At 48.2% G+C, this 142,790-nt stretch overlaps 1 protein-coding gene and 1 non-coding gene across 2 annotated transcripts; one reads left to right on the top strand and one right to left on the bottom strand.

Moving 5' to 3' along the window:
* Positions 1-7,829: 7,829 nt before the first annotated feature.
* On the bottom strand, positions 7,830-7,964 carry LOC128067608 (small nucleolar RNA SNORA70). The gene has a single exon (XR_008201418.1). It is a non-coding gene; the product is annotated as a small nucleolar RNA SNORA70 (small nucleolar RNA).
* A 65,793-nt stretch (positions 7,965-73,757) lies between these two features.
* On the top strand, positions 73,758-141,940 carry ZNF236 (zinc finger protein 236). Its single transcript, XM_052660330.1, has 34 exons — positions 73,758-73,812; positions 83,386-83,528; positions 84,698-84,862; positions 89,385-89,563; positions 90,241-90,365; positions 90,668-90,840; positions 92,956-93,099; positions 94,715-94,918; positions 95,869-96,097; positions 102,434-102,706; positions 103,367-103,570; positions 106,268-106,409; positions 107,129-107,389; positions 108,567-108,820; positions 109,477-109,578; positions 110,147-110,298; positions 111,664-111,767; positions 113,872-114,023; positions 114,762-114,974; positions 116,582-116,864; positions 118,313-118,416; positions 118,974-119,339; positions 120,303-120,448; positions 120,538-120,778; positions 121,195-121,374; positions 121,765-121,806; positions 124,164-124,319; positions 129,646-129,833; positions 131,534-131,662; positions 133,412-133,609; positions 135,232-135,361; positions 139,462-139,638; positions 140,423-140,515; positions 141,042-141,940. Exons 1-34 carry the CDS (start codon positions 73,758-73,760, stop codon positions 141,167-141,169), a joined length of 5,835 nt encoding a protein of 1,944 aa, XP_052516290.1. The 3' UTR covers positions 141,170-141,940.
* Positions 141,941-142,790: the final 850 nt, after the last annotated feature.

Raw genomic sequence — 142,790 nt, 5'->3', positions numbered from 1 at the left:
GTTATAATCACAGTATTCAGATTTTCCCCACTCTGGCGGGGAGGGCGAGGGGGCCGTGGGTTCACTGGGGCACAGGAGAAAAGTTCGTTCCCAGTGCTTTTTCCCTTCTGAATTTCTGTTCTAACGTATTGAAGATACACAGGAAATTTAATCTCAAAACTTGGCTTTGATTTTTTTTTTTCCTCCCAGCTAACCCCTTCAGTGTTGGGAAAAACCTGGCCATGTAGCCAGGGAAACTAAAGTTTTGGATTGGGTTCCCAAGGGTTTGGGCAGCGTGACAAAGGGTGCAGGAATCCCAAGCCCCCAGGTGTGGCCCGCGTGGGTGAAGATGCTTCTGTGTGTCCCCCACTCATTGGGGAGGAGCCTGCGCGCCGGCGGGGAGGAGCCTGACTCACAGGCCCTTTGTGTTCTCCCAGGGCCCTGCGCAGACTCTCCCGAGGCCCCGGGCTCCCTCGGCAGGTCGGCAGGTCCCGTCAGGCCACCTTGACCCGACTTGCACTAGAGCCTGGCAGCAGCCCGAGCCTCGCAGGCCTCGGCTGGGATGGCCGTGCAGACGGTGTGCGCGCGGCTCCGCGCTCACCTGGTGCGGGGCGGGAAGCCGGCCCCGAGGGCCACGTGACGCCGTGCCAAAGTGACTCTGCTCGGTGGCGGGGGGCGGGAAGGGGAGGGGGGGTGACCGGTACCAGAAATAAAGGCGGTGACTCCTCTAAGGACGAGGCCGCCCGCGCCGCGTGTGCAAACGCAAAAGCCTGCAAGGTCCCGGGCGCGGAAGGCAGGCTGCTCGGCGCGACCCCGGAATGAGGTCACCGCGGGGAGTGGCCGGGGGCCGGGCGGCGCGGGCGGGAGGACCTGCCCCCCGGGACGCCGCAGGCCTCGGCGGCCGTGCCCACGCGGGCCTGGGGTCCCTGCCTCGCAGCTCCCCGGGCGGCCGCGCTGCGCTGCGGGGAAGCCCGTCGGTGACGCGGGGACAGATGCCCCCGACCGCGCGGCCCGTGGGAACCATCTTGGGAAAGACACTAGGTCACCCCCGCCCGTCCCCTCCCGGGGGCCCGGGCTGCCCTGGGTCAGCCCCCCGGGCCGCGGGCGGGCTTGGGCGGCGGTTGCGGAGGGCGCGGGGTGGAGACCCGCCCCCCCGACCCCGGGCGCCGCCCCCACTTCCCGGCTCCCGGCCGCGAGCCTTTGTTTCGACAGGGCCCGCGGCGTCCCCTGCTGGCCGGTCTGGGCCGCGCCTCCTTGACCTGCTCCGGATCCTGCTCCGGGTTCTTGGGAGGCCGCGGCCACGCGGACGGAGGTGGTTCCGCCTCCATCCGGATGCTACAAGCGAGTGCCCACAGCCCCGCAGGGCCCGCAGGCCTCGCGGACCGACCGCAGGGCGCACCGACGGGGCGGGGTGGGTGGGCTGGGAGAACCCTGCTTAAACCCCCGCGCCTTTTCTGCAGGACAGAGGCCTGTGCTTGGGCCCACAAAGGATTTTTAGAAAACGGACTCATATAACCTTTGCAAAGATGGGATCCAAGCTGCGGAGTCCTGGCCACTTGAAAACCTTTTAAGTAACTATACCAAAGAGCTTTGGCCTGGATTAAATGCCAAATGCCACTGCCTCACTTTTAAAAGCAAGCACAAGGGCTAAGAGCAACCCCAGACTGTTTGTAAACCGTGGGAAACAGGCACTCCGAGAGCCCTCCCTTCCCCACCCCCCCTCACGCCCCCATTTTGTGCAAACGCAGTTTGCCCGGAGCTTCTGCAACCCCAAATCCTGGGAACTCGCTTGTTCTGGGCGGCCACGGAGAAGGCTGGGCTCACAGAAGGGATTTTTTAAATCTCTGAAGGATTGGTCAGTGCGTGTCGTGGAAAAGGCGACTCCCTCCTAGCTCAGGGTTGCCCTAAGAGGTGGGCCGGGGACTCGACCGCGGGTCCCCAGGCGGAGGCCCCTCCTCCCCTAAGCCCTCCTCTGCAGCCCGTGCCCGCAGCCCGCACACCACGGGTGCTCCACCATGAAACGGTTCCGCCTGGAGAGATGGACTGCCATGCACCTGGCTTTCTAGAAGCAACAAATGAAAGTCTCTTAGGAAAAAAAAAAAAAAAAAAGTAAAGTCGTGAGGGAGAGGCAGAGAGCAGAATCCGCGTCTCCTAGAGACTTCTTCAAAAACTAACCTTCTGGGACTTGCTGCAGTAGCCAGCAAGTAGAGATTTCCACACTGAAGAAAACGTCCTTCCAAATGTAGCTCGTCCACCGAGAGAGAGGCATCGCAAGGTCCCCGGTTTTAGTGGCAAAGGGCATTATGATGTATTTGTTCCAGTTTGAAAACGGTGTCCCTTTCCAGTAGGACTCGTGGATGTAAACACCTATTCCCACGTGAATTGAATTAGTCCACACCCCCCCACCCCGCACGCTTCAGGGAACAATGGAGGGAGCTTGCTGACAAATTATGCTTGCATTTAATACTCTGATTATCTGGTGAGTTAAACACAGTGGTATTAAAAGCCTGGACCTGCCTCATATTTAATCTGCACTTCTTACTCTGCTTTCTCCTCCTTTTCTGTTTCTTCCCCAAAGATTAAAAGAAAAAAAAAATTCTGACTTGGGTCGCATGTGTCCTGAGACTGAAACAGGGCATGGCCAGGCGGAACACGGGATGGGTGGGTGGCAGAAGCTTGTCACTGGATATCATCGTTGGTGACTTTTTCCCCTTAGTAAAAGTATTCTGAGGAGTGACTATGAGTTAGCTGGGGCTTCCTCCTGCCCTGGCCCAGGCCGGAAAAGCCCCCAGGCAGCTGGGCAGCTCAGGGAACTTCCCTGCTCTCAGCCAGGCTTCCGTTCGCTGGAATGAAAGGGAATTATGCCAGACGTGGACGAGTCATGTTTAATTCAAGTGAAATTCATTCACTCATTTGTTCTATAAATATTTATTGAGGGCCTGTTTTGCGGCCCCTCCTGAGAAGCCAGGCTTCCTTGGGCGGTGGAGACCCCCACGTGGCTGCCCTGGGTGCTCAGCCTGGCTCCAGGGTGTTTGTATACAAACCTGCTCCCCGAGTTCTAGGGTGCTATGTTGGTTTTGGTTTTGAAAATCAGACTCTGCTTGTTTAATCTAAATTCGAACACTAAACCTAATCTATCTAAAATATGTTGGTGGCATTTAACAATAATGATCAATACAGCATATTGGTTGGATGGAAGGACTAGAAGATGTGAGTGGCCGCTTTCCTTTCGGGGCCTACAGTTTACAAGTAACCCCTGTCCCCGGCTCATTAGTGAGCAAGGTTCCCTCCCCTCCCCCCTCTGTGCCCTCATTCCTATAATGTAAACAGCTGCTAATAGCTCCTATTTCTCTTTGTTCAAACAAACAATAGCCTTTATAACTAAGAAGAAAATTAGTATTAGGTGGAAGCCTCGTTTTCTGGTTCTTAAAGCGCTCCCCTTTTTTTCCCAGAAGAATGAAATCTAGCAGTTAGAAGAAAAATTCACATTTAAAGTTTGGAAAGTGACAAGAAAAAGGTCCATCCTTAATGATGCATAGACACACTTATGATTGCATTTTAAATATTTTTCTTTTCTTTTCTTTAATTTCCTAACTGAAAAGTTGTAATTTGGGGAACGAGGGTGGTCAAATGTTTCGGGGAGTCACGGCCTCTCCTGGATTTGGGGCAGTCTTGCCCTCTTTGTTCAAGCCCAGGCAAAGGCCCGATATCAAGGGGGCTGGGTTTCTTTGCCAAATTAGGGGATTACACTTATTAATGTCTAAGGAGTGCTTGGAAATGAAAGATGAGCTAAAATATGCTCGAATCCCTTGATTCCTTTCCAACATAAAAGAAATCTCTTCCTGCTTGACCTCAGGGCTTAAAAACAGCCCGGTGTGATTTGAAATTTAAGTCCCTGGGAAATGTAGGAGGACTCTGTAAACATCTTATGTTTTTCTATGAAATAGATTCAGTGGGGGGCTAAGTTTCCAGAATAATCCACTTAGTACATGTCTGCGGGAAAACCTTAACCTCTGTGTTGTTGCATTTTTATATACATTTTACTCTTTGTGTTTTTAACTATTATTATTCTGGAAGGTCTTGGAACAAGACCAACAACCTGATCCTTTGTGAATAAGTGCTTTCTGAGTGGAAAAATCTTTACACTTTATTATCACACATTATCTTTGATATAACCTTTCTTCAGGTTTGTGGTAGAATCTGATGTCCTCATTTTGCATTCTAACATACCCATAGAAGGAGCTTCCCGCATGGCTCAGTGGTAAAAAAAAAGCTGCCTACAATGCAGGAGACCCAGGAGATTTGGGTTCATTCCCTGGGTCAGGGAAGATGCCCTGGAGAAGGAAATGGCAACCTGCTGCAGTATTCTTGTCTGGAGAATCCCACGGACAGAGGAGTCGTGGGCTACAATCCATCGGGTTTCAAGAGTCGGACAGGACTTAGCAACTAAACAATAATAACAACAACAAAGCCACAGAGGAAAATTACACTTTCCTTTTAGTTGATTTGAAGATGGGAAGGCGTCACTGAGTTCAATATTTAAGGGGATAAGAGAAAAAGTGTTCAAGAGTCTCAGGATTGTTCCTGAATCCACATTTGGTGATAAATGTTAATAGGTAAAGGCAGTGTGCTGGGCCCTAGCTGGTCGGGCCTCCTTTCTTCCTGTCCAAGCTGAATCACAAGTGCCCTGAGGTTGCAGCTTCCCCTCCTAGTGAATGAGCAGAGAATCAACCAGGGATGGTGTTTAAAAGTAAGGGTCCTCTGTGCTCCACCGTGAACGCTTGTCTTCAGTAGGTCTGGGTAGGGGTCTTGGAAACTGTACTTTTGGCAAACATGGGGCTGATTCTGATGCAGAAAAAGTTTAAGACACTTGCCGTGCTAGCTAGTGGAACCATCAAATTAGGTCACTTTACAAATAAGAAACGAAAGTGATATAGACTCTGTCTTGAAAACCTGGAATTACCCCCACTTGAGTGTCACGAACTTCAGTTTGGAAAATGTCTTCACAATTCATTCAGGAATTCAGCCTACTTTGGAAGCTGTGCTGTTTGCCTGACTGTGCCAAGCCGGAGAAGTCTGGATGAGCTTCAGCCACCCATCCCCGCCGCCCCCCTGTAACTGTCAACTTAAATACATCCACGAGACTGCGTCCATAGGGCTGGAGACACATCTACTCATGGGGCAGTTCTGCACACTCCAACCCCCACGTGATTTGTCCTCCTTTCCACATTCCGCACACAAGTGGTTCTTTCCGGTTTGTACCCAAAGCTGTTAACTGTGGGCTCAGCCTTCACCTCCTGGTGACAGAAAGCCTGTACCAAGCCTGTGGTCCCGTCCCTGAATGCCACCTCTTCTGATACCAGATGGTGCTACTTGTTTAGAGCCTCCTGTGAGTTAGACTTTCACACATGTGGAGTGACTGTGTCATTTATTGTTCAAACGGAGACACTTTTGAGAGTAAACGGGACAATGTTAAAGGGATGTCAGGGCAGCGGGGACCATCTGGGGCAAACCAGGATGTACTCTCTCCTGAGCTAGACATCACAACTGCCATGGGAGTGAGGATTGTGAGGTCATGAAGCCAGGGAGGGGCCAAGACCCTTAGTCCAGATCTGGGAGACTCTGAACTGGGTTGAATAGTGTCCCCACAAATTCCTGTCCATCCAGAACTTCAAAGTGTAATCTATATCAGAAATAAGGTCTTTGAAGATGTCACTAGGTAAGATCAGGCCATCCTGGTTTAGCATGGGCCCTGTTTACGGTGACCAGTATCCTTATAGGAAGGTCCAATACTTTGGCCACCTGATGCTAAGAGCCAACTCACTGGAAGAGACCCCGATGCTGGGAAGGAGTGAGGGCAGGAGGAGAAGGGAGCAGCAGAGGATGGGATGGTTGGATGGCATCACCGACTCCACGGACATGAGTTTGAGCAAGCTCTGGGAGATACTGGAGGACAGAGGAGCCTGCTGTGCTGCAATCCACGGGGGCGCAAAGGGTCGGACGCGTCTTAGTGACTGAACAACAACGTCCTATGAGAAGAGAGGAGGGGCCCGGACGCCAGGGAGGGGCCCGTGTGCTGATGACGGGGGCTCAGATGGGGCCTCGGGTCCACAAGCCAGGGAGCTCCAAGGATCTGCCCGGCACAGGTTCTCCCTCTGGCAAGATGGAACTGGCTCTGCCGACACCTGCGTCCTGGACTCCTGGCCTCCAGGCCTGTGAGAGCATACATCTTGGTGCTTTGACACCACCAGCGTGGTATCGCCCAGGCTGTGAACCAGCTCCAGGAAACGGGTCCAGACCCTGAAGCCCAGTGACCAGGTCCACCACAATCAGTGCTCAGGACTTCCTGGAAACCTGCATTTACGCCCGATTATTCACCAACTTTTTATGTGAACTTTAGTAAATGACTTACTCTTGAAGACTCACTTTTCCCGTTTGTACCGTGGGAATGAGGGTAATTGTACCTGCCTCATAGGCTATAGTATTGTTATTCTCTTTTTCCTTGGACACATTTATTTTATGTGGGACTTTCCCAGAAATAAAAGATACAGTCTCTTACGGAAAACCACGCCTTAAAAAGAACCACAGGTTAAAGTGTTGAACAGAGCATGATCTTTGCTTTTAGGGAGATTTCAGACAAGGAAACAACTGTCCCAATTTGGATGTGAGCTTTCCCGGTGGCTCAGTGGGTAAAGAATCCTCCTGCCAATGTAGGAGACACAGGAGACTCCTGGGTTGGGAAGATCCCCTGGAGGAGGGCATGGCAACCCACTCCAGTATTCTTGCCTGGAGAATCCCATGGACAGAGGAGCCTGGAGGGCTGTAGTCTATGAGGTCTTAGTGAAAACCCATCACCGGGTTTTGATGCAGAGTCCTAGTTCCTGATACCAAAGTCGAAAGGAAAAGTGACCTTGTTTTCCTTCTCCCAGATGGCAAGAGCTCAGGCCTGGCCCGCGGCAGGAGCTGCTGGATGCTCCCACGCGGAATCCCATTGACTCACTGATGGGAAGTGGTGCTTAGAATCTGTTCCCAGTTGCTGTATTGTTGTCTGCCCTATTGTTGGCCAGACTTTTCATACAAAGAGAGAGCCTGCTGCTTCCTGTGCCTTGACCCTCCAGAATTCTGGATTCCTGGCAGCTTCTGAGTCCTCAGGCAGGCCTGTGGCCCTCCCTGTATTTGATCCCCCACTAGCGAACTTCTTGTACTTTAGATAGCCGGAAAGAATCATCCCAGTTGTGATCAGAATACTGACTAGCAGATGGGTTTGCACTGGAGGCTGAGGAGGCCCCGGGAGGAAAGCACCAGGAGAAGGGGGTCTGATCGTGAGAGAAGGCTGCCCAGCAAAGGTAGGCTTGCTTCCTGGAAGTGAGCTGGCTACTGTGTTTCTTAGTGTTGCTGGCAAAGATGGGGCTTGAGATGTTTCCCGGCCTCCTACTCCTTTTTCTGGACAGGAAAGTAGGGTTTATTGCTGGGCTTGAGTTAGGAGGGGACAGCGACCAGGCTTTCATGAGTGCAGGTCCCATTTGTCCAGAAGGCTTTAGGGACCTATTTGATTCCACAGCCACCGGGATGGCTTCTCTGCCACCGTGTTTTCACATTCATCTGCGTGAAACTTGGTGGATTCCCCACTTGGAGATGGGGATCTTCTGGAGGCCAGGGAACTTGAACTTGGCCCCATAGAGGGCTTCAATCACATGCCGCTTGTTCTGTAGCTTGTTGTGAATGGACATTATGACTTGGCCGATGTGGACCCTGGCCACTGTGCCCCTGGGCTTTCCAAAGGCACCACACACACCTGTCTGGAGCCTAGACTGGGGCCAGCATGCCAGTCATGAAGGTCCACTGGGAAGAGTTGTCTCCAAGGTCCCTTAGGGCAACCTGTATGGGTAACAAGCTGCAGACACTACCAAGAAGGCTGTTGTTTGTAGCCATTGCACACTGGGTCCCCATGGGGGAAAGAGCACAGTCAGCTTGACTGGCTGCCAACAGCCTTCTTATTTTTAAAGATTCGCAGTCACCATCACCCCTGCCATCTTGGTTTCTTCTGTACTGTCTACTGCTGCCCCAGATGCCTACTGCAAGCCTCGTACAGACAAAAGCCACAAGGTGTTCACAGGAGGATTAGCACCTAACGGGTGCCTGCCCCCCAAATGCTGGAAGAACTAAAAGACTGTTGTATTGAAAGGGGCACCTTTGGAAGAAAAGCCAAGCAAGCACCTGCCATTGCTTATTGGGCTACAATTAGATCACATTAGATTCTGCACATAAACCTTTGTTGATGAATCTAGTTGGGAATTCGGCCTGCTCACCAGGGTATTAAAATATACCATCCCACAGAGATGGTTCCTCCATAGCACATGGCTGAGATTGTAGATTATAAATTGAACATTTAAACCCAGATCAATTGCCTCCCAAGCCAGTGCTGTTTGTGTTAGAACCATTGCCAGACTCCACCTGGTTCTCCCTCTCATAGTGACGTTATCAGAGGGGAGAGCAGAGGCTGGGGATGGGGTGGGCCGGCCCATTATTTGGAGTCACTGGGTACACTCAGTGTTTTATGACCTTAAATAAGTTTCTTTATATACCTCTGCCTCTTAAAGAGATGGGAATACCAGACCACCTTACCTGCCTCCTGAGAAATCTGTATTCAGGTCAAGAAGCAACAGTTAGAACCAGACATGGAACAATGGACTGGTTCCAAATTGGGAAAGGAGTACATCAAGGCTGTATATTGTCATCTTGCTTATTTAACTTATATGCAGAGTACCTCATGCGAACTGCGAGGGTGGATCAAGTGCAAGGTGGGATCAAGATTGCCGGGAGAAATACCAGTAATCTCAGATATCAATCACAGATGACACCACCCTTATGGCAGAAAGCGAAGAGGAACTGAAGGATCTCTTGATGAAAGTGAAAGAGGAGAGTGAAAAAGCTGGCTTAAAGCTCAACAGTCAAAAAACGAAGGTCACGGCATCCGGTCCCATCACTTCATGACAAATAGATGGGGAGACAATGGAAACAGTGACAGACTATTTTTGGGGGGCTCCAAAATCACTGCAGATGGTGACTGCAGCCATGACATTAAAAGACGCTTGCTCCTTGGAAGAAAAGCTATGACCAACCTAGACAGCATATTCAAAAGCAGAGACATTGCTTTGCTGAAAAAGCTCTGTCTAGTCAAAGGTATGGTTTTTCCAGTAGTCGTGTATGGACGTGAGAGCTGGACCATAAAGAAAGTTGAGCGCCAAAGAATTGATGCTTTTGAACTGTGGTGTTGGAGAAGACTCTTGAGAGTCCCTTGGACTTTAAGGAGATCAAACCAGTCCATCCTAAAGGAAACCAGTCTTGAATATTCACTGGAAGGACAGATGCTGAAGCTGAAACTCCAATATTTTGGCCACCTGATTCAAAGAACTGACTCATTGGAAAAGACCTTGATGCTGGGAAAGACTGAAGGCAAGAGGAGAAGGGGACAACAGAGGATGAGATGGTTGGATGGCATCAACAACTCGATGGACATGAGTTTGAGCAAACTCCCAGAGATGGTGAAGGACAGGGACGCCTGGCATGCTGCAGTCTGTGGGGTCGCAAAGAGTCGGACACGACTGAGCGACTGAACTGAACTGAACTGAACTGAACTGCCTCAGTTCCACCTCAGACAGGAAGGGAAACTGTACAGTAGCTCTCTAATATGATCTTGTTGTATTCCAGAAAAATCATATAAAGGAAGAAAGTCAGTAAAGATTCTCTATTTTGCATGACTTTGCCAATATCTTCTGTTGAAAAATTTATAAATCATTATCATTCTGGTTCACGGTTGCGTTTTTTTTTAAGACAGAAACTGATATATTTGTGAATTCAGCCACTTAGTTCTTCTCATTATTACTGAATGGTAATCATGGGGGGTGGGAGTCATTTAAAATTCCCTTGGGAAGAGCATATTCTGTGAGCCAAGCGAGCTGTCTCCTGTGAGGATGGGAGGCGAGCGCTGGGACAGCCCACCCTGGACAAAGGGAAAATTAGGGATTGCAGGTAGAGAAAGGAAGCAAGTCGATGGCCAGTACTGTGGTTCATAAACCCAGAGGAGATATCAAAAGCATACGAGATACAAAGAATAATCTTATGAACATCTCAGTCCAACCACTGAGCTTAAGGGTTAGAATTAGACCAATATTGTTGAAGGTCGTAGTTGATTTGTTCATATATGTGTGTGTGTTTGTGTTTTATGTTCCTTATTCACTTAATTTTGTGATTCTTATTCACTTAGTTTTCTTTGTAATTCTTACACATAGCGATGCGCCCTCAAGCCTTATATTGCTTAGTCTTGCCTAGTTTTGAAGTCTCCGTAAGTAGTGCAACATTGGAAGCACTTTGTCCTTTGTTGCCTGTCTGTTTGGGATGCTGTCTGCGGGTTGTTGATGCACGTAACTCTTACTCGTTTCCACTGTGATACAGAACTCTATGGGCTTCCCATAGTAGTGAAGGATCTGCCTGTCAATGCGGAAGACACAAGAGACACAGGTTCGATCCCTGGGTTGGGAACATGTCTTGGAGAAGGGCATGGGAAGCCACCCCAGTATTCTTGCCTGGAGAGTCGCATGGGCAGAGGAGTCTGGTGGGCTACAGTCCATGGAGTTGCCAAGAGTCAGACATGACTGAAGCAACTTAGTACACACAGGCACATAGAATTCTGTTGCATGAATACGTGGTAATTTGTTTACCAATAGGAAGTTTCATTTTTTTTCTCTTTTTTATTGCTAACACTATTATGGTATTTTAATATTATCTATACATACAGAATTATTCCTAACTTGTAAACATTCTCTGAACATAGGCTCTGGTGCATACAAGGCTGCACTGTGAATCAGTCAGTTTTCTCCATCGTTTCTTTGGAGACCAGAGGCCTAACAGCCGAGGTGGTTGGCAACGTCCTCCTTTAGCCTCACTGTACCTCCCTTTAAAATCAGTCACCTAGTCATCAAACAATGTTTCCTCTCAACTGTGCCCCCAACTAGATGTCAAAACCTCAATGCTATCAAATGGTGTCTTTTGACATCAAAACATCAATTTATGTCAACTGTAATTTAACCTAAAGCTGAGCTTCCATTATTAGAATGATAATGTCCTTTGTCATATGTCTTTCCTTTCACTTTCCCTGATTTTAGTTATTGAAACAACACCTGCTTCCTGTGCGTTGAGAGATGGTGCTGATGCTAATGGGGGTCTGTTACCAGAGCACCCTGTGAAGACGGTGTCAGAGCCCACGGTGATGAGCAGAGAGTTCCATAAATGGGTATTGAGAATAATCAAGACATCCATGGAGCCAAGCCGGCCACAGAAATACCATAGCAACGGATGAGCCGTAATTGCGGCATTTCGGGCTATTTCCTCAGCTACACTCTCACAGAATCGATGTCCACGCCGTGTCCTCAGGAGGAGCCCAGGTCAGGTCTGGCTACCCCCATCCACGAGGGCTCGGCTCCTGGGCCTGGAAAAAGCGGAGTGTGCTCCCCTTCCCAGCCCCTCTGCTTCCTGCCCACTTATGCCTGAAGTGTTCATGGCAGCAACAGAGATGTGGAGGTTCTGGGCACCCCACACCCCAAATCAGTCAACCCAAGTCACCTAATAAGATTTTGCTCTCAAGAAACAGAGCTACCGAGAGTTCCCTGGTGGTCCAGTGGTTAAGAACCTGCCTTCAATGCAGGTTTGATTCCTGGCCTGGGAAAATCCCACACGCCAAGAGGCAACCAAGAGCCTGCACACTCGGCCACAGAGACCCAGACCAGCCAAAAATAATTTTTAAGACATGGTACTGAACCTTTAACAAAATCAAATTTAAATAAACAAGCCAAATATCATCAGGTAAATCAGTGCTTTTCAAGTTCTGTCCCTATAATGGCTCCTACGGGACCAATGCTTTTGGATAAAACATATATACTAAAAAAAGAAAACTACCCATCAGCGGGAGTGCTTATCTTGGTGGACAAGCAGGAAGACCAGAGCAGCATGTGGGGTTGTGAAGTGACAACATCATCCATCTCTCTCAAGAGCACGGGGTCAGGGCTGGGCTCCCTCGGCCTTGGGGAGTCTATAGGCGCTAAACAGCTGTCTCTGAAAATGGACCCCGGTAGCTGGTGGTAAAGAATCTGCCTGCAGTGCAGGAGACGTAGAGACGTGGGATCGATCCCTGGGTTGTGACGATTCCCTGGAGGAGGAAATGGCAATCCACTGTGGTATTCTTGCCTGGAGAATCCCACGGACAAGAAGCCTGGTGGGCTTCAGTCCATAGTGTCACACGAGTCGAACACGACTGAAGCGCCTAATCACAGCATAGCACAGCAGATGTGGCCCCTGCTTCTCTAAGGCATGGAGACTAGACAGGACTCGGGACCCATCGGATCTGACCATGACCCTCAATCCTAATCCTGAGAACACCCAGGAAGGGGCCAGCCTGAGAAGGAAGGATTGCCTCTCGAGGGATGTCCCTTGGCCTGATGCATCTTGCCGAGGTGTCTACTGAGAGAGGCGGGCAGGTTGGTGGGGACAATTTTCTCCTGGTGAGGACTGTGGGGGGCTGAGCTGCTGGAGAGGGCAGAGTCTTTCTCATGGAGTTCCTGAATGGCACACCTTTCTGGAAAGATAGACAGTGAGCCCAAGACCCTTGATATGAAGTCAGAGGATGGGAGAAGGCTTCCTGGCTGCTGTTGCTTCCCTTCAAGGCTGCAGACTCACTTATCAGACACTTCTGGGGATCACGTCTCTCCCTATCTTTCAAGACAGCTAGAATAATTGATTTCATTAAAGTCTAGATATTCTAGAACTAGTTCCTATATGTTAAGTGGTGATAGAGCGTTTTCCCTCTCTGCCATCTTTAAAGGGTAATCTGAATTCTGGAGGTTTGCTTTCAGCCTTCTCAAACTCATTTTGTTTCCATGGTTACAAAACACTGCTCTTCCTGACCCACAATGCATCAGGAGGGGCACACTGGCTGCCTAGTAATGGCTATATTGTGTTCCAGATTTGCAGACCTCCTCAACACTATCCAGATATTAGAAAGGGGGCTGCCCTCCTGTTGTGTGCGCCAGCTGGCAGTCCTCATTTAAGTGTTTTACAAGGAGCAAGGTAAAGGATATTTGCACTATAAATTACAAATATTGAAGCATTCCCCCAATAAATGGAATATCAAGGACAAAGGTTGGAATGCAAGAAAGCATCAGCAATTGCCACGGCATCCCAGGGGAATTTCCTCTTGCCCAGGCTAAGTCCATTAATCTAGCTCTGTACTTGGAGGCAGGAAGCCCTGTCCGGGAGGCCGATGCTGCGATGGTCAAGGGCCGGCAGCCGATCTGAAAGATCCGAATGTGAATCTGGTTTTTGCTAGCTATGGGTAATTCATTCTCTCCTAAATGTAGCTCCCTACTCTTTGAAAGAAGCAACTCTAGCAGGCTTGTTGAGAGGATTAAAGGAGATAAGTAAAGGCTTTCGCACCGTACCTAGTATGCACCCAGTAAATGCTAATAGCTAGTTTTGGCACTAGGACTTCAAAAGTCATCAATTCCTGTGATATAAAATAGTGTATAATATGTTAGTGCAAAGTATATAGAAAGTGTTTGGTGGAGATTTGGGATTATGATTACCATCACCATGATGATGGTGATGGTGATGATGGTGATGATGGTGGCTATGGTGGTGACAGTGATCAAGTTACTGAGGTATAGAAATTATAGAGACTTCAGTGTGACTGGTTGCATTTGCTCCACTTAATGAAAGATGTAGTATACATAATGATTAACAGTGTGTGACAGTCGCTCAGGCATGTCCGACTGTTTGTGACTGCATGGACTATAGCCCGCCAGGCTCCTCTGTCCATGGGATTCTCCAGACAAGAATCCTGGAGCTGCCCTTCCCTTCTCCAGGGTATCTTCCTGACCCAGGGATCCAACCCTGGTCTCCTGCATTGCAGGCAAACTCCTTACCCTCTGAGTCACCAAGGAAGCTTGTAATGTTTCATGCATGATTTACACTTTGACCATGCCTAGAGTGAAAAAGTTGGCTTAAAGCTCAACATTCAGAAAACTAAGATCATGGCATCCGGTCCCATCACTTCATGGCAAATAGATGGGGAAACAGTGGAAACAATGGCTGACTTTATTTTTCTGGGCTCCAAAATCACTGCAGATGGTGCTTGCAGCCATAAAATTAAAAGACGCTTACTCCTTGGAAGAAAGTTATGACTAACCTAGACAGCATATTGAAAAGCAGAGACATTACTTTGCCAACAAAGCTCCTTCTAGTCAAGGCTATGGTTTTTACAGTGGTCATGTGTGGATGTGAAAGTTGGACTGTGAAGAAAGCTGAGCGCCGAAGAATTGATGCTTTTGAACTGTGGTGTTGGAGAAGACTCTTGAGAGTCCCTTGGACTGCAAGGAGATCCAACCAGTCCATCCTAAAGGAGATCAGCCCTGGGTGTTCATTGGAAGGACTGATGTTGAAGCTGAAACTCCAATACTTTGGCCACCTGGTGTGAAGAGCTGACTCATTTGAAAAGACCCTGATGTTGGGAAAGATTGAGGGCAGGAGGAGAAGAAGATGACAGGATGAGATGGTTGGATGGCATCACCGACTCAATAGACATGGGTTTGGGTAGACTCCAGGAGTTGGTGATGGACAGGGAGGCCTGGTGTGTTGCAGTTCATGAGGTCGCAAAGAGACAGACACGACTGAGCGACTGAACTGAACATGTGTAGATGTGACTTACTCGAACTTGATGTGTCTCAGTTTCCTTCTCAGAAAAGTGGAGAGGACGATACTATCCTCATGTACCTCACTGAATGCACTGGTAGTTTTGGGGGCCTCGGACAGCACCAGGGCTGAGATCTTGGGAACATGTATCAAGGCGTGGAAGAGCAGGACACCCATGAGCCAAGCAGGAAGCAACCATGCTCTTCTCATCCCTCATGTGCCTCTTAATCTGCTTTGCCAGCTATTTCTTTCCTGCATGAAATCTCAGGTTGGTCCTTAGAACTTTTCCAACCATTGGAATTATATAGTCTTCTCATCACTTCTCAGAATAATAAGTATTATTTGAGAAATTACAGTGCCCAGTCCTACATGGTAAAGTGCCAAACTTCATTTAGAATGACAGTGTCTCTCTTTCCCCACTTCATCCTGGTTTCAAAGTGAATTTGCGACTTCTGCTAAGAAGGTTGATGAGGGGCAAGAATCGTGAAACTGACTTTCACCACCTCCTCTGAAGGACAGACTGTCCTCACCGGGGCCACTGTGAATGTGTGACATTAAGCAGGCTGTCCCCCCCTGGGCCTCGTGCTTCTCCTCTGCGGACCGGAGGAGGATGACTGCACAGGGGAGAGTGAGGTGTGAGAGGCATCCCTGCCGGCCCCGGCGTAGACAGAGCGCCCAGTGAATCACCATCGCTGTTTCCATGTTACCTTTTTAATTTTAGACTGACAGTCTTGTTGCAATTGTGCAGAAACGGGCTGCAATGCATTTGGCAGATTGAGAGTCACCTGCAGCCAAAGCTAGGGCTATGCAGGCCGTCGAGGGCTCAGGGCCCTGCCCTGCATGGTGAAGAGAAAACCGAGAGGCCAAGTTCTAACCCAGATGGGAAGGCTGGTCCCTTAGGCAGTCTAACTTCCTCGCCTTGCTCTCAGGAAGGCAAAGGGCATCATTTCCTTGTGCTGCTGCAGTCTCCTTGGTGAGAGGCTGGGGAAGGTTTACGAAATCCCCAGGGAAGGACAGCCGACCCCTGCACCCTGCTGACTGCTGTTCCCTTCCAGCCACTTCCCAGCCCTGGCCACCCTGGCCGCCTACAAATCAGGCTGTGTGTTCCCATAACCTGCCAGCAGTACATCAATTACACGTTATAACTGTTACCCTATACGTATAATGTGATTGTGCATATTAACTATGTAAAATATGAGCTGGAAAAGACCCTGATGCTGGGGAAGATTGAGGGCAGGAGAAGAAGGTAACCACAGAGGACGAGACGGTTGGATGGCGTTATCGACTCAATGGACATGGGTTTGAGCAAACTCCCGGAGATGGTGAAGGACAGGGAAGCCTGGCATGTTGCAGCACATGGGGTCACGGAGAGTCAGACACGATTGAGCGAATGAACAACAATCTGAGTCGGCTAAAGAAAAGCGAAAGATTTGGAGTCCAGCTGGATACCCTTTCCATGGGCTCATCCCGTGGGCAGCTCTGTCTCATGAATCATATTCCATCCAGAACCTATCTCCTCCCTGTACCCTCTCTCAAGTTGTTGTCTGTTAGCTGTTTGAAACCACCCAATTAATGAAGAATGTTGGACTCTACTCAACACTAAATCTATTTTATAACTTTTTGATGTTTTTTATCTGGTGTCTCAAACTCCTTTAAAAGGAAAAGAATTTCAACCTTGAAAATGGCATCAGTAACTACTAAGGACTTTTCTCGAGAACACAAAGCCACCTCCTGTTCATAAATTAGTTTTTCCCAGACCCCTGCCTGTACCACCTATGCAAAATCACTTGAAGACAAATGGTATTATTCATGCCAGATAATGAAGCAGATGCTCAGACGCTGCTATACCTGCTCGAGTCCCAAATTGTAGAATGAATGTCTTTACTTTTGGAAGCAGAAAGGAGTTGCAACTGTCTGGCCATTTCCAACAGGAAAGACTCAAGCATCGTTTTGATCTGGACAAGCCCATGTCTTCCTTTATGTAGGCATTCCAACCAATTTCTGTGCCAAGAGATTGTGCACACACTCAATGCACACGGCAACCCCCTGGGGAGGACTAAGTGTGCTTCTGTTTCACACTAAGCTTTGAGATTAGAGTCTCTACAACTAGGAGATGGCGGGCCATGGCTTGAAGTTTGACATCTGCCATTCTGCCTCCTACTCAAATAAAGACCCCAGGTTCCTTCCCATACTGGCTCAGAAAAGTCTCAATACAAAATGTGTGGGATCATCTAGAGTGAACTCTGGAATAAGATTAATATTCATATACCTTAAACTTATACAGTTCTGTATGTCTATTATGTCTCCATAGAAAAACTGGAAGAACAAATATCAAATATTCCCTTATCTACACCCAGAAAAGATGAATGCTCTCATTCAAAAAGGTATATGCAGCCAGTGTTTATAGCAGCACTATTTATAGCAGTCAAGACATGGAAGCAACCTGTGTCCATCGACAGATGAAATGGATAAAGAAGCTGTGGTACGTATATACAAGGGAATATCACTCAGCCACGAAAAGGAGCTATATCATGCCATTTGTAGCAACATGGATAGACCTAGAGATTGTCACTATGAGTGAAGACAGTCGGAGAAAGACACTTGTACGTGATATCACTTGGCATGTGGAATCTAAAAAACAGAACAAATGAACTTATTTACAAAACACAAACAGATTCACAGCCATAGAAATAAACTTATGGTTACCAAAGGGGCGGGGGGAAGGAGAAATTGGGAGTATGATTAACGGATGCACACTACCATATATAACATAGATAAACAACAAAGATTTACTGTATGGCACAGGGAACTATGCTCAACAAACTGTAATATAATGAGCAAGAATCGGAAAAAAGTGTGTATATATAGACATATAAATATATACATGTATGTATGTATAACTGAAATACTTTGCTGTACACCCAAAACTAACACAATATTGTCAATCAACTATAGTTCAATAAAAAAACCTCCAATGACTCAGTTTTAAAAATATTCCCTTATCAGAAAAATACTTATTTTCAAAAATTTTTGAATACAAAAAACTCAAAAAAAGACACCAAGAAAGACACTACTTTATTTACCAAGAAAGACACACTATATTTCTCTTTCTAAATACAACTGATCCTTTAACATCCCATTTAGGAAAATAAACTTTCTCCCTTATCTGAACACTTACAATATATTTTTTGAAGCAGCTGATGATACGTGGGGCATAAAAGTGAAATATTTACTAAAAATGTGACTGTGAACCACTCCGAAAACATCTCTCCAGGGGACATTTGTTGGTGATTGAATTGTTTTGAGACCGCAGTTTAATGAGCGTGTCAGACTTCAACCGTATGTCCTGCAGTCAGGAAACGCACAGAAGCAGAAGCCTGTAACTCACCAGGTTCGCTCTGGCCCCATCACGGGAGGAAGAACAGAGCCTGCACCAGGCCCCCAACGCCAACGCGAGACCAGCGTGCGGACCAGCCGACTCTTCTCACTTCTTTCCACTTCTTCCCTCGCTTGTTTGAGAAACACTGCATTCTCACTCTTCAGATTACGCAAGCGATCTTCTAACAATGTTATGACCCAACAGTGCACAAAATAAATATAACAGGATGATACAGATCAATGAATGTGTGTAAATGGGGCAACTGCTTTCTCAAGACGTGTTCCAATGTACTAGTGGAAGTAATATTTAATTTTTGTTTTCATTTTGAAAGAGTTAAAGTCTTTCTCTTCCTGCACCTTTCTTTCAGCATCTCTAGGTTTCTCTTTTTTTGGCCGGTGATTAGCCCCAGTGTCAGGCAGAACGCTCTCTTCTGGCCAGGCACTTATCTGGGTCTGCACTGTGGGCTTTATTGGTGCTTGAAGGGTGAGGCTGGGCCCTCCCAGCTCCAAGAAAGCACAGAAGAGTGAAGTACAGTTGCCAGAGAGGATGAGGAGCCTGGCTCAAACAGGAAGTGATAATAATCTCTGCTTGGGCTTTTGAGAGTTTAAAGTACTTGAAGAAAGTTTGAATCTAGGCCTGGGATCTTTAACCCTTTCAGTGCCAGGACAGAAAAGAAGATGACGGTGAGGGCAGAAGGGGTGCTAAAGTCCAGGAGAAGCCAGGGCAGGGCAGCTACTGGCATGCAAAGTGCTGTGGGCTTTATCAGTGTCCTCCCTGAAAAAAAGAAGTTGCTTAAAAACCTGCACAAAAGGCACCACTTTGAAGTAGAGAAATCATCATTTCTTTCCTTCCTCCCCCTCTCCTGTCTCTGGTAGCTTTCTGAAAAGACCAGACCTGAACAATTTGACCATCATAAATATTTCCTCAAGTGAATGAGAAATTCAGTTGTTTCGCTGCTGGGGAGAAAACCCTGCACATTCTCACAGTCTGCCACCATGGCAGGAAGGCTCCGCATCGGTGGGGGTAAACGCCGCGATCCACTCTGTAAATTCTCTCAGGAAACCTGAGGCCATGAACCAGACAGTGCTAAGGCCAAAGAGATTAAGATTGAGGACCACAGCTCGGTGGAATCTATTTATAGGCATCCACACAGAGAAGAGGTTGAGGAAACCTTTTTTGGTCAACTCGCCGAAGCGTTCAGTTACGTCTAGTTATGATGGGCTGTTTAATTCCATTACATTCTGGAAAAACAATTCAGCTGACCACAGACCACCAAATAGCTTTTTGGACAGCACTGGAGAGAATTTCCTCTTTCAGGACGTTAGAAGAATCGGACAGGACAGAGGCTGTAACCGATCCTTAACAGGGGAGAAGTGGTGGGAGACTTAAAGATGAAGCAGGTAGATGGTTTAGAGGAATCAGTCACAAACACAACAGAGCAATATTTCAGGAGGAGAGAAAAAGTGAAATCAGAAATTAAAAAGAACTTTAGGAAGCAAACACAGGTTCTGTTTAACATGGTGGATTGCACAGACGGATTATCTTCTCTGTACCCACCCCCCTGCAAAAGAGTGTTAAAGGTTTTATTCACCGTTAACAGAGAACAGCAGCAGAAGAGGTGTTTGAACAGGAGAATGGAACTTAGGGAGCAAAGGGAAGACAGTAAAGGCTTCGGGGAGAAGAGAATGTGTCTGTAGATGGAGACACTGATGGAGAAGGGATTGTTTATCTCAAGGGATCCACCGAAGGGTCCCCTCCAGCATTCTGAGTGGTAGGTGAGGACCACTACCCCTTGCTTCTCCGTATTGTAGGAAACTGAAGGTTATTCAGTGGGGAAAGTGAATAGCAAATGCTCTGAATTTGGGGACACAGGCCTTGCCAAAGGTCAGCATGTGGTCTCCAGGTAGAAGATACTAGAAATACCCCTTTGCTATGAACCTCCTCCCCATCTACTCCCAGACATTCAGAAGCCAGGTGTGGGCAACCCTTACCCATCCACAAGTCCCACCATGCACTTGACCAATCTGGGTTTTAGTACCTTAGTCATCAGGAAACACCGGTTCGATTCCTGGGTGGGGAAGATCCTCTGGAGAAGGGAAAGGCTACCCACTCCAGTATTCTGGCCTGGAGAATTCCATGGATTCCAGTTTATGGGGTTGCAAAGAGTTGGACATGATTGAGCCACTGTCACTTTTCATGAATATGAGAGGATAGTCAAGCATTACTAAAAATTTGATGGCGAAAAGGATAAAACAGAACAAATAAACCTAGAGGAATTAGTCAATGAAAATGAAGGGAACATAAATAAACTTAAAAAAATCAGTGTTAGATAGATACTAGATCAGCAAATGCTGCATTCGTGGAAAAAAAATGAATAAAAGCATCCATACACCCGCACACATATGTGTGGACAAGGAATAAATAAAAGGCCTTGGAATTCATAGGTATGGTAGCTAAAATAAAAACCAATTTCTATAAACAGTTTGAAGGATAGAGTGGAGGAAAATTTCTCAGCACTGAAAGACATACAATGTAAAAATCCTACTGGGTGCCAGTAGAATGGGGTAAAAAGGACCACATTTGGGTCCATCATCATGAAATGTGGGGACACCATCGCCAAATAGAAGATCTTAAGGGCTTCATTATTTTTGTTGAAGAACGTTTCTGTGAACAGTCTTGCACCATCCCTGCACAGATGGATGGATAGATAAGAAGGTCAGCAGAGGAAGAGGGACAATGGACCATTGCTCATCAAAGGACAGTCCCTTCTGGGGACTCTGGGCCACTTTGGGTGTTGTTGGGTTCACTAAGGGACATAAACTGTCATAGGAGGGCTCCCAGAGGACAGAGAAGATCCCCTGAGTTTCTTCTAATGGAACGATGTCACCACCTTTTAGAAGAGATAGCCTGGGACATATTTACAGACTGTTCATTTTGAAATCAACATCTAGGAAGATATTGGAACAAGTCATTGAGTAATCCACTGATCTCCCAGGAGGGCAGAAGACACTGGGAAGAACCAACAAATGCTTCTGGAAGAGCAAATGTATCAGCAAAATTCAAGGTCCTCCTCTGAGGCTTCAGGGTGCGAAGGGACCCCAGAAGATGGGCCTGGGGGTCCAGCACGGGGCTTACCCAGGAATCTAATATAAAAAAACATCGCAGAGTATTGTGATACACACACGCTACAGTCAGCACAAACAGTGCATTTGGACACCATGCCAGTTTCAGCAAATCTCTCCAAATATGAAAGATAAATGAATATGTACATAATAGGGTATGAAATTTAAACAGTAAAACCCAGGCAAGGCTGCCAGTGGACAGTGGGGTCTGAGGGGCATTAGGGACAAGTTGGGGGCTCCAATCTCCAGTTGTAAAGCTCCTTGTTTTCTACCCAAGTCCAGACACACCTGCAAATCAAAATTCAACCATAGCAACCAAGACGGGGAAGGCAAGTGAGTGCTGGGGAAGAATGGCCTGGGGCACTTTGTTCTCCTGGATCACAGTGGGAACCATCTGGAGTTCTCTGCCAGATATTGTTCCAAGGGCCTTCCTCTTCCACCCTGTGTAATCCAGACAGCACGCCTCTGACAGTGGGACTCCTACTATCTGCATTTTACAAATGGGGGGACTGAGGCTTTGAGAAGTAAAGCATCACGTCCTAGCTTATACGGTTAAAAGCTGCCAGCAGGAAGACCGTTAGAAAACTCAAAAACACAGTGGAAGTTTCTGTTTCCTAATGTTTCTCAAAGTCGTTCACGGGAGCTGTGAACCTACCCAATGAAATTCCATCAAATGTAACTTTCTGTGCTGATCAAATACTGTAAATGCTTTTACTCAACAGGTATCAGAGAAAAGTAAAAGGCATTTGTATTGGAAAAAGACACAAAAATGAAGACATTCAAACCATGACCTTTGTGTTCTTCTACACGTGGGGATGTCCATCAGCTCCAATTTCAGTCGGAGCACAGAGTCTGGCTTTGTACTGTGGAAGCAGAGCCTGAAAGCCAGCCTTTGACGATCCGAGGACAGAGATGACCACGGCTCTGTGACTCACACACTCTCGTGGTGAAGGAGTTGTGGGTCCGTGCAGCTGCTGATCAGCAGGACCCACAGAGGCAGATGCAAGAAGCAGAGGGAGGGAGGCCAGGCCAGCCCAGGGTCCCCCGCGTGCCCTGTGTGCTCCAAGTCACTAACCTGGCCATCCAGCCAGGGCTCCCAGGTCGTGGCCACTGCTGTCCAGCCTCCAGGTCAGAGCCCCTGGACGTGTCCCTCTGGCCGGGAAGGGTGGGTATGTCATACCCGCAGGCGATATTCTGAGGCCCATGGCGGAGACCACGGTGGGACAAGATGTGCGCTCCTTTGGTTTGCCACATTTTACAAAAAAACTGGATGTGAAACATAGAAGATGGCCACTGTGGTCAGGGTCACGCTTCCATGGGGCTCTGGTTGCAAAGGGAAGCTTCTGGGACACGCGGAGCACTCAGTGCTAGATGGAGGCGATGCCCGCCAGCAGCCATTCTAAAGTCCCCGCTCCACCTGCCTTCTACACTGGGACCGGAGGCGGGGCGTGAGCGGGCCCACTGGTGCGGGGGGCGCTGCTGAACTCTACTACAGACGCCTGATCACAAGCACTGGTCCTTGGAACGTAATATTTTGCTTTCTTTTTGCAGACCTGATGTTAACCTGTGAGATCTGACGTCCACACGAGGGAAAGCGTTGATTTGCTCGCTGCAATCCGGAGGAGCACAGATTCCAGGCGCAGTGCATTGGGGGAGCGCCCCTCACCTCAAGGGCCAGGAGCATCGTAAGCGGTCACACGGAAGCAGGGCAGCAGGAGGCCCGCGGTTTACCTGGATCTCCCAAGTCACAGGGCTGGCGTGGAACGTGAATCTGACTCCAAAAAGCATGTGTGTTCTGGTCCACTCTGCTGCAGAAGGTCTCAAACAGGATTTGCTAAGCTCTGGAAAATGGGCATAAACAGAGGCTGCTGTGAAGTCACTTCAGCCATGTCCGACTGTGTGTGACCTGATAGACGGCAGCCCACCAGGCTCCCCCGTCCCTGGGATTCTTCAGGCAAGAACACTGGAGTGGGTTGCCATTTCCTTCTCCAATGCATGAAAGTGAAAAGGGAAAGGGAAGTCGCTCAGTCGTGTCAGACTCTTAGCGACCCCATGGACTGTGGCCCACCAGGCTCCTCCGCCCATGGGATTTTCCAGGCAAGAGTACTGGAGTGGGGTGCCATCGCCTTCTCTGATAAACAGAGGAATGTAGATCAAAAGTTCCCAAATGTAGCAAAAGACATAAACCTACAAATCCAAGAAGCAGAGTGAACCCCCAGCAGGATAAACCCTAAAATTTCATGCCAGGGACATCATACTCCAACTCCAGCCTCCTTGTACAGCTTCCTGTTGCTAATGGTAAAAACATTTTATTTTTTATATCAAAGAATTAAATGAAGATATAACCAGCTTCCATTTAAGGTGGGCTAATTTTCTACTGTATATCTAAAAGCGTGTTAACTAAATGCATGTGACAGTAGACATACACAAATATAAATATCACAGAAACAAATCAATTGCTCTTAAATAACAAAATGCGAGAATTCCAAACAGACCATGACTATGCTTCTTGTCTGTTTTTGATATTACGACATGAAGGTAAATGACCATTTACATTTTAGTATATGTAATGAGCCAAAACCAAACAGGGTATAATATCTTATTTAAAAATGCATTTGTCAACAAATCATGCATTTACCATGTAATTATCTTAAATTACGTAGAGGAGCATCACTATTTCCCTGTGGACAGTTGAAATGTGTCTTTATGTATAATCAAAATGATCAACATTTGTGTTAAAATGAATGTTTTAATGAAATCTGCAGTGACATATCAATCAAAAACAACACTGCTTCTTCATCATGTATCATGCAAAAATAATCATGTGATTAAAAAAAGAAAACTCTCCCGGAGCTCTTGAGATTAGGTATTGCCATATAAGAAGCTGGCAAGACCAGAAGATGTTAAGAAATTGTGCACATGTGTTTAATCATGGGCGCCTTCATTTTTCCCAACCACAAATGTGCCTTCATTTCTTTATCTCCTCAATGGGAGGTGTTGCTCAACTGAGCAGGAGCCCTAATTAAATTAAGATGTTTACCCGAGGTTTCAAGCCAGCTTCCCCGACAGCCCATTTGTCTTACCAACCTGAGAACAGGGTACTGTCCCTCGGCCCTGCCCACGTTGCAAGACAGCGAAAGAGGAAGTGAGGAACTGGGGCCTCTGACGGCATCAGCTTTATCTGAAGACATCAAAGTTGGTTCAGTTCAGAGAAATGTGAACTCATCAAGGTAGATAATACGGCATCCCCACAAGCATTGAGGCTTCCCAGGTGGCGCTCGTAGTACAGAACCTGCCTGCCAGTGCAGGTCGACGGAAGAGATGCAGGTTCAATCCCTGGGTCAAGAAGATCCCCTGGAGGAGGGCATAGCAACCCACTCCAGTATTCTTGCCTGGAGAATCCCATGGATAGAGGAGCCTGGTAGGCTGTAGTCCGTGGGGTTGCAAAGAGTCAGACGTGACTGAAGCAACTTAGCGCGCATGCACACACCACAAGCAATGCTGGGGTTTGATTTAGGCTCTGTTGGGGAGAATTCACAGCACGTCCTCGTTTACTGCATGGATGAACATGACCTCCACATACTCACACCCAGGTAGGGGGTTCGTTTCTTACATTTATGCAGACAGACCTAATGACAGTTTATACAACAGCAGCAGAGCGGGTCGGTTGGCCATCCATCTTTACTGCCTCCCAGCTGTGCAGTCCGCGTGAGCCACTTTTCCAGTCTGAACCCCATTTATTCATCTGCAAAGTAGGGTTGGTAATGGCACCTGCCTTTATCGAAAGAGCAGAAAATAAGCAAATATCTACAAAGCCCTGAGGAATGGTCCTCTCACATGATGAGCATTGCAGAGAGTCTATTATATCAACTAAAAATAACCGACACAGAAGCAGGCATCTACGGAAACGCTGAGAACAAGAGGGTGTCAGGGATCTGAGTGAGGTTGTCCAGTGAGGTCATCCAAAGGGTTTTCTGTAGATTTAGGTCTTCCCTGGAGTCGCATCTTTGATGTTCTGTTCCCCTACTTTTTTCTATTTGCTGTCCCATTCCGCAGACTGAAGTAGCAGGTGAATCGAGCGTGTCACAGTGAAGACAGAAGGGCCTGGGGGAGACGCAGCGCCCAAACGGAGGATGAACCTTGGGGCACCGTCTTGGTTCCAGGTGCCCATGGAGCACCAGGTGACCTCCTGTGTCCAGGAGGGAGCTGCCCTGAGGGGAGCCGCCTTACCCCCAGTGGGTGCTCCCAGAAGATTCTGCAGACAGACGAGATGAGGAGGCCCTGAGGACCAGGGGTGCAGAACCCCCCCCCCCCAATTCACTGCTCTCCAAGGGGCCCAGGAGGGATTGACAAGCCTATTTTGCCCTATGAGCACCTCTTCATGTTCTGGAAAGGAGCTGTCATCTCCACCTCTCTCCTCTCCAGACAAAACAACCTTCTTGGATGTTTTCTCAGCTGCCCTCTCTCTTCTTGAAACATTAAGCACAGTTAGGAACACGGTGGGCATTATTATTTACTAGCAGAAGTCTTTGAATTTTCAACTTCTCCAGCCTTTGAACACCGTGATGGACTTTGTTCCCTGTCAGAGTTTCCGATTATGAAAAGGTGAAAGCTAAAAGCAGGGTTGGGTGGGAACAGGGTGGGGACCACCTCTGCAGGAACGCCGTGTCTTCAAAGGATCATTTCCCATTGGTTTTGCCAAAATTCCCTTGGATGTGGTGGCCTCTCCCTGTTACTTGGGTGGTTCTGGAACCAAAATGGGGTTTCCACAGTTTCCTACTCATTCCCTCTCCTGGGGAGGAACCAGGATATCTCCCTGAGCTTCCAGGGAGCTGGAACTGAACTTCCTATCACTGGACTCTCAACTGCAATGTGACAATCGTTTTATTAACTTTAAAAAGCATATGCCACTTAAGTTTTTTGAAAAATACCCAAGGAGTTCAAGTTGAAAGAAAAGACTTCATCCTGCTATTGGCTGCATTCGGACCAGGTCTACTAGAGGGCTGATTCTTCCGAAAAGGAAACCCCATCTTCAAGTTCTCGATTTATATTTCAATTTAAAATTTAGTGCTGGCCCCAGGGAAGATGCAACCATGTGTAAGATATACCCATGCTTGGAGAGTCTGTCGGTTTTAAACAGAACAGGCTCATTTAGGATCAAAGAACATGGTAAAGATGTGTTGATTTGCTTGCTCAGGGAAAATGAATTCTTAAAAGCACTCTTTTGTTTTTACTGCTTCAAAATAAGTGTCAGTCCATGTAAGAGTTGGGCCATAAAGAAGGCTGAGCACTGAAGAATTTGATGCTTTCAACCTGGGGTGTTGAAGTTTCTTAAGAGTCCCTTGGACAGCAAGGAGATCAAACCAGTCAATCCTAAAGGAAATCAACCCTGAATATTCACTGGAAGGACTGATGCTGATGCTGAAGCTCCAATACTTTGGGCACCTGATGCGAAGAGGCAACTCATTGGAAAAGACCCTACTCGTTGGAAAAGACCCTGATGCTGGGGAAGATTGAGGTCAGGAGGAGAACGGGACGACAGAGGATGAGATGGTTGGATGGCATCACTGACTCAATGAAACAGAGTTTGAGCAAACTTTGGAAGATAGTGAAGGACAAGGAAGCCTGATGTGCTGCAGTCCATGGGATCACAAAGAGCTGGACACAACTTAGCGACTGAACAATGACCCTGCTATTACCAACACGTGAATTTTGAGTTGTTTCCTCAAGTCTCCAAAGACCTTCCCTATTCCCTTTCATGTCCCCATCCTGACGCTCCTAGGAGGATGGAGAGCAGTTGTCCGTCGTCTAGCCTCCCAGACGAAGACCCTCCTGCCCAGGTCCACGTGTGGGGGCCCAGAGCCCAGGCCTCCTGTGAGTGAGCCCTCTAGAGTGCTCTTCCTGGGTTCAAATTCTCATATGGTGGCTTTTTTCCTATTAAGCAACTTACCAGGTCAGATTCTGTGCCACTTTATCTAGAGATGTAGCCCACTCATCCAGAAGTGGGACCACTTCCCACCTGGGGGCAGGCCCACCTCAAGGGTAGACACAAACCCAGGCAATCCAGGGACAGTCAGGAACTCAGGTCCAGGACCCTTATAAGAGCTATTTGGTGAATGAGTATAATAATAGTAACAGTAACAGTAATAACAATAACTAACAGTATTACCTGCCTCTTGAGAAACCTATATGCAGGTCAGGAAGCAACAGTTAGAACTGGACATGGAACAACAGACTGGTTCCAAATAGGAAAAGGAGTACCTCAAGGCTGTATATTGTCACCCTGTTTATTTAACTTCTATGCAGAGTACATCATGAGAAACTCTGGGCTGGAAGAAGCACAAGCTGGAATCAAGATTGCCGGGAGAAATGTCAATAACCTCAGATATGCAGATGACATCACCCTTATGGCAGAAAGTGAAGAGGAACTAAAAAGCCTCTTGATGAAAGTGAAAGAGGAGAGTGAAAAAGCTGGCTTAAAGCTCAACATTCAGAAAACTAAGATCATGGCATCTGGTCCCATCACTTCACGGCAAATAGACGTGGAAACAGTGGAAACAGTGTCAGACTTTAATTTTTGGGGGCTCCAAAATCACTGCAGATGGTAATTGCAGCCATGAAATTAAAAGGCGCTTACTCCTTGGAAGGAAAGTTATGACCAACCTAGATAGTATATTCAAAAGCAGAGACATTACTTTGCCAACAGATGTCCGTCTAATCAAGGCTATGTTTTCTCCAGTAGTCATGTATGGATGTGAGAGTTGGACTATGAAGAAAGCTGAGTGCTGAAGAATTGATGCTTTTGAACTGTGGTGTTGGAGAAGACTCTTGAGAGTCCCATGGGCTGCAAGGAGATCCAACCAGTCCATTCTGAAGGAGATCAGTCCTGGGTGTTCTTTGGAAGGACTGATGCTAAAGCTGAAACTCCAGTACTTTGGCTACCTCATGCGAAGAGCTGACTCATTGGAAAAGACCCTGATGCTGGGAGGGATTGGAGGCAGGAGGAGAAGGGGACGACAGAGGATGAGATGGCTGGATGGCATCACCGACTCGATGGATGTGAGTTTGAGTGAACTCCGGGAGTTGGTGTTGGGCAGGCAGGCCTGGTGTGCTGCAGTTCAAGGGGTCTCAAAGAGTCGGACACGACTGAGTGACTGAACTGAACTGAACTGAACTGAACAGTATTAAGTCCTTTTTGTATCCTAGACACTGTCCTGAGCAGCTCATGTAAACTAGCTCGTTTAATTCTGGTTGGCCCCATGAGGCTAGCCAGTGTTTCCCTGGGATGCTGGTGCTGATGCTGACGGATGCGAGAGGGTTGCTTTGAAGCAGGCCTGATATTTCCATACCCTGCAGTCTCATGGTTGGAACTGGGGCTCCTCCAATTTGTCTATCTCAGAGTCGAATGCCATGAAATGTTCTTTCTACCATATACAGTTCAAAGGAGCAATTGCTGTGATATGTTCATGTGACTTTCAACATAATATAGATACTTCCCTCTCGCGCTTTTTACACATAATGTCCAAATTGTTCAGTTACAGCAGATTTTGCAGTCACGAAGCTTAAAAGCGACTGATCCTGCAAGCTGACTTCTGAAAGGGTCACAATTACTGCATCCACCTCCCCATCAATATTGACTTACCAATGTCAACATCACACCCTCAGTGCCACAAATAATGTTTCCTAATTTAGGAGAATTTTCTAAAGACTTGTCAGTATAGTAGCTGGATTTTTATCACTATGGGTATGGATGAGAGGAAGGAAATAAAAATGGAAACAGCTGTCAGTTAAGATTCTTGTCTCAGGAAGACTCTTACTGAAAAGTGAAATACTTTTTCATTTTAACTCTAGCAGAAGCTGTCTGAATTTTAAAAAATAAAATAAAAAAGAGAGAGAGAGAAAAAGCATCTTCAATTCTCAAGAGTCCCAGACCCCATTGTTTGGATAATTATTGGGGAAAAAAATGGAAATACCTTAAAGGAAAAGATGCTTGAATGCAGGAATTCTGAGCTGTTGGTGCTTAACTTCATGGAGATACATCAGGGCATTCATACACCACTGAGTTCACCCATTTGAAGTTTTTTTCAATTAAAAAAAATATATTTACAGGGTCATGCCACCATCACCACTCTCCAAGTTTAGAGCATTCTGTCCCTCCTATAAGGAACTCTGGGCCATTAGCAGGCACACTGCCTTCTCTCACCCCAAACTCAGTTCCCACAGTGTGCCTTCTGTCTCAGTGGGTTTGTCTGAGTGCCCCCGGATCTGTTGTCCTTCTCTCTCATCCATCCTTCCCCCAGGAGAGAGGTGTGTGGACCCCACCTCCAAATCTCTCAAGTGGGCTTTCCAGGAATGCTGTTCATTCCCTTGGGTTGGTGGTTTCCAATGGTTGTGACTTTCTGGAACCCACTGTTGAAATGAAACCTGAGGATGGAGCATCAGCGGTGAGGGGAGAGTCTGGGATGCAGGCCCCAGAGGCACTGGCTGAGCAGAGGACGATGCTGCCCAAGGTCGGCTCTGGCAGTGCCCGAGGACCCTGGAGCTCAGCCCAGACTCTGCGAGACGTGGGCCAGGTGGCAAAGCGTGTCCTCTGAGGTGGTTCATGCCACTGCCCAGGTGATTTTTCTCTTGACCCTGGGTCTCCACATACCTGTAATAAATTAGTTTTTCAAGGAGATTCCAAAGCCCAAATCAATAGACAATAGCTCTGGTGCTTGGGGGTTTTTTTGGGATAAAATACACAACACAGTGTTCACATTTGTCTCATCATTTCCCACGTTTTCATCTTGTAAAACTGAAACTGCACCCATCAGTGGAGAAGGCAATGGCACCCCACTCCAGTCCTCTTGCCTGGAAAATCACATGGACGGGGGAGCCTGCTAGGCTGCCGTCTATCGGATCACACAGAGTCGGACACAGCTGAAGTGACTTAGCAGCAGCAGCAGCACCCATCAGACATTAACTCCCCACTCCCTGCCCCAGACCCTGACACCCAGCAGGCTACTTTCTGTCTCCATGCATCTGACAACTCTGGGTGCCTCTTATAAGTGGATTACACAATATTTGCCTGGCTTATTTCATGAGCATAATGACCTCAAGATCCATCCAGGTTGTAGCCTGTGTCAGAGTCTCCTTCTTTCCAAAGAAGGACAATATTGTGTTGTCCAGTGACTCTCAGACACCTACTTCTGCAAACTGCTAGTGCAAGGAGGGTGCAGTCCATGCGGCTCTGAGAGGCTAGGCAGGCCGTGCCCTTGCCCACTGCGTGTGCCTGCTCCCGCCAAGCCCTCCTCCCCGCTTGGAAAGAACTGCCAGGCTCCCTGTACTGCCTGCAGAGAAGGACACTCACCAGTTTTCTCCCTATAGACAAAACAGGAGGCACATTGGAAAGTTCCCAAAGTGGAAGGTGGCAGTGGCAGGGGCAGGACGGGGGGTGGGGGTCAGTGTCTTTCTGAGGGCCTGCTGTACAGTGAGAGCCTGGACGGCAGACAAAGCTCTCTGTCCTGCCCCTAGTCCAAGCTCTGGGCCCTACCCTCAGCCGGGCACCTGGGAAGATTGCCCAGGAGTATGAAGGTGGAACATGGGCTTTGGGGCCACTCAGATGGGGGTGGGATCCTTCTCAGTAGGGTCACCTGCCCTGGCATCTATATTAGGACCAACAGTCCCTATTGGATCCTGGTTTCTTCATCCTGAATAGTGGGAAAACAGCCATATTCACACCATGCATTGATCTGAGAATTAAGAGCAGATAATCCAGAGATCCGGAATCAGTGTGGCTCAGATGGTGAAGAAGCTGCCTGCAAGGCAGGAGGCCTAGGTTCCAACCGTGGATCGGGAAGATCCTCCGGAGAAGGGAAAGGCTACCCACTCCAGTATTCTTGCCTGGGAAATCCCATGGACAGAGGGGTTTGGCGGGCTACAGTCCATGGGCTTGCAAAGAGTCAGACATGACTGAGTGGCTAATGCTTTCACTTTCAATCTATAGATGGACGTGAAGAGTGTCTACAGATAGTGAGGGCTCAGTGAGTGGGAGCCAACATTAATGTGATTAAAACCACAATTTAAGAGGGAAGAACATTTAAAGTGTGGCCCATCCATGTATTTCAGCTTTATGCAACCGTTAAAAATTTTGTTTACATTTTGTGTTTACAAAATTGTTTAATGCATCAGGAAATTTTTATGCCGTGTTAAATTTTTTAAAGTTTCCAGAATTATAGATATGGAGTGATTTCAATTATGCTTAAAAAAAAAACAGTAATAAAGACGCCAGAGGAGATATGGCAAAATATGAACAGTGGGTATATCTGGGTAATGAGATTGTGCATGACTATTTTTCCTTTTCTACTTTAATATACTTCCCATAAAGCAGATTTCTATAATTATACATTATTGTACATGGGGGCTTCCCTGGTGGCTCAGATGGTAAAGAATCTGCCTGTAATGCAGGAGACCCAGGTTCGATCCCTGGGTCGGGAAGATCCCCTGGAGAAGGAAATGGCAACCCACTCCAATATTCTTACCTGGAAAATCCCATGGACAGAGAAGCCTGGTGGGCTACAGTCCATAGGGTCATAAAGAGTCAGACATGACTGAGCAACTAACATTTTCACTTTTCATAATTATATATACAGTAAACCAAAAATTCAAGGAAATGCAAATATACGCTCCTCAAGGAGATCAGCCCTGGGATTTCTTTGGAAGGAATGATGCTAAAGCTGAAACTCCAGTACTTTGGCCACCTCATGTGAAGAGTTGACTCAATGGAGAAGACTTTGATGCTGGGAGGGATTGGGGGCACGAAGAGAAGGGGACGACCGAGGATGAGATGGCTGGATGGCATCACTGATTTGATGGACGTGAGTCTGAGTGAACTCCAGGAGTTGGTGATGGACAGGGAGGCCTGGCGTGCTGCAATTCATGGGGTAGCAAAGAGTCAGACACGACTGAGCGACTGAACTGAACTGAACTGAACTTAAGCTTTAGTTTTCCATCTCACAGGGGTCCTGGCCTGGTCCTGGAAGCCTGTCATAGCAGAGGTCCAGGCCATGTGCTGACCACCAGCATCAGTGCTGGGGAACCCAGAGCACGGGCTCCGTTCCGACGATAAATACAACTGGCAAATATTTTTATCAGGATCTTAAAGTGGCTCACTCATGTTATCTGCGGACAAATAGTGTCCTTCTCACGTTAAAGTCCCAGAAAGAGATTAAGCCCAGCTCCAGGATTAGAGCTGACTGGTTACACATTTTGTGGATATGAATCACCGCTGGTCGGTGACCTCTATATCCCAGGGTTACTGTTTGACTCCGTCTGTTCTCTGCCACGTCCTGGCTCTACCTAAGAAGCAGGGAAGGAAAAGGAGAGCCTGGAGGGCCCTGTGGAGGCCGCCAGGCCTCATCTGCCGCGGGGACAGCCGCGGGGACAGCCGCGGGGACAGCCGCGGGGACAGGCGCGGGTCCTGGGCGGCACGAGAGCCGAGCCGGGAGCCTCTGCCCCACCGGCCCGGGAGAGAGCCGCCGGGTTTCAGACACTCTCGCTCCCGACCTGTGTGGCCCTGCCCACGGCCGCGCTCGGGATTCCTCCTGTGCCCACTGCCCGCCGGCGGCTGCGCCTCCCAGAGCCCCAGGCACCCAGACACCCCAGCCACCGTCTGCCAGTGCTCACCTCTGAGATCTGGTTGTCAACTTCTGTTTTGTTCTTGCAGTGGCAAAACAAGGGTTAAAGGTTATTTTTAGCGCCTGAGGGGTCCCCGGGATGGTTTTAAAAGGATACGCTGATCCCTGCTCCAGTGTGAGGCCACTCTTAGCGACCCCATGGACTGCAGCCTACCAGGCTCCTTTGACCATGGGATATTCTAGGCAGGAGTACTGGAGTGGGGTGCCATCGCCTTCTCCGGTTTAAAATCACACACGCTTACAAGTCAGCTACACTCCAATCTAAAATAAACCATAACCAACAAGGACCTGCTGTACAGCGCAGGGAACTCTGCTCAGGGTGTGTGGCAGCCTGGATGGGAGGGGAGTTTGAGGGAGAATGGATTCATGTTTATGTGCGGCTGAATCCCTTTACTGGGCACCCGAAACCATCTCAGCATTGTAAATCAGCTACCCCATGGAATGTAGCCGGACAGCCTCTTCTGTCCATGGGATTCTCTAGACAAGAATATTGGAGTGGGTTGCCATTTCCTTCTCCAGGGGATCTTCCTGACCCAGGGATCGAACATGGGTCTCCTGCATTGCAGGCAGGTTCTTTACTGTCTGAACCACCAAGGAAGTACCCAATATAAAATAAAAAGTTTAAATACATAAATAAATAAAATCTGAAAAAGAAGAAAATAAAATCACACACTGTGTTCCAGCTGAATCTTATACTGTTACAAGACAACCCTGTCTCCTTAGCACGACTGTCATTCCTGCCCTGGGGGTGCTGGGAGTCAGCCTGTCTTTAGGTCAAGAGTGAGGTTAACCAAAGCACTTCAAACTTCCTGCTTTCCACAGGAGATATCCAGAGTCTGCCTGTTGTCCCCTCCGTGTGCCTTGTGGGAGGGAAGCAGGAATATCTCAAAGATTATTGTCCAAAAAGCAGACGCCATCTTTGCAGCCTGGAAACTGTGGACCAGGAGCCAAGCAGGCCCTTAGTACCAGTGTGTTCCATTCCTTCCTCTTCAGAGTCACAGGTAATTCCAGGGCCACCTGTCAACCTGTAGGTCAGACTGACCCAGATCCCACACTTGGAAAACAATAGCACAGAGTATGTCTCTCCTTGCGCCAACAAGTAAGTTATAAAAGGAATTGATGTCAGCAGATCTTCGCCATGATAAGTTTTCCTATTGCCAGGACGCAAGCTTCATGGGCTACAGATTGCGTCAAAGTTGCTTATAAACTCAAACTTTGGGGTTGCATCTGTGATTGCCTTGTGCTAGAAACATGGAAATACCAAGAAGTCCAGGGAAAGATTCTTCTGGAAACTAAATTAGGTCAAATCCATTAGCATCCAGCTTTTTTTTGTGCAGGTCTCTGTGTGCGTGGGGGCTCGAGGTACCAGATGCTTGGTTCTCTCATTAACCTCTGATCCCTTCTTCTTCCAAATACCATTGAGCCTGTCCTGGAAAGGGAGACAAAGCAAGGAGGAGTGATTCATTTCTCATTTGACTAGACCCTTCATAAACATGTGTCATTTTCCCAAGAATAAGTCCTTGAGGTGAAATTGTACAATCCATCGTCTTTCTAAATCTCTCAGGCTTCAAGGCGACAAGAAGACCTCTGTGTGGGGGTTGGAACAGGTGCCAGAGAGAGCAAAGTGGGGAGGGGAGCGTGGACGCGCCCTGGAGCCCCAGAGAATGAAACCCAGAGAATGAAACGTGGTGTTTAATGAGTCATTTTTAATTAGCTTTCGTATGCTATGGCGCCTCACTGGTGATTATTTGTGCTGCTCTTCTGGGTTTTCCACAAGAGGTTCTGTTTTATGGCCACTGATACCACGTCTGCTCAGAGCTATTATCAGAAAATATGGTGACTTACACACATACAGAGACACGCGCAGTAAGCAACAGAAACGGCACCACGAGAGCAGCCCCTTGGGGTGACACTGGGGCAGCCCACTTCGGATCACAGCCTCTGTGATTCATCAAGAGCAGGGCCGGTCACGTCCACGGGCAGCACGTGTCCTTTTCTGGGGGCCGAGCTCCAGGGACTGTTTGGTTCCGACTTTCTGATTGTTAGAAAGATGCCAGGAGCAAACTTCCTGAAAAGGGTTCCCTGGGAAACATCCACTCCCAGAAGGAGGGTTCTGAGAGGCTCTACCCGGAACTGGGGTTGGCAGGCAAGCAGGGAAGGCCCCGGTGGGAACCAGGGGTGACTCAGCTGGACTCTGGTTCTGGAGTGCTTTTCTCAGACTAAAGCTGAGCCATCAAGAGCCCAAGAGGATGGCCAAGGGGTGTTCAGTCTCTCAGTCATGTTTGACTCTGAAACCCCATGGACTGCAGCACACCAGGCTTCCCTGTCCTTCACCATCTCCCAGAGCTTGCTCAAACTCATATCCACCAAGTCGATGATGTCATCCAACCATGTCATCCTCTGCCGTCCCCTTCTCCTCCTGCCCTCAGTCTTTCCCAGCATCAGGGGCTTTTCCAATGAGTCGGCTCTTTGCATCAGGTGGCCAAAGTATCGGAGCTTCAGCTTTAGCGTCAGTCCTTCCAATGAATATTCAGGGTTGATTTCCTTTAGGATTGATGGGTATGATCTCCTTGCAGTCCAAGGGACTCTCAAGAGTCTTCTCCAGCACTACAATTCGAAGGCATCTATTCTTCAGTACTCAGCCTTCTTAATCAGAAGGCTAAAGTGGATGGAAACACAGGTGGGAGGAAATTAAAGATGAAGGGAAGATGCTTGAGCTCTGTTTCTGGGCCAGCATGAACGCCTTCAGGAGTGCTAGGACATCCGAGGTTCGGCAGTGCTCACCCGCTCCGTGACTCCGCAGGGTCAGGGAGCCTGCAGTGGGTGCGTCTGTCTACAAATGCATGCCTGTGCAGAGCAAGTCAACCCGGCCTGGAGGAGTCTGCTCTCCGCGCCAGTCATGATGTCCACACAGACTGGCGACACACGAAAACCGCAAATGGGACATCTCATCCCTCATTTCTGTCTTTAATCATTAGCTGCCTGCTCTCGAGTTACACCTGGGCAGCTTCTCTGGCATACAGGTGTTACTCCACAGGAAACTGTTCAATGACAGCCATCAAACAGGCCCCATGTCACCTTTAACCAGGACGGATGTGCAGACTGAACACAGTCGAGTGGGCGAAGGGTTCCCCACTGGCATGTTGAGTCTCGGATCACGTGTCACTGACAGGGGGCCTCCCGGCGACCCTGCCCCCATGGGACTCAGGCCCACCAGTCACGCTCTTTCAGAGCATCCTTTGCTTCTTCTCGGTGTCCAGCACAAGTTCCAGCGAGCCTGGTTTTCGCGGCCCTCTGCGTGGGGAGATGCCTGCCTCCTCCACCAGTTGCCAAAGTCCTGAGCTGGGGATTCTCTGTCCTTTCTTCACCGCCATCTACACGACACATGAGCATGTAGAGGGCCTGCAGGGACAGTTTCCAGATGAAGGGCCCAGGGATGCCTTGCACAAACCATACAGTCGGGAAACACTGTGTCTTGCCAGTCCAGCTGCTAGCCCTGAGTGAAGGGATTCTGTTTTTCAATTTGAAACATTTGGTCAGCAAGTTCCTTTCAGTACTTTATCCTCAAAATAGACTCTGTGTCATTCGCGTCTACCCTGACCTTGGGCTCTGTGTGTCTGACTCATATCTGGGTCAACCACAGCTGCGCAGGCAGCTGCCCTCAATCAGTTGTCACAGCCTCTGGGCACAGAGGTTCCAGTGAGTGATGTCGACAGCAATCTTGTCATTTACACTCAGAGTTTGACTTCTTAAAAAGTGTGATTTACTCACGCTGCTAATATCAAAACACACACAGCCTGTTTTATAGGGGTGATTTTAAATCCGATACCTGCTCTATACAGGCGCTCTCTAACCCTGAAGGCTCCCAGACCTGCCTGTTCTCAGACTCGCCTGCTGGCAGGAAGATGCGCCTTCTAACAATAGATGTCCTCTCCCGATGAAATCCAGGACCAACTTTTCCACTGACCCAGATCTTTCACACGCAGAGAAAGGGAACGTTCACAGTTGCCGGACTGTGAGTACAGACCTGACGTTGAATAAAGGCCACACTTCTCAGCCCTGGGATTGTTTTCATTGTTTTCGGAATGTAATTTCTGGGGAAAAAAATTCTAATCCTGGCTGCAAACCATGTCCCAAACAATAACTGCTTTTAAGTACAGTTTTAAAGAGTGATTTCTGAGGCTTTGTTCTCATGACAGCAATTCATTCCTATGGCAATAGTCACGGTGCCCTACCGCTCACATTGATAAAATATGTGTATAAAATATTAAAACGAGGCAACCAGGATTGAGGCTTGAATGAGCAACAGCGATGTGATTGAAGGGCAAGTTTCAACGTTAGGGGAAAAAAAAAGCAACCTTAGATGTCTGCCTTTTACTCCAAGGAAATTACACACTGGTGACTCTTGAGGAAGGAATACATATGAAAATGCACGCCCACAGACACACTGACAGACCCGGCTACCATTCAGCCATCCAGAGGGTGAGCGAGGAAACAAGCATCCAGACTTGACCCCATGGCTTATGCCCTAAAATGACAAGTTTTTTTTTTTTTTTTCTAACTCTTTATTTTATATCGGAGTACAGCCTGGCATGCTGTAGTCCCTGGGGTCGCAAAGATTCAGACATGACTGAATGCCTGAACTTAACTGAAAGTGAAAGGAAGTATTAGTTGCTCAGTTGTGCCCGACTCTTCGTGACCCCACGTACTGCAGCCCACCAGGCTCCTCTGTCCACGGGATTTTCCAGGCAAGGATACTGTGGAATGGTTAGCCATTCTGTTCTCCAAGGTGATCTTCCTGACCCAGGGATCGAACCCGGGTCTCCTGCACTGCAGGCAGATTCTTTACTGACTGAGCTACCAAGAAGCCTATTAACAATATTGTGATAGTTTCAGGCAGACAGCAAAGGAACCCAGCCACACATATACATGAATCCATTCTCCCTCAAACTCCCTTCCATCCAGGCTGCCACATACTATTCAGCAGAGTTCCCTGTGCTATACAATAGGTTCTTGTTGGTTATCCATTTTAAATGTAGCCGTACCTGTCTATCCCAAACTCTGTAACTATCCTTTCTCCCCCTCTTTCCTCCCAGCAACAATAAGTTTGAAATGACAACTTTGTAGTTGGAATGTTTTCAATGTGTTAAGACTTGCAATTGGGTTTCCCAGGTGGCTCAGTGGTAAACAATTCACCTACCAATGCAGGAGACTCGGATCTGATCCCTGGGTTAGGAGGATCCTCTGGAGAAGTGAATGGCAACCCAGTATTCTTGCCTGGGAACTCCCATAGACAGAGGAGCCTGGAGGTCTATAGTTTGTGGGGTCACAAAAGAGTCGGACGTGACTGAGCGACTGAGCTCGCAAGACTTGCAATGAGTCTAAGTAGAAGAAATAATGATTTTTTTCCCCCAAGAGTAAAACAAAACTGATAGTAATGTACTAAGTTGGATTTTAGGATGCTTATGGTTCACGCACAAGCCTTTATAGCATTTGTAAAACACTAAGGAACAGGACTGGCAACTTTAGTAATAAAATAGCCAGTTATCTTTCTCGGTTAAAGTGAGTTTCTTTGGGAATAGCCAGAGGAATTGCAATTCAAGATATGGCAGACCATAGGAAAATTCAGGAAACAAGGAAGGGAAACTTGCTTTTATAGGGAAAGGTGGGGGCGGGGCTTGGGAAGAGCTGGGATGACCAAAAGAGTTCGCTGGAGGACCTGCGAGTCCAAAGCGCAGAGCTTCCCATTGGCTGGGCTGCTGCAGCGGCTGATTGACTGGGCCGTAGTCCAGTGGAGAGATGGTGTCTTCTTCCTGCTGGATGGAAAGTGGAGGCGCCTTCCTGTCCGAGATACAGGCCTGTTTCTTCCTGTTTGGAGTAATTGATGGTGATGACAGGCCTGAGAGCTCCCCCTATAGGCCTGTTCTGATCCAGCTTTTTAGCGGAGGTTCCCTTGTTAATTCCAAGGCCAGATGCAGAAAGGGAATGGTGCCTTTCAGCAGCGGGCCAGGCACTCCCAGAAATGTTCCCTTTCCTTATGACTTGTCCTGCGGTTGTTGTAGCTGGAATATCAGGGAGTTTCCTGTCCGGGTACTTAATCTCCAGGCTCTGGGGAGAGTTACCTGGTGGCCAGCTCATAGATACTGGAGGGCAGAAGCTGCAGAAGCAGCTCAGTCTCCTTCTGTGCTCACCCTGCACACCTGATCTGCATTACCTCAGTCTCAGTCTGTGCTGTATCATTCTCTTAATTATAAACTCCTCTTGCCTGGTGGCTCAGAGGGTAAAGAATCTGCCGGAGATGCAGGAGACCCGGATTCAATTCCTGGGTCTGGAAGATACCCAGGAGAAGGGATTGGCAACCCACTCCAATGGTCTTGCCTGGAGAATCACATGGACAGAGGAGCCTGGCTGGTACAGTCCACGGGTCGCAAAGAGTCAGTAAAACTGAGGAACTAACCCACACCTTGTGTTCTGGGTCTTTTATACTTGGCTGAAAAAGAGTTACTCAAGGCTGATATTTTCATGAAAAGCATCTATTCCAGCACAGGTGTACTCTCAGAAGGTAAAAACAGTCTCTTGTTTTCACTTACAAAATTTACAGTAAGAAGAAATATAACATCTTTCTCAGATCCAGGTTTTCTCGTCTGGGAAAAAAACAAAGACCATACTTACTGGCTAGGAAATACGCATATGATCTTGAACGGTGGGATCAGAAAGTGGTTGTGTGTGCCCATCTGAGTTGAGAAGGACGGTATTATCATACAGCAGCACTTCCTGCAGGATGTTAAGGCACTTTATAAATATTAATTATCTCATTTGTCCTCATCACTTTGTATGAGCCAGAGATATTATAGCTGTCCAGTCACCCAACTCACTAAATATCTGAAGTCGCTATTTCCAATTCAAAATAGTCTCACCTCCCTATTATTCAGAGATGTCATTGAGCTTATGAAAGATCCCGTCGCCTCTGGTTCTTTCCATCTGTTTCACTCAACTCTATTGAATCACTAAATATCTCTATTCGGGCCCATTTCTTCCCCCTTTAACATATGTTAGTTTAGCCAGAAAATATAGATACAGAAAAATAAGGGTAAGCCACTCATAAGCTCATGATCATTAAAAAGTTACCTGTGGCTAATTGGTTGTATCGATTCTGAAGAGATATGTGTGAGATCATGAATCTGTATTCCCTTTAATACTGCTTCCTGTTTATCAATATCATTATTTTTAATATATTGTACGTAGTTATTTTCATGTGTTATATACCATTAACAGCTGAAAATCATTTCACTACAGGCAGACCTTGTTTTATTGTGCTTTCATGATTATGCTCTACAGACACTATGTTTTCATGAAATTGGAGGTTTGCAACCCTGCCCTGCACAAGTCTATTGGTGCCATGTTCCAACTGTGTTTTCTCATTCCCCATCTCTGTGTCATACTTCACTAATTCTCATGCTGTTGCAAACATTTCCATTACTATTATGTTTGTTATGGGAATCTGGGATGAAGGAGTGAACTTTGATGCTACTGTTGTGAAAGGATTGCAGCTCACTGAAGGCTGAGAGGATGTTCAGAATTTTTTAGCAAATCTTTAGTAACAAACTATTTTTAAATTAAGGTTTCTAGACATAATGTGATCGCACACCTCATGGACTACAGTGCAATGTAAACTTGAGTGTTATAGGCCCTGGGAAACCAGAAAATCCGTGTGGCCTGCTCCATTGCGGTATTTGGCTTATTGGAGTGTCGAGAACTTACCCACAGCATTTGCCAGGTCTGCCTCTGTATGAACCTGCCATAATTAAACTAAACTCTTAAATCTAAGCACGGAGGTTGTTTCAGCATTTTTGCTGATATAAACTGCTCCCTCCAAACCAGGCAGTCAGCTTGGTCTGTATACTTCTGAACCATTCTTCATGGCCAAACAAGTATATAAAAACTGCATCCTCTTATAAAGGTTTTTTTTTTGTTTTGTTTCTCGTATACAAACGGCATTATACCATGAAATTCACTTTGCTCACTTAAAAAAAAATACCTCATGAAAGTTCTTGTAGAGAATTCTTTAAATAGCTGCAGAAAATGTTTTGTATGAATATACCACTATTTGTCCAACCCTTTTCCTTGATGGGCATTCAGGTTTTTTCCTGATTTTTGCCATACAAATCCTCCTGCACTAGACAACCTTGAATGTAAACACTAGTATATTCATGTGTTTAGTTCCGTAGCACAAGAGCAAAAAGGTGGGATTTCTGAGTCAAGTGGTGTATTTGTTATACGACTAGATTTGTTAAATGTGCCTCTTAAAGGCATTTGCACCGATATGTGTAAGAATTTAAGCTGCTTTGTCAGTTTCTTTCATAAAGATGCTCCAGTTGAAGCATCTTGTATGTTGTCATATAGACAAGGAAACTGATACTCAGAAAAGTAATATCTGAGAGTCAGGACTAGGATCTGGGTCTCTTGTTTCTTTGACCAGGACTTTTTGGAAAACATCAAGCCTTTACTGGGGGATGGGAGAGTTATTAAATGAGACAGAAGAGGTGTACCAGATAGTTACTGCTGTGTAACAAAGTAGCCCGACTTAGTGGCTTAAAATGAGAGCCAAGTACACGGTTATGATTCCGTGGGTCAGCCCCTGAGGCTGGACTCTGCTAGACTGTCTTCTGAGTTAGGGTCCCTCACGTCTCTGCGGTCAGCTCCGCGTCAGCTGGGACGCCTCAGTTCTCCTGTGCTCTCTCTCACCCTGCAGTCACCGTCCCAGGTGTATTTTCACGGCAGGGGCTCTACGAGAGTAAAATCATGTGAGTCTCTGTGAGGCTTTAGGCTGGGAGCCCGCGGATCATCACTTGTGCCATACTTGGAGGCCCACGAGAGTCCCAAGGCTGGCCCAGATTTGAAAAGCGGCGAAACTGCCTCTGCCTCTTAGCGGGAGGAGCTGCAGAGTCCCACTGCGAAGGGCCAGGACAAGGGCAGCTGGAGAAGGGGGCCACGTTTGCAAACACCCACCACGTTTTCAGGTTACTTTTTTCCCACTTTCCAAACAATCGCTCTGGTATCCCCTTGATGTGGTTGTTTGGATATCATGGCTCTGTTAGAGATTACAAACATTACAAAGGAAGTCATGTTTGAAGTGAAACCACAAGAAGTTCTCCCAGGATACCACGGCCACGTAGGCCACAACTTTTCCCATGGGGAAGAAAAAATTGTCAGATAAGAAAAGTGAATCACTATGACCACTTTGCTCTCATTATTCATAATACATTACACAGAGGGCTGGTGATTTATCTCTTATTTCTTTATTGCTCTCATGGAGAGCACTGTTTGGGGTGTATATCTTTTATGTCTTTTTTTTTAAAAAACTTATTTCTATATGTGTGTCTCCCCCCCACACACACTTTTATTATGTAATTTTCCATCTCACACAATAAACAAGTGAAGAGAAGGGATTTACAGGTCATAAAACTAGCAGGCCATCAATAAAGTTAAACAGGGTGTACTTCCTTCTGATACCTCAGCAAGAGCGTGTCCTTGGGGGCGCGGGGCGGGATATGGTTCGGGCCAAGGAGCCCAGCTCTGCCGGTGTCCCGGCTGGGCGGGCGCGGTGTGCGCCTGCACGATAGCCCCGCAGGGGCGCTCGTTAGCGCAGAGAGGGAACAGCGTCTATATTTAGAAACTTCTGGCTCCAGCCAAATGTAAAATGGATTTAGGATGTGGGCTGAGGACAAGGAAAGGAACACACACATGTTAATAGTTCGTTTGTTCTTCCCTGAATCAGCAGCTTCGTGTGGAAAATGACCTTCTGTGACATTCCTGTTTGTCTGTAATTACAGATCCGCGTGGCAAGAAAAGACACTCAAGGGGAGCTCTGCTGACTTACTGCACTGGGCATCTCCTGACGTCTGCACCCCTGCATCACCGCCTCTGAGCCAGGCCCAGGGAGCCCCCGCTCAGAGCCCCCAGGATTCTGAAGGAGGGAGCTGGAGGTCCTGGGCGTCTTCTATGGCAGAAATCCACAAAGAGGCTGAGAATGTTTATAACGACTAAAATAAGCGTGGAGGGAAAAACTATAGGTTTCAGTAAAAAGTGCTTTAGGGACATTCTGTACCAGAAATTCCTGTCCAAAGGGAACAGGAGACAAAAAAAAGTGGAGACCCTATTGTTTACTTGGAGGTTTGAAAAGAAATAGGTCAGTGATTTGTTTCCATAGTGACTATTACCGAAATAAGATGCACTGACACCAATGCTGATTTATCCTCCTATTCAAGCCCTTTTACAAGATCACTTTAATCGGCGTGGGTTCTTGAATATAAACAAGAGACCAAGTTATCTTTCACAATCATTATCTTTTTGTCAGCTGCAAATGAGACTTTCTAAAAAATAATAAAGTAATCCAAATTCATGCCATACCAGCTTATGGGTTTAGATAAAGCATGGGTTTTACATATATGAATCGTGTCCTGGGGATTTGTAATTAAATTTTAGGTCTTAAAGTGTCAATATAATATGATTTCTGTGTTACTCCCAAACTGTAGGATGTTTATTTGCTATTGGCGATCCCTCAGCCATATGACGGGAGGCTGGGCTGTAAACGTGGGCACTCATGCTGGCTCCTATGACCAGTTTGAATCTGACCTTTAATCCAAGAGCAGGGTCAGGCCGGCAGTGTGGAAGGCAGCCTGCCCAGGGGAGCCATCGTTTTGGCCATTTTAGCCACCAGGTTGAACCATGCCTGATGATGTCTTCTGAAGCGATCAATATCAGTTTGCAAGACAGCCGAGATGTCCTGACCAGCCCCATCCGGGTGAGACACAAGAAAGAAACCCGTGCTCGGCCCACACCCTCCATGGAGGCGCTGTCGGGAATCTGGGTCGGGAGGATCTTGTTCCCTAGGGTCGGTTTTCTACGTCTGGATCATTTCCTTGGCTTAGCTCATAACCTTTGTAAACATAGCTGAAGTGGGTCAGTTCTCAACCGTGGGGTGTAGAAATCAAGTTCACCATTTTTTCCAGACTCATGGGGGACTCTGTGTGCAAGTGTGACAGCCTGCTTATGTGTGTAAGGGTGAGGGTACACGAGTGTGTACTTGCGTGTGAGTGCATGTGAGCATGAGGCTGCATATATGAATGTGGGTGTGTGAACGTGGGACTGTGAGTATGTGTGGGTGTGTCTGTGCGTGTATGAGTGTGTGAGTGTGCCTGGGAAGGAGTGCTGTGTGGAAGTGTGGCTTCAGCAGGCAAGGCACCCCCCTCACTCTGGGGGTGATCCTTCACCCACCCGCACCCACCTCCAGGTAGCAGATGATGGGGGTCATGTGTCCTCGTCTCCATTTGCCTTTTAGCAAGTTTCTTCTGTTTGATCCCTTCACGGCTATGTCGAGGGGAGAAATGGTTTCTTGAGTAAGATGGGATGGCTGGAGTGGAGGCTGAGCCTTTTGGCTAAAATTAGGTGAGAAGATTATCAGTGGATGGGCATAAATGTAAGGAGCTTAAGTGCCGTGCTTCACGCCTGCACTGGGTCAGGCTCCCGTCTTCCCTGTTTTCCTGGCACCAGTGTTTATCAAATAAATGTGTTTTCTCTATATCTGTCTGTGTGTTTCAGTCATGTCCTACTGTTTGTGACCCCATGGACTGTAGCCTACCAGGCTCCTCTGTCCATGGGATTCTCTAGGCCAGAATACTGGAGTGGGCTGCCGTTTCCTCCTCCAGGGGATCTTCTTGACCCTGGGATCAAACCAACATCCCTTATGTCACCTGCATTGCCAGGCAGGTTTTTTTTTTTTTATCAATAGTGCCATGTAGGAAGCCCTTCTCTGTACTTAAGCAATTATTACTTTTTCCTAACATAGGAGACATTAAACCTGCGCGAGCTGAGGTGACAGGCTTTATGGGAAGGCGCTTGGCAAAGAGAATGGACACCGCTGGGTCCCCTGCAAGCAGCCCCTCCTTCAGCTGATGCTGCAGGGGGAGGCCCGCCCCGTACTCCTGGGAGAGTTGCCAGGGCAGTGTCACCCACTGAGGACGTCCCCTGCCCTCCTAATGGGAGGGACCAGCAGACCCAGTTCAGGGTCGTAGGAAGTCATAAGCAGTTCATCTGCATGTGTATGTTATGTGTTTCAAATATTGATAGAATTCATTTCTATTGACTTTACTCTATAAATGGTGTATATTGTCACCTCAACATTGTCCCACACACTCTCTCCATGTGAATATGTGTGTCTCTGTTTCATTCACTTCTCTGTCAAATGTGGTCCACTGGGTAGAAACATCACAATCTACTACCCGTCTCCTGATCAGGATTCTCTTTGGACAAATATTTTAAATGTTATTTTATTGAAATCTCTTGCTTTTAAACCTAGTTTTGTTTTCTTATTCCTCAGAGGTACTTTTTCCAGTAACTCAGCCTTAAATATTTTAAGTCAGCTTAAAAAGAAAGCAAAAAACCTATTTTTTTCTGACTATAAAATGAATTCATGCCCATTTAAAAGTAAACACACAAAAGCTTAGTTCTCCACTCCAGGAAAAACCACTGTGGACATTTTGATGTATTTCTTTCCAGCAATTTTCTTGTACCTTTATATTACCTTTGATTTGTATAAACCTACCGCCATCAAAAGAAGCAATTTCCCTCGCCCTTAAAACTCTTTGAAAATAAACTTTTAATGATTTAAATGCACTCCTTCCTGTGCTCCAATTGTTAGGCATTTAGGTGCTACCAATATTTCACTCTATTCCGTGTAACAAATGTTCTGTTACCCGCTCTGTGCTCACGTTAGGTGTAGAAAGTTCCCAAAAAGGAAAGTGCCACAGTAACAAAGACGAGATTGTATCCTTCACAGACCATTAATCAAAAAACAAAGACTATACAAATGCCTATATGATATCATTGTGATTTGTACTATAAAGAATAAGCCAAAAATAAAACAGCTATCACAGGGAGGCAGAAAAGCAGTCACATGGGGTAGGTAGGACTCCACCAGGAAAAGAGAGATTCAAGCTGGAGTTGTGGGTGAACAGAGGTGGCTGATTGAAGGGGTGTGTGTGTGTGTGTGTGTGTGTGTGTGTGCGCGCGCGTGTACGTATGAGAGAGGGGGAGAGACCTGTGGGTGGACACGTCTGTGCTGGCATCAGGCTTGTCCACTGGCATCGAGAACATGACCTCAGCTGGGCAGGAGAGAATACAGATCATCACCCCACTATGAAAACCTACACGTTTAACTCTGCGTTCACATTTCTGGTTCTCTCCTAAAGTGTTCATCCTGAACACTGAATGATTAGACCACAGTGCTTTGAAGGAATCACGTCTGCAAGATTTTGATATATTAAAAATAAAATATTGCCCAAAGTTCTGTATTTTGGATGCCAATACCACTTATTTATTCTTTGCAACTGGTGCCAGTGACCTTGAGCATTGTTCTGACAACAACCTCAGCTGCATTATCACCACTGTTTACTGTACATCGGCTAAGATGAGTGGCTATGAAACAAAAAAGTAGAGGAAGCAAAGTTATTCTTAATGATTAAGAGCACTTCAAGAAACATATTATTAAAATAGTAAAGGTGTGTATATGTGTATGTGTGCGTATGTGTGTATGCACGTGTGTGTATGTATCTTTGCTCTTTGAATAATGTGCACACACAATACTTAGGGTTTCATTGAAAAAGAATTATCAGAGAGGATCTGGGATCTGGATGAGATAGGGGGATTCCACAGGTTCAACAATGGGCAGGAAAGGTTTTAGTAAATGGGGAGACTCTCAGGAAAGAAAGCATCAGTATTATAAATAAGTGATCTCAAATTTAATTTATTAAGTTTCAATAAAATTTTTTACAGAATTTTTAAAGGAATTCTTTGTCAAAATAGTTCCAAAGTTTATCTCTAGAGAAATAATAAGAACAGCTAAGAAAATTAGCAGGAAAAAAAATCCAGGAAAATCATTTAAAATATTTCTTCTGACAGATAAGAACAAGGTAGGGTAAGGGTGAAATGGAGGCTGCTATTTTTCATATAAGCCTCAAACCTTTATTTAACTCTATGCCTGCACTCCTATGATTAAAAACATACAAAGATGTATTAATACTTTAATATATAAAAAAGAATGTTTGCTTCATTGAGTAGTACAGCAATAGGCAGGGGTATTAGTGGACAGAGGAGAAGCCCAGAGTTTTTATAAGAATTAAAGATAAAAATAACTTTTTAAATCAGTGGCATAATTGTTAATACTTTGTAAATAAAATCAAACACATACAACAAACCCAACTAACACTACACTACTACTTAGAGATGAAAGAACGAAAAAAAGGAAGAGTTGTAAGACAAGGAAGTAAACATATAGGTGAATAAATATCTTTGGTATAATAGTAAAATAAAAATATACAGTAAAAGGTAAAGATACTTGACTCCTAAAAATTTTAAACTTCTATATGCCAGAAAAACAAGTAAAACTTAAAAGCCAATGACCAAATAGGATAACTATGTACTACAATTATGTCAACATTAGATTTAGAAATTTTTCTTAGTTGGAGTATAGCTCCCTTACACTGCTGTGTCAGTTTCTATTGTGCGGCTAAGTGAATCAGCCGGATGTATATGCATGTCCCCTGTGTGTTGGATTTCCCCCCCATTTAGGTCACCACAGAGCACCAAGTTCCCCGCGCTGTACGGTAGGCGCTCACTAGTCATCTATTTTGTACATAGTGTGTGCATATGTCAATGCCAACCTCCCAACTCACCCACCCCCAATGCTCAATTTTAGGGATTCCCTACAAATCAAGAATGATACACATCCTCATAGAAAAACATTCAAATAGCATAAGAAAATAGGTAGAGGAAGAAGGAAAAAGAGTCAACAAATAAATGAGCAACTTTGAATTCTCTGGTCAAGAAAGTGCATATTAAAATAATAACCAGACTCTGGTAACAGTGAATGAGCACACCCAGTGTCCATGTCTCAGTTTCCAAGGTTAGTCTCCAGTGAAAGGAACCAACGAAAGACACGACATATTTTAGTGAAAAAAAAAACAAAAACAAAAGCCTACATAGTCTCAAATAAGGGAGAAAAAAAAAAGAAGTGTAATGTATGTTTAAAAATAATATCTTGCAGAATACATACCCAAATGTAAGATGAATGACATTTATCTCTACTGCTAAAGTTACTTTAAGTTAGATTACAAGAGTCCAAGAAAGGAAGTCTCACTTAAGAACATACAACACTGTTGTAACAAACGACTAGGACTTGAGCCATATTTTAAAGCTGTGTCTGTTTCAAAAGAAGCTGACTCAGCTCTGGAGGGTGGAAAGGCGGAGGGGCCTTGAGCACCAGCCAGATGTGGAGGTGAGATTCCACTGCTGGGTTCAGCAAGTCCCTAGTGCAGCTGGCGTTCTCTACAAGCAGCAACTTCTCATTCCTCTTCTTTCATTCTTCCCAGCTTTCATTTTCAATGGTGCCTGACTGCTAGCAGACAAGGAAGTGATTGGAATCTTTCATACTAAGATGTGAATGGTCCATTGCTGACTCAGCTTGTGATGTCTCCCAGGCAGCTCTGCATTCTAAGAGTGGCTGGTGAATCCAAGTGGACTCTAAGGGTCACAGTTACATTCATTATTTAAGCACATCTATGGACACTTTTTCTGCCCTAGTTCTGTTTCTTCTGCAGGGAGATGGTATTGTTGGTACAATAGTTCAAATCTATAATTTCTAAACTTAAAAAAATTATGGTGATGCACGCACCAGTCTAGGAATATACTAAAAGCCCTCAAGCTGTACACACTTTATTTATTTCTGGCCACTACGTTGCATGCAGGACATTAGTTCCTGACCAGGGATGGAAACTGTGCCCCTGCAGTGGAAGCATGGAGTCTTCACCACTGGATTGCCAGGGAAGTACCTTCCAAATTTTTGATGATGCATTTCTGTCATATTTTTAAAAATAAACACTTGCCCAAATAACTCATTGATTTCACATAAATGTGTACAACTGCTGCACTAATATGCTTTATTTACCATAAACATACACATAATTAAGGGTTTCCCTGGTGGCTTAGACAGTAAGGAATCTGCCTGCAATGTGGGAGACCCAGGTTCGATCATTGTCAGGAAGATTCCCTGGAGAAGGAAATGTCCATCCACTCCAGTACTCTTCCCTAGGAAATCCCACGGACAGAGGAGCCTGGCAGGCTACAGTCCACGGGATAGAAAAGATTCGGACACAACTGAGTGACTAACACTACACTACTACATATGTTAAAGGGTCAGATAAACAATATTTTAAAACTATTTTATCTTAGCCTTAAAAACGTATTTTTGTTCTCATTCCATTGTGTTTTGACTGCAAGTAGTGAGAATGAATATGCCTCTCACATGTAAACTACATGTATACCCCAAATGTTGAGAGAAAACAGCCAGTGAGAGCCTCCTGTCCCCACCCTTCCCTTTGGGTGTTTACTCTATCTTCAGTGGTGATTATGCCTATCAGACCAGCACATGTGTGTGCAGGGGGAGAAGAAGGGATCAGTTTGACCAGTTAGTAAAGTTTGATCTTATTTGATTAAAATAAGAGAAAGATAAAGAAGGTATAATGGTGTCTCTCTGTTTCCCAGTTAATTATCCTGGGGGTGCACCCACTGATCCATATGTATTATTTAAAACAAGAACAAGCTCAGACCCAGATTTTGTGGAAAGTGGAAGTGTTACAATTTGTGCTAAGAAGAAACTCTAATGTAAAGGAACACACAAAACAAAATCAAACACAAACCTTACTTTTCCAGCTTTTACAAACTCTGTGACCTTAGGAGCATATGGCAAGGGCCCTCACAGGGCAGTGGGTGAGGACTCCGCCTGGGACCCAGCATCTCCAGCAAGGATGTTGGGGACAAACAGGCTGGGGGAGGTTGCTCCTGGAAACGAGCTGGCTTGGGAAAGAGGGCTTCTTTGCAAAACGTTGCTTAGCGGACTGGAATTTAAATTTCCTTCCCTGCTTGGGTCCTTTTCAATGGGCGTTCACTTTTTAAAATTCCAGATTTCTGTGCTAAAGTATTTAAAGAGCAATCTCTGCAGCACAGTGAGCTTGGAGGCCTGGAGCTGGTAAGGACCGGGGCTGAAATGTTTAGATAACATCATAGCCATTCACCCTGGCTGCCTTCTTTCCTCTTCCCTCACGCTAAACGCTGTGGTCTCAGAATAGCTGTGCTCTGGCCGTGAGGAGGAGGATGTACAGCTTTTCAGTAAAGAACAGCCTGGACTAAAGTCACACTGTCAGCTTCTGCCTGAGAAAGGGTGTAGGTGGGGGCAAGGCTCACATGCCCTATTCCTTGCCGGTGAGAAATGTGATATGAAACTGGCTTTACAGAAATCACAGCTGTCTCCCTTTTACGGCACTGTTTTCAACGTAAGATGGCAAAGTAAAACCCAAGGAAAGGCCTGGTCTAACAGAGGACATTTATGGGGGGTGGGGTGGTGTGTGTGTGTGTGTGTGTGTGTGTGTATGTGTGTATTTAGTCACTCAGTTGTGTCCGACTCTTTGAGACCCCCATGGGCTGTAGTCCATTGTGTGTGTGTGTGTGTGTGTGCGTATTCAGTCCCTCAGTCGTGTCCGACTCTTTGTGACCCCATGGGCTGTAGACCATCAGGCCCGTGTGTGTGTGTGTGTGTGTGTGTGTGTGTATTTAGTCGCTCAGTCGTGTCCGACTCTTTGTGACCCCATGGGCTGTAGACCATCAGGCCCGTGTGTCTGTGTCTGTGTATTTAGTCACTCAGTTGTGTCCGACTCTTCGAGACCCCCATGGGCTGTAGTCCATTGTGTGTGTGTGTATTGTCACTCAGTTGTGTCCGACTCTTTGAGACCCCATGGGCCGTAGTCCATTGTGTGTGTGTGTGTGTGTGTATTTAGTCGCTCAGTCGTGTCCGACTCTTTGAGACCCCATGGGCTGTAGTCCATCGTGTGTGTGTGTGTATTGTCACTCAGTTGTGTCCGACTCTTTGCGACCCCATGGGCTGCAGACCATCAGGCCCCTGTGTGTGTGTGTGTGTGTGTGTGTGTGTCTGTGTGTCTGTGTGCGTATTTAGTCCCTCAGTCGTGTCCGACTCTTTGTGACCCCATGGGCTGTAGACCATCAGGTCCGTGTGTGTGTGTGTGTGTGTGTGTGTGTGTATTTAGTCGCTCAGTCGTGTCCGACTCTTTGTGACCCCATGGGCTGTAGACCATCAGGCCCGTGTGTCTGTGTCTGTGTATTTAGTCACTCAGTTGTGTCCGACTCTTCGAGACCCCCATGGGCTGTAGTCCATCGTGTGTGTGTGTATTGTCACTCAGTTGTGTCCGACTCTTTGAGACCCCATGGGCCGTAGTCCATTGTGTGTGTGTGTGTGTGTGTATTTAGTCGCTCAGTCGTGTCCGACTCTTTGAGACCCCATGGGCTGTAGTCCATTGTGTGTGTGTGTGTGTGTGTATTTAGTCACTCAGTTGTGTCCGACTCTTTGAGACCCCATGGGCTGTAGTCCATCGTGTGTGTGTGTGTATTGTCACTCAGTTGTGTCCGACTCTTTGCGACCCCATGGGCTGCAGACCATCAGGCCCGTGTGTGTGTGTGTGTGTGTGTGTGTCTGTGTGCGTATTTAGTCCCTCAGTCGTGTCCGACTCTTTGTGACCCCATGGGCTGTAGACCATCAGGCCCGTGTGTGTGTGTGTGTGTGTGTGTGTGTGTGTGTGTGTGTGTATTTAGTCGCTCAGTCGTGTCCGACTCTTTGTGACCCCATGGGCTGTAGACCATCAGGCCCGTGTGTCTGTGTCTGTGTGTGTATGTAGTCACTCAGTTGTGTCCGACTCTTTGTGACCCCATGGGCTGTAGTCCATCGTGTGTGTGTGTGTATTGTCACTCAGTTGTGTCCGACTCTTTGCGACCCCATGGGCTGCAGACCATCAGGCCCCTGTGTGTGTGTGTGTGTGTGTGTATTTAGTCGCTCAGTCGTGTCCGACTCTTTGCGACCCCATGGGCTGTAGTCCATCAGGCCCCTCTGTCCATGGGATTCTCCAGGCAAGAATACTGGAGTAGGTATCCGTGCCCTCCTCCAGGGCCTCTTCCTAACCCCAGGGATCAATGCCAGGTCTCTGGCACCTCAGGCTGATTCTTTACCCCGGGGTCACCAGGGAAGCCCCGAGAACACTGAAATATTGCAGGTGGGTGGTGGGGGACGGACTTGAGGAGTTAAAACAGGTTGCACGTCGATTTTAAGTTGAAAGCGGGAATTCCCCAAAGTGATTTTTATCCTTTAAAATTGACAAGTCCACTCCTTATTGCCATCGCCTCCCTCCACCTGTGCATCGGCCAGGAGGGCCGGCCTCCACGTCCTTCTCTTCTTATGTGTCCGTCTGCCAGTCCTGCCACTTCTCTCTCCGGCAGTTACGCGGTTTATCCATCATACTGCACTGATACACTCCTCCGTTCACCCGAACTCTCCGGGCAGCATCCCACTGTTCACCTCGACTCCATTCAGCACCGCCAGGTGGGTGAAACTGGCAGCGAAATGCTTTGAAACAAAACCAAAGACTCACGGCGCAGCGTGGCAAGGGGTATGAGATGGGCGCCATGTTTACCAGTGGGTCTCAGGACAGCCATGTGACTGACCGACGCTGACGTACGGCCGCGCGACTGGCTGGCATGGGTCACGTGAGAATTCATGTCCTCCAATGAGCAGGCTGCGCGGGGAGTTCACGGCAGAGGCGCAAGGCCACGGGCTCGCTCCTCGGTTCCTAGGCGCGCAGAGGCGATGATGCAGGAACAGTCTGCCGCTGTGGTTGCCACGGAGGCTGCAGCCCTGGTCTCATGAGAGGCCATGTGCTCACCGCCGCCCCGCCCCAGAAGTGTAGGGGCGCACCTGGGCGTACAGGAGTAAAGCCGTTATTTCTGGTAGGATCGGCTCCGCGTGGACCCAGGTGCCCGGTGGAGCGGGAGCGGCTGGGAGGAAGCCTCTGCTGGACTGTGTGTGCCATGAGCTCTGGTAACATTAGTTACTAGTGGCTGTCCCACGAGTGTAACGCTAACGCTTCTTTTCGATAATAGGAGAGACTACCCCTCTGCCTCCGCCCTTTCTCGTCACTGGGACCTGCAGTCACTGGCTGTCTGCTGACAACTGAAGGGCAGGAGGCCCACTCCTGGGGGCAGTTTCAAGGTACCCTACGCGTGTGGCGACCCAACCTGGGTGAGAACCTGGCGTCTGGGGCCACGGTCATGCGGGGGAAGGGACAGGCTGGACTTCGGCGGCCTGGGCCTCCGCAGGCGCGGCTGCAGCCCGACCTGCGGGACTCAGCCCCAATGGCTCACAGCCCAGGGTCTCAGCTCCCTCGGACACGTACTGTCAAGTGTGTGCAGAGACGTGTAAACTCCAGACGGGAGCCCTGTCCGCTGTCTGGTTTAGCCAAGGGGCCGAAGCCAGTGAATTAGGCGCCGCTGCCACCTGGTGGAGACATACCCGCGTTCTAACACCACGGTTTATTTTTCTGTTTGTTTTTTTTCTCTGAAGGATGAAGGAAATGCCCTCTGAAGTTGAAGATGGGAGCCTTCAGGCCAGACATATCAGAGCCCCAAGGCAGTGGGCGGAAGCTGTATCAGGTCAGGATGCTGGACCGTCTCCAGGGCTTCCTGAGGGTGGGTGTCAGAGGCTGGCAGTCATTTCTGTGAAGTGTTTGGACTTCCCACAGTATCAGATGTACTCACAATGAAAGAACCACAGGGTACACCAAAGTCAAGCTGTAAATTACTCGTATACATTTGGGGTTGTCTGTTTTACTCTTTCTCTCCATTCAGATGTCAGGTTGCTGTCAATGAGCCCATTTATTCAGTCTGAAGCGTGGATGAGGGACTTCCCTGTGTGGTCAGTCCAGTGGTTAAGACTGCATTCCCAATGCAGGTGCGGGGGGCGCTCCACAGAAAAAGAGAGGCAGTGGAACTTGCCTCAGCAAAGCCGAGAGGTCCTGAGGAGAGCTGAGCCTGCTGTCCGCCAACCCAGCCCCTCAGCGAGCAAGAGACAATCAGTCGCAACAGAGGTTCCCTTTAAGCAGTTCCGCTTTATTGTCACAAACTCTTGGTTTATATAGGCAAGCAAGGGGGTTTTGCGAGGAACTTTCTATAGTTGCACCAATCACGTTAAAGGTCAAATCATAATATGCCATAGCCGCACCAATCACATTAAAGGTCAAATCGTAATATGCCACAGTCGCACCAATCTCATTAAAGGTCAAATCATAATATGCCATAGTTGCACCAATCACGTTAAAGGTCAAATCGTCATGCGCCTTCATTGTAACAGGAGTCTACCGTGATTACGCGCTGTCCACGTGCACGGAAATCAAGAGAGCCAATCAAAAGTTTTGACAAACAACTTAGGCCACGCCCTCATCTGGTCCGCCAGGTGCCATCTTAGCTCTAAACCGCAAAGCTAGCCCTTCTTTTTTAAGGTTTCCCATTTAGGGACCCACATGCAGGGGCATAGGTTCAGTCCCTGGTCAGAGAACTAAGATCCTGCAAGCCACACCGTGTGGTCAAAATAAAAAAAGTGCAGATGACAATGACCTGATTCCACATGGCCACCAGTGAACTCAGAAAAAGTCTGGAGGGAGCCCGACTGAGCAGAAATAACCTAGCAAAGAATGTTATATTTCCTCTGACTCCGGAAAATAACAGTTGTCCACATCAGTGTCATCTGTGCTTCAGAAAATCAGGTTAGACAATGATTAATGAAGCTGAATAGCCAATGGTGTGTAAATAAATGTCCTTTTGCTCTTCAGAGCCTTGTACTCCCCCGTTTGTACTTTATTGCTTCAGATTTTCAAAGGCCTTTGGCTGTACCCTTTGCTAAGCCAGGTTAGGGGACAATAAGGACAACTGGTGAAACAGAAAGAACTGCGTCCACTGCCGCTTGGGCCTCATGCTCTTTGATTTACAAAAGTTCCTCCATCAAATGCTCTGAAGTAAAAAACCAAGATGGAGAGAGTTCACTACATGGCCTGAGTTAGCCAGCCAGTACATGGCAAGGGCAGAGCGTGAGCCTAGAGCTCTCTGAATTAAGAGAGTGGGCTCTTGCAAAGCATGGACATGGCCTGCTGAGGTGCTGGGCTGCCGTCCAGACACCTGACTTCTCCCCTGCGGCCCGGCTCCCCTCTCGTGGCTTCCTGATGGACTTCCTGGGAAACTGGAAGAGCCTCCTTCCAGTGAGGAAGGTTTCCAGACAGGATTGCATTAAAGTCATCCTGATCATTTTTCCCTGTGTCGTGTAAGAATAAGCCTGGTGCAGAAGGAGGAGAGCTAAGCCAGACAGCCAGATTTGAGGATTTTCAGCCCGGAGATTCAGGAAGCAGAGATCTTAATTTTTGGAGCCGTTATGTCAGGCACTTTACAGCTTCCTCTCCTGACTACTCAGTGCCGTAAATTTCCAGGCTGCTGGTCTCCAAATTGACAAGTAAACGGTTCTGCCCACCAGTGGCGAGTTGGTGCCAGAACAAAGCCAGGGAGCAGGTGACCCTTAAATAAGGTGCCTGTTTAAACCTCAGCTGTTCAGGTTCTCCATCCATCCAGATGCAGGAACAGCCTGGGTGTCTGAGGCAGAGGGCTGCATGTGCTGGTCATGGAGACCTTGGTGGAGAGGGATGCTTGGGGGGATACAGAACTGCCTGGTGCTTCTGCAGTGCAGGTGGCCAGGACAGCAGGTTCTCTGAGCGTGGCTGTGGTGAGGCTGGAGTCACTGGTGGCGACCTTGGAAAGTGGACAGTGGCCACGTGCGGGCACTTGTGCGTTAGTGATGGTGACCAAACATGGGAAGAAAGACTGTTCCTGCCAACTCTGGGGCTGCAAGAGCCTCTGTCTTAGCACACATGGCAGGCGTTTCTAGGCTTCCTGTCGGATGAGCATGGGGCGGATGGAGAAGCTCAGACGTAAGAGTAGGTCTCACTGTGGAGGGTACAGGCCTGCAATTTTTTTTTCCTGAAAGGGGCCAGAGAGTAAATGTCTCAGGCTTTTGCGGCTACACAGTCTGTTTCAACTGCTTAGCTTCCCCGTGTTATGGACGCCTCACACATGACTTGATAAGTAGGCCTGCTAACGTTCCAATAAAACTTTAATTACAAAAGGCAATGGGGGGAGGCCAGGCTTGCACTTCAGTCCTTCCTTGTTTGCTGGCCCCTGGGGTAGGGGAAGGAGGAGAGATGTTGCCCTAAGACCCCAAACCTAATCCCTGTTCTCCCATGCTCAGGCCTATGACCCTAGGCAAACTATATCTGAGCCTGTTGAAGTTAAAAGACGCTTACTCCTTGGAAGGAAAGTTATGACCAACCTAGATAGTATATTCAAAAGCAGAGACATTACTTTGCTGACTAAGGTCTGTCTAGTCAAGGCTATGGTTTTTCCTGTGGTCATGTATGGATGTGAGAGTTGGACTGTGAAGAAGGCTGAGCGGCGAAGAATTGATACTTTTGAACTGTGGTGTTGGAGAAGACTCTTGAGAGTCCCTTGGACTGCAAGGAGATCCAACCAGTCCATTCTGAAGGAGATCAGCCCTGGGATTTCTTTGGAGGGAATGATGCTAAAGCTGAAGCTCCAGTACTTTGGCCACCTCATGTGAAGAGTTGACTCATTGGAAAAGACTTTAGTGCTGGGAGGGATTGGGGGCAGGAGGAGAAGTGGACGACCGAGGATGAGATGCCTGGATGGCATCATGGACTCCATGGACGTGAGTCTGAGTGAACTCCGGGAGATGGTGATGGACAGGGAGGCCTGGCGTGCTGCGATTCATGGGGTCGCAAAGAGTTGGACACGACTGAGCGACTCAACTGAACTGAACTGAAGGTTTATCTTCAGTCGCTAAGGTGTGCCCAATTCTACAACCCCATGGACTGCAGCATGCCAGACTTCCCTGGTCTTCACTATTTCCCAGAGTTTGCTCAAACTCATGTCCATCTGCCATCCAACCATCTCATCTTCTGTCGTCCCCTTCTCCTCCTGCCCTCAATCTTTCCCAGCATCAGGCTCTTTCCCAGTGAGTCAGCTCTTTGCATCAGGTGGCCAAAGTATTGGAGCTTCAGTTTCAGCATCAGTTCTTCCCTAAGGCTTACCTTACCTTATCTCCCTCCTAGAGTGGTGATAATATGTGCAGAGCTCCTAGCACACCACGTGGCACCGAGTGGGCCATAAACATAAGGCTTCCCATTGTAATACTGACAGTTCTGGGGGTGGTCCAGCTGCACGTGCTCTAATGTTCTGGTGTCCTCTGTCTTTGATGGTCATCTTTTGCCTCATTTGTTGGTCTCGACTCGGAGTGAATGAAGTGTCCTTCACTCCATCTGTATTCTAAAAGTAGGTCTTTCTGAACTCACTGACATGTTATTTCAAACGGTCTGGCAGCTTTCAGGGCTGTGTGGAGTCCCCTGGCAATTTCACTGCACCAGAACATTGCCTACCCTAACATTTTAAAATTATAATGGAATCCAAAACAGATGTACCAAATCTGGGGAGGGCTAGAGCAACATTAATTCGTTCCCTGGGAATGCCCTTCATAAGCACGTTTTGGGCAGACTTTTGCGATAAGAGCCAGGCAATAAAAGATGCCAGTGTGTTCTAAACACTGCAATTTTGGCAATTTGTGTCAAAGAAAATTTGGAAGGCATGGGTAACTGAAACAGAACTGACTAAATTTATGGCTCAACTTTTCATTAAAATATCTGTGTTTGGAAGATGTCACTGATCTGAAAAATGAGAACTTGGATGGAATTAGAATTCACATGGGTGGAACTCTTAGCTATGACACTGATCAGTACTTAGTTATTTAGAATATGAACTGGGGCCAACTAGCTGCTTTGTCTCTGTTGGGGCAAGCCCATAAATGCAGTGAGCAGGAGCCATGTGACCCATGCCTTCTCATATACTGCAATGCTCAGGAAATAGAGATGGGACAATTATGAACATTGTTGATAAATATTTATAAAATGGAATAAGAAGACAATGTTATTTTAAAATCAAAACCTGTGTCCTTGATGATTAAAGCTGTGTGGATCTGGTTTCAAAGCTCTCATGAATCCTGTACATAACTGGAAAAAATGAAGTGGTTTTTTTTTTTTTTAAATAGCTAAAAAGATTGAAAGCTTTGTCCCTAAGATAAGGAACAAGTGAAGGTTGCCCGCTTTCACCTCTGCTATTCAGTGTTGTATTGCAAGTTCTAGCCAGAGCAATTAGACAAGAGAGAAAAAAAAAAAGATACCCAAATTGGAAAGAAAGAAGTAAAACTATCTCTACTGCAGATTACATGATCCTATACATAAAATCCTAAAGAACAAACACACACACATCCTACTACAGATAATAAATTCAACAAAGTTGCAAAGTACGAGACCCCACACTGAAACCAGTTTTTATATACACCACCAATGAGTAATTCAAAAAGGAACTTGAGAAAACAATTCCTTTTACAATTACATCAAAAAGAATACAAGACAGCAATGAATTTAATCAAGTAGGTGACAGACTTGTACACTGAAAACTGCAAAACTTTGCTGAAAGAATTTTAGGAAGACCTAAATAAAGTGAAATAGGTTTCATATCATGAGTTGAAAGACCCAGTGTTGTTAAGATGACAAAGCTATCTACAAATTCAAGTGCAGTCCCTAATAAGATTCAAATAGCATTGCAGGGGACCCTGAGGAGCCAAAGCAATCTTAAAAAAGAAGAACAAAGTCGGAGGACTCACATTTTATGATCTCAAAACCGCTACAAAGCTACAGTAATCAAAACAGTGTGGCACAGGCATGAGGATAGGCATGGGGACCAACAGAATGGGCTTTGGGATCCAGAAATAAGCGTGTATCTGTGACCAGGTGGTTTCTGACAAGAGGACCGAGATTATTCAACAGAGAAAGAATGGTCTCTTCAGCAAATGGACATCCACATGCAAAGGAATGAATTTGGACCCTACTTTCCACTGTATTCAAAAATTAAACCACAGTGAATCAGTGACCTGAATGTGAAACTCTTAGAAGAAAATACGGGGATGAATATTCACAGCCTTGGATTTTGTGGTTGATTCTTAGATGTGGCACAAAAACATGAGCAATAAAGGAAAAACTAGATAAATTAGACGTTTAGAATTAAAAACTTGTACAACAAAAGGACATTATTAAGAAAATGAAAACCTACAGAATGAGAGAAAAAATATTTGCAAATCATATACCTGATAAGGAATTAATATCCAGAACATATTTAAAAAAAAATTTCTGCCTCCAAAACACCGGGATCTTAGGGAGGAAGAAAGAGGCATGTGCCCTGGCCCTTTCTGGAGGCGTGCAGACCAGCGAGGGGATAGCTGATACAGGATCCTCTCTGCTCCTGTTTACTCTTGCTTGGAAAGTAAGAGAAAATATACAGATATACAAAGGCATCCAGAGTCAGGAAGATGCTGAAGCACATGGGTGCCAGCCCGACTTCTGCAGTGACCTAAGAGAGCCGAGCACTCCTCGAGGTGGAGGGTCAGCAGTCTCCATACATCTGTGGGAGGGGGCGAGTGGCTTAGAATCTTGGGTCCCCCTCGGCTGTGTGCCTGGGTGAGCCAGCCCTCGTCAGCATGCCCTTCCCAGTTACGCCTTTGTGCTCCAGTCACGACAGGGCACTGGGAGCTCTGGGTGCGGTGGGGAGAGAATGCTGCCCTGCCACCGCCCCTCCCCAGGTCCTGCACCCACAACTGGAACGCCACCCCCGCCGACACCAGTGTCCCCTCCCACAGCACCCTCAGTCCCACCCACCCCTCAGGTGTCTTCTCTGGAGACCCTTTCACCCAAGGCCGGATTAGTGTAACGAGCAAACTACATTCTTTCCTGTTTGGCTCAGTGAAGCGGTCGAGACAAGAAGAAGGAGTAAAATGCCAAGGACACTTTGACACAGGGGAGAAGCAACCACCTGCAGAAGGGGGTACACCCGAGCAGACAGGTGTCCACGTGAAGCGCGTTCTAAGGATGCGGCCACATCCTTAAGACCTTGAAAGATAACAAGTGTTTCCGCCAAATAGCTCTTCATCAGGATATGATAAAAATGACTTGGGTGGAAATGAACGTTTATGGGTTTGTCTTTTGAGGGGGTTCCATGTTGGCCTCCGGGGGGTGTGGGGTGGGGGGTGGCATGTTCTCAGGCCTCCACCCTTCCCTTTCTCTTCCTGCTCGGCTTGGCGCTCCGTCTGCCCACCCGTGCTCTCACAGGGGTGGGGAAAGACGCCTTTGAGGAATCTTCCTTCAGGCTCTAAAGAGGATGTAGGAGGTTAGTGATTCAGTGAGTTGATTCCTGGGCACACATTGCTCTTTTCTGGGCGTATAACTGGGACATTGTCCTCAAACTCGCAGAGGACAGCGCTTGTGCTGTCAGGATGGAGAAGCAGGCGTCTAACCAGGACCCCATGAGGGTCATGGCACATGTGAGTCCGGACACAATGAGGGCCTTTCACACTTCAGGGCAGTCGAAATGTCAAATAATTCTGGAAGCATAATGTGTGGTTTGTTAACCCTGAAGACGTCTTCGTGCTCTTTTTGTGCTGGGGAAGATGAGTGGGAGCTGCGGGCAGTGAGGGGCGTCTGTCCGGAGCGCCCCCCGCCTTGTGTTGGCCCTGCAGCCCCCGGAGCTTGCAGGTACACGTGCCCTGCACGGCGGCTCCCAGAGTGAGGGTGCCGGGCCCAGTGTCCTCCAGGGGCCAGACGTGTCCTACCAAGTGCACAGTCACAGACCATGGAGTGCGTGGAAGGAGGTACTGATTAACCACTCTAGTGGTGTTCTCATGATAAACGTATAAAATACCCTTCAGATCAACTAGAAGAAGGAAGCCCTGTGACTCTGCCCCCACAGAAAATGGCCAGAGACCCAAACAAGTGTTCACAAAAGACAAACTGGAAAGGACAGTGAGTAAATAGAAGTCTGGCCTCACTAGTTGCCAAAGAAATGTGGAATGAGAACATGGTGACCTGCGCCTCGCGGGCTGTGATTACCGGTGGTGAGGACAGCTCTCTCTGAGGTGGTGGTGCGGCTGTTCCTGAAGCTTCGGGAAGCAGGCTTGCGGCTGCACTGGGCTGGGAGTGCAAGTGGGCCACACTTTCTGGGGCATGATTCATGCTCCAGAGGCCACACTCCCGGGTCACCCCTGGGTTGTTGCTGTTACTGATCTGAAGTGATGGCGGTTGTCTCACTCCAGACTGAAGTTTTCGTTGATATTTTTCATTGTGTTTTACTCATATTCACTTCTCGTTAAATGTGTTCAGCCAGACACCAGCACACAACATGCTCCTCACACGGTTGTCTCAATCTCCTTGGGGTGGGTTTATGATTTTCTACCAACAACTTTGCTGTTTGTTTCAGATCTTAGCTGAGGATAAAGCGAAAGCTTCAATTTCCTTCCTTTTGTGGGAAAATGTCAGACATATCCTGTGACTTTTGCAGACTTTTTAATGTAGCAATTTCCTGTGACCTAAAGGTAAGCCTCAAGAATTTTTGAATCATAAAGGTGTTAAAACTAGAGAGAACACTAGCAATCACTTGCTTTATATTAAAAGATGTGGTATATATATGCAATGGAATATTACTCAGTCATTAAAAAAAAGAGTTAAAGAATGCCATCTGCAGCAACATGGGGGGACCTGGTGGCTCAGTGGTAAAGAACCCACCTGCCAATGTAGGAGACATGAGATTCAGGTTTGATCCCTGGGTCGGGAAGATCCCCTGGAGGAAGAAATGGCAACCCACTTCAGTATTCTCGCATGAACAGAGGATACAACCCATGGGGTCGCAAATAGTCAGAAACGACTCAAGTGACTTAGCGCATGGCCTGAACATGTATGTCCCTCCCCCAAGTTCGTGGGTTGGAAGCTAACTCCCCATATGATGGTGTTAGAAGGTGGGGCTTTTTGGAGGTGGTTCGGTCATGAATGTGGAGCACTTGTGGTGGGATCAGTGCCTGTGTTATTCTCTTGCATGAGGACTCAGCAGGAAGGCGGCCATCTGCAACTCAGACGAGAGCCCCCCCAGAGCCCAGCCACGCCAGCACCTGACCTTAGGCTCCCAGCCTTGAGCCATGAGAGAGAGATGTCTGCTGTTCATGAGACACGCAGCCTGTGGTACTTTTATAGCAGCCTGAATGGACTAAGGCATTTAAAAACTAAGAAATCAATATAATCTAAACCTGCACACGTGAGTGAGTTTCCAGGCAGACAGTGCTAAACAAACGTTAGCGCGTGTTAAGCCCCCTGCACCACGGGTCGCAATCGCCCATCTCTTTGAAAGGAGATGCCTAGTTGAGGCTGCAGTCTATGAGAAGTGAACTTCCGTGGATGCTGTGAGGGTTGTTTTAATCATATGTCCACAGAAATGATTCTGTGTTACTATTTCTCTTTGAGAGATTTAAATAATATAAACGAAAATGTTGTATAGATACAACAGTTAGTATAGCAAATTATTTTAAGTGACTCACCAAGTATTTTATTTAAATATCTCTTTATTTCATGCATATTAAATATTAGTCAATAAGTTGTGTCTGATTCTTTGCGACCCCATGGACTGTAGCCTGCCAGGCTTCTCTGTCTGTAGGATTTTCCAGACAAAAATACTGGAGTGGGTTGCCATGTCCTTCTCTGAGGGGTCTTCCCAACCCAGGGATCAAACCTGTGTCTCCTTCATTGCAGGCAGATTCTTTACTATCTGAGCCACTAGGGAAGCCCATATGTATTAAAATACATTGCAAAACACATATTGGTTAAAAAACGTACCCAAAGTTAAAACTCAACAAGAAGACAAGCAACCCAATTTAAAAATTGGGCAAAGAAGATATGCAGATGACAAATAAGTATAGGAAAAGATGCTCTGAATCATATGTCGCTAGAGAATTGCAAATCACAACAGCAGTGAGGAACCAGGACACACCTATCAGTGACCAGAATCCAGACGCTGGGAGTATGCAAGGCAACAGGAGCTCCATTCATCACTGGGGATGCAAAATGGTGCAGCCACTTTGGAAGCCGCTTTGGCAGCTTCTCATCAAACTAAATATAGCCTTATCATGTGATCCAGCAAGCACGCCCCTTGGTGTTTACCCAAGGGAATGAAAACTTATGTCCCCACAGAAATGTGCATGGATGTTTAAAAGCAGCTTTATTCACAGTCGTGAAAACTTGGAAACAAACAAGATGCACTTGAGTAGGTGAATGGATAAATAAACTATGGTTCATCCAGACTTTGGAATTTTACTCAGCTCAGCAATAAAAAGAAATGAGGTAGCAAGCTGGGGAAAAAAAAAAAGACATGGAGAAATCTTTAAATGCACATTGCTAACAGAAGCCACAGACCTAACCAGAGACCTCTTCAAAAAAATTAGAGATACCAAGGGAACATTTCATGCAAAGATGGGCTCGATAAAGGACAGAAATGGTCTGGACCTAACAGAAGCAGAAGATATTAAGAAGATGTGGCAAGAATACACAGAAGAACTATACAAAAAGGATCTTCACAACCCAGATAATCACAATGGTGTTATCACTCACCTAGAGCCAGACACCCTGGAATGTGAAGTTAAGTGGGCCTTAGAAAGCATCACTATGAACAAAGCTAGTGGAGGTGATGGAATTCCAGTTGAGCTGTTTCAAATCCTGAAAGATGATGCTGTGAAAGTGCTGGACTCAATATGCCAGCAAATTTGGAAAACTCAGCAGTGGCCACAGGACTGGAAAAGGTCAGTTTTCATTCCAATCCCAAAGAAAGGCAATGCCAAAGAATGCTCAAACTACCGCACAATTGCACTCATCTCACACACTAGCAAACTAATGCTCAAGATTCTCCAAGCCAGGCTTCAGAAATATGTGAACCGTGAATGTCCAGATGTTCAAACTGGTTTTAGAAAAGGCAGAGGAACCAGAGATCAAATTGCCAACATCCGCTGGATCATCGAACAAGCAAGAGTTCCAGAAAAACATCTATTTCTGCTTTATTGACTATGCCAAAGCCTTTGACTGTGTGGACCACAACAAACTGTGGAAAATTCTGAGAGAGATGGGAATACCAGACCACCTGACCTGCCTCTTGAGAAACCTATATGCAGGTCAGGAAGCAACAGTTAGAATTGGACATGGAACAACAGACTGGTTCCAAAAAGGAAAAGGAGTACATCAAAGCTGTATATTGTCACTCTGCTTATTTAACTTATATGCAGAGTACATCATGAGAAATGCTGGGCTGGAAGAAGCACAAGCTGGAATCAAGATTGCTGGGAGAAATATCAGTCACCTCAGATATGCAGATGACACTACCCTTATGGCAGAAAGTGAAGAGGAACTAAAAAGCCTCTCGATGAAAGTCAAAGAGGAGAGTGAAAAATTTGGCTTTAAATCTCAACATTCAGAAAATGAAGATCATGGCATCTGGTCCCATCACTTCATGGCAAATAGATGGGGAAACAGTGGCAACAGTGTCAGACTTTATTTTTTTGGGCTCCAAAATCACTGCAGATGGTGATTGCAGCCATGAAATTAAAAGACGCTTTCTCCTTGGAAGAAAAGTTATGACCAACCTAGACAGCATATTCAAAAGCAGAGACATTACTTTGCTGACTAAGGTCCGTCTAGTCAGGCTGTGGTTTTTCCAGTAGTCATGTATGGATGTGAGAGTTGGACTATGAAGAAGGCTGAGCACCGAAGAATTGATGCTTTTGAACTGTGGTGTTGGAGAAGACTCTTGAGAGTCCCTTGGACTGCAAGGAGATCCAACCAGTCCATCCTAAAGATCAGTCCTGGGTGTTCATTGTAAGGACTGATGCTAAAGCTGAAACTCCAGTACTTTGACCACCTCATGCGAAGAGTTGACTGATTGGAAAAGACCCTGATGCTAGGAGGGATTGCGGGCAGGAGGAGAAGAGGATGAAAGAGGATGAGATGGCTGGATGGCATCACCGACTCAATGGACATGAGTTTGGGTAAACCCCGGGAGTTGGTGATGGACAGGGAGGCCTGGCGTGCTGCGATTCATGGGGTTGCAAAGAGTCGGACATGACTGAGCGACTGAACTGAACTGAAGCCAATCCGAAACAGGACACATACTGTATGGTTCTATGTGACATTCCGGAAAAGGTGACAGACAGTAAAAGATCAGTGACTGCCAGAAATTCGGGGGTGGGAAGAGAAGGGTGATTACGGAGAACACCAAGAAATTCAAAAGCAGTGAAACTGTCCTCTGATATTATAATGGTGGATTCATTACAAGCATTTGTCAAAACCCACAGAACTGTACAAAAATGGGCCTTAAAGTATGAAATTTGGCTAATAGTACTGTGTCAGTATTTCTTCATTAATTGCAACAGGTAACACTAATGGAAGGTGTTAATAGGAAAAACTGTGTATATTGGGGCAAGGGTGCACGGGAGCTCCCTGTATCAGCTGCTCAATTTTTCTGAAAATGTAAAACTGTAAAAATAAAAACCTACTAATTAAAAGAAACCCTGAGAGTCGTTGCTTAATGAGTATTGGTATCATAAGCGGCCAGTATGTGCCAATCTCGGCTTCACGCTGGAGGTCGGGCCTCATCCTAGATGGCCTGGGTTGTCGCGGCTCCGCGTGCAGTGCAGGCAGCCTGATGGGCCACCAGGTGGCGCGCCTCCTCCTCAACTCTCTCCTGCATTTTCTCCATTCGGTTCTCTTCTTTCCTCTCCAAGTGCGCACTGTTCTCCCCTGATGTACTGACCCGGGAACAGAGCCGGCACGAGAGCTCAGGCACCCGGGGCAGCGCTCGGCAGCCTTGGGATGCTGGCGCAGGGGATGCTGAAGGTGACCCGCCCCTCCCTCCCCGCAGCTCACCACTGAGACCCCGCCTCGCCACAGCCCTGCAGCCCAGGTGGTGCGTTCACACCCGGCCCACCCCGATGCTGGTCCCCAGTCTCAGGGGCCTTGCCTCCCCTTCAAATCTCCCCACCTGGATGGAGAACGGATTCAAACATCTAAAATCTAGTGGGGGAGACAGCCCAGACAGTGTCGAGGTGACGGGTGCAGGCAGGGCTGGGGGACACGCTGAATCGGGCAGAGGGAAGGCAACTGGAGGGCCCAGAGCACGGATGGACGCCCAGGTCCCCTCACCACGAGATGGGGATCCAGGCTTGGGCTGGGGGAGGTCTCTAAGGGAATTAGAATCGCGATGGACAGCGTGCATTCTCCTTGGGAAAAGAGGAAAAGGCTGGTCCACGGAATTATGTTAAAATGAAAACTTGAATTTCTCAAATGACAAACCAAATAGGCCACAGAATGGAAAGACATTTATCCATAAAATATTAGTGTTCAGGATACAGTTACTATAGATTTTATAGTAAAAAAGATAAACCTAATGTTTAAAATTGGCAAAAATATGAATAGGCCAATCAATGAAGAGGAAAAGCAAATGAAAAGTTTAACCTCACTAGAAATTAGAAAAACTCAAATAAGACCCCACAGGTTGACAAAAATTAAGAAGTCTGGCCGTACCAGATGGTGATAAGGGTATTTTCACACACTGCTGGTAAGAATGTAAATTACTGCAATCACAGTGGAAAATCATTTTAAATCTCAGTAACTCCACTCCTACAACCCAGCATATTAATATATACACATGTATAAGGGTGTTCAGAACCATATTATTTGTAATAACAATCAAAATATGTGCAGAGATAGCCTACATTTTACCAACAGGAGAAGAGATAAGAAAATTGTAATATGATCACATAACAGGAACTGTTTATAGTGTGAAAATGAACAATGTATGTATCTTGCCACAATATAGAAGAGAAAAAAGCTGTGGAAAGATCACACACAGAGAGAGGCACAGGCCGGGGGCTGGCTGTCTAGGACTCAGGGCAAACGGGGTAGGGTGCTCCTGGTCTCCCCAGAGAGGGGCAGGTCACTGAACCACCTCAGTGAAGCTGGGGACTGAGTGTGCTAGTGAATCACCAGCCCATTTTCATTTTTCTTACAGCCCAGTGTAACGCTCACACCTGTGGTCACTGGCCACCCTGGCCCCTGGCAGTGTCCTGCTCAGGTACCTCTCCCTGAAGAGACAGTTTGATGGTTTATGGCTGAAGCACAGCACAGTCAGAGTTAGTACTGCTCGGGACCTCAGACAGTTCGGCTTTCTCCTTGTTTGGTCTGAGACCCAGAAAGGCAAGGCCATCTTCTTGGGCTCACGCAGCCTGATACCTCTTGTTTTTCCGTCAGCACTCTGAGGACTCTGGGAGGAAAGCGCTGGAAGTTCTTAGGCAATCGTTTGTCCTTCTGCGATGACGCCACTCCACTTCATCACAGCTGTCCCTCACCCACCCACGTCCCCAGCAAGCTGCGCTTGCCGTATTATCCAGACACCAGCCCACCACACACCACTTGCTTCCCTCCTTGAGCAGTGCTTGAATACTGTCACTCCTTCACATCAGCTGCTTGTGTTTTCTGCAATCATGCTCCTTGTAGCAGTCTAGTTTACCAAACCCCCACCCCCTCATCTCATGAGCTGCAGCACACCAGTCCTGATGTGACCCTGGGAGTTGGTGAAGGACATGGAAGCCTGGCGTGCTGCAGTTCACAGGGTCACAAAGAGCTGGGAATGACTTAGCGACTGAACAACCACATCCACTTACCCCAGTCAGCTTCCTGCTTGTCCTCACACTGTCTCATCCGTGTGGGCCTGTGCTCATTTTCTTGGGTTACTGAGTGTTTCTTGAGAAATTCATGAGATGAGGCAGATCGGTGTTACTGCAGTTCTAGCTTATAGCTAGTAACCGTTTTATTTATCAACTTATTATAAGCTGTTATATGGGCTTCCCCAGTGGCTCAGCAGTGAAGAATTTGCCTGCAATGCAGGGGAAGCAGGAGGTGCAGCTTTGATCCCTGGGTCAGGAAGATCTCCTGGAAGAAATGCAACCCACTCCAGTAATCTTGCCTGGAGCATCCCATGGACACAGATGTCTGGTGGGCTACTGTCTGTGCGGTTGCAGAGAGTCGAACACAACTTAGCAACTGAACAAATTATTATTTCTGCGATCATATTATTTCAGTTTTTTTAGGTGCTAAACTATGTGCCCAGTAACCATTTTATTTATCTACTTATCATGTTCTTATTATTACTTCAAATTTCTTAGGTGCCAAACAAAGTCCATTTGCTTCTCAAAGTACTCCAGGCAGTTTGTTTCAGGTGGATTTCAGAGTCAAGTTAAATTTGTTGGGTAGTTTTAAAGAAAGAAAAAAAATGGATTAAACAAATACGGCACAATATTGACTCTCGAATCTAGGTGTCAGTGTTCATTTGACCTTTCTTTCGGCTTCTTTTGTATCCCCTAGAATTGTCTAGTTGCTAAGTCATGTCTTACTCTTCTGTGACCGCATGGACTGTAGTCTGCCAGGCTCCTCTGTCCTTGGGATTTCTCAGGCAAGAATGCTAAGGTGGGTTGCATTTCCTTTTCCAGGGGATCTTCCTGACCCAGGGATCTGACCCACATCATGTGACTTCCTGGCCCACATCTCCTGCATTGACAGGTGGGTTCTTTATCACTGAGCCACCTGGGAAAGTCCAGGTGTCTGTTGGGGAGGCCATTCCCGGGATCTTCCATGGGACTGGTCTTGTTTTCTAGCTGTGCCCGTGTGGTAGTTCTGGGGAGCATATGTTTTACACCCTTGTTTTAATACCTGATACAGTTATCAACTTAAAAATGAAAAGAAAAGGCCAGTTCTCCATTGAACTGAGATATCCAGGTGGATGAGTCTAGAAAACCAACCTACACACAGCCTACCAAGGCTGAATCATGAATAAACAGAAAATTTGGAGAAAATGACAAGTAACAAAATTTAAACAGTAATCAAAAATCTTCCACCAAAAAAAAAAAAAGGCCAGCACTAGATGGTTTCACTGGTGAATTCTACCAAACATTTAAAGAAGAATTAACACCAATCCTTCCCAAACTCACTGAGAAAACTGAAGAACAGAACACTCCAATTCATTCTACGAGGCCAGGATTATCCTGAAATTGAAGCCAGATAAAAACATTAAAGGAAACTATCGGCCAATACCCCTGATGAACAGACACAAGCGTTTTCAACACAATACTAGCAAACTGGGACTTCCCTGGCGGTCCGTGGCTAAGACTCTGTGCTCCCAGCGCAGGGGGGCCTGGGTTTAATCCCTGGTGAGGGAACTAGATCCCACATGCTGCAACTAAGAATCCTGAGTGCCACAACTAAGACCCAGCACAGCCAAATAAATGTTAAAAAAAAAAAAATACCAGCAAACTGATTTCAGCAGCACAGTAAAAGGATCACGTAACCATGATCATGTGGAATTTATCCCTGGAAAGCAATGAAAAGCAATAAATGGGATCTACCACGTTAACAGAATGAACGGCAGAAATTGTATGTTCAGTAGATGTAGAAAAAGCATTTGACAAAATTCAACATCTTTCATGATAAAAGTTCTCAACAAATTGAGTACAGAAAGAATGTGACAGAAAGAAAGTTAAACATCATACTTATGGTGAGGTGTTCAAAGCTTTCCCACTGCGACCAGGAATAAGACAGGGTGCCCACTCTCACCACTTCCATTCAGCACTGTGCTAGAAAGACCTGGCCAGTGCAATTAGACAAGAAAAAGAAACAACAGGCATCCGAATGAGAAGGGAAGAAGTAAAGATTGTCTCTGCAGATGATACGATCTCAAATACGGTACCTACAGATATGCATGTGTGGTGGGAGCAGCGTCCAAAAAGGGGCACAGTGACAGGGACACTGCTCTTTTATGAATAAGTAACTAATTGCAATTAATCATCTCTACTTCTCTATGTGGGCTAAGAACCTGGAGTTTGATTTTCTATTTACCCTTTACAACTACACAAGATTTTATTAGTTCAGGTGCTTTACTTTGATTTTCTAATTTTTTTTTCTATTATCATAATTTCTTCATCTATTTATTTTGTCTTGGTATGCTGCTGTTGCTGCTGCTAAGTTGCGTCAGTCGTGTCCGACTCTGTGCGACCCCATAGATGGTAGCCCAACAGGCTCCGCCGTCCCTGGGATTCTCCAGGCAAGAACACTGGAGTGGGTTGCCATGTCCTCCAATGCATGAAAGTAAAAAGTGAAAGTGAAGTTGCTCAGTCGTGTCCAACTCTTAGCGACCCCATGGACTGCACCCTACCAGGCTCCTCTGTCCATGGGATTTTCCAGGCAAGAGTACTGGAGTGGGGTGCCATTGCCTTCTCCGTTGTCTTGGTATAAAGCGCTTCAAATCCTTTTTGGAACAAGAGAGTATACATTCACAAACACATCATTACCCAGATTGATTTACCAAAGGCCAAGGATTCTTATCATCTACTTCCAACCTATTTTCTCACCCTTCCATAGAACTCCAGTCATAATATTCATATGGAAGAACTGTTATATTTTGGCTAACCTTGTGTACATTTTTGCTTGGATGCAGCTAGGAGTACAGGATTAACAGATAAGCAGATTTGGTTTGGGTCTTGGATTTGCCTAAGACTATGTGGCCCCAGGCTTCCCTGGTAGTGCAGTGGTAAAGAATCTGCCAATGCAGGAGACACAAGAGATGCTGGTTTGATCCTTGGGTTCCCCCGGAGGAGGAGATGGTAATCCATTCTAGTATTCTTGCCTGAAAAATTCCATGGACAGAGGTGCCTATAGTCCATGGGATTGCAAAGAGTTGGACATGACTGAGTACACACACAGGTTAGCTAAAAGTTTTCGTGGCCTTAGGCAAATTACTTAACTCCCCAGAATCTCATCTCTAAAATAATACCTTGAAGGCATATGATAAAGATTAGAACTATTTTACTTAAGGCAGTAAAACATACTTTTGTTTAATTGCTAAGTCTTCTCTCTTTCTTGACCCTATGGACTGTAGCCCATCTGTTCTTGGGATTTCAAAAGCAAGACTACTGGAGCAGGTTACCATTTCCTCCTCCAGAAGATCTTACTGACCCAGGGATAGAACATCCTAAGAAGTTGAAAAACAGGAAATGTTAATAATTGCTAAATTCCATTTGCCGTTCACTTGCTAGCCGATGTTGGGAGGTTGAATAACCTAGCTTGTTTCCTTTTACACAATTATATGTCTAGTTTTTCAGGAGTGGGATGGATAACAAAGCATCTAACAGATAGAGTTAAGTTGAATGCTAAAACTACCGCACAATTGCACTCATCTCACATGCTAGTAAAGTAATGCTCAAAATTCTCCAAGCCAGGCTTCAGCAATACGTGAACCGTGAACTTCCTGATGTTCAAGCTGGTTTTAGAAAAGGCAGAGGAACCAGAGATCAAATTGCCAACATCCGCTGGATCGTGGAAAAAGCAAGAGAATTCCAGAAAAACATCTATTTCTGTTTTACTGACTATGCCAAAGCCTTTGACTGTGTGGATCACAATAAACTGTGGAAAATTCTGAGAGAGATGGGAATACCAGACCACCTGACCTGCCTCTTGAGAAATCTATATGCAGGTCAGGAAGCAACAGTTAGAACTGGACATGGAACAACAGACTGGTTCCAAATAGGAAAAGGAGTGCGTCAAGGCTGTATATTGTCACCCTGCTTATTTAACTCATATGCAGAGTACATCATGAGAACCGCTGGACTGGAAGAAACACAAGCTGGAATCAAGATTGCTGGGAGGAATATCAATAACCTCAGATATGCAGATGACATCACCCTTATGGCAGAAAGTGAAGAGGAACTAAAAAGCCTCTTGATGAAAGTGAAAGAGGAGCGTGAAAAAGTTGGCTTAAAGCTCAACATTCAGAAAACTAAGATCATGGCATCCAGTCCCATCACTTCATGGCAAACAGATGGGGAAACAGTGGAAACAGTGTCAGACTTTATTTTTGGGGGCTCCAAAATCACTGCAGATGGTGACTGCAGCCATGAAATTAAAAGACGCTTACTCCTTGGAAGAAAAGTTATGACCAACCTAGATAGTATATTCAAAAGCAGACATTACTTTGCCGACTAAGGTCCGTCTAGTCAAGGCTATGGTTTTTCCAGTGGTCATGTATGGATGTGAGAGTTGGACTGTGAAGAAGGCTGAGCACCGAAGAATTGATGCTTTTGAACTGTGGTGCTGGAGAAGACTTGAGAGTCCCTTGGACTGCAAGGAGATCCAACCAGTCCATTCTGAAGGAGATCAACCCTGGGATTTCTTTGGAAGGAATGATGCTAAAGCTGAAACTCCAGTACTTTGGCCACCTCATGCGAAGAGTTGACTCATTGGAAAAGACTTTGATGCTGGGAGGGATTGGGGGCAGGAGGAGAAGGGGACGACCGAGGATGAGATGGCTGGATGGCATCACTGACTCGACGGACGTTAATCTGAGTGAACTCCGGGAGTTGGTGATGGACAGGGAGGCCTGGCGTGCTGCGATTCATGGGGTTGCAAAGAGTCGGACACGACTGAGCGACTGAACTGAAGTGAACCCTGTTGACTCCACATAGAAAACCCTTTTCCATCCTTTAGTACCCAACCATTTACTATGTTCTAATTAAGAGGGTCTGTCCTGTTTATTTTTGAAATTAATTGTTCTGTGTTTTTGAATGTACTGTGGATTTTTTTTTCTAGTCCTGTCTTAAGGTTCCGAGTAATTTGGGAGACAGACTGTTTTGTTAAGCGTGGTATTCCCTCAAAAGACCCTGCATGTAGTTGGTGGTCACTAGTTATGGCTTTGAATTAATTTTTCTGAGGATACTAAGATAATGTTAAGACTACTTTCTTTCGGCTTACCTGGCCTCACTTAACACTTAGCTGTCACCTTCCTGTTAGGATTTTGTGAAAATGTGGGCAACAACAAAAGTAAAAGATCTACATATTTGCAACTGTACATTTTAGTGGCTTACACCAAAGGAATGACTTCTGGGTATGTCGTCCTGGGCCCATGATGGATGTTTTGGGTAAATTCGGGCTCCCAGGCTTTTTGGCCCTGTGGTTTGTACGTGGATGCTTTCAAGAGCCTTCCTGAAACAACCTGGGAGATGAAGCGCTGCTTTCCTGTAACTGGAAAACGCACATCAACACACAGGTCGGAGATCAAGCAAAAGGCACAGGCAGAAGCCATGGCTGGCCGGTTTCTTTTACCTGCCTCCACCTGAAAAGCTCCTTCTCACCACCTCTGCCCTTTAGAAGGGCACCTTTCCTACTCTGGCATTCCGTGGTGGCTCAGACGATAAAGAATCCGCCAGCGATGAGGGAGACCTGGGTTCGATCCCTGGATCGGGAAGATCCCCTGGAGGAGGGCATGACAACTCACTCCAGTATCCTTGCCTGGAGAATCCCATTGACAAGAGGAGCCTGGCGGGCTACAGCCCAGGGTGCCGCAGAGAGTCGGACGCGACCGACACGCATTTCCCCCACTTACTTTACCGATGGCCGTACCAGCCGGGTGAACTCGGCTGCCCAGCACCCCGGGAGACCCGCCCGCCAGGCCGTCCGCCCGCCCGCGCCTACGCCCGGCGCCCGCTGCCCTCCGTCCGCCCAGGCCCGAGCGGCGGAGCGCGCATGCGCAAGGCGCCGCTCCCCGCCCCCACCGCGCGCCCGCGCCCAACGCCCCTAGCGCGGCCCGCCGGGCCATGGAACCCGCCGAAGTTGGCGCGGGTCGAGCTCTCCCGTCCGCTCGTTCGGGCGTCTTTCCGCCGTGAGGCCCGCGGGCGCTCGCCCGGGGCTCGGCGGCCGCCCGGGCCGCCCCGCCCGCCGCCCTCGCCCGGCCGGGCGCGCGCCGCGCCTCCGCGGCCGGTCCCCGCGCGTGCGCGCTCCGCCGGGTGTATGTGTGTGAGTGTGTGTGCGGCCGAGGGGTGGGCCGCCGCCGCCGCCGACGATGCCGCGGGGCCGCCCCCCGAAGCCCAAGGAGAGCAAGGCGCGCGGCGACACCGGTAAGCGGCCCCGGCCCGGCCGGCCGCGCTGTGCCGCTCCGCGCGAATATAGTCCCCGGATGCGGCGCGGGGGGCGCCGGGAGCGGGCCGGGCCGGGGGCGGCGGGGCGGGCCGGGTCGGGGCCCGGGGCCCGGGGGGGGGGACGCCCCTCGGCGTCAGGCGCCAGCCGCTGCCGCCGCCGCCGCCGCCGCCGCCCGACTGCCGGGCCGAAGGGCGCGGGCGGAATGATACCGGCGCGGCGCGGCCGGCCCCTCCGCCGGGCTGGGCCTACTTTTCTGGGCCGCGCGGGCGGGCGGCGGGGCCGGGGGCGAGGCGCGCGCCGCCGCCCTCCCCTCCTCCGTCCTCCTTGCGCGCCCCCGCCCGCCCGGCCCGGCTCCCGCGGGCCGCGGGAGGCCTTTCTGAGGAGAAGGCGCCGGCCCCGGGGCGGCGGGCGGCCCCAGCGGCAGGGGGCCCGGTGCGGGGGCCCCCGCTGACACGTGGGGCCGAGGCGGCGGGGCCGGCGCCCGGGGGTGCCGCCTTCCGGGCCCGCGCTGCCCGGGGGCCCGGGCTTGAGGAGCGGGAGGACGGCGTTCTGGAAGCGCGGCCGAGCCGTGGGTCCCGCTGTGCCCGCCGCAGCCTCAGAGGCTAAGGGCAGGCCGGGCGCACCCTTAGGGCCGGCGGCGGGCGCTCCCCCGGGCCGAGACCCGCGGGGCCGGCCCCCGCACAGGTGCGGGGCGGCCCCTGACCGGCCGGAGCTCGCGCGCGTGCCGGACGCGGTCTGGAAGGAGGTCTTCAGGACTTATTCTGTGAAGTTTATTGATTCTTGTTGTTGACAACGACTTCTGCAGAAAATAAAGTGCAGTGTCTTTCAACTAGCTACTTGGAAAAAGGTTTAGGGTGGAGAGAAAGGACACAGTTTGCCTTGGGATGAGGCTGGGACCTCCTGTTCCAACAGTCCTTTCCGTCAAACTAGTGACATCACGCCCTGTTCACCTGGCATTTCAAGTCCCAAACTAAAGAGAGTAATTATCCTATTCTCCGAGACAGCCCATGGCTTTGTAGCGTCTCCTCAGAAACGCGCTTTCGGTTGGCCTCCCTCTTCCCCCCTCTCCAGGGTGACTCCTTGGCCCACTGGTTATCGCCTTGGCTTCCGTGAGAGCCTTGACTGGTCTCTGCTTGTCCTGTCCTGTAAATCCATCCCCTGTCAGCCTGAGGCAGCTCTCGAAAACGTAAATGAGATGGCCACATCCGGATTCAAACTATCCGAAGGGTCTCTCAACCTTCTAATTTAAGATCCCCGCCGGGCAGGACCCTCATTGACCCGGCCTTTGTCCGACTCTCCTTTCTCTGCCCTTGTACTCAGCCCTTTGTTCGTTGAAGGTGCTGGTGTGTCTCCGCACCCCTATTCTGAGCACCCAACCCTGCCTCAGTCTTCGGGTCCTGTGCTTCAGCTTCCTAGGAGTAGCCTCCTCAGACCTTTCTGAAAGTGAATGGCGCCCCCATCAGCCATTCTGTACCACAGTGGTTCTGAAGCTGTGGTTCACCGACCCCTGGGAGTTCCTGGAGACACTTTTAGGGGTCTGCAAGGTAGATGTTTTCTTAGTAGTACTAAGACTGTTGGACGTCTTCACTCGGTTATCTGCACTAATCGTACACGGGCTGTTGGGGGCAAAACTGATGACTCAGCAGTAGTCAAGGTGGCAGAGGCCTCATATTCTGAATTTCACTCAGGAACAACAGAGAATGCGGAGGCAGATGTGAGGAGCCTCCTGTCTTCTATTAAACCAGACGTTGGAAAGCATTTACAAAAGTGAAAACTTCTTCCTATTGCTTTTGAAGAGTATGTTTTTCATAAAAATATTTTTGTTAACGTAATACATTTATTTTTCAGTGAATGAGTGTTTTAAAAGTTGTTGGTTTTAATTTCTAGTAGGGCAGCTGTCGATAGGTATAGCCTATATAAAGTTAGGATTGGGGGGGCGGGGTCCTCATTGATATTTAAGAATGTCCTGAAACGAAAAGATCTGGGGACCGCTGCACTAACAATTTACGATTTTAATGTTTTTCATGATCTGAAATTATTTTGTTTGTTTTTTGGTGTCACACATTGTGAATTTTATTCTAAGAAAAACCTGGAAGGTAGGTGGGGATTTTTACAGATAGAGGAAATGAGGCTCAGAGAGGTTAAGTGATGTGGAAGGTGCACCTAGCTGGTGTCAGAATTGAGTTTGAATCTACATTTGAGTCCAAAGTGTGCAGTGCATTGTTCTGCCGTGATCAGTATAAAGCCCTGCATATGGGTTAACTCATTTCTTCAACAAGTATTTTAAAGCCCTTCTTGTCATAGGTGGACACTGTGCTGAGGGCTAGGGGCGCAAGGGTTAACAACAGACAAGGTCTCTGCCTTAGCTCCCAGGACAGTGTGTGTCCTCCGATGGCAGGAACACTTCATGGCAGCAGATGACAGCCGCTGGAAGTCAGGCTTCCCAGGGAAAGCGATGTCAGAGCTGAAACCTCCAGAAATGACCAGGAGGCGGCCTGCTCAAAAATGTCGATAACAGTTTTTAAATATTGAACTATAGCTAATTTATGATGATGTGTTAGGTTCGTGTGTGCAGCAAAGTGATTATCATACACATTATTTTTCAAATTCCTTTCCATTATAGTTTATTACAAGATACCGGGTAGAATTCTCTGTGCTATATGGTAGGTCCTTGTGGTTTATTTTATATATAGTAGTGTGTATATGTGAATCCCAAATTCCTAGTTTGTTCCCGCATCCATTCCCTTTAATAGTCATAAGTTTGTTTTCTATGTGAGTCTATTTCTGTTTTATAAATGAGTTCATTTGTATCTTTTTTTCTTTAGATTCCACATATAAACGATATTATGTGATATTTGTTTTTTTCCAACTTACTTCACGTAGTATAATCATCTGTTCGTCCATCCATGTTGCTGCAGATGGCATTCTTTCATTCTTTTTTATGACTGAGTAATATTCCATTATATATGTGTGTATGTGTATATATATGATATGTGTATATATATGTACGTATGTGTATATATATATATTTATGTATGTATCACATCTTCCTTATCCATTCTCCTGTTGATGGCCGTCTGGCTATTGTAAATAGTGCTGCAGGAAAACTGGGGTGCATATATCTTTTCAAATTAGAGTTTTCTCTGGATATACATCCAGGAGTGGGATTGCAAGATCATATCGCAACTCTGTTCTTAGTTTTTAAGGAACCTTCATACTTTCTCCATAGTTTATATTCCCACCAAGTGTAAGAGGGTTCCCTTTTCTACCCTCTCCAGCAATTGTAGACTTTTTGATGATGGTCATTCTGACTGGTATGAGGTGATAACTCATCGTAGTTTTGGTTTTCATTTCTCTGATCATTAACAACATTGAACATCTCTACATGTGCCTGTTGGCCATCTGTATGTCTTTGGAGAAATTTCTGTTTATGTCTGGAGAAATTTCTGTTTATGACTTCTGCCCATTTTTTGGTTGAGTTTTTTTTTTTGTTTTGTTTTGTGCTTTTCCTAGATTAAACTGTATGAGCTGTTTGCATGCTTTGGAGATTAATCCCTTGTTGGTAGCATAAAAATGTTTCTTAAGGTAATAATTAGCTTTAGGCCATAAGTGGACTTCCCTGGTGGCTCAGACAGTAAAGAATCGGCCTGCAGTGTGGGAGACCTGGGTTTGATCCCTGGGTTGGGATGATTCCCTGGAGGAGGACATGGCAACCCACTCCGGTATTCTTGCCTGGGGAATCCCATGGACAGAGGAGCCTGGCGGGCTACAGTCCATGCGGTCACAGAGAGCTGGACTCGACTGGGCAACTAAGCACTGCACAGGCCATAAGTAAAGAAGTAAGCCTCATCATCACTACATAGTCATTAAATTTTTCCCTCTTATCTCCTCCTGAGAGTTTTATAGCTTTAGTTCCTTAAATTGAAGTCTTTGATCCATTTTAAGTTATTTTATGTGTGGTGTGGAGTGAGGGTCCACATAGATTCTTTTACATGTGGATGTCCATTTGTCCCCATAACATTTGTTGAAGAGACTGTTTTTTCAGTGAATGGTCTTGGCCCCCGTTTTGAAAATCAGTTGGTGATGGGTGGTGTGGGTTTATTTCTAGACCCTTTAATTCTGTTCCATTGGTCCTTATGTCTGTCTATGTGCTAGTACCTCATCTAAATTTCAAGTATACCATAAGACTTTGTAAAGTAAATACCTAGCCAGGAAAATTGTGAGTTCTTGTTACACTACCTCAGATTGCCTTACAAACTGCTGGTGGTATGCTTGTCATACGAAAACACTATCTCTGCACACTTTTAGGAAATATGTGATTGCTAATCATTATTAATTCCTAATGCTCATTGTTGCATTGATTGAAAATACTTGGCAGAGAACATTTAGCAGGTGGGGTAAAAAGGCATGAAGTACATACGTAGGTATCGGGCAGAATGGTGAAACGCAGAGAGAACTGCTTTTATTGTGTTAATTTTCTGAAAATTATTATTTAGGGGAACATCCAGTCTTTCTATGCAGTGACTAAGATGGAGGTCTTAGTTTTAAAGAGATTATGCCTAAGTAAATATGAAGGCTACTTATTGTAGAAGGTAAGGGATAGTGTATACCAGCCCTGAATGCCTTTATCACTCTGGAACGTCACTGTGGTGCTTCAGAACTTGGAAGGTCACAGCCATTCCAGGGATTGCAGTAGTAATGGCTGGCGGATGTGGAGTCCTGGTTTCCTGGCCAGGGCAAGGGCTGGCAGACTTTTTCTGTAGGGCCATATGGTAAATATTTTAGGCCTTGTGGGCATTAAGGTCTCTATTATAACTCAGAATTGCTGTTGTAGCTGGAAAGCTGCCGTGGTCATACGTAAACCCACGAGTGTGGCTGTGTTCTATGAAGCCGAGTTTACCCGAAAGGCTAGATGCTGGTTAGTTGACCCCAGTCTGGAAGGAAAGACAGGAATACAAAGGAAAGTTGCATATTCTGTCACTTTACTTTGAGTAAACTTCATGTTGGTATATAACATACAGACAAGAATGAAAATTATGTTCAGTGAATTTTCACATGAGCTTTCTCATATAATCAGCACCCAGATTATATAGGTTATAATAATAATTCATATGATTATACATGTAATTTCTTAGATTAAGAAATGAGACATTACAGCACTCTAGAAATCTCCATCTGATCAGTACCCATGTAAGACTGACCGCTGTCCTGGTATCGCACAACCTAGATTACCCTTGTCCATTTGTTGAACTTTCTTAGGTGAAGTCATTGGTAATATCTTCTTAGGTCTGACTGCTTTTGGTCAGTTTTCCGATGTCAGTCTTTGTCGCAGCATACGAAACTTCGAGCTACTCCATATCCTCATCAGTCCTTGGTTTTGTCTGACTTTAGTTTTAACCATCCTCTTGGACGTGCGTTTCACCTTGTTGAAAGCTGTGTTTTGTTTCTTGTTTTGTAACTTGGATCTTCACAGCAGTTCTGTGAGTGGGCCGCATGCAAACATGTGGTAGTTTGCAGAGACCCTCACTAATGGTCGGCTGCCTCGAGACCGCTCTCATGACCCCCAATCCGGCGTTCTTTGCTGTTCCTGGCCTGTGCCCTGTGACCCCTGCCTTCTGTGGACGCCTCTACTGTCGGATCCTTACAGTAAAGAAGGCGTGTCCTGGGCAGGTACCGCCCGTTGGAAACCGGGACTCTTCCCAGGCTGAGCTCTCGCAGTCCTGCACAACGCTCTGTGGCCCTGCTTTGCGCTGCTGCAGCGCTGCCATCAGCTGTCCATTTGCGGAGATGAAAAACAGAATGGCTGTATATGTCTAGAAATTAACCTTTTCCATTGTCATAAGGGCCGTTACACTCAGCAGGGCTGAATCCTTCTCGGAAAAGCTCGCTTGTGTTCAGACCCTGAGCCTAGAATTTGGTGTGTTAGCCGGAAGGTGAGGCCGTAGATAACTAGGGGTTTATTTTGCCATCATTTTAATGTTCTGTGGTTTTGTTAAATTTGGGTAATGTACATGTATGTCTGAATGTACATCTACATGAATTTAAATCCTTTCTTTAGAAACAAAGTTTACAGGTGGGTCTGAGCTCGTGGGTCCACTTATACTTGGATTGTTTTCAGTAGTAAATACTCCAGTATCATATGTTCGTGGTTGGTGAATCCATGGATTCAGAGGAACCATGGATATAGACGGCCACCTGTAAGTTACCTGGGTTTTCGCCTGTTGGAGGATCTGCACCCCTGAACCCTGAGGTATTCAAGGGTCAACAGTATCCATACAGAAGAAGAGCAGTTGGTGGATACCTGACAAGCTGGAAGGGTGTTAAAGCTAAGTTAGGTACGAGTGGAGGGCGTGAGTCAGTGAGGCTGAAAGTGGAAATAGACATACTGGTCCTGGAAGCCTCAAACTAATGTGAAGAGACCAAAAAGTCATTTGCTTTGGTCTAATCTCCACGTGTTTAGCAGGTATTTATAAGGCACACATTATACACCAGGGCCTGTGCAAAGATTTGGAGATGCAGTGACGAAGCAGAAAGGGTCTGTGGGCCCAAGCACTTCAGAGTTTAAAAGCCCAAAGGAATGGTGACATACATGGGAGGAAGAGTAGAAAACTGGAGAAAAGAAAGTAGAATTTTTTGTTTTTTTAAAGGAAACGAGGGAAAGAATGGTAGAGTAGCTAAGGCGGTAGTGGTTTGAAGTAGGGGTCATGACTGTCAGACTTCCCAGAGGTCTGTTGATGACTTCACAGAGCATTGTGGTGTCAGAGGCTGATGCGGTGAGGGCAGGCAGTTGATGGCTAGAGGGCTAGTTCTTGGAGGAATGTAGGGAAAGATGGAAAAAGGGAAGTAGGGCAGGTGCCTGTTGAGAGCAGAAGATAAGGGAGCTCAGCTGTATTTTGGGAAAATTCTTATTCAAAACAAAATAAAATCAGGTTAAAAGTTTGGGGCGAAGTTACTTTAGAAACTGAAAATGCCTCATCAGAATTTATGGGTAGCTGAGATCTTAAATGCACAGTACCAAATAGTTTTAGTCAGGGGATGCAAATTTGAGTTAAATCCCGGGAACGCTAAGAATGCAGTAGGCCTTGCGGGAACCTGGTGTCCCATCACAGGCATTTTGTGTAGAAGAGATGAACCTTGGCCTTTCAGGTTGGGGATGTGGACCACCTTTGCTGGAAAGGTGAGCGGACCGGCCTGATGTACGGGCCTGTTCCAGGGGAGAGCAGCGTGTAAGCCAGCTCTCTGTCCCCTTCGTCACAAGCCAGGCCTGACTCTGGGTAGTCACGGAATGGCATGATTATGGGGTGACGGGTAGGGTGTTGAGGGGCACGGATGCATGTTAGAGAGACGGCCGCGCTCCTGGATGGTTCCTTCGCGTCTGTCGCTGCAGCCGCAGGAAGCAGCGTCTTGTTTAATGTGCAGGGCTCTGTGACCCTCTGTTATTTGGGGTGGTGGAGAGACAGCTCTTTTCATGTGCTCTTTAGAGTCTCTGTTTACATAGAGTTACCCTGATCTTCAAACTCGTCTCCAGGGTTTTCTCAAGGGAGTGAAGTGCTCAGTTTCTGGTCTTCCCTGATCAGTTTTTGTTTCCTTTTGCTGGAGAGTTGGAGGAGGCGGGCGAACAGTTGAAGAGTGGTGGGCGTGTCTGTGTGAGGGGAGCATCTGGGTGCACTGCTTGGAATTCTGGAAAAGTCTTAATCCATAAGCAAAATGGCATCATTTTTCAGTTTTAAATATATCTTTTTTTTTTTTTGTCCCTTAGGGTTTTATCTGTCAATCGCAGTCAATTAATTTAATTCTCAGTTTTAGATAGCATAATAAGTGTAGTTTCAACGTAGAGGCTATGAAAACTGTTTTATTCTGTGTCCTGAAAGAGCATTTTAATTTTGCATTTTAGAAATTTAAATTTAGGGGCTTTTTTAATACCGTTTTCAGCCTTTAGGTTAAAAGACTTGGCTACTGAGTTCTTAAAACACGTTTGTCAACATGTATTTCACTCATGCCTTCAGTGTTTCTTCCCGTAACAGGCTTTTCCAATGTGGTCCCAGCAATCATTTTCTTTGGACCTGAGGAGTCATAGAACGTTTTGCTATTAGTTTAGTGTAGAGATTTTGAGTGTATGGGCTTTGGATAGGATGTGGATAGAGTTAAGAATAAATAGAAGTTATGAATCTCTTTCCCTTAGTCAATCCATTTTGCTTATGAATGAATTTACAGTCTCTGGAGTTAACATTAGTGTTTCTCCATGCTGGAGTTTGCCTTACTTGAGGATCTGCCAGGAGAGTTTTTGAAGCTGTTGTCCACCTTTTCCATCTGCTTCTGCTCTGCCTCCAGCATCGATTCACCCCGCCTCCCGCCCTCGGGGTTCTTGCTTTCAGGCAGATTTTGCTGTTTCCCGGGGGGGAACTGTCGGCCATGGCGGGAGCTCCAGGCCGTCTGCTCAGAAGAGGGACACAGAAGTCTAGAGGACGCGCTCGAGTGCCACGTTCACCGCGCCGGAGGCTTTCCTGCGCTCCGTGGGGTCTTAAAATTAACCCGTTACCCTACCTCCAAATTTCTGAATTCTACTATTTGAGGTCAAGTTGGATATAGAGAGTTATATGTAACATATTTCTGTCTCTGTATAGTTAATATATATTATGTATTTGCACCCAAATTATAAGACTTAGAGTACTTACTCTCAAGATTTGGAGAGATTTAGGACATCTTTATTTCATGACATTCTTCTAAATTTTTGTGATTGTTGCGTGTTTATTCTTGTTTGGCCTGCAATGCAGGAGACCCGGGTTTGATCCCTGGGTTGGGAAGTTCCCCTGGAGAAGGGAATGGCCACCCATCCACTATTCTTGCCTGGGAAATTGCATGGACAGAGGAGCCTAACGGACTATAATCCACGGGGTCGCAAAGGGTCGGACACGCCTAAGGGACTAAACACTTTAAATTTATAGCTATTAACCTGAATGAGTTTATAGAAAGCATACAGTGGAGCCTGAGGGTTGTCCGTAGCGCTGCAGTCCTTTAAAACCTCATGAACTACAGCTGTGAGAGAGAACAGTTTTTACCTCTTGACTTCATCTTGCTTTGCCGCAGCTTTCAGAGGTAGATTGAATTAGTGACTTAGCTTTTATATTCCTACTAGCATTTTGTTTGCTGAGTGATTTAAGAAACTGGATTACTGACGAACTCTCACAGTGACTAAGAGGACAAGTGCCTCCTGATTTGTTGTGACTTAGAAACAGTATTGAGCTGGCAGGCGTATTAAGAAATATGATGGCTTTTGTGTGTTGCTGAGTGGGTATCAAGCCTCGGGGGTTTAGTTTCAGGTTTCTAAAAACCCTGGGCATAGTCATCTCTGTCTCAGTCATCACAGCATGTCTCATTTCTAACGTAAAAACATGTCCTTTTAAGAAATTTAAGGTATCATTCATTTCATCTGAAATTTCTCATAAATCTGACATAATGTGGTTTTGAAACAGTAACAGGATAATTTAGTTTCATTTATGTGCTGAGAATAACAACTGGTATTTATTGTTTATACTTATGCAATTTTATAGATGGAGTTTTAACATTGAATGCGGAGAACACTAATTATGACTATCAAGTTCCAAACTTCCATAAATGTGAAATCTGTCTGCTATCTTTTCCAAAAGAGTCCCAGTTTCAACGCCACATGCGGGATCACGAGCGAAATGACAAGGTATGTATTTATAAAAAGGATGTCGGAAAATGTGAGCGTTGAAACTGGAGGAACTGTCAAATCAGCATTCATTCTTATTCCTACATTTTGTATTATGTAAATGAAGATTTTGATGTTTTGTTTTTAAGCTGTGTTTCTAGCCACGGTTAGGTGATGAGATAAAGTGAGAGCTTGTCTAGTGAATCTAATGAAATTTTCTGTGAGTGGACAGAGAAATAATCTTAAAATATGACTTTCTTCAGTAGGTTCAGTTTCCCACGTCTCGATGTGTTTTTTCTCTGGCAGGCAGTGTTACCCTCAAATGGTCTTGCATCTTAAGGAATTTGAGGTATTTTATTTTAGATCGTATTTCCGCAGGCAGCAACCCTCTGGTACACAGGGGTTGAACTCTAGTGCCTCTGGTGGGATGTGTCAGGGCGGTTGGAACGTGGCAGCTGAGCCCCCGTGAAGAGAGTGAGCGCCGAGCCCTCTGGGCTGGCGCCGCCTAAGCCAGTGAGTCTTCTGAGATGGGACTGGTGCCCGGGTGCTCTTTTCTGGAGGGCAGGGTGTGAGCAGCTCCAGCCTCCCTCTGGGCACGAGTGTTGATGTTGTATCTGTGACCATGTGTTGCTAACACCAGAACCCACTGGGCGTTTCTCTCAGGTGGAAAATCTGAAAATCCCAACCCATTAGGGTCTATTTCCAAGAGAAATACCAGTGATTTTCTTTCTACAAGTAAGTGCTCGAACACCTTCCATTTGGGGGAATTTTTAGGTGGGGCTAAGCAGCGGTGTGACAATCCAGTGAGAGTTTTTATGATTACTTACTTTGTTTGAAGTGATTTTGTTTACAGAAATGGAGTTGTCATAAAAAGAAGGGGGAAAGTCCTACCCAATAAGTTGAAGTCTCACTTTTGCTTTCATAGAGGTTACTTTCTGGTACATTTATATGCAGCAATTCTCATTAGAAATAATTTTCTACACAAATGTGATGTCTCTGTATACTGCTTTGAGAAATTCTGTAAGGAGCTTTCCCATGTCAATTTTGGATTTATTGACTTGAGGTCCAGAAGGACTTCAAAAGTTGCTTCTAAAGCTTATCTGTGGATTATGGTGCTTGCTAATGTTTGAATGACATTTATTGTGGAAAGATTGTGTTTCAGTAGCTTTTCGACTTTTCTCTCCACCTAGCCACATCGATGCGACCAGTGCCCCCAAACCTTTAATGTTGAGTTCAACCTGACCCTTCACAAATGTACCCACAATGGGGAGGATCCTACTTGTCCCGTGTGTAACAAGAAATTCTCCAGAGTGGCTAGTCTCAAAGCACATGTTATGCTGCATGAAAAGGAAGAGGTAATTATTTTGGCCTATACTTTGTTCACTGATTTTTAAAATGCATCTCATCTTGGGTCAGGAGGTTTTTAGGTTTAAACTAGTTTGAAAAAGTCTTTCGTGTAGGTGTCACGGAGTCCATTATCGAGAAACTCACCTTGGCCAGTCTCCAGGTCCCTGAAAGCATTTGTTTGTTTTCCGGTCATGTCAGAAGCTTAGGGCGAGACTTTTTAATGTGTGGTATACTCGGAGGATCAAAGTTCATCCACAGTGGCTGGCGGAGGAGACCCCCGTTTTCTCTTTAACAGAAGTTAGCTTGTGTAGGATTCTGGGTGGCCGCAAGTGAACTTTCTGCCTCTGAAGACGGTAGAGTCTCCTTGCCTGGCTCCAGCATCCCCTGACACATGGGCACTTGGGAGAAGAGAGGAAATTCTTGAAGACCCAAAGCAGTTTATGCCCCCAGTAGCAGTCCGAAAGGGAACAGTCTTGAGATGGAGTGAAGAATGGTGGGGGTGCGCGGCCCAGATGCACAGAGAGGCCCGCCTGCTGCTGGCGTGGGTGGGCTTACGTGAAGTGTAAAATGTCAGCCCCGCGTTGTTACCACGAACAGTCAGGAACATGTGAATGTAGAAAAGAGAAGATAGCAGTCACCTCTAATTCAGCCACCCAGGTACCTAATTACAGGTAACTGTTTGGTATGGTTTTGTCTTGAGACAGAAAAACATACAATATTTAATTGCACATGTAAAATCTGCATCCTGAAAACTGAGTTTGTACATCATGTATAGGTTTGTGTCCTCTTTTTACGTCTTTAATTTTTTATAAAAATAATTTCTTTTTATCTTTTAAAATCTTATTGTATAAGTAATACACGTTCATTTTGGAAAAAGTTGGAAACTGAAGATTAACAAAAGCAAAAGAACCAGTAGTCACACTAGTGAGAGAGCGCACGCACAGCCGACCCTTGAGCAGCGTGGGCCTGAGCTGTGCGGATCCACTTGCGCGTGGAGCTTTCCAGTAAACACGTCCGACAGGACTGGGTGGTGCCGGGACCAAGGGTGGGGAGCCGTGGGCGTGGAGGGCCTGCTGTCAAGTTACGCTCGGATGTTCACCTGTGGGGTCGATGCCCTAGACGTCCATGCTTTTCAAGGGTCAGGTGTGTTGTTTCTGGCTTTTTGGGGGGGTATGCACAGACTTCCGTAATAGTTTGTTTAGGAACAGTGTTTCAGTGCAGTTATATCCTGTCACGTCATCTGCTCTGTCCCTTTCATATTTGTGAATGCATCTTTCCCTCGCTCGCTTCGTGAATCATGAGTGTTTCCCCCCACACTGCTATTCTAAATTGCTTTATTAAAGTCTTTAGCATCTGGATAGAGTGTCATGATATTTCTATCATTTCTTTTATTTTTAACATTTAAGTTGTTTATCCTTTTTCAGTACTATAAATAATGCAAATTTCCTTAAGATAGAGTCATACAACTGGGTTTACTGAATTAACAAGGCTTTTTCACGCTCTTTGTAGAATGCCACCTTGTATTCTAGAAAGTGTGTGCCCTTCTGTACCTTCTGCAGGCTGCAGGCCCACCTGTCTCACTCAGCTGTAGCACTGTCCAGAAATGGCCAATGTGTTCTTTACAAAAGGCAGAAAGGGTTTAATATGGTATTTTAAAATAGCGGGAGTCAGTTCAAATAGTAAGACTCAGACAGTAGAGAGAAGGGTAGAGAGTTAAGTCTCCTTCAGCCCATGACCTCAGTTCTCCCAGGAGCAGCTCGTCTGGGGGCGGTCAGTGCACACACGGACCTCTGCGCCCCGTGAGCGCAACCGAGCGCTGGCGTGCCGTGCTGTCCTCTTCGGGTGACTGAGCCTCGGCTACTGTTTCGGCCCCCGCAGTGCTACGTGGCATCCGCTGCCCTGGCCTGTGGGGTTGCCCTCGGGCTGGGCGTGGGTGGTGCGGCCTCGCGTTGTTCAGTGAGGGGCTGGGGGGCTGCGGGCACAGGAAGCCTGCCCTCGGGACGTGCAGCTGAGCTGACCAGGGGCACGAGCACAGACACACACACACACGAGGATCGTGTGCATGGAATGCTGGGATCACTGCTGCGAATTGATGTGTGTGTGCTGGCGGGGAGGGGAGCATGGGCTGTGCCCACAGCGCCCGTCAGCTGGGTGGCCGTGGGCATCGACGTTCAGTTGGGACCCATGTGTGATGGGAGTGGGGAGTTGGGTGTTGGCGGAGGGCTGCAGTGCTCTGACGCGCTCGAGGCCGGTCAGCCGTGCGGGAAGCCTGGCGGCGGGGGCCCTGTGAGGTGGGCCTCCCCTCCCCCGGTTCTGTGTGCATCTGCATAGGGCCCCTGCCGGCCCTGCCGCGAGCCCGGGGGACTATGCAGAGGGGCGCCTGCCGCCGGGGTCAGGAGGGGTCTGTGGGGTGGCTGGGGTGTCTGCCGAGCACTGAGCAGCACCTTGAGGCAGATTCCTGTGGGCAGGGCAGAGGGCTCCTGAGACAGCCTGGGAGAGGTGAGGGTAGCGCTGGGCACCGGTGCCCAGGGGCGCGAGAGAAGGGCCAGGGTGGCCCCCGGGAGGGGGCAGAAAGGGCAGGTGTTACAGGCGAGGAGCCTGAAGGTGGTTGCTGTTTATCGTGTCTCATACTCTGACTTTAAAAGTTTCATCTTCAGACAGATGGGGGCTGATAAGAACACCACGTTTCCCTGACAGTCTGCTGGCTGCTCAGCGGTCACTGACATCACCCAGCACCGCCTGCCTCTGCAGGAGGCAGGAGCAGGGGCTCTGACCGCAGGAAACGCAGTGCAGTGGACAGGCTGTGTGCTGCCCTCCAGGCCTCACGCTCCCACTGGGAAGAGCCCGGGACCCAGGAGGATGGGAGGCCCATCCAGGCCCCTTGGGGTTGGCAGGTGTGATGTGGCGGCAGCTACAAAGCCTCCCGTCCGATAGCCCATGTCAGTTGTGGTTCAGCGTGTACTCAGTCCTGCTTTCACCACATGAGCTAATTGTACACAAGCCCGGGTTTACTCAGAAAGTTCAGGAAAGTTTCAGAGGAATATCCACGTAGATATCTCCTGAAATGTACTCACCTGCTCATTTGGTAAAAAAAAAAAAAGTACATAAAAAAAGAGGGTGGATCTGAGCCAGAGCAAATAAAGAACAGGGCTGGGAATGGGGATGGAAAGTCACGGTTTGCATCGCGACTGTAAGTCGTCGGTGCAGGGCAGGTGTTCTGCCTGCAGAGTCAGGGTACACGTGGCCCCGCCGCTGCATTCAAGGGGGGCAACAAGTTTTGTTATTAGATGGTTTAAAAAATTTTTTGACAGTTTGCAAGAAAGAAATTTCTTTATTATCAGCAAGATACTAAGAAAACAGCAGTTCGTTATTTCCTTAGATTATTAAATATTAACACTAACTTAAAAGTCATTTAAGTTGAAGTCATTAGATTACTCCAAGTATCCCATTCAGCTTCATCCCTTCCACAAAGGACGCGCTGAGTAGTGTCAGTGAACGGCCTCATTCAGTGAGGTTTCTGTGCATTCATGAGGCCATCAGGTGCGGAAATTAGAAGAAAGTCTAGTGGGAAGAGATAGCTTTGCATTCTGTTGTGCAGAAACAGCAGTTTATGTGCACTGACAGGTACCTAGCGGCATTATGGAACGCCTCGCTTTGGCACTCCTACGCTGTCCAGCAACTCACGTGCGTCTCTGGACTTGGCTGTGGCAGCCCTGGGAGGGCAGGTGTTGCTGTCCCCACTGTTTCACACCCCTTGGGCGGTCAGCACACTCAGGTGCACATGGCTAGTGATTAGGGCCTTAACGTGAGCCGAGGCCCAGCTTCAGAACACCGGGGCTTGCGCTGTCCTGACTGAGACACTGCTCGTGGTTTAAAACTGACCCTGGCTGTATTTTCAGAAGTCAGAACAAAAGAATGAAATACATTTCAATATATTTACGAAAATACGGCTAAAGTATTTTAAGTCGCACATTAGAAGTTGCTGTGCTGCTTTGCACCTTACCTTCTTTTCAGCGAGCCTTTGAGATCCTGTGTGTGTCTTATGCTAGCCCCGCAGGTGCTCAGCCAGGCACGTCTGGATGCAGCCGCTGACTGTTCTGTGATGAACCTTCTATATAAACCAGACAGAAAGAATGATAGGTGTTTCCATTTAGGAACTTACCAGCTGCCAGCTTGTTTTAAGGAAGTCTATTAAACTATCATCTTAATTTAAATTCTTTCTTGACCTTTTTGTGGTGTCCAAGTCCTGCTTCAGAGTTTTCACAGCGTAGATGGACAAAGTGCCATTAACCAGCAGTCAGTTTGAAGCAGCTCACTTTGCTCAAAAGCTGTAGTGTTCTCTCATCCTTTTGCCTGTGTTTCTGTCAACAAAGAAGTGATTTCTTGTATCCTTGTACTCAGACCCTGCAGTGTATCTTTTGAGAGGCGAGGCGGTGTTTGTTCGCCAGGAGGGTGCACTGCGTATGTCAGCGGTTTAAGCAGCGAGGCTCCGGCATGTCCGCGTGCTCACAGGTGTTCTCTCCCCCTTAGAACCTCATCTGCTCTGAGTGCGGGGATGAGTTCACCCTGCAGAGCCAGCTGGCCATCCACATGGAGGAGCACCGCCAGGAGCTGGCCGGGAGCCGCAGTCACACCTGCAAGGCCTGCAGGAAGGAGTTCGAGACGTCCTCACAGCTCAAGGAGCACATGAAGACACACTACAAGATCAGGTGGGAAGCCTTCCCCGGCTAAAGAAAATTATACCATGTATGAAAAATTGGTACGCTGCTTTAGGAACAGGAGCAGGGCGACTCGGGAGTGTGGTGCTGGGATGGCTTTCATAACCTGTGGTCCGTGTCATGCAGTAGGACAGATGAGGTCAAAAATGAAACGTCAGACTGAGGGTAGAAGTTTTTAGCTGGATTACAATGAGAACAGCTGTAGAACAAGGTATTGGCAGTACACTTTTAATGGGCAGGTAAGAAGGTGTGTAGAGTGGACTCACAGGGCCAGGTTAGCACCCTTTTTAGTGAGTTGGTTTATTTGTACTACATGGAGCTTGCACGTGTCCAACACTGTGCTTCGTGTGTCTGCAAACAGATACGTAAAACTTCATTTCATCGTTAACAGACCGCCCTTCATGCCAGGGTACTGCTGTGGTCCCCGTTTTGCTGATGAGAAAGCCTAGGCTGGAGGTTTCTGCCCAGCCTTCAGGATGCGGCGAGGCTGCTTCTTGGGGGCTGGAGCAGGGAGAGCCAGGGCGCAGGGCGGCGGCTGAGGGCCAGGGAGGTGGGAGCCTTCTCGCTCCTGTGTGTGTGGTTGATCTCTCCTTAAAGCTCGCTCTGGTTCTGAAGCGGTGGGATCACAGGGACCCCACTTACCGCATGCTTTCCTTCCGGGATCCCAGGGTGGCCGGCACCAGGTCATACAACAGGAACATCGACAGGAGCAGCTTCACATACTCCTGCCCGCACTGCGGAAAGACGTTCCAGAAGCCGAGCCAGCTGACGCGGCACGTCCGGATACACACAGGTGTGGGGTGTGCTGGCTTCTGGAGGACCTCTGACGAGGCCTGGGGGCCAGACTGTGGCCTGGAGCCTGCCCGGCCTGGACTGGGGCCTCGGCTTTCCCTCCAGCTTGCGGAGGCCCGCGGTGCTCCTTTGCGATGTTGGGGAGGTGGTGGTAGTGTGGGTCTGCGGCCTCAGGGAGGCGTTCCGCCTGGAGGGGGCAGGTGTGTGGTCTTGAGTTTGGGTAACTTAAGAAGTATTTCTCTTAACCCATCAGATGCTCACACAGTGTGGAATCATATTTTGATCATCTCTCTCCCTCTCCAGGTGAAAGGCCATTTAAGTGTAGCGAATGTGGAAAAGCTTTTAACCAGAAAGGAGCGCTGCAGACTCACATGATTAAGCATACGGGTGAGAAGCCCCACGCCTGTGCCTTCTGTCCCGCCGCCTTCTCTCAGAAAGGGAACCTCCAGTCCCATGTGCAGAGGGTTCACTCCGAGGTGAGCGTGTCCCCGGGGTGTAGGCTTGTGACGGGCAGGCTGGGGTGGAGCGGGGAGGTCCTCACAGGAGTGCAGACGTCACAGGCTGCACAGGTGCCCCCGGAGTGAAGGGTGAGCCCGAGGAACTCTACTTGTTAAATGTAGATAAAGGGTTTGTGCAGAGCAAACCCTGTTTAAAAAAGTACGTGCGTTTGGGCTCAGTCATGTCCAACTCTTTGTGACCCCATGGACTGTGGCCCGCCAGGCTCCTCACATGGGATTCTCCAGGCCAGAGTACTGGAGTGGGCTGCCATGCCCTCCTCCAGGGGATCTTCCCTATCCAAGGTTGAACCTACTTCTCTTGCATTGCAGGTGGACTCTTTACCACTGAGCCACCTAAGAAGCTCCCCAAAATACATATATATGTATATATCTAGACAAGTACATACATACACATGAATATATATGTGTATATATAAAACATGTGAACCTTTTTGGCGTATATGGAAATATACTGTTTTTTGTCTTTTTACCAACAATATTATAGCTTTGATGAGTAAACGTTTGAAAATAATCCTAATACCATTGTTAGTTACGGTCTATCAGTCTGAACGTAAACGTTCTGTCATGCCTTTAGTGAGCCCAAAACACGGGCGCTTCCAAGTGTAAGGAGCTGAAAGACAAGGTGAACCTGAGGAGGAAGGGTTTTCCTGTGCTGGCACAGCTGACCTTGTGTACAGCCCCACTCACGTTTTCTGTCTGCATAGCCCTGGCCAGAGGATTTGCCTCCATACTGCACATTAACCGATCATTTCAGCCAAACCGATGTTCCCGTGTTTTGCTGCCTCCAGATGATGCTGATCTGTCAGCCTCTGGAAGTAGCTCTCTCCGTCCGGTTCATCTTCGCTCTCATTAACTGCCGTGATTGGGTGTCTTACTTAGTCTAGTTGGAGATAATGAAGAGGTACTCAAGCAACACAAACACTCTTATCATGGGTCATTTATTTTATGTACTTACTTTGGAGGATGAAAAATACCACAGTCCTAAAAGCAAGTGTATATCTTTTAATTTTACCCTTGGTAAATCCTTAGGTAACAGTAAAATGAAGAAAAGCTTACATAGTTCTGATAGTTTACAAGCAGACTGAGAACTCGTATGCAGGGAAGCTGCTTTTAAAAACTGTTTGCTGTCGAAGGCCCAGGGACCCTGGGAAGAGTATACGCAGACTCGCGAGGGTGCCTTTTGGTCTGCGTTAGTGCCTCTCGGAGCTGCCTCTGTGTGAAGGGGATTGCCGAGGAGTAACTGTGTATCTGGATACACGGCACCAGGAAAAGGAGGCTGAGAACTGCCCGGCTTAGGAGAGCCTTGCAGGAAGGCCAGGTTCGCCTGCCCCCAGCTGGAGACCCCCGGGGCCTGTAGTGGGACCGATTCTGGTGTTCTGGGAACAACCCCTAAAGATTGCTTGGAGTGTTATCTAATCCTGTGGTGAGGCTAAGCCGTGGACTTGCTCTTCTCGAGGTGCCGGGAAGATGGCGTCTCCCCCCAGCTCAGAGCTGCTTGGCACAGCTGGCAGGACCAGCGCTGGCCCTGAGGGCAGGGCGAGGACTGCTGGGCGCTGCCTCCGTGCCAGCGGCCCTGCTCCCTCGCTGCTCTGCGCTCCACTTTCTGCTCCTCCAGAGGCTTAGAATGTGGCCACTGATGAGACGCAACTATTGGAACTGGTGGCCGCCCTCCTGACTTGTGTGTTTAAGATTCAGAGTAAAAGTTTTAACTGTCTGGCCTTGGTTGTTGAACACTTAAACCATTTTATTGAACACTTAACCATTTAAGAAATCGAGAACAGGTCAGACTTTTTTTTTTTTTAACTAGAGCACAGTAACTGAAAACTGTGAGTTTTCACTCCCGAGCCAGTTCTGATTTATAGAAAAGACTGAAATTTCAATTAATCTCAGACCGAAAATACTGATTACAGAGTCAGGTCATTGATTCTAGACCTCTTTAACTTAAAAGGTGTAATAAAGAGTTACATTATTTCTGTCATTTTAATTGAATGGTTAGTTATAATTTGTCATCATGTAAATATTTTAATCTAACGATTAATTGTAAAACATTGTTTTTCTTTTTTGTTCTTTAAGGTCAAGAATGGCCCTACTTATAATTGTACAGAATGTAGTTGTGTATTTAAAAGTTTAGGTAGCTTGAACACTCACATCAGCAAGATGCATATGGGTGGACCACAGAATTCAGCAGGCGCTACAGAGACTGCTCACGTCTTAACGGTAAGGTCGACCAGCTGATTGATAGAAGGTATTCTGTTACCAAAATCTGGCATCCGAAGTATGACCTTTAAAATGGAATAGAATCGTCAGTAGTACCATAAAGGTGCTATGAAAGTTTCCTCTATGGAAGTATGGGTCCTACTTTTATTTGTTTGCTTAATTAAAGAAAATCAAATTTTTGGAAACTTTAAAATAATTTTACGTGATTCTGATTTATGGGTTATCATCTGAACCAGTTAGAAATCAGGCCAAATGTCATCATTGTTATAATGATATAACAATGATGTTATAATGGTATAACATCAAGTTGTAATTCCTACAGTCAGTGTTAACTGATGATTATTGAATATTCTTTATGCTTGTGTTATCACTGAAGAATCACTTCTCTTTTTAAAGTGATATTTCCCTGGGTCTGATGTGACGGTGATTCTTTTTCCTGAAACCTTGCACTTTTGGGAAACTAAGTTGTATTTTCCAGTACACGCAGTAAGGGTTGTGACTCAGAGCGTGCCCACTTGACTCCTTCCTGTAGACTGGTGGCTCAGCCTCGGTCTGCGGCTTCTCCTGCCCTCTCAGCTGAGCTGCTTGATGGCGTCTAAGTGTTGAGCATGGTGTCCTGACCACAGCAGACAAGTCTCGCGAGTGCAGAGGTGCCTCGTGAGTGCGGCCAGCCAGTAGCTGGTGTCAAGTCGGCAGCTGCCTCTTACCACGGAGAGGACAGGCCCAGTTTGTATTTTGTCCCCAAGCATGGGGCTCACATTTAGTGTTGGCTTTTTCCTTTCTCACAATATTTGTGGCTTGGGATGAGTCCTCAGCTTACTCTTGATCAGGGAGAGTGTTGTAATGATGTTCTAAAACTGGAGAGTAATCAGTCTTGTAATTAGGTCTTAAATTTTATTTTGGACTGAGTAGTTTTAAATAAAATTTTCAACATACAAATCAAGCAAATGTTAGAGTTTTTTTTTCCTTTTCCTTTGGCAGTATGCAAATCAAGCGTGTAGGTGGAATGAGTTACCTGGAATGATAATCCAAGTCATTTAAACATCTACATTCTCAGTAAAACGCTGAGAATGCCATGCAGGGGTTTGTCCTGATGTCCACCATGACAGTGTCTTGCGGGTTCTCTGACCCCACTGTCTTACGTGTGTATTTTCAGATTTCTGGGTTTCTGAGGAATCAGATCAGCTCTCCCCTTACATACTCTTGGCTGTGGCTTTACAGAGCCATTATTCCTCCAATGCCCCTAGTTTTCAGGAATCAAAAACATTTTTAGACCACAGTGATTTCTTTCTTATTTTGTCTATTTGGTAACGTTTTTACTCCTTCATTTTAGTGACCAACGGGGGGATGCGGTTTGTGTGCTTAATCCCTTATCTTGAAGTAATAATCTCTACTACCATGTAAAAGACTTTAAAAGAGTTACAGAAAAATTCATTGAATACATTTTTTTAAGAGCCGGTTTTGGTCTAACTTAAAAAGTCAGTGAGGCATATTTGGGATATTGTTAGATTTTCTTGCTCATAACAAAATAATGCTGGTTTCTTTTTTTTTTTTTAATTGCTGTACGAATTAGCATACTTGTTTACCATTCTTAATGAACGTCGGTGTGTTTTAGGCCACGCTGTTTCAGACTTTACCTCTCCAGCAGACGGATGCCCAGGTCCCGTCGGCTCCCGGTCAGCAGAGCTCGCAGGTGGTGACCGACGTCATCCAGCAGTTGCTGGAGCTGTCAGAGCCGGGGCCGGTGGAGGCCAGCCAGCCGCCCCAGGCTGCCCAGCAGCTGAGCATCACCGTGGGCATCAACCAGGACATCCTGCAGGTGAGCCACGCTGCCCCCGCCATCATGTCCGTCAGGGCCGGGGTCACCGCTGGGAAGTCAGTATTCAGGGCTTGTCGGAGTAAAGGCATCTTCACGAGAAATGTATCCTAACTGAAACGATTATATTGAAACAAAGCTTGCTTATTTGATTACTTATGGACAATGCAGATTTTGAAATGATTTATTAATCTATAAACAAAAAGTTTTAAAAACCTAACTTTTTTGTCTGTGAGTGAGTTTTCTGGAAAAGAACAGGCTTTTCAGGGCTTTCTTATATCTGTCCCTGGTGACAGAGGGTGAGGACTATTTGATTCTTGCTTGAGCCCCTTGGAGACAGCGCCACGTGTCCTGACCGTGTGTGAGCATCTCTGCTCGCGTGGGGCTGGCGAAGGAGGGTGCACAGATGCCTCTCTCATTCTCCTCCCCCAGGCCCGCTCCACGGCCGCGGCCTTCCCCCTCGCTCCCCTCCCTCTGTTTACTTGCTGATGGTAAACGCTGACCTGTGTGCTCCACCTTCGTGGTGACAAGTTGGCTGGGGAGTGAAGAGTCAGGTTATCAGGACCTTGTGACAGCTGGTGTCCTGAGGGCGAAGCCCCTCTCGTCTCTTACCGCCATTCCCAGATGTGCTATAGACAACCAGGGTTGTCTGATACAATAGTTCTACCAGGCACTGTAATTAATTTTAATTCCCTTTAATTTTGAAACGCAAATGCTTGCCATGCCAGATTTTGGGTAGAGCTGAGATGTCAGATTTCCAAAGGGACATTTCTACCTCCAGATCTGGACGTTTCGCTTATGTTAATAGAGGACTGCTTGGCGATGGAGGCTTTCCTCCTGGTGGGGTCGAGTCAGATTTCCGCAGGTCAGGCTTGCTTGTGTTTTTGTGATTGACTTTGGTGGGCAGGTGTGGGCGTCACCCCTCCTAACCTCCTAGTTCTGTTCTGTCTCAGCAAGCCTTAGAAAACAGTGGGCTGTCTTCAATTCCAGTTGCAGCGCATCCGAGCGACCCCAGCCACACCAAGGCCGCGGCAGCTCAGGGCCAGACCCCAGACGCTACGAGCATTTCAAGCGAGCCAGCTGACCCTACAGACACAGAGCAAGAGAAAGAGCAGGAAAGCCCAGAGAAGCTGGATAAAAAGGAGAAAAAGATTATAAAGAAGAAATCACCGTTTCTACCAGGTAATTTTAGCACGCATTGAGGTTCTGACATTTGAGTGGTCAGTTGCTATTTAAGAGTCGTGTCCTCCTTTTTCCTTCTGAAGGGGGATGTGTTGTTGAAGACTCCTTTCTTCTCTACCCGATAGTGTTTGTTTGTGGTGAGCTTTGTTGAATTTGCCCCTTTTCCGGGGGTGGCTGACGTCCCGTGCTTGAGCCCTCCTTCCTGCCAGCCCTTCATGCCAGTCTCTGCTCTGTCGTCCCCCAGAGCCCCCCGCCTGATGCTGCTGAAGCCCCCCTGCCCCACCCTCGGCCCCTTCCCAGCGGCGCTGTCTGCTGCCCGGCTCCCAGCCTTTGGAAGCCCGCCCCACCTGCATCTCTGCCTCCCCTCTGGGCGTCTGGATGCAAGCGCATGCTGTGGTGAAGCTGGGTTCCTGCTGTCCCCTCAGCATCCTCGTGTCTGCTGAGTGGCGTGCATTCCCATAGACATGGCTGCGTCACACATATCTCCTTCCTTGCCCTCCTCTCTCGTTCTCTGGGGGACTCGGGCTGTTGTTGGAGGCCAGCTCACATCGCCGCCTCGCAGGGGAAGGGGTCTTCGTCTCTCAGTCCTGAAGACAAGCAGGACCCATGGTCCCCTGGGTCACTCATGTGCAGCTGGAATGCGTGCTGTGCGTTTCCGCAATCCCTCGGGGCTCAGTTTGGCTCACCATGCAGGAGCAGGCCTTACTGTGTCTTTCATGGATAAGATAGATCCCTGCCTTTTGGGAGGAGTGTTCCTGTAAAAATGTTTGCTTAATGCAGTAACTGTTCTTGGGAGGTGTGGACTAACCCTGTCATCTGTGTTAACACTTCTTTCTGAGAACGCATTTTCTCATTGCCAATGTGTGGTTGTGAAGTCTTTGATTCTCAGCCCACAAAACATCTTGGCCCTACTCTCGTTCTTCTCCCTCTTCTCTTGATCTGACCCTTCCTCCCCAGGTGAAAACAGGAGGATGGAACCCAAGCAGTTTATTGTCTGGGTTTTCCTGGGATCTTTAGAGGCAAGAAGGAAATAAGGGCCATTTCCACACATTTTTGTCAGCTGTGTGGTGGCCTTGGAGGTCCCACATTAGCCGTGCGTTCTTGGACATCTCCTTCTCGTACACCTGATAAACTGATGAAAATCCAACAGTCCCTGTGAAATGTTCATACAAGTTATAGCACTTGCTGTGCTGAACATACGGAGGTGCCCAGACGTGGCTGAGGGCAGGCCAGACTGGCCTCCGGAAGGTGCTGAAGGGGAAACTTCATCCCGGGTTGTCCTCCGTCTTTAGGGTTAGAAACGGCTTTCTCTTCTGCACTGAGCATCAGATGGAGATTTCAAAATGAAACTGCAGTTAACCCTATTGTACCTTATTTTAATATGCAATGTTGTACTTACAGAGTCTATAAAGATTATGTAAATTTTAATTTTTGAAATACTTGAATAAATATTTAGAGTACTGAGCAAGTTTATGTAGTTCTAGTAAATTTTAGGTTAAACGTGATCCTTACTATAGGTTGGAACAAGCTTTTTTTGTTTTAATCATCTCTGATGTTGTGATGATAATATCACTGGGGCATGTTTCTATATACAGACACTCCTTTTGATTAAAAGGAGTCCCTCCTTTTATAGGAACCAGTATACTTTTAATGTAATGATCATTTCTGAAAACAAAAACACTTCTTCAGGGGTAGTTGATACCATCTGGTACCCTAAGAAGACCCTGAGCAAACTATTCTTGTGTCATAAGTCATAACATTTTCTTAACAGCTGATAATTAACTTTAATTACATTTCCAAGTTGAACATATATAGGAATCTAAAGCCATCACTCTGATTTACTCAGTCTTGCGAAAATGAATGTTTTTAGTAGAATTTGCTTTGTTGTTTTAAGAAGTATTTTTTTTATGGGTTAAATATTTAACAAATACTTCTATATTTATCATAAACCTTGTGACATGTAAATCATTGCTTCTTGTTGTTCAGTCGCTAAGTTGTGTCCGACTCTTTGCGACGCCATGGCCTGCAAGCATGCCAGGCTTGCTTGTCCTTCACCATCTCCCAGAGTTTGCTCAAGCTCATGTCCATTGAGTCGGTGATGCCATCCAACCATCTTCATCGTGAAGTTTTAATAAAGTCAGTTAACCTTTCAACTTTCTCATCTGTAAAAGGGGCAGTGATGGGATAAATAAAAGAGAATCGAGTAGTGCCTGACACATAGTAAGTGTGTAATAAATACACGTGTTTTTAAGTTTTTCTGAGAGTAGGCAGAACTGCTCATCGCGCGCGGTTCAGAAGGCACACAGGTGGGCGGTGGGTGCACCTTCCTGCCCTTGCCGGGCTCCCTGTGCCCCGCCTGCCCTCCCAGCCGAGGCCTCGCAGGCCTTGTGTCTCCTAGCAGGCACAGGCATGGTGCTGTGTATTCTGTGATACCGTTTTTAGTGAGGTGTGCCATGCTGCTTGTGTCTCCCAGCAGGCACAGGCATACTGTTGTGTATTCTGTGATGCTGCTTTTAGTGAGGTGTGCCATGCTGTGTGTGTCTCCCAGCAAGCACAGGCACAGTGTTGTGTATTCTGTGATGCTGCTTTTAGTGAGGTGTGCCATGCTGCATGTGTCTCCCAGCAGGCACAGGCACAGTGTTGTATATTCTGTGATGCTGCTTTTAGTGAGGTGTGCCATGCTGCGTGTGTCTCCCAGCAAGCACAGGCACAGTGTTGTGTATTCTGTGATGCTGCTTTTAGTGAGGTGTGCCATGCTGCGTGTGTCTCCCAGCAGGCACAGGCACAGTGTTGTGTATTCTGTGATGCTGCTTTTAGTGAGGTGTGCCATGCTGCGTGTGTCTCCCAGCAAGCACAGGCACAGTGTTGTGTATTCTGTGATGCTGCTTTTAGTGAGGTGTGCCATGCTGCGTGTGTCTCCCAGCAGGCACAGGCACAGTGTTGTGTATTCTGTGATGCTGCTTTTAGTGAGGTGTGCCATGCTGCGTGTGTCTCCCAGTAAGCACAGGCACAGTGTTGTGTATTCTGTGATGCTGCTTTTAGTGAGGTGTGCCATGCTGCGTGTGCGGTTTTCACTCTTTTGCCTCCTAGTGTCTTATGTGCAAGATGCCGCAACAGTGTTCTCTGGAGCGTGTGTTCTTCTCTGATTTGCTTGGCATTTGAGTTAAAAGGGAGAAGTATTTTTTGTTTTCATATAGCAGAAGGGAGAGATAGATTTTATGTTTATATAGCCAAATTTATCAGTGTTTTATGACTTTTGGACTTGTGTTAACACCTAGACTTCAACACTGACATTATGGAAAAAGTGCCTTTTACCTAACACTTTTACACTTTGATTTTCTTTTTTTTTTTTTTTTTTTAACATTATAAAATGATCACCACCATATGTCCATCTACCATCTGTATACTTTTGTATTTTAAGCCAAATCTTTGACTGTTTTATTTTTTGTTGTTGACGGGCACCCAGCCACCCAAACACCATTTATTCAGTCCTGTTTTCCCTGCTGAGATGCGGTGCCACCACCATCATACATTACACTCTCAAGCCTGTGTGGGTCTTTTCTGGGCTTTATTCCAGTGATCTTTTTTTTCATGTGTTGTGATACCAAATGGTTTTAACTTTATTGTGTGTTTTATAACTAGGACACCTGGTCCTTTCTCACTTCACTTGTTTTAATTAAAGTTTTTTTTTTTTTTTTAACTATTTTCTCATATTTATTTTTTCATATGCACTTTAAAAACATCTACTAAACTTCCAGAACTAGTTCGGAAAAACTCCTGTTGGTATTTGTATGTACTGTGCTAAGTCGTGTTAGTTGTGTCTGACTCTTTGAGACCCTATGGACCATAGCCCACCAGGCCCCTCGGTCCATGGGATTCTCCAGGCAAGAACGCTGGAGTGGGTCGCCATGCCCTCCTCTGGGCGGTCTTCCCAACCCAGGGATGGAGCCCACTTCTCTTGCGTCTCCTCATCGGCAGGCAGGTTCTTTACCTCTAGTACCACCTGGGAAAGCCTGGTATTTGTATGTAAGTGACTTAATTAGAGAGAACTGATGCCTTTGTAACTTTTTGTCTTTATACCAAAGAATAGGGTTAGTGTGGGATTATATGAAATCATGTGTGTGAAACTTTTGAAAATTGTAAAGCACTATATAATTGAAAGAATCATTCAGTAAAAAAAAAAATTAAAAAAAATAGGGTATGCATTTCCACTTACTTAGATCTTTTTTTTTTCTTCCATGTTTTAGTAGTAGTTTAAAATTTTCTTCTGGATTTTGATTGTAGATAGGAAGGATGTTGATTTCCATAGATTAAAGTGTGGGCCTTTTTCTGAGTTTTAGTTTTTTAGGTGTATAGCCATATCATTTGTAAACAATAATTTTACCTTTTCCTGTATACTGTGTGTTTTTGTATCTTACCTAGTTACATTGGCTAGCATCTGTCAAACATGAGAAATTAATGGCAGTGTGATAGTGAACTTTTTCCTGACCTTATTTAGTAGGACTGCTTTTAGTATTTTCCTAATAAGTCAAACATTTTATTGATAGATTTTATTCACCTCCTCCTGTTTTTAGGCAGTTTTTTATAAACTTAAAAACTAGATGTTGAATTTTAGTAAATCCCTTTTCATCTTGAGGATGACTATATATGTTTTTTCCTTTTAAAATTTATTGATGTGTTTGAAGAGAAAAGCTATTGCCCAACTCCAGGAAGGATTGCCATGTGGGAATGAAGAACTGGTTTTCCAGATCTTACATTTTGTCACAGGGTCAGAAATCTGGATTCAGTTTTCTCTTTCTAACACTGCCTGGGCCAAGCAAGATACTTGCAGGGTGCATTTGGAGCGCGTCAGGCTCCGGCTCCAGCTGCCAGTCTGTGTCTCTGTTCCACTTTATTCCCAGAAATAATCAGAACCTGGTGACAGTTGTGTGTCATCTTACGTAATTAAAGATATATTTTCATTTTTGCTTGAAAAAAAATCTGGTCGAGGGAGGTGATTTCCAGACTTTAGCGAACAGAGACTTCCTTTTTGTACCTTGCTTTTCTGATTTGTCGTGGTAAGACATTTAGGTAATTATTGCACTTTTCTAAAATAGTTTTTGTCTAATTAGTTTAAGCAATCTTAAGTTTTAGACTTTCTCAATATGAGAAATATCACCATAGAATAACTATCTTTCTCTCATTAAAAAAAAAATTTTCCCTTGTTTCCTGCTCTTCCCCCCCCACCCCCCCTCCCCCTGCATGGTTTGTGTATGTTCTTGTTTTCAGAAAAAATATTATTTTGGATTATTTTACTTAACCTCCTTTCCTATGTTACTTATTCCTGCAAAGAGCATTATTTTCAGGAATATACATTTTCTCTCTTTGCAAATTCACTTGCCCATAAAGAAAATTCCTTGTATTTATTGTTATCAAAGAGAAGGAAACAACTTTTTCTCTTCCCCTAATAAAATAATGTCTGTGCAGACACAGTTCAATAAACAGTGAAAATTTTCTGATGAATTTCCTCAACATGGCCCAAACCTTTTTGATTTCAAGTGGATTCTTATTATAGGCATCTGTTTAATTGCTGATGAATAAATCTAATTAAAATTTTAAAAGGTGATTCTGTCAAATTAGAAATTTGCCAGTTTAGATATTATTTTACCTATTATATTTCCACAGATTCTACTTGTGATTTTTCTTCTGATGGAAATAGTTTTAAGCCTGGTTCAAGGTTGAATAAAAGTGTTTAGAGTTTTTTTATATTTGAAGAATTTTCTATATTTGTTCATGAATCATGAACTCATTTAAATATAGTATTTCTTTGTTTTAACTGTCTAGTTCCTTTCTATAGCATGAGAACTTACCATTTCCTAATCATTTTATTTATATTTTTATTAGTATTTTTATTTTATTTTTGTATTTTTTATTAGTGATAACAGATCGGCTCAGACAAGACTTACTATAACTTCGCTCCTTTTCCTCTTGTTCCTTGAGTTAATTTTGTAGTAGTTGGATGAGATCTGCTGTTCTTTGCATTTCCAGCAGATGAGTCTATACTGCTCATTCTTGATTTATGCCCTAGCACCTGTCTCCTTAGAGTTCCTCTCTCTCAGCCAGTGGTTTGTGTCTTCCTGAGCCTCTTAGGATTGTCTGCAGAATTCAGTCACAGTCGTCTTTCATTTCAGTTATTACGGAGATTTAAGCCTTCCCCACAGTTGATCACACACGCCCTCTGCCGTGGCAGAAAGCACACAGCTGTGGCGTGCGGTCTGAGTGCCCCCGGCCGCCGCAGGGTGTCTGCGCCTGGGGGCGCTCGGTGCTGAGCCGGGCTGGGCCCGTCTCGCCCCCCAGGGTCGATCCGCGAGGAGAACGGCGTGCGCTGGCACGTGTGCCCCTGCTGCGCCAAAGAGTTCCGCAAGCCCAGCGATCTGGTGCGCCACATCCGCATCCACACCCACGAGAAGCCCTTCAAGTGCCCCCAGTGCTTCCGGGCCTTCGCCGTGAAGAGCACGCTGACCGCCCACATCAAGACGCACACGGGCATCAAGGCCTTCAAGTGCCAGTACTGCATGAAGAGCTTCTCCACCTCGGGGAGCCTCAAGGTGCACATCCGCCTGCACACAGGTGCGCGGGACGGCGGGGCACGGGGGGCTCGTGCGTGTGGGTGTCACGAGGCCGCGTGACCTTCTGTAGGCTGAACCGCATCCGCACGAGCAGTCCTCGTGGAGCCCACGGCCGAAAGAGGGAGCATGTCACGCTCTCTTAGGGGTGAGGGCAGCAGCAGGGGGGGTGAGGAGGGAGCCGCCGGGGGCAGCGGGTTCTGATGCAGACCAGGAGCGTGCTCCTGTAACACCAGCGCTTGCTGCCGGTTTACCCAGCGCTGGCCCGGCTGAGTGCAGTGGACACCTGAGCGTGTGGGTGCTGCCCACAGGCCTGGGGCCGTGCTGTTCTCCAGTTACAGGCGGTGACGGCGTGAGGGGAGGCCCTTACGCAGCCTGGTGTCTCAAGGACGCCTGGTTGCTGGAGCACCCACTTTACCATTTTAGGCTTTCTCCTGAAAGTAGTAAATGCTCTGTTCACAAAAAATGCGCTTATTACCTGCCTTCACATCTATAAAGTGCACTGTATGCAGACAAGGGAAATAACGGATAATATCCATGAAATAATACATATATATATAACATGAAACGACAGATTGAGTATTCAAATCAATATTGCAATACTAGATTTTTATGCTGACCTTAAATGTATGTCTCTGGAATAATTCCACTGTCAATTGTTTAGGAGTCAGACCTTTTGCTTGTCCTCACTGTGACAAGAAGTTCCGAACCTCAGGCCACAGGAAGACTCATGTCGCCTCTCACTTTAAACACACGGAGTTGAGAAAGATGAGGCACCAGCGTAAACCTGCCAAAGTTCGCGTGGGCAAGGCGAATGTCCCAGTCCCTGACATTCCTTTGCAGGAACCGATTCTCATAACAGACGTAGGTAAGAGTCCCCTCCTTGGGTACCTTGCAAGGTGGGGCAGTGTTGTGGTCTGCACAGTTAGATAGCTGTACGCATGGAGCGGGGGGAGTTATTGTGAATTGTTTTGCTCTGTGGGCCAGTATGTCCCACAGAGAAATTAAAATCCTACTTCTGTCTGTCCCTTAGTCTGCTGCTCAGATTATGTTCCTGGCGAGAGGAAGTGGTGTGTGAGTGAGGGTGTTGGCATCCGAGTCCTTGCCGAGGAGGACTGTTCCTCGGGGACCTGTCATGTGGGGTGCCCGGAGTGCTGTGTCGTCTGCATCACAGATCATCCTCTGGGCGGCTCTCATCTTCTGATTAAAACAACAGTCTGCCAGCTTTTAAATTCTTTTTAGGCTTGATGTTATAATGAAGGGAAATTATGATTTTGTTAACTAAAAAGAAAACACTGCTTATGAGAATTTTTGGAGAAATGTAGGTCTTAGAGCAAAGTTAAATTCATTAAATTCTGTGCAAGAATTTACGTTTTTATGCAGTTCCTGCATTTCATCATCTTAGGCAAGATATTCTAGTCTGTGAACAAAATTAGTATCAAACAAAATATGATTTGGTATAAATAAAGCTTAAATGATATAGAGAGAGATACTCTGGATTAATGTCAGTGGTAGTCCACTGATAAGATGATCAACAGTCATGAGCTTTTATGTATTTAGGTGCAGAGCATCAAAATATATAAACCAAAAACAGAAGAAAGGAGAAATATTCAAATTCTGCACCGTAGTGAGAGGTCTTCAATTAGATCAATTTAGACAGCAAGACTGAAGAGGATTTGAAGCACACATATAAAAAGGGTGATTTGATACCTTTAAAACTGTTTACTCCAAAGTACATGCTCTTTTAAATATGCATGAAGTAGAAGTTGATCACATTCTGGGGTATAAAGAAATTTCAGGTTTTCAAAAATAGGAACTGTAAAGGAAACAATCCTTTATTATAGTTCAATGAAAACAATAGAAAATAACTATCTAAATTTTCATTATATGGAAAAGAAAGACTCAAAACTGCAATTACAAACATTTTATAAGCAGGTTGAATGGGCCAAAGCTGTTATCAGAGAAATTAAGAGTTTTAAGAAGTGTTTCTTATTAAAGAAGAAAGAAAATATATAACTCAAAAAAGTAGAAAAATGAAAAGTAACAAAGGAATTAATAAGTATAAAAATTGAAGACAAGATGAAATTCTAGTGAACATAATTTTACAACTTTTAGAAAATAAACAGATAGATAACTTGACATGTCTCTGGTAAACTGAAGACTGAGAAAATGCCTATAGCATTAGGAATGAGACTCAGTCTAAAAGCACAGGTGCAGATGAGATAAACACTTTGCAGGTACTCTGCAACTTTTTGCTAATACATTTGAAAATACAGATGAAATGTATTTTTGTCTAGAGTGGTATATTTAGCAGAATTGACTCTAGAAGAAATGGAAAGCCCTGAAAGACAAGTTTAAGAGCATTCTCCCCCAGATACCAGTCTACAATGACTTTCTGTATGATTTCTACCAAGCTTCCTAGGAACTGTCATTTCTGGGGTGTTTAGTTGTTTAGCGTACAGACACTGATCTGTGGTAGGTTAGAATACTTTGATGCTGTTATGCAGTTTTGGCAGCTCATAAAACCAAACAGCACAACAGACCAGGTTCACATAGTACATATTTAATCTTGATACTTGATATTTAATTTGATCTCCAGGACTGGCAAATGGGCAGACCTAACAAGCGGCTCAGAGATGTTCACATCCTGGCCCCCCGCATGACTAGGAGGATGGGCTACGTGCACTGGGCGAGCCGGGAGGAAGGAGTAGGTTTTAGGGCACAGGGTTGTGCTGTAACCTGCACCATCAGGGGCCGTCCAGAGAGCAGTGTGCTTGAGGAGCCTGCTGGTGACCCTCGCATGGAAGTGCAAGGGAGCTGAGGGGCAGGGAGTGTGGTGGGACCTGTTCTTGGACGGAGGAGGCACAGCCCAGCTAGTGCTGGCTGCGTGTGTCTTCCCCTTGTCGTTCCAGGCAGATATTAATTCAGAGGGTTCAGTGTCTTTTTGTCCTGAATTGCATAAATTATTGCTTGATGAAGACATACTTATCACACGGTCAGCCTAAGGGAATTCTTTATTCCTTGAAAGTATGTAAAACCTGAAGTATTTAAGATGGTCATTTTGCTGTTTGCAGATACTCCTTTAATAGAATTCCTATGAACACCCTGACTTTTTTAGAACACAGAAATGATACTGGAATTATTTCTGTCTTGAGTTTGTTGTAGTACCTAGGGTATAGTCTTCATACCGAACAAACAAGAGTCCAACAACTCGGACTGTCCGACATGTTGATGTAGTTGTAGAAATCTGACGCCAGCAGATGCTTACATAGAAAATAAATGTAGAAATCCGTGAGAAAGTGGCTCTAGAACAAAGAGAAGTAACTGTGATAATATAAATATTCCTTGATGTTGGGAAAAAAAATCTGTCTTACATTAGCTTTGTGTTTCCTGATAGGTGTTCTTTCAATAGCCAGTTCCTAACAATGAAAATAGCATTTAGTTGTTACATTGGACTCTAGCTTCTCAGGATTCTTATCTTCTGGGTAAAGCAGGCACCTTTTGACATTTAGCTTTTTTTGGTACATTGACAGTGAATTATTCCTGATTTTCCTTTGCTTTGTAGGTCTTATCCAGCCCATTCCAAGGAACCAGTTATTTCAAAGTTATTTTAATAACAATTTTGTAAATGAAGCAGATAGACCATACAAGTGTTTTTACTGTCATCGTGCCTATAAAAAGTCTTGCCATCTTAAACAACACATCAGGTAAGGTGACAGACTCAGAGATGGAAAGTGATTTAGTGACCTGGTGACTTGTATAAATACTAAGAGTGGTAGTGTTAACTCTTGTTATTTAAAATGCCACTTCTGACCCCCGAATGTTGATTGATCATGGTATTCTACCCACTCCAGTACTCTTGCCTGGGGAATTGTGTGGACAGAGGAGCCTGGTGGGCTGCAGTCCATGGAGTTGCAAAGAGCTGGATGTGACTGTGCAACTAAGACACACACCCACATTTTCACCCTTTAGTGTCTTGACCAAAATATTTTACCCACAAATGGCTCCTGATTTTTATTTACACTATTTTATTTTTCAGTTTTTGCAATTTCTAGGACTTGTCAGAGAAGTACTGGTTTGTTTCTTTAGGGTTAATGTTCTTTCACAGGTGTGTTCATCAGAGTTTAGGTTAATTATTGTCACTAGCAACAGTGAAAAGGAAGTAGAAACCTGGTCACAAGAGAGACAGTGAGGGGTCATGAGGAGAGGATGGAACGTGGATGGGGACGTGGGGTCTGGTTTTGTGTCAGGCGTGTACGAGCCCCAGGACTTTAGATGGGTCACCTGGGCATAGAATCTCAGGGGTCCTATTGGAATCAGGAAAGTGGGGGGCGATCAAGTGTGATAGTTACGAGAGTGCATTCTAAAGTATAAGGCGCCGTGAAAGCATAAGGTGCTCATTCATTACTGTTTTTATTCTTTTTAGGTCCCATACAGGTGAAAAGCCCTTTAAGTGTTCTCAGTGTGGAAGAGGCTTTGTCTCTGCAGGAGTGCTCAAAGCGCACGTGCGAACGCACACAGGCCTGAAGTCTTTCAAGTGTCTGATCTGTAACGGCGCTTTCACGACTGGGGGGAGCCTACGGCGACACATGGGCATCCACAATGACCTCCGCCCCTACATGTGCCCCTACTGTCAGAAGACGTTCAAGACCTCGCTCAACTGCAAGAAGCACATGAAAACCCACAGGTAGGTGCGTCTCTGCCGGCCGCCTGCTAGCCATCTGTGTAGTTACACGACTTTGGTGAGTGTTTTTAGGAAATAGTTGTCTTTGTTTTCCTGTATTATTACTTCTAGCTTGATCTAAGGAAGCTTCTATATCCGTGTTTAAGGATGTATTAAGAGCCATAGACTAAAGCATAACATTTTTATTTTTAATATGATATTGAAGTAGTCTGTGTTGCACTAAATGCTTTGTAAACTGTCTTAAACTGATCATCAGTAGTAGATAAAATGCTAGATAGACCGTGTCTATGGTAATTATGAAATGAAGATTGCAAAAAAGAAAGTCGTGGTTGACTCTGTGACTTCTAGGCATATCATCAGTGTTACCTGCATGGTAATTATTCTAGGCTGTCGATCAAGGGAACATATGTTAGCTATCACACCATCTGTCATTGCCGCTGACTTAGATTTTTGCTTGAGCAGAGGGCTATCTTGTCTCTAGATGGAGTCCTTGCAGAAATTCATTTCTGACCACATCAGATCTGTATTTGAGCTGGGTTTTTTCTTTTTTCCCTTCAGGTTTTTGATTCACTCACTGAATTCATTGTTCATTTTTCTCTTTGAAAGAAAAGTTGTTGGCCTTGATGAAAATATGCTGGGTGTATTTGTATATGGAAAAGTGATATTAACAGGAATAAGGCTCCTACAGAAAATGAACTTGGCCACACGCCTCGCCGTCCAGATGCTGTAGCCCGTGGACCTGGTCACTGGGCCGAGCACGGCCTGGCAAGTCCCAGGACTTCCCACGTCTCCCACACATGTGTATAGTGCTGAAAGCAGTCTGGCAGAGCTCTGCCTCATTTCATGCGGGTCTTTTTCCCAGCACTTGGGCTCATTGCGCCATTTGGGTTGGAAGGGTTTTACTTTGAAACATGTGGCCTCTCTTGAATTTTTTTAAGCTTTAAAAAATTTCTTGTTGCCTTCAAGTCCATATAATCTGTGAAAGTGTTTAAGAATAAGGGGACATGATTTTTCTTTCAGAATTATTAATAGTATTTAACTTTGAACTGGATTGCCATCATGACTTCAAAACGAGATAAAGTAAATTTAGTGAGTAAACTATAGCTTGGGCAGTAGTAGCCCATGCCCCTGGTTTTCGACCACACCTGACGCTGTGGACTGTTGTTGGTTCCTTTTGAAGATACGAGCTCGCCCAGCAACTCCAGCAGCATCAGCAGGCCTCCTCCATGGACGACAGCACTGTGGACCAGCAGGGCATGCACGTGTCCACACCGATGCAGGTGGAGATCGAGAGCGAGGCACTGCAGCCCAGCGCCGAGGCTGTGGCCGCCAACCCCGGGGCCATGCTGGAGCTGGGGCCGCCGCACGGCGTGAGCGCCGAAGAGGCGGGGCTGGGCCCGCAGATGGCGGGGCAGCCTTTGGAGGCAGAGGAAGGTGAGCTTTACCTCCTAAGAGTTTGCAGCCTGTGTCCCCCAGTCCTTCTTGGTCCTCTCATCTCTGACTGTTGGGGTCATGACCTGTGCTGTGTGTACTTGTGAGCATTTGCGAGGCATTTGGAGCTATAGACATGGGACCTTCCAATACGTACTTTTTGTAGCCCACTGTTACCCCGAGGACACCTAGAAGCCTTTGGTCTTCATGCGTGTTCATCTGTGTGATTGTGTGTGCTCTGTTCCAGCGACTCCCAGTCTCTACAGGGTGAGGCTGCCAGCCTTCTGTCCCTGGAGCCTCGACTCTTCATCCAGTGCGCTGCCTCTTGCAGGAAGGTCTCACTCAGAAAGCTGTCCACTTCCCTGGGGACACCGAGCTTAGTGACAGAGTCCGGCCCAGGGTCTCCTACAGGCCTACAGACAATTGGCCGGCCAGCTGACTGTTTTGTTACGGTCCCAAAATGCATCTGGTCTATGATCAGGACTTTGTAGTTTTTACCCCCAAATATATAAATTTATATACACTATGTTTGCATTGTCTTCCTACTGTCTTTTCAAAATAAGGAAGCTGAGTTTTGGGAGAAAAGAAACCTATCCTTTTGGACAGACTGGTAGGCTTGCGGTAACTTCCAGGTCTGTGAGCCCCTCTTCTGTCTTCAGACAGGTTCGTGGCCCCACAGCAGGCCCTGCAGGGGCACGTGGACCAGCTTCACGAGCAGGCACCCCCTCAGCAGTCCTTCGAACCGGCTGGCTTGTCTCAGGGTCAGTGGTGGGTCTCACCTGGGGCTTAATAATGAGCGGTACCTGGCTGGGCTTAACTTTACAGCAACTTTGAGAGCTTTAACGCTCTTCTGGAATGTATGATTTCAAACCGCATGCTTTCTTACATGGATATATTGTGTGTGTGTGTATGTGTGTTAATGCTCTTCTGGAATGTATGATTTCAAATCGCATGCTTTCTTATCTTACATGGATATTGTGTTTATGTGTACATGTGTATGCACACATTATTTTGTAGTCTGTTCAGGTCTTCCAGAAAGTGATTTTAATAATCACGCTACATGTGGTTTCTAGCCAAGGAAAGGAAATTGAGTAGCAATTGGGACTTAGAAGTAAGTGCATCCTTGTGGCTGGTCTGTCTGCCGGCCCTGTGAGGATGCAAGCCTGTGCACAGGTCACTTCAGAGCCTGCTGATAAGACTGGTTCTAGCTCAGAAAGCACACGTTACTTTAATTAGCTTTATTTGTAAAACCAGCCTTTTTTGTTTTTCTTGTGTGTGTGTGTAGCTTTAGTATTTTTGGTGAAACTCACGTTTTCTGACTTGTTTCAGGTTTTACAGTGACTGACACATACAGTCAGCAGACCCCGTTCCCCCCAGTCCAGCAGTTACAAGATTCTAGCACACTGGAGTCCCAGGCCCTCTCCACGAGCTTCCACCAGCAGAACCTCCTTCCCGTGCCTGGCACCGACACCATTAATGTAGTGAGTGTTACAGAAGTGTCCTCATGAGCAGATTCTAGCTTATTCTTCACTGTGATTTTTTAGGTGCCTGGCACCGACACCATTAATGTAGTTAAATAAGAGCAAGCTAATTCTAGCTTGCTCTTCACTGTAACTTTTTAAGTCACTTACTTAAGACCGTATGCATGCTCGTTACAGCTTTAACACTGTTGCATCACCTGTGAACACTGGAATGTTTGTCATATAGGGCTTCTTTTCCCTTGAAACGTTTTTGTATGACTTTAAGATTTCATTCCCATCACGTGGCTTGACATTTCCGGTTAAAAGTCAGGGAAGTCAGGATAGTGGAACGGACTTTGGTAACACCTGAAGGATATCTTGGTGCTTTAGCAATCAACCCTGAACATTTTAATGTGTGGGATCTTGAAAGAAACATGTTAGAATGCATGCTAACAGACCGAATATAAATATTGAGATGCATCATTTGAGATTTTATTTCTTAGTCAAGTTGGACTTCCCTGATAGCTCAGTTGGTAAAGAATCCACCTGTAATGCAGGAGACCCTGGTTTGATTCTTAAGCCAGGAAGATCTGCTGGAGAAGGGATAGGCTACCCACTCCAGTATTCTTGGGCTTCCCTTGTGGCTCAGCTGGTAAAGAATCCACCTGCAATGTGGGAGACCTGGATTTGATCCCTGGGTTGGGAAGATCCCCTGGAGGAGGGAAAGGCTACCCACTCCAGTATTCTGGCCTGGAGAATTCAGTCCATGGGGTTGCAAAGAGTCGGACACGACTGAGTGACTTTCACAAGTTGGAGGCATGTAAGTTTTTGTTCTGGTGTTGATTTTGCCGTTCTCAGAAATCTTTCAGTGGTGGTGGGATGATGGGCCCGTCAGTTGTTTCCCTCTTTAAGAGCCCCTGTGGGAAGCTTTTAGCCAAGTGGAAGACCTGGATCCTCCAGTGAAACTTTAAGGGCCTATTTTCCTAGCTGCCACTCCTGGACTGGGAGTGCTTTTCCAACGCTGTGACTTTGTAGCAAGCGAGGAGACTGAATATTTTAAGAAAGTGGGGCTTTTTGTTCACTCTCAGTAAGAGCAGAGCAAGTGTAAGTGTGATCTCTTAACATACATGGAAAATATGGCAAGATCAGTTTCATGCTTGGATAAATTTTGTATTAAACAAGTTAATGGAAGATAAATATTTCTTTAATAAAATTGGTGTAAATGATTTTTGTTGTTTTATTTGGCCCAAATGATTGCAGTGGCCTAATTGGGCTTTCTCCATCATTAAATCCACATTTATGATTACGCTTATCCTTGGCTGTTAGGTGTTTATGTTCATTCATAGATATTCAAGTACTCCTCCCTGTGCTTCCATTACATTTTAGACAACTCGTTTGATTCAGGAGTCCCCCCAGGAGGAGATGGACCTGCAGCCTCCGCGCCCCCCGTTCCTGGAGGAGGCGGAAGAGCAGAGCCGGCGCTCCTACAGGTACGCGAGCCTCCCGCGGTGCCAGGCTCCCGCTGCTGCACTTGCGGCCGTGCCACTGTGCCTCGTGCCCACAGTACCACTCCTGTGGCCCCACAAAGGCTCTGCGAAGACACCGGCTCGCCAAAGCGTGTGTAGCCGATAAGCGATGTGGCTGGAGTCAGGACGCAGCAGACTGCCCCTGTAAAGCGTCTGCTGCGGCTTCCTGTCCCCGCTGCAGGCGGCTGCTGCCTCGTTTTCAGAAATGGCTTAAATTTCTAACATGCCGTGTTGTCCCAGGCTCTTTGTGTGCTCTATATAGAACTGCTGACATCTTATTCACACTCTGATTTATCCATTGACACCTATTTGTTAGTGTTTAATTTGGGATTTTGCATTGACATCTTTAGGTGAGACTAGTGAAGTGTTTTCTCATGATTCCTCTGTGACATCTCCCTAGGCTTTCCTGAAATTCATTGCTTTCCAAGAACTTGCTGTGTGCCAACCTGTGTGCTTTGTGTTCCTTCCTATCACAGATGAAAGCCTGGAAATAGAAAAAATAGGGAAATAAAATAATTTTTCTAAATATTCTTCTTAATAATATATGAATGGGAATGTTGAAATTTATAATTATTTCATCCTTAATATGTTTCATAACACCCAAGAGGAGAATAACACTGGATATTTATATATTATTCAGAATAGCTCTGTTTTGTGAAAATTTTACCAACCAGCATGTATTAATTGACGTTTCCAGGTGTCTAGACTCAGGTGATTCTGATCCTGCTGCAGCAGAAGGGTTTGCAGTGTTTTATGACTTCATAAAGAAAACAGCACATAAAAAGTTTCCTGTTATGTTTAAAGGAATAGTTTCTAATTAACAACTATTTTGTTTAGGATTGCTATAGGTTTTACTAACTTTGAAATAAAATCATTCTGGGTATAAGCAGAATCTGATCTAACACATTTTTGTTGCTAGCATCTTGCAGTTTTGTTTAAATGTTGGTGCACACACTTCCTTTCTGTGACAGTTCTGCTTGACTGTATATAATTGTTGGTGCACATACCTCCTCCCTGTGACAGCTCTGCCTGTGTATAATTGTGGGTGTGCACACCTCCTCCCTGTGACAGTTCTGCCTGTGTATAATTGTGGGTGTGCACACCTCCTCTCTGTGACAGCTCTATCTGACTGTATGTAACTGTTGGTGCGCACACCTCCTCTCTGGCAGTTCTGCCTGACTGTGTGTAACTGTTGGTGCACACCTCCTCTCTGGCAGTTCTGCCTGACTATATTACTGTTGGTGCACACACCTCCCCTCTTATAGTTCTGCCTGACTGTATGTAACTGTTGGTGCACATGCCACCTCTCTGTGACAGCTCTGCCTGTTTATAATTGTTGGTGTGCACACCTCCCCTCTGTGACAGTTCTGCCTGACTGTATATAATTGTTAATGTGCACACCTCCTCCCTGTGACAGTTCTGCCTGACTGTATGTAACTGTTGGTGCGCACACCTCCTCTCTGGCAGTTCTGCCTGACTGTGTGTAACTGTTGGTGCGCACACCTCCTCTCTGGCAGTTCTGCCTGACTGTGTGTAACTGTTGGTGCACACCTCCTCTCTGGCAGTTCTGCCTGACTATATTACTGTTGGTGCACACACCTCCCCTCTTATAGTTCTGCCTGACTGTATGTAACTGTTGGTGCACATGCCACCTCTCTGTGACAGCTCTGCCTGTTTATAATTGTTGGTGTGCACACCTCCCCTCTGTGACAGTTCTGCCTGACTGTATGTAACTGTTGGTGCTACACCTCTCTGTGACAGTTCTGCCTGACTGTATGTAACTGTTGGTGCTACACCTCTCTGTGACAGTTCTGCCTGACTGTATGTAACTGTTGGTGCACACCTCCCCTCTGTGACAGTTCTGCCTGACTGTATATTACTGTTGGTGCTACACCTCTCTGTGACAGCTCTGCCTGACTGTACGTAACTGTTGGTGTGCACACCTCCTCGCTGTGTGAGCTCTGCCTGACTGTGTATAACTGTTGGTGGAGAGCGCTCGCTCTTCTCCAGCCTGGGGTGTCTCGCTGGTGATCGCGCTGCGCACTGACATGGTCTGCATTGTGCCCAGGTGTGACTACTGCAGCAAAGGCTTTAAGAAGTCCAGCCACCTGAAGCAGCACGTGCGCTCACACACAGGGGAGAAGCCCTACAAGTGCAAGCTCTGCGGACGTGGCTTCGTCTCCTCCGGGGTCCTCAAGTCCCACGAGAAGACGCACACCGGTCAGTCTGCCTAACGCTGAGCGCAGTGTGGTTCCGTGTGTTCACAGGTTGTGTCGCCATCCCATAGCCCTATTCTAGAGCGTTCTCGTCATGCCCTAGAGGAACCCCCACTTGCCTCCGCGCCCAGCCCCCAGCAGCCGCCGCCAGCGTCCTGCCTGTGCACTTGCCTCCTCTGGGCATTTCCCATCAGAGGAGCCGGGCGCCCCGCTGCCTCTTGTCACTGGCCTACCCCCTCAGCAGGCGCTCAGGGCTCTTGCGTTGTAGCTTGTGTCCCCCTCCTGTCACGTTATGGCCGAGTCCGAGTCCAGTGCGTGGGGAGAGCACATCGTGCTCGTCCACTCATCATTGTTGGACAGCTGAGCTGTTGCCATTGTTTGGCTATCAGACTTGTGGACACAAGTTTTCGCTTCTCTGTTTAGGAGTGGACTGTTTAAAGCCTGGGCTTGATCAAAACCACTTTCCAGAGGGGCTGCCATTTTCCTTGTCCACCAGCACTGATTTCACATCTTGTCAGTGTGTCCTGTAGTCTCTGCTTCATCATGACCATCCTTAGAACACCTGACATCAGCTTCCATCTTCTTAAAGTAACCTCCTCTTAAGACACCCTCGGTTCCTAAGAGATAGGAGGCCACAGCAAGCAAACGGTCTTTAGTTTTGTGCTGACTGAGCGCTTCCTCGTTTGCTCTGACGTGTGGCTTCAGGTAGTGAGGTGTGTCTGCACGTCGTTTGTCGCCGCAGGAGTCAAGGCCTTCAGCTGCAGCGTGTGCAGCACTGCCTTCACCACCAACGGCAGCCTCACCAGGCACATGGCCACGCATGTAAGCGCGAAGCCCTACAGGTGTCCATTCTGCGAGCAGGGCTTCCGGACCACAGTGCACTGTAAGAAGCACATGAAGACGCACCAGGCAGCCGCCTCGGGCGGGTCGGCGCCAGGAGACGCGGACGGAGGAGGTGCGGCCCCTTGGCTGATTCAGGTTTATTAACCGGTGCTTTAGTGGCTCATTCACTTCAGAGGTGATTGGTACATCAGCATTTCCCTTTCCGATTATGGAAGCAGTACATGCTCTTTGAAAGAAAGGTTCAGGAAGGCGCGAACAGGAAGTTGTTTATCTCACTGGTCACCTCTCACCAAAATGCCAGCATCCCGTACGGCACGGTCGCCCACCTGTGCACGCACAGACGTGTAGGTGGATCTCAATTCCTTAACCCAGAGGGACTCACATCCCATGCAGTGTTGTAGTCCACTTCATCTTTCCTCCACTGATGTTCACTGCAGACACACTGGTCATGGGTGAGCACAGGTCTGCATCAGTTCACACAACTGCACTGATTCTGTTTGGTTCATGACATGAGTGCCTGTTATGGACATGCAGCGGGTGCCCAGGGTTTCCGTGTGGCAGGGAGAGTGCTCCCCCACGACACTGTGCCCACCACGTGTGTGCTGTCAACCTGAGGGGCACCAGATGCCGTGGGGAGCTCACTCAGCGTTAGGTGAGGATTTACCCCATTCCCAGGCCGAGTGTAGTAATCCTAAGAGTGTTATTTCGTGCTTACACTTTTTGCTCTTACCAGATGGTTTTTTTTGAGCAAGTTCCACGAGTAAGATTCCAGTGATAAGAATGTGCACGTTGGGCAGTGTGCAACGTGCATGTATTTTGGCGTGTTGACACGTGACGCCGGTACACAGCGTTCGGACTTTTGTAACTGACGTTGTCCCACACACAGTGTGAGCTGTGCTTTTTCACACGGTGTCCTGGGCCTGGGCTCCCGTCTGTGCTGTGCGTTTACACCTCTGGCGCCTGATGTCTATGGAGTGGACGTGCTGTGCGGGGCGCAGGGCGGGGAGGACCGTGAGCTGGTTGGTAGCTCACTGCTCTGGCCCTGCCCACTGTCCATTTTGCTATTTAGTGTTTCTCTTGTTTTTTTAAACATTTTTTAGCCATCTGTGCAGTAATGATGTCCCTTCTCTCCCCTAGCCAAAGCTTTTTTCCTTCTCAGTGACATTTTAACAGCAGCTTATTCCTATTTGTAATGAATGTAAATATGTCCTTACATTTCACTGAGAGAATACTTGAAACACATATTTTTAAGTGTGTGTGTTTTTATTTCCTTTCAGTAAGTCTTTTTAATTGAGAGCTGTTTGCTAATTATCAGTTGGGTCTCTCCGTTTGGGCTGCGTGTTTTCTCAGGCTAACTTCCTTCGTGCTATACTGGTGAACACACGTCTGTGAGTATGAACGTGTGGACTCCTGTGGATGCTGAGCCTCTCAGAGCTCATTGCTGGCCTGGCTGCAGGGGTGGGGGCCGTAGCTGCAGCGTCCTCCCCATCAGCAGTCCTTGCGCTGGGGCGCCGCCTTCCCCATGCAGCTCCTTTACCGGGGACTGCGGCCCCCTTCTCCATAGGCAGTGGTGAGAAGAAACCGTTTTCCATCCCACAGATAGCTTCACTCAGCTGCAGACTCTAACCTTCGACATTTAAGGCACATGTTTATTTTTGGTGGTTCTGCCACGACTCAGTGTCCCTTAGGAGCTGGTCCTTTGTCCCGTGTGTCGTTTAGAGATGGGTCTGGAGGAGGAGGAGGACGGCTCCGAAAGAAGCACGTCCCGGAAGGCGCGCCCGGAGGTCATCACCTTCACCGAGGAGGAGACGGCGCAGCTGGCCAAGATCCCGCCGCAGGAGAGTGCCACGGTCTCGGAGCAGGTGCTGGTGCAGTCGGCCGCTGAGAAGGACCGCATCAGCGAGATGAAGGACCGGCAGGCCGAGCTGGAGGCCGAGCCCAAGCACGCCAACTGCTGCTCCTACTGTCCCAAGAGCTTCAAGAAGCCCAGTGACCTGGTCAGGTGCGGCAGGCAGCGGCTCTGGGGCGGGGGGGGCGGTGTGTGCCAGGCCCCCTTGCTCCCCACGCTGTGCCGTCTGAACCCGGTGCCCCGAGGGGCACCCTGCTTTCTCCATCTGCGTTCCGGGCTGGGGCGTGTTAGAGGCTTCTCTCAAGCTGCTTCAGCGCGTTAGTCCGAAGTCCGCTTGCTCTGTAGGTTCTTCCCTGTGCTCTTTTCTGTGTGACTGTGGTGGCAGTGAAGAAAGTTAAGAGTTACCGAGGACGTCAGGCCCGGAGTTGGCGGCCCCAGGTGCCACCTGCCCACAGCCCAGGGGGAGGGCCCCGGGGCGAGGCGGCGATTGACTGAGGTCTGGCGGCTCGTGGGAGATGGCTGGGGTGGGGGCTCCCGGGAGGAAGACCACTGTGCAGTGCTCCCGACCTTGGAAAGCGCCTCACAGATAGCATGGCGGACACTCGCCTCTGCTTAAGGAGGTGGAGCTAACCGAGGGCGGAGGGTGACGGGAGGGAGCGCCGTCAGGGTTGAGCATGGGGGTTGAGCACGGTTGAGGGTGGGGGCGATGGAGCTGGCTGCTCCGGGAGCCCAGCAGGTGTCCTGTCCTCTTCACACAGGACCTTGTGCGGGGCGGGAGGCCTGGGGGCCCGAGGCACTGCTGGTTTGGTGATACCCTTTGGAGCGCGGCCAGCAGCAGCCAGAGCCCTGCTGGTGAGCGCCTGGTTCTCGGCGCTGAGCCCCGCCGCCATGTGTTCTGTGGGCACCTGTGTGGGCACGGGCTCAGGGCTGATGCCCACCGCCACAGGCCTCAGGCTGGTGCTGTTTCTGGCCCCCAGTCCCTGAACGCCTGCCCTCCGGCCACCTGCCAACAGTGGGTCATCAGGCGGGCAGGACAGCAGCATCTTGTCGTCGTAACTGACTCCCTTTGATTTGGAGTCTGGGCAGATACCTTTGGATGCATGTGTTTCTTTTCTAAGCTGCCTGTTCGTTGCCTACGTTTCTCTTGTGATATCTGTTGTCTTACTGCTGATCTGTAAGAGCTCTTTGGTTTTTAAGAAAATCAGCCCTGTTATCATTGGTCTTGGAGTTACTTTTTTGTTGGTGGTATTTTTTGTATAGAGTAAAGCTGAAAATTTTTGTTTTTTATGAAAATTTTTATTTTGCTGAATTTATTTAGTACACTGTTGGTGTTTAGTTGATCAGTTGTGCCCCACTCTTTGCGACCCACTCTTTGGACTGTAGCCCGTCAGGCTCCTCTGTCCATGGAAGAGGCGAGAATACTGGACTGGGTTGCTGTTCCCTCCTCCAGGGGATCCTGCCAACCCAGGGACTGAACCCTCGTCTCCTGCACTGCCGGCAGGCTCTTTACCACTGAGCCCCCAGGGAAGGCCTATCCATAGCTGTGAATTTAAAAGCATTAGGTCATTTGCAACATCTAATTGCAAGTGCTTCCCGGCCAGGCATGTTCGAATCCACACTGGAGAAAAGCCATATAGATGTGAGGAATGTGGGAAGAGCTTCACAGTGAAGTCCACCCTAGACTGCCACGTGAAGACTCACACAGGTAGGAGCAGACACCCGCACGGCACTGCGTGCCTCCCAACAGCATCTTACACTTGTTCCTGTGCGTTTCGAACACAGACTTGTCGAGATTATAGAAAGCTTAAAAATCAGGAATCATGAAGAAATGAATGTAAAAGATTTGAGAGTCCTGATCTAAAACTGAAGGAAAGGATCTGGGTCTCCAGTGTGGAGTTACCGGCTGTCACTCAGACTTAAATACCTATGTTAGTTAGAAAGATTACCTCCTGGTCTGGTTCAGGCTGAGAAGACCACGGTGATAGGCAAACTCACCCTTACTAAAATCGGAGCGCAGAGACCCTGATGCACGGTGCAGTGTGCCTCTGTATCGTGAAAGACGGAACTCCAAACTCAGGTCCTAAACAGTGCTTTCCAGCCACATGTCCTGGGGCCCTGGGAGCGCGGCGGTGAGGGGGTGGGGAAGGTGGGCGCAGCACGTGGGTCCAAGGCTGGAGGGGGAGAGGAGGGGCGGGGGGCGGGGGGCGGGGGGCGGGGGCCGGGGCGAGTCCTCGCCAGGCTGACTCTGGGCTCCTCCCTCAGGCCAGAAGCTCTTCAGCTGCCACGTGTGCAGCAACGCCTTCTCCACCAAGGGCAGCCTGAAGGTGCACATGCGCCTGCACACCGGCGCGAAGCCCTTCAAGTGCCCGCACTGCGAGCTGCGCTTCCGCACGTCGGGGCGGAGGAAGACACACATGCAGTTCCATTACAAGCCGGACCCCAAGAAGGCCCGGAAGCCCGCGCCCCGAGCGGCGGCCGAGGGCCCGCAGCCCGTGAGCGCGGCCCCCGCACCCTCTGCTGACCCCGGCGTGTTCATCATGAACAGCCCGGTGCTGACCGGGCAGCTGGACCAGAGTCTGCTGCAGCCGGGCCTGCTGGGCCAGGCCGTCCTGCCGGCTTCCGTGTCAGGTGGGCCGCGTGTGCTGGGGGCGCGGGGAGAGGCTGCGGGGCGACTGATGTGCTGTGTCCACCCAGCCAGCTCCGACACTGCCCTCCCTGAGATTTCCCAGAAGGCAGTGGGAAGATGGAATTCCATCTTTCAGACGTGCCGTCTTTCCATTTCCCATTCTCTCTACCATCCTTTCTGCATTTTACCCTTCAGCTCTTTGGTCTGTTGGGCTTAAACCTGTTTGTTTCTTAATATTCTCAAAACTTAACAGACATAATTTATTACTCCCCTTAAGCCTTATTTTTAATACACTGCAATTATTGAATTGCTCTTGGGTCACAGTAGTGTTTGAAAAGCATTACATTTTAGTCAGGTAATATTTACTAATAATGTTAAATAAGCATTATCTTTTGTGTACTTACAAAGAGTGAAGCAAATGTTCATATTTACTAGACATCTTAAGTGGCTGTTTTTCTGTCTAATGACCCATGGCACAGTTAAAGCCCAGTAAAATAATAGCGTTGTTTTCTATCTTGGGCTTGATCAGAGTGATCTCTCCGAGCCTGGTTTCCTGATGTGTTAAAAATGGATGTTACCTATTTCACAGGGTTTGTTTTGTGACAGCTAAGTCGGACACACGGTGGTGGGGGTGTTCAGTCACTCAGTCGTGTCTGACTCCTTGCGACCCCACGGACTGCAGCACTCCAGGCTTCCCCGTCCTTCGCTATCTCCCAGAGTTTACTCAAACTCATGTGCATTGAGTGATGCCATCCAACCATCTCATCCTCTGTCACCCCCTTCTCCTGCCTTCCATCTTTCCCATCATGTATTTATGTATGTATGATATAAAGTAAACACTAGTATTTGTTAACTGGATCATACTGATATGTGTGTAAAACATATTTGGAAATCCTTGTATAGCATTGAGTTTTTTCTGTTTAAGAAGGTTTCTGGCACCCAGTCATCCCTGTTTTGTCTTGCAGCTGGTGGTGACTGGACAGTGTCTTTGACGGACGGGAGCTTGGCCACCCTGGAAGGCATACAGCTACAGCTGGCAGCTAACTTGGTGGGGCCCAATGTCCAGATCTCCGGGATCGATGCCTCCACTGTCAATAACATCACTCTGCAGGTAAGACACCTGCTTGGCGTCTCTGCACTTCCCAAGTATCAGTCACCCTCCACGTGACTTTTCCATTACAAGGCCCTCTGTGCTTTCAGATTGACCCGAGTGTCCTGCAGCAGACCCTGCAGCAGGGCAGCCTGCTTGCTCAGCAGCTGACAGCGGAGCCGGGCCTGGCCCCGCAGGGCAGCTCCCTGCAGACGCCGGACACCACAGTCCCGGCCAGTGTGGTCATTCAGCCCATCCCAGGCCTGTCCCTGCAGCCCACGGTGACATCTGCCAACCTGGCCATAGGCCCACTTTCGGAGCAGGACTCGGCGCTGGCCACCAGCAGCAGCGGTGAGAGCTGGTGCGCGGCGGTCATGGCAGCTGGGCTGCAGCTCGCTGCGCACAGTCATGCACTGGGTCCTAAGGTGCTGTTTTCTTCTCTGTGTGGAGCTTAACAAATGCATCACGTGTCCTAAGAGTGCAATAAGCTTTTTTTAAAGATAAGTGATGTTTAACCAATACGTGCACAGAGATTGCATTCATAGAACTGGCTTCCTGTTTGAACATGAGAGTTTTCTCTCTCTCTCTCTCTCTCTCTCTCTCTCTCTCTCTTTTTTTTGTTCATCATTTTAGATGAAGGACCTTAGAGATGACTGATACTGTGTTTTGAATCTTAAATTCTTAGTTTCACTCAAGTTTTAATAGGAGAAAGGGGAGGATTATTATTTTTTAAGCCTAGCTTTGTTCTGTTTTATAACGGTGACCAGGGACGCAAGACCTCTCTCAGGTGATGACCTCGCAAGGCCTGGTCTCCACCTCCGGCGGCCCCCACGAGATCACGCTGACCATCAACAACTCGAGCCTGAGCCAGGTGTTGGCCCAGGCTGCCGGGCCTGCTGCTGCCACATCCTCGGGGCCGCCACAGGAGATCACCCTGACCATCTCTGGTGAGTCTTCAGGTTTTTTAAATCTGTCCACCTGCAGTTTAAGTAAATCTTATCTGGGTTTTTTTTTTGGTTGTTGTTTTTTCCTGTGAGACTGAGCTTTGCATAAATCCAGTGCTTCAGAAGTGTTTGTAATTTATCTGGGAAACTCCATTTAGTGAAAATGTTCCTGCAGTTCATATCTGATGGCAGGAATTAAACGTGGTGGTTCCCCACGGCACTTCTAGTTTGAGCCCATTAGTTTGGTCACGTATTTTTTGTTTAATCAAGAGCAGAAAACCGTACTTCATAAATGCTTATCGTGCTCCTTTGAACTGAAGGAGTGTAGTTGGTTTAAGTGTATACTTTTGGTACCCCAGAGCATTACAGATACCCACTCTCCTTACCTTTCAGAATTCTTCTCGGATCATGTAGAAAATAACGATAGAAAAATAGGTAAGTGGGTAGAAAACACCCTTTGGCAGCACAGGCCCCTGGGCCGGCCCGCTGAGCCTCCGTGTCGGTCACCAGGCCTGTGATGCTCACCGTCAGACCGCCCCCTCGTCTCGTCTGAGTTAGCTTGGAGCGCAGTTTACAGGTGTGCTTTGTCCACATATTTCTTAGCCATGAACTCTGTGTTAACTGAGCAGTTCTTAAATTTAGCAACAACTTTTTTGACCCTTACTGTGCACCAGGTCCTATTCTAGTAACTTTGACAAATATTAACTCATTTAAGTCTCATAGAAACACCCTTGTGAGCTTTGAAAGTATTAAAAAAAAAAAAAAACAAAAAGCATCTTTCGGGGAGTCAGACTAGCCTCCCTGGAGATCTGCTGTGATGGCAGGAGGCAGCATGTTTTCCCTGACAGTGCTGGGGGTGTGGTGGCCAGACCCTGGGCACAGCCCCGAGAGAGGGCCACCTCTGTTCCACGAGGCTTCTGCATAGACCGTTACTGGCGTAGCGCAGTTACTGAGAAGGAAACCAAAAGCTTTCTCTTTTAAGAGGTGTCTTTATTCCTTTCAGTTTGTGAGAGAAATTGGAGGAACTGTTCCTATGGAACAGTCTCATCCTATGGAGCTCTTCAGTGACAAGCACTGATTTTTAGGTTCTAATATGGAGCAAAAATTAACTTTGAACTTTATCTAATCAGCAAACTTCTTCTGGGTGTGTATATGTGTGTGTGTGTGTATTTGAATTTTACTGTTGGAAACAGAAGAGTTACGTTAAGAAAGCTATTTCGTTGATCAGATAGACTTTTTTTGAGTAATCTCAGTTTTAGAGGTGTTTTGCTAGTCCTATACAAAAAGCACAAAATGTGGGATTCTTGCTTATGGTTCAGAAAATGTGTTTTTTTGTTTGTGGATTGTACATCTGTTTCTCCTATGTTTTCCTATATTGATCATTCAGTTATTTTATTGCTTTTTAGTGTATTAGATGAATATAACTATAATTTTTTCGTAATTAGCTTAAAAGGTTTATCATAGGAGAAATCTTTATTAGTTGATGAAACTGGTAAAGTTTGCCTAAACTTTAAAGGCCTAAGATTTATTTCCTGTCTCCTCATTATTATATGTGTTGAGCATGGGCTCTGAGGACTCCTAAGCCAACAGTTTCTTAGCCCATTCTGAGAAGTCTGAAAGAGCTTTTAATTTGTGGCCACTTACAGAGATTTTCCGTTATTTTGTAGAATGTTCTTTTTTTTCCATGAGTACATGAAATTATACATGCTTGTGAATGCTAGAATACAAATATTACTTCAGTTAAGTTGTGTAGACCTTTCAGCAGTTCATAAGAAGAGAAGTAAATGTTGGGTGAAGATGAGGACTGTGGTTGGTCTCCCCAGCTGTCTTACACAGTAGAGCGCTCCTACCTGGTGACTTGAGTCCAGTTACTCACACAGAGCCCTGTCGAGCAGAGAGAAGAGCAACGCTACGTGGTTTTGCGAGAGAAGAGCAATGCCACGTGGTTTTGCGCCTTTCCCCGCGGGTCTCTGACCTCGGTCTGCTCTTGCGGTGGGAGCTACGTTTTCCGTCTCGCCCACACCTCCACTGTTGCTCAGCCGTACTTGCAGGTGTACGCCCCGGGGTGGCGCGGGGATGCTGGCGCTGGTAGAGCCAAGTGCAACACCCGTTTTGTCTTTTTGCCCTCCAGTTTCGTATATTTGTCTTGTTTCCACCTGGCTCGACAATAGATTTTTTTAAAAGCAGCTTCTCTTTGCCAAGTCTTTACAAAGCATTCAGCCTGGTTTTCATTGAAAAGGCAACAGGTTTTTGATGTTCCTGTTCCTGTTTGCACACTGCGTGATCATGTTATGAGACTGTGAAACTAATGAGGCTGATGGAAACCCGAGTCTCCTGGTGGGAGGATGTCATGGCGTGTGCGAGCCACCATGCACGTCCAGGGTGCTGCGGGGCAGAGAGCCTCCCGCAGCAGAGCCGCCATGGCCACGCTGCCCTCCTGTCCTTCCACCATCAGGCCCCCGAGGCTGCAGCTGGTCGCCCGGCATGGTGGGAAATAGTTCCAATTCGGTTTAAGTTGTATTCAGCAAAGCATGTAGCTGTAGGTGCCTAGACATGGAGGAGTTAAAGTAGAGCTCCTAAGAGTTACTTAGAAACTTCATAGATTAAAGCATGTGGACAGATACTTGCATTTAGGGCAATGCATTTCACAGTCTTGTTTTCATTTTTTTGTATAAATGTTAAAAATGAGATAGCTTTCGTGTTTAGAGGGGTGTTGTTGTATGTTTAGCACACTTAGCAGTGTGTAAGTTAACATGTTACTTTCATATCTCACAACGTTCATTTCTGTTTAGGTCAAGATCTTATTCAACACAGTTCTAATGGAAGTAGTGAACTAAACGGAAGCATAAGATTGTCAGCACCTACAATCAATAATCAATCCGCAGGTGCCACCTTGACGATAAGCAATGACCAGCTTCTCTCACAGAGTGCAACATTAAACTCTTCAGGTATGCAGTGAACAACCGAAAGGCTTCCTAATTTGTCAGTTGAAGGGCTGTGTGCGTTGTCAGCGGAAAGGGCTGCCTGTCTTTCCAGGTGACAGCTGTGTCAGCTGCCTGTTCTCATGCGTTTGGTGTAGTTCCTGACGATTAGAGGCTCCTGTGTAGTTCTGGGACCCAGCACTCTCTTGATTATTACTGACCTTTCAGGGTTGTTCCTGCCTTCTGCAGAGTAAAGGTGAATGGTCTTAGGCAAGCGTGCAAGGCGTTGTGTGTGTCTGCAAGCCGGCCCTGATGGCTGCATCACACCCAGGCTCTGAAAGGCTCTTGGGCTCCCTGCTCTGTGCCTGCGGGGTGAGCCCTGTGCCACATTTTCCTGAGTGTAGGATGGCAGAATTATTCATAAAAGAAAGCATATTTCTAAGGTTTTGAAGTGTCAACTCTAATACAAAGTAAAAATAAATGAGCGCCATCAAGATGAAAGTGCCAGAGCCCCAGTGCCACGAGGCCCCGCCTCACAGGTGGTGCCCCGTTTTCTGGGCCTGACAGAGCTCCTGTTCCTTCCTCAGCCCTCTTGTTTGACAACCCTGTATTTTTCATTTCTTTTTGAGGGTAAGGCTTCATCTTTAGATATGTGTGGTTCTTCTCAGTACCCAGAGCCAGACTTGTTTTCCTGCTTGCTTGGAGTGCCTTTTTACCCAGTGGCGGTCTGTCCCCGCAGAGCGCGGTGCGTGCCATGAGCTGAGAGCCCCTCTGAGTGGGGATGCCGGGCGAGGCGGCCGCAGGCCCCTGCCTTTTGGATCCTAGAAACTGGCAGGGCGCTGGTATTTACCACAGAGTCCACGTGGCGGTGCAGGGTGACAGCCGTAGTGCCACGCGGGAGAGAAGGCCGCCCCGAGCGCAGGTCACAGGGTCACCGGGCCGACCCAGTCTGGGTGGCGTCCCGAGGGGAGGCGCATCCCTGGCCAAGGAGGTTGCTGGAGCCGTCTGTGCTACGGGCCAGCCTTGTGTGCTGGAGTGGGCAGCGAGCCAAGGGCTGCATGCAGTCAGGTCCACTCAGGTCCCCGAGGGGCCTCCCGCCTGCCCTCCCCTCTGCTGAAGGGGTGCCTGACAGCCTCGTCAGCATCTCATGTTGGTGGACTGGGGCGGGTCCACAACCCGGGCTTCTGACGGTCATTTCCACCTCTGCCCTCTGTTTTCCTGTCTCTGCTTTGGACTCACTCTGTCCCTCCTTAATCAGTTTGTTGTTTAATTTTGGGGAGCTAAGAGAGTTGTGTCATAGAACTGCATTCTTTCACCTGTTAATTTTGAAGTGGGAAACTTTTTTGTTCTCGTTACAGGGAGTTTTCAGTTCTGATTCCGTCTGTGTGGGTAAGGTGTCTGCAGTATGTCATGTACTGCTGAAGTTACGCGGCATGCTTGTTTCTGTAGATGCTCCCTGATGGTCGTGGCTTGTGTCTGGCTGTGAAGGTCTCACTGCCTCCAGGGCTCTGACATCTCTCCCGCCCCGTGGAGCGCGGCACACAAAGCGACAGGAGGCTCTGTGTCTCCTGTTACTCTGGTGGCGGTCTCTGTCCCAGAACATTCGGGGTCGGGCGGTCTCCACCTCCTGCTTCCCTGAGGAGCGCCTGCTGCAGCTGGTGGGACCGTCCGTCCCCTTGGGGCTCTGGTGGGACCGTCCATCCCCTCGGGGGTTCTGGTGGGACCGTCCTTCTCCTTGGGGGCTCTGGTGGGACCGTCTGTCCCTTCGAGGGCTCTGGTGGGACCGTCCGTCCCCTCGGGGGTTCTGGTGGGATCGTCCTTCTCCTTGGGGGCTCTGGTGGGACCGTCTTTCTCCTTGGGGGCTCTGGTGGGACCGTATGTCCCTTCGAGGGCTCTGGTGGGACCGTCCGTCCCCTCGGGGGCTCTGGTGGGACCGTCCTTTTCCTTGGGGGCTCTGCTTGCTGTCTTTAGTGACTCTCGGGCCAGTCAGCGGAAAGACGAGGAGAGTCTTGGGTGCTTCCATTTAAAGGGAGTGGCGTCTTGCTTGGCTTGGTGACCCCGGCATTTGCTGAGAGAGCAGTTCCTTCAAGCTGGTGATGTTCCGATCAGCGTGCAGCAGGGGGTTGGGGAAGCCTCTGCCGAGGGTTCTGCCTGGGCGCCGGCGCCTCTTCAGGCCCCTGTGCTGTCGGTCAGCCCTCAGGCGTCCCGGCTCGAGCGCCGCCTGCGCGGAACTGGGCGAAGCTCCACGGGCCAGGACAGCAGCCTGCGGTGCATGGGCCCGGGACGCACGCTCGGATGTTTCTGTAGAAACGGCGAGCTCGCCCCTTTCTCCCGATTTAGTTTTTCTTTTGTTTAGACTAACTGTTGTAGAGCCGCCCGAGAGCTTTTCTTTCTCCTTCCTTTCGATGCCCCTTTAGTTTAATTTGGTACCTTATTTAAAAAAAATTTTTTTTCAGGAGTCTAATGATATCATAAAATAAAAGATGTGCTCATAATTAAAGGACTTTCGTATCAGTTATTATAAATACAGGATTAATTTCACATAAGCACTCAATTGCACTGTTAACTTAAACACCTTTGGCATCTTTGAAGAATCCTGACTGTAGGCAGAGATTCCTCACACGTTGAACCACTCGATCCGTGGTACCAAGCAGATGTTTTTCGCGAGGTTTCCACATTCCACTAGAGCTTGTTAAGTAAGCCGATCTTGTCTGTGCCTTATTGTCAAGGGACCGTGTACTAATGGGCAACATTTACCTTCAAGTCGTTCGGTCCCGGACCGAGCTTCAGGCCACACGAGTAAGAGCTGAAATGGAAATGACTTGGAGATTAAACATGCCTCTTGCAGGATGAGCACCAGAATGCACCCCTCAGTGTGACCCTGTGACAGTTACGCTGCAGGCCCGTCGTCACCCTGGGAGGCAGGTGATGCGGTGGGTGTTGGTCTTCACCCTCCGTGTGAACGGGACACAGTCGGGGCTGGTCGGCTTCCGGAGCAGTGTGGGCTCTTTGCGTCTCAGTGGGGAGACGGCTGCCACTGCCATTTAGTGGTTTACACATGATCTGAAGCGTGACCATGAGTCAGTTTCACATCCAGAGTGAAGCACGTGTGCTGGTTCTGCGGTGTGCCAGGCTTTGGAGGCTGTTTCCGAGTCAATTCCAGGTTATACCCCTGGCGAATGGTTTTCCTACAGAACAGTCAGAATATGTTTTCAGTACCCTTTGGGAGGCAGAAAGTCGTTCCTCATAGAGGCCTGAATTTAGCACAGCTTTTTAAGGAATTTATCTTAAACGGGTATTACCTTTTTGTTCTTCCATTGGTCCATTTTTAAGATGATTTTGGTGAAGAAATCGAGTTCGTCTTTCAGTGAAAGAAGAGATGGGTTTTTTGTTTACTAGTTGTCTGTGAGATTATTTTAGTTTTAGCCTGTTTCTCCTGGACTTAAGTACAGTAAGGGGTGTGCTCAGTCGGGTCTGACTCTCTGTGACCCCGTGGACCGTAGCCCACTGGGCTTGTCTGTCCGTGGGATTCTCAGGCCAGCGTACTGGAGTGGCTTGCCATTTCTTCCTCCAGGGGATCTTCCCCACCCAGGGATAGAACCTGTGTCTCTGGCATTGCAGGTGGATTCTTTACCCCTGAGCCGGGCTCTTTTCAGCCATATGGAGGCTCGCTGTGCTTGAGCCAGGATCGTGCGTCTTGTGGGAAATCTCTTGAGTATTACTCAGGGTTCACTCGCCACACTGTCTGGTTGAAGTGTGGACTCCAGCCCTCCTTGCAGTTGTTTGGTGTCTTCTCTGGGCCCGGGGTCAGGGTGCCCCATGGTTAGTGACCCTGCTTGCGCTGTCTCTGCTCTCCTGGGCTACATGTCCTGGGTCCTTCGCCTGCTCTGACAGTTGGCAGAAGGGCGGGCGTGTCTCGTGGTTTTGGCTTCGTCTTGGGAGTCAGGGTGACGTTTGGTGTCCTGCCGTCTGCCCCCAGGGTGAGCCCTGCCATGAGCGGTTTGTTTGCTCTTGCTTCTCTCACCCAGGGGTCTCTCCTGAGTGATTCGGATGGAGCCCCCGCTCCACTGGTTGGGCCTGGCCAGGGGCTGCGGTCCCTGCCCACCTCGCCCTCCCTTTAGACTCGCCTCTGCATGCCGTGTGTGAGCATCCAGGCGTGTGGAGGGCATGGCGGCTGCAGGGTGCCGCCCCTCCACAGATCCACACTCGCGACCGTCCTGGCGGGGGCTGCGCATGGGGGGGCTGGCGAGGTTTTCGGGAGCCGCGTGGTGCTTCAGAGCGGACGCACGCAGCCTCCTAATGGTTGTACTGCTTTTGAAGGTTCCAGGTCTGCACGGCACAGTGTGCGAGTCCGGGAGTGTGGATCTGTGGAGAACGCCGGTCACAAGTAAGTAGCCTGGCCCCTGCTGTGCCTCGGAGCAGGCCCGGGGTCAGCCAGGGCCCATGGCCACGTGGTGTCCGTGCTCAGACATCCCCAGGCAGCGGCGTGTGGTGCTCTGCGGGAGGGCCCGTCTGGGGCCTGGCACCGTGGCTGCAGCCAGTGGGCGCTGAGCCGCCGTCAGGCCAGCGGAAGGATGGCCTGTGTGTGTACACGCGCATGCGCATGTGTGTCACGCTCACGCGCGTCTTGGTTGGAGCCCCCAGGACCTGGGTGCTGACCCCACGCCGAGCCGTCTCGTTTGCCAGAAGGTGCATGAGTCTCTGTTGTGTGGAGAGAAGGCCCATCTCTGCCTCGCCTGTCCCAGTGTCCTCCTTTCTCGTATCGTTGGCTGCAGAGGGAGCTGGAGTGCCGCGCAGGCTGAGTCAGTGCTCAGGGAGTGCTGCGAGGGCTGTTTGGAGCGCCCGTGTCTCAGGCTAGGCAGACGTGCAGGACGGTGGGGTTGTGAACGTGAGCGGAGTCGCCAGACGTCTGCTCCAGAGCGGGTCATCGCTCAGGGTCCTGGTGAGGATGGGACCCTGGAAGTTCTTGTCTGAGTTCCCTTCTGCGTTGGCTGCAGGGGTGGGACTGTGGGGGTCACCTTCAGCTCTTCTTTTCCCTGCTTGTTCCAGTGTGTGACGCTGGAGGGGCAGAGTCTGCGTTCAGACACGTAGGTGCTCACGAAGGCCTTGCGGTAGCGTCGGAATCTGAGAGGCGATGGGGCAGAGTCTGCGTTCAGGGACACGTAGGTGTTCATGAAGGCCTTGCGGCAGCATCGGAATCTGAGAGGCAGTGGTCTTGGTGGTGCAGACTCGCGAGCCTAGGGCTGTAGATGCTGACCGTGACCGACTCCTTCCTGCGCGAGAGCCGTCTTCCAGCGCCGACGCCCGTGCACTCACTGGCTTCTCCACTCACCTCACTTCCCCTCTCTCGTAGAACTTAACGCCACAGCTGGAAGCTTGCCTCCCACGACGCCACTGTCGCCGTCTGCTGTCTCTGCGCAGAGCCTGGTCATGTCCTCGTCTGCGGTGGGGACCGAGGCCAGCGTCACGCTGACCCTGGCAGACACCCAGGGCTTGCTGTCCGGGGGGCTGGACACCGTCACGCTCAACATCGCCTCTCAGGTGGGTGCCATGCCCCGCCGGCAGGGTCCTCCCAGCAGACGCCTTCTTTCCGAGGGAATCTATGCAAAACGCAGCCGGTGGTTTTGCGATTAAAAAGTAATTTTTTGATGCCAAATGGGAAGTATAAGACAATCCAGACGATGCAAAAAAGCATAAGTAATCCACCCCCCCACCCCGATGGATCTTCAGTGAAGTGTGAGTGTGTACATGCTTCTGGACCTTTCTACACACACATACGGATGCACGTTTTTTCTGACTTTTATAGAAACAAGCTCATGGGTGTATCGTGTAGTGTAAACTCTTCCCCCCTTGTTAATTTTACCATGACTGTGTTTGCATCAGTGATTTTAGCTGTGCAGACGTTTTAGTGTGCGCACAGCTTCTCGCCCTGTAGACGGGGTCACCGAGGGGGCTCCCAGGCACCCCGGCTGTTGTCAGTGGTGTGGGAATTCCAGTATTCCTTGCCACTTAGGTTCTTAGATGAACCCCTGCAGTAGGTGTGCTGGATCGAAGGCTGAGATGCTGACAAACCTTCCAGAGCCCCGTTGGGAAAATCCTGAGAAGTTGTGATTAGCTCTGGCGAGGCGTAGTTGTGAGGCAGCCATGTGGAGTTCTGATGGGCCGCGCCTCTGGCCCCCACGTGCACAGCCTGCTGCGTGGAGGCTGCCGCGGGTGGGCAGCAGGGCAGAGGGTCTCCCCGCTCCTGTCTGAGCCCCACGTCCGCTTCCGGGCTCTGCGCTGGGGAGATGCGGTCTGGGTGGCCGCGCGGGCTGTCTGACCCCAGGAAGGACTCGGTTCCTCCCCGTCCAGACCGGTGATGCCACTTTGGCCTGCTCCTGGGTCCACCTGCACAGCAGACTTGGCCGTGACACACGCCCTTTGCTCTGTGAGGTCCCCGCCAGCAAGTCTGGCCCTCTCGAGGGGACTCAGGACACACTGCACACGAGGGGCTTCGTCCTGGCCCACAAGAGTGCTCAGCCACCCGGGCCCCCTGAGCAGTTGAGGAGACCCTGCTCCCCTCAGCCAGTGCTCAGGCGCTTGCAGAATGCGTGTGCACTTGAGTGAGAACGAGTGTGATTTCCACATGAGTGTACTGAAATACAGGGAAGGAAGAAATAGTCTGCAAGTAAAAATACAAACCAAAAATACGTGACTTTTGGGTGGTGCCCTTTTAGTGGATTCAGGTCACCGCTTCTGTGAGTATCACTGATTGTCAGCATTTGTTTTATTAGGCAGTTGGCTTTTGAATCGGCGTTTGCATTAAGATTGCTTAAGTTAGCCATTGAGACACCAGTAATAAGCTAGTGAATGGCATTATATTCAGGATTTTTCATTGTTCTTGTTGCTTTTTTTTGACTGTGCTGTGCAGCATGCTGGACCTTATTTCCTTGACCAGGGATCGAACCCCAGCCCACTGCAGTGGAAGTGCAGAGTCTTAACCACTCGACCTCCAGGGAAGCCCTGGGGTTTTGTGTGTTTGTTTCTATTAAGCCTTTTTTTTTTTTTTTTTTTTGAGGTAATTGTGGATTTGCAATCAGTTAAAAGAAATAGCACAGCTCCCATGGACCCTCCCTTAACCCAGTTCCCCCAGTGTCTGCATCTTCTGAAGCCAGCGCACAGCACCCACCAGATATCGCCGTGTTTAGTGACCGCTGGGTGGGGTCATGTCGCAGCTGCTGAAGCAGTAATCCTCTCCACAGGGTCAGCAGTTCCCAGCCCTACTCACGGACCCTTCTCTCTCGGGCGCGGGGGGTGCGGGCTCACCCCAGGTCATCCTGGTGAGCCCCCCCGCACAGCCGCCGTCTGCCTGTGAGGAGATCACCTACCAGGTACAGCGCACGTGTCGTCTGCAGTCTCTCAGCGCTTCAGGAGGGGCGGCCTGGAGCGCCCTGGGGGGAGCCGCCGGCCGGGGCTCCGTGCGCCTGGGGCCGCGTGTCTGCCGAGGATGGGGGGAGCCGCCGGCCGGGGCTCCATGCGCCTGGGGCCGCGTGTCTGCCGAGGATGGGGAGAGCCGCCGGCCGGGGCTCCGTGCGCCTGGGGCCGCGTGTCTGCCGAGGATGAGCAGGTGCCAGGCGCAGGGACCCAGGGTAGATGCAGGGTCCCCTTTGCGCCATGATTCCGGGTCAGAAGGAGATGTAACCAAAGCTGTGAGACCTGGTTTTCAGTTTACCAGTGTCTGCTTGATTTTTCCACTGATCAGATTGCATGTGGAGAAGGCAGTGGCACCCCACTCCAGTACTCTTGCCTGGAAACTCCCATGGACGGAGGAGCCTGGTGGGCTGCAGTCCATGGGGTCGCTAAGAGTCAGACACGACTGAGCAACTTCACTTTGACTTTTCACATTCATGCCTTGGAGAGGGAAATGACAACCCACTCCAGTGTTCTTGCCTGGAGAACCCCAGGGACGGCGGAGCCTGATGGGCTGCCATCTGTGGGGTTGCACAGTCGGACACGACTGAAGTGACTCAGAAGCAGCAGCAGCAGCAGACTGCATGTGGTCGTTCCCTTGCATTTGGTTCTTATTGTTGGATTTCCTGCGACACCTTTGCTGTTTCTTTCACGTCTTGTTACGCCTTTTCATAGGCATTTTTACGTGTGTGTGCAAGACCTGTTTGTCATCTGACTGGTCTCTTTTCTTAAAATGCATTTTTTGGAGGGGGTGGACAAAACACTTAATAAATGATAGCTCTAAATATAAAGAGTCTAAAAACCCCTAAAACTTTTCAGAAAAGTAAAATACCAATAATAAATCTCTGAAATTTTTTATTTCTGAAGAATTAAATTTTATGCTTAAGCAGTTTTAGCAAATGGATTTTAAGGAAATTAGTTTTTGGTCTTTCGGTGAGACTAGGACTACTTTCAAATAGAAATTAGATGTAGTCAGGAATGGGAATTTCTCCCCATCTGGCCTCAGTAACCGGAGCCCATTTAGCTGGATTTTGGTTTGTGCATCTGTTAGCACAAGAGCACACTCACGTTCAGGGACACACTCGCAGGTCTCAGGGCTCGGCACGGCCTGTTGTCCTTGTGGGTACAGTACAGGCGGCAGGTGCTGAGTGCTCCCACCCCGTGAGTGCAACGTGTGAGTCAGAAACACGTCCTGTGTGCGTTTCAGTTACTGTAAGTTTGAAAAACGAGTGTCAGCGGGCCTCCAGGGCCTTTAATGGGTGTCCTTCCTTAAATGTCATTTGTTTAATCTGGTGGATTGTTTCCTGCAGTAACAGAATAGCCTTGAGTGTCATTTATTCCCGGTGGTTTTCAACCTTAAAAAGACTCACGAGAGATGCATTTTGTGGGGGGAGCTGAGCACAGGTGTGTCTGTCGTTTTTTTCTTCGCTCACACAGACGCTCCTGTGTAGATGCATGCCCACCTGACACAGGAGTCACAGGCCGATCGCTTTCCTGCAGCATGTGACGTCCTTGCATCGTCTGAACTATTCGATTGCTTTTTTCATCCCTTTAAAAAAAAAAAAAAAGCCCAGATGAGTGAGAGCAGTGGGCGGAAGCCTGTGGCGGCTGTCGGGTGTTGTCTGGGAGCCGGGTCTCAGCGGTTCGGTTGGAATTCTGCCCCATTGCAGGTGACGGACGTCTCTGCCAGCCTGGCCCCGGGCGGTGCGCCCGAGAAGGAGGCCCGGCTGCACGCGTGCCTGGAGTGCGGCTGCAGCTTCACCTCAGCCGGCCTGCTGCTGCAGCACAGCAAGGCAGCCCACGGGCGTGAGCGCATCCACATCTGCCCCGTGTGCAGGAAGGCCTTCAAGCGCGCCACGCACCTCAAGGTACAGCCCCGCCGCGAGAGCACAGAGGTGCCCGTGCCGCACTTAGGGTGGGGCGGGGTGTGTGCACCTGCCGGCCGTGGGGAAGGGCGGATCCGCTGTGGACGCGCACACGGTAGAGGGGCATGCGAGGCGGGCCGGTACCGGGATGTGGCTTCGAGGTCACCTGGCAGGGGCACAGCCCAGGGCACGTGTGTCCGGCCTCTGCGACACCCAGGTTGGGGCCCCTTCTCTGTGCTCAGTCACCGGAGCGTCGGGCCCTGCAGACGCCGAGGTGCATGCGGGGCCCAGGCCTCCTTTCTCAGGGCCTGCCAGGAGTCACTCTGGCAGCACACCAGCTTCTGTTCTCCAGGCCTGCAGCTGGCTACACTTCTCACCTCTGTTCCTACCATGTTTTCTGAGATGGGAAATCCCAGTATTAATTAACATGTTTTGAAAAAGAGAGCTCCACATCCGTTTTTAAAAATGAAATGCTGACCATCAAAGCAGCTCTCCTTGCAGAGGCCACGGCCAGGAGGTTGGTGAGGTCGGGGTGCTGCCCATTGCAGAGGCCACGCCAGGGGGTTGCTGAGGTCGGGGTGCTGCCCATTGTGGAGGCCACGCCAGGGGGTTGCTGAGGCCGGGGTGCTGCCCATTGCAGAGGCCACGGCCAGGGGGTTGGTGAGGCCGGGGTGCTGCCCATTGCAGAGGCCACGCCAGGGGGTTGCTGAGGCCGGGGTGCTGTCCATTGCAGAGGCCACGCCAGGGGATTGCTGAGGCCAGGGTGCTGCCCATTGCGGAGGCCATGGCCAGGGGGTTGCTGAGGCCGGGGTGCTGCCCATTGCAGAGTCCACGCCAGGGGGTTGCTGAGGTCGGGGTGTTGCCCATGACTCTTTGAATTAGACTCTGCCACTCAGAATGTCTGCACTCTTGGTTAGGTCATGTGACACCTGCAGCTCCGCTTTTCTAATAGAATACTCATGTCTGTCAGAGGAATATAAAGTGCTTAGCTTTACACCCGTAGTAGAGAGTTCAGAAATTATAGTCTGATAGAGAATAAACACTTCTAAAGAAGCAAAAGAATAAAAGTGGTTAAAGAAAATTTAGGTACTTGAAATCATACACATTGATGTTTCTGAGGCATAGCGCTCTCTCCCGTGACCATTCTGGGGTGTTACAGACAGACCGCCTTTCTCTGAGAAGCTTGGCAGGTGCTGACCGCTCCATCAGAGTCGGTGCAGCCGTGGATGCGTGGCAGTGTTACGGGATGGCAGCGGCACTGCCCCCCGGCCCCCCAGCCCACAGCCCTGGTCTAACTGTGAGGAAAACGTCAGACACATGTCAGTTGAGGAACATTCTGTGAAGTACCCAGCCAGCCCTCTAAACCTGTCACAGTTGGCCGACAGGGAGGGAGGCCAGGATGAGGCCCCGGGCTCGGGGGGCTTGGGTCTCTCTGGCAGGCCACGCCCCAGCACCCCCCGCCCCCGACTCTGCTCTGCGGGGTCTTGACCGGAGGTGAGCCTGGGGTCGTCCTCCCGCCAACTGGCCTTTCTGCGCTGGTTTCCCTGTCCCGTTTCGGGTCTGTAAGGCTCTGTTATGATCGTCAGTGTCCTTCGCGTGTGTGTCTGTGTGTGTGTCTTCCCCAGGAGCACATGCAGACGCATCAGGCCGGTCCTTCCTTAAGCTCTCAGAAGCCGCGGGTGTTCAAGTGTGACACGTGTGAGAAGGCCTTTGCCAAGCCCAGCCAGCTGGAGCGCCATAGCCGCATCCACACAGGTAGCCCCAGGGAGGGCCCCGGGTGAGACGCCCTGCTGCCCGCTGCTCGTGGCAGAAGGGCCACATGCCGCATGTGAACGTTCGTTCGTGCCACAGCACCCAGTTCGTGAAGCGTGACCCACTCGCCCAGGTCTGCTCCTGATTTTTCGTCAGTTTACCGTGCAGCTGACTTCCCCAGAGAGAGGCTGTTGCCTCTGTCCACCTGGTCCACCTGGTCCACCGGGTCCTCCTGTCCACCTCTGTCTGGCGCCCAGCCTTCTCATGGTTCTCACAGCCGTGGGGCCCCTTCAGCGGCCGCCTCTGCCTCACCCTCAGAGGACTGCTCCTCCCTGGTGCCCTGGCTGGCTTCCGGGCCTCCTGTGTCGTCAGCAGGCATCTGGCAGCCTCCACGGGCTGCGTGTCCTCAGAGATGCCCTTGCTTGTCAGCACAGAGCCTGGAGCCCACTGGGTGCCAGCCAGGAGCTCGAGTGACAGACTGCCGTTGCTCCATAGTGCATCTCTTTAGGACCATGACTTGGGGCTGGAAACAACTGCCTTGTACAAAAGCACGCACACATGGGCAGGGTTTGCACACCTTCGCAGGCACCTCCTGACTGTTGCTGGGGCCGCTTCCCTGCCCGCAGGGGTGCAGTCCAGGTCCTCTTCTCAGCTCCGCCTCTGTCTGCAGGGAGTGCCCTGCTTCTGAAGGCGCTGCGAGGAGAGCCACCTGCAGGGTCGTCTCCCTTTCCATCGCCCCGCTTATCTGACGGGGCCCTCAGTTCACCCATGGCTGTCCTTTTCCTTGGGTGTGATGTCACGGTCCCAGTCCAGGGATGAGGGCAGAGACCCTGGGGCTCTTTCTAGGACTCTGCCTGCCATTGAGAGCAGTCCTGAGACCTCCCTCGTCATCGCTGAGGAGGGCCACCTAGAGGATGGCGACCCGCTGCCTCCAGAGCAGCCTTGGGGTCCTGGCACCTGACCTGGGGGGCCTCATGGGGATGAGAGGCAGCCACGCAGGGCATGTGGGAAAGAACTTTCTAGGCCGAGAGAAGGCTTGTGCACACCCTGGAAAAGCAAGGACTTGGTCCTGGGGCTGGGAAGTGTGTGAGTGACAACAGGGGAGGTGGGGCAGCCAGGACCAGAGTGGCTGTGCAGGAGGTGCTCCCCAGGGCGGTGCTCCCCAGGGCGGTGCTCACCAGGGTGGTGCTCTCCTGGTCAGGTGCTCACCTGGACGGTGCTCCCCAGGGTGGTGCTCACCTGGGCAGTGTTCACCGGGACAGTGCTCTCCTGGGCGGGTCCTCACACCGGGTAGTGCTCACCTGGGCAGATGCTCTCTTGGGCAGGTCCTCACCTGGATAGATCCTCACCAGGACACATGCTCACCTGGGGTAGGCTCCCTGCAGAGGTCATTCTGGGCAGCTTTTTCTTCCATTTGTCAGTTTATGTATCAATTAACATTTAAAAGATACTGTATAAACCATACTTTAATCAAGTAGATTTGGTATTCCCATGTCCTCAACATCGTTCAGCTTTTCTTTTGGAAGCATGTTGTTTGAACCATCTTTGTTCATTTCTGGAGACTTCCGGGACTTTGCGTAGCTTTGTCTTCTGTGTCCCCCTGCAGAGCAGCCTTGCCAGACCCTGGGTTAGCAAGGATACCGCAGCAGGGGGATGTCACTAGGATCCTGTAGAACTTACATCCCTTGCTGGGAGCTCGTGTGTGTGTATGTGTGTGTCCCTGGGAGCTCGTGTGTGTATGTGTGTGTCCCTGGGAGCTTGTGTGTGTGTATGTGTGTGTCCCTGGAAGCCCTTGTGTGTATATGTGTGTGTGTCCCTGGGAGCTCGTGTGTGTGTGTGTGTCCCTGGAAGCCCTTGTGTGTGTATGTGTGTGTGTCCCTGGGAGCGCGTGTGTGTGTATGTGTGTGTCCCTGGGAGCTTGTGTGTGTATGTGTGTGTCCCTGGGAGCTCGTGTGTGTATGTGTGTGTCCCTGGGAGCTCGTGTGTGTGTGTGTGTGTCCCTGGGAGCTCGTGTGTGTATGTGTGTGTCCTTGGGAGCTCGTGTGTGTGTGTGTGTGTATGTGTGTCCCTGGAAGCTCTTGTGTGTGTGTGTGTGTGTCCCTGGGAGCTCATGTGTGTGTGTGTGTGTGTCCCTGGAAGCTCTTGTGTGTGTGTGTGTCCCTGGGAGCTCGTGTGTGTGTGTATGTGTGTCCCTGGGAGCTCTTGTGTGTGTGTGTGTGTCCCTGGGAGCTCTTGTGTGTGTATGTGTGTGTCCTTGGGAGCTCGTGTGTGTGTGTGTGTATGTGTGTCCCTGGAAGCTCTTGTGTGTGTGTGTGTGTTTGTGTCCCTGGGAGCTCGTGTGTGTGTGTGTGTGTGTGTGTCCCTGGAAGCTCTTGTGTGTGTGTGTGTGTGTGTGTGTCCCTGGGAGCTCTTGTGTGTGTGGGTGTGTGTGTGTGTCCCTGGGAGCTCGTGTGTGTGTGTATGTGTGTCCTTGGGAGCTCTTGTGTATGTATGTGTGTGTCCTTGGGAGCTCGTGTGTGTGTGTGTGTATGTGTGTCCCTGGAAGCTCTTGTGTGTGTGTGTGTCCCTGGGAGCTCTTGTGTGTGTGTGTGTGTGTGTGTGTGTGTCTGGGAGCTCGTGTGTGTGTATATGTGTGTCCCTGGGAGCTCTTGTGTGTGTATGTGTGTGTCCTTGGGAGCTCGTGTGTGTATGTGTGTCCCTGGAAGCTCGTGTGTGTGTGTGTCCCTGGAAGCTCGTGTGTGTGTGTGTGTCCCTGGAAGCTCGTGTGTGTGTGTGTGTGTGTGTGTCCCTGGGAGCTCGTGTGTGTGTGTATGTGTGTCCCTGGGAGCTCGTGTGTGTGTGTGTGTGTGTGTCCCTGGGAGCTCTTGTGTGTGTGTGTGTCCCTGGGAGCTCACGCGCGTGTGTGTGCGTGTGTGTGTGTGCGTGCGTGTGTGTGTGTGTGTCCCTGGGAGCTCGTGTGTGTGTGTGTGTGTGTGTGTCCCTGGAAGCTCGTGTGTGTGTGTGTGTGTGTCCCTGGGAGCTCTTGTGTGTGTGTGTATGTGTGTGTGTGTGTCCCTGGGAGCTCTTGTGTGTGTGTGTCCCTGGAAGCTCGTGTGTGTGTGTGTGTCCCTGGGAGCTCTTGTGTGTGTGTGTGTGTCCCTGGGACCTCACGCGCGTGTGTGTGCGTGTGTGTGTGTGTGCGTGCGTGTGTGTGTGTGTGTGTCCCTGGGAGCTCGCGCGCGCGTGTGTGTCCCTGGAAGCTCGCGCGTGTGTGTGTGTGTGCGTGTGTGTCCCTGGGAGCTCACGCGCGTGTGCGTGTGTGTATGTGCGTGTGCGTGCGCGCGTGTGTGTGCATGTGTGCGCGTGCGCGTGCGTGTGTGTGCGCGCGCGCGCGTGTGTGTGTGTCCCTGGGAGCTCGCGCGTGTGTGTGCGTGTGTGCGTGTGTGTGTGCGCGTGTGTGTGTGTCCCTGGGAGCTCGCGCGTGTGTGTGCGTGTGCGTGCGTGTGTGTGCGCGCGTGCGTGTGCGCACGCGCGTGTGTGTGTGTGTCCCTGGGAGCTCGCGCGTGTGTATGTGTGTGTCCTTGGGAGCTCGTGTGTGTGTGTGTGTGTGTATGTGTGTCCCTGGAAGCTCGTGTGTGTGTGTGTCCCTGCAAGCTCGTGTGTGTGTGTGTGTCCCTGGAAGCTCTTGTGTGTGTGTGTGTGTGTCCCTGGGAGCTCTTGTGTGTGTGTGTGTATGTGTGTCCCTGGGAGCTCTTGTGTGTGTGTGTGTGTCCCTGGGAGCTCTTGTGTGTGTATGTGTGTGTCCCTGGAAGCTCTTGTGTGTGTGTGTGTCCCTGGGAGCTCTTGTGTGTGTGTGTATGTGTGTCCCTGGAAGCTCTTGTGTGTGTGTGTATGTGTGTCCTTGGGAGCTCTTGTGTGTGTGTGTGTCCCTGGGAGCTCTTGTGTGTGTGTGTGTGTGTGTGTCCCTGGGAGCTTGTGTGTGTGTGTATGTGTGTCCTTGGGAGCTCTTGTGTGTGTGTGTGTGTGTCCCTGGGAGCTCGCGCGTGTGTGTGTGTGCGCGCGTGTGTGTGCGCGCACGCCTCGCAGCCGGCCCTCGGGGTGCCGACCGCATCGTCTGTCCGCAGGGGAGCGGCCGTTCCGCTGCGCGCTCTGCGAGAAGGCCTTCAACCAGAAGAGCGCGCTGCAGGTGCACATGAAGAAGCACACGGGAGAGCGGCCGTACAAGTGTGCCTACTGCGTCATGGGCTTCACGCAGAAGAGCAACATGAAGCTGCACATGAAGCGGGCCCACAGCTACGCAGGTGAGGCGCCCGCAGCCACCGCAGGCGGCGGGAGGCCCCCTCCTCACAGCGGCGGCCTGGACACTGTGTCCCAAGGGCTGGGGAGCCACTGTGGGGTCAAGGTCAGCCAAGTCTGTGCCCTGTGGTCCTGCAGACAGGCGACCTTGTTCCCACGGTGACTCGCCGATGTTGGTGCTGGCAGAGAGGGGGCATCTCGGTGGGGCCTGCTGTGTCCCCCTGTCCGCCTCGTCCCACATCGTCTCGGAGTGCCTGGAAGCTCCAGGCGATGGGTGTGGTGGCCAGTCACCTGGTGGGGGCTGTGCCGGGAGGGGCTGGACCGCAGCCTGTGTCTCAGGTTCAGGCGCGGTGGCCGGGCGAGCAGTCAGGCCTGCGTGCGGGGGTGAGGACCCCAGAGTCTCCGGGAGCCGCAGGGCAGGACCCTTCGTGCTGGGCAGCTCTGGAGGAAGAGAAAATCCATCCTGATGTCTACACGCTGGTGCTTCCTGCACTCCTTTCTGTTAGAACAGTCTTGTCAGTGGTATTAGTCATGACTCAGCAGTGTCATCAGCATAACCTTTACGATACATGGAGTGTGAGAGTGTAGCGGACAAGGGCTGTGTGCTTTCATGTTCAAGTAACAGTAATTGCCAGAACCATGAAACCTGCGGCTCAAACGATTCTTTCTTCACTGGGATGGAGAAGAAAGCCGTTTAGGAATGTCTCATCTCTCTGTGTTGTCCCTGTTTATATGCGCGTCACCTCACGTTGCTGCGTGTCTGAGGCTCTCTCTTTGTCCCCACGGCAGGGGCGGTGCCGGAGCCCGTGGGCCAGCAGGACCATGGAGCAGAGGCGCTGAGCCACGCGCTGCACCTGGACGAGGTGGTCCCAGAGCCTGCGAGTGAGTGGCAGGCCCTGGCCAACGTGTTTTGACAGGCGCCGCCCCGAGGAGTCAAGTGTGGAGGAGAACAGAGCACTTGGGATTTCTGCTTTGAAGCCTCAAGTGTTATAAATATCACCACAATAATTTTCTTAGCTATAAAATGGTCTAATGATCACTGACTTTCAGCGACTTCCAGGAAGGAGCTGGGCAAGGTGGAAGGCACGGCGTTCTCATGTCTCTGCAGACCACTAAACTCAGGTCCACGTCAGCAGTCTGACCCTCCCCGTGGCCAGTGCAGCCAGCTAGACCTCCGCCGGATCTTACTGTCATCGTGGTGTGATCAGTGAGACAGGTGTCAGTGTGGGGGAAGGCAGAGGGTTCTCTTTTCCTTCATGCTTCCCATGATAAAAAGCATAGCTCATGAAACCAACATAAGCTAGGTGCATGAAGTTCAGAGGAAATGTATGACACACAGGGGAGTTTTTTCCATTTTTTTCTGTGTGTGTTTCGAGATTAGTAGGAATGGACTCTTTTTTTTTTTTAGCCTACCGTATGTTAGTATACTGGGACCGTGAGAGATGGCTGGACCACTTCTCTCCACGACAGAGAGCTGCCCGTCAGTCAGGAGAAGGCGGCACCTGGGGCGTGAACGTGAGGACAGAGTCAGCCTGACCCATGAGTGAGGACTCGGCCGTCCCCGCTGGAGGCGGCCACGCGCGCCCGAGTCCCTGCCGGCCCACGGCCGGGTCAGCAGGAAGCACAAGGCACTGCAGGCTGCAGACGGCAGCGCCGGCTCCCGGGCGCGGAGACGCTGCCGCCCCAGCGCCCCAGCGCCCCAGCGCCCCGAGGATAGGAGCCTGTCCGAGCCCCGCGGTGTTCTCCTCGTCCATAAGCAGGTGTACTTTTTATTTCAGGGAATCCTTTAGTATCATCAATGGTGCCACGTTGAACATGCCCCAAACCAACCAAATCCCGCCCTCGCTGGGGCAGAGCGCGCGTCGATCCCACGGCATTCCAAAGACAGAAACTTCTTACTCCACGTGACTCTCTCCTTGGAAGTTATTTATATGTTCTGTGTATAAATACGTATGTACATATGCAGATATATGGGCCTCTGTGTGGCTGAACAGTATATTTTGTAAATAAGCACTATCCCTGTTACAGAGCGAGCGACAGACAGCATTTTTACCTCCAACGAGCACTTCAGATCAGTATTCATTCATTTTGTTAATAAAGAAACGGACATCCTCGTCATTGTGACATAAAGCTGGGGTTGCTTTTTTTGTGTTTGTTTTTCCTAAGAATAATTGCCTTTATTTTTCTCATTGCCTCAGTGGTTTCAGAAGAGAGCAGTTTTATTATAAATATTGTATGGACTTTGTATATTAAGAGAGGAGCTCATTTCAGATTCCTGAAGAGAGACATTTCACTGTTATTTTTTGAAGGGGCATCTTTTGATTTTTTGTTGTTCACACTTTCAGCATATGTATATAAGTAGTATTGATGGTGATATAAAAACTTTTGTTATGTGAAAATATTTAAGTCTGAAAACTTAAATAATATTACTTTTTTTTTCCAAACTGCTTTGTGTATTGTATATTTTTTTAAAGAAAAAAAAAAGCCTTATTTGACTTGTGATACTGGACTTCTGTATCCTGAGGTTTTTCTTGAATGTCAGTGTGTGTACCTGGCTGGAGTCCGTATATTCAGAATAACTGTAATTGTGCCAGAGTTTTAAAGGTTCTGCTTTTAATGCACTTTTCTTTTATAATTTTGTATTAAAATATTTTAGAAATGTTGATTAATTTTGGTGAACAAATATCTCCAAAGTTGAAATTATTGAAATTTTAAAAATTTTGTTCTTGCTAGGTTATTTATTTTGGTTTTAGCATTAAATGTCATCTCAGGTCAGTCTCTGCAAGGAGTTTGTTTAATTCCTAATTGTATAGAAAGCATAGTTCAGTGAATTGTATTGGTGCACAGCCTGTTTAAGTAAGGCCTTACCAGGTGAATCTAAAGCCTACTTTTATTTTGGTTAAAGAAAAAAAAAAATCTATCAGTAATCCATTTTGTGAGTCTTCTCAGTTTATTATCAGGCAAACACAAGACATTAATGTATTATGTTTATTTACTTCCTAATTATAAAAGCTGCTTCTTTGCAAAACATTCCTTGAAAAATAAGGTTTTGTAAAGACATAATTTCACTTGAACTTTCGGTGGAGTGGAGTACAAGTTGATCTTTATACTTTACTGGTTGATAAAAAGTCTTCTGACAAGAGATTTCTAGTCTCCT

The sequence above is a fragment of the Budorcas taxicolor genome, chromosome 22 (genome assembly GCF_023091745.1).
Source record: "Budorcas taxicolor isolate Tak-1 chromosome 22, Takin1.1, whole genome shotgun sequence".
NCBI lineage: Eukaryota > Metazoa > Chordata > Mammalia > Artiodactyla > Bovidae > Budorcas > Budorcas taxicolor.
Note: the sequence above shows the minus strand (reverse complement) of the source record. Positions and strands in the feature narration are given on the sequence as shown.

Bases quoted from the DNA above. Each gene is read 5' to 3' on its own strand.
- ZNF236 (XM_052660330.1), top strand. From the start codon at position 73,758: ATGCCGCGGGGCCGCCCCCCGAAGCCCAAGGAGAGCAAGGCGCGCGGC. The intron at 106,410-107,128 runs GTAAGGTGACAG...TATTCTTTTTAG, and splicing joins CATCTTAAACAACACATCAG to GTCCCATACAGGTGAAAAGC. The intron at 124,320-129,645 runs GTATGCAGTGAA...CCTCTCTCGTAG, and splicing joins TGCAACATTAAACTCTTCAG to AACTTAACGCCACAGCTGGA.